The sequence below is a fragment of the Leishmania braziliensis genome, chromosome 6, assembly GCF_000002845.2.
Source record: "Leishmania braziliensis MHOM/BR/75/M2904 complete genome, chromosome 6".
NCBI lineage: Eukaryota > Euglenozoa > Kinetoplastea > Trypanosomatida > Trypanosomatidae > Leishmania > Leishmania braziliensis.
Genome location: NC_009276.2, coordinates 401,560 through 512,965, shown reverse-complemented (window position 1 = coordinate 512,965; position 111,406 = coordinate 401,560). Strand labels below are relative to the sequence as shown.

Genomic DNA, 111,406 nt, shown 5'->3' with positions numbered 1-111,406 from the left:
AGAGCTTGAGACCACGCGGGGTTACACCCACACACATACTCTGTCCCGTTTCGAGAGAAAAGTGCGTTGGCCTTCTTGGCGCTCTCGCGCTGCAGTGCCGAGTAGGGCGAGGGCGCTGCTGAGATGTCCCTCACCTCCACCACGTCACTACCCCCCGCCCACGCCACCGCGGACGCCTCGCTGTGGGAGGCGCTTGCGGCGGAGTGCCAGAAGTGTTCAATGAGCCTCTGCAAGTGGAAGAACCAGACCCAACGGCTTGTGCGCTCGATGAACGGATGGAGTGTCACCAGTGGCACTCTAGTACCTATCGCTCTCCTCGAGACCTGTTGACGGATTGTGTGCGAGTGAGCCACATAGGTTGCCCGCTGCGACGGCTTTTCGGCACTCTTCAATGGTCTCGCCATCAAGAACGTCCATTTCGACTTCCGCCCGGCTCGCTTTGGCTGTCTCATCAACGTCACGTATCGATCACCTGCGGTGGGTAGGAGTTGCACTGCTAGTGCTGGGGAAAGGACAGGTACAGGGAGTGAAGAGAACGAGTCGTGTTTTCGAGAATGACAAGGAGCCCCGATCGCGTGTAGAGTCTTTGCTTCGAAGGAGAAGAAGCTTGAGTAGGCTTCGGTGTGCTATCATTGTAAAAAAAAAAAAGCAAGCGGTAGAGGACGAGGAAGAAGGACCGATGGAGCGAGAAGAACCTTCACAACATGCTCATTCTGCCGAAGAGCATAAACTAAACGCCGCTCTGCCCAACTGACCACGCGCTCATCGCATGGTGCGAAGCCGCCGTAGACATGCAGTGCAGCGATGTGCCGACTCACTCATGCGAGCACCTTCTCTGCCTCAAACCATGTCCACCACCCGCTCCGCTGGTCGACTGACAGCCGCACATAGTATGCCTGTCGCCACCTAGGGCATCCCTCACTGTGACTCCGGCTAACCATACCAGTAGGCATCTAGGGGTGGGTAGAATACGTTTGAGTCACGCTGAGACCTCACCCATCGTATGGGTACTACAAACACGCTCACTGTCGCAGCATTCTCCGACACAGTGCCGCCCAGGACCCGACCCTCAGCATCGGCAGCGATACATCGCGCTAACATCCCTGCGCCGTAGGTACCTGACCCTGTTACCAGCAGGAGCAATCCCTGTATTGGCAGGGATAGGTGGGTTGCTTGGCTTCCCCACACGGAAAGGGCACAGAATCCTGGATACCACGCTGAGAAGCCTTTCACTATCAGGGGCAAAAAGAAGCAGAAGAGTATTCACAGCACCTGTCAGGAAACCGTTGTTTTTTATTTCGATGGAGTACCCTCACGCAATGTCCATCAGTGAAAGTCGTAAACTTCGTACTCCCAACATGCGTCGGTGTGCCTGTGTGTGTGTGTGTGTGTGTGTGTGTGTGTGCATGGAGCCCTTTCAGTTTCCTGAGTGGCAACAGGGCGATTTTTTTTTTTGCTTGGTTGGGACATGGATAGCTGCGTCGGGCTTTTGCACCTGAAGAACATGCTTAAAAAGCAGGAGATGGTGAGCACCCCCCAAAAAAGAGAGCATGACGGTGGTGAAGACAAAAAGAAAAAGCGTGCACTCATTTGATGCACCAGTGCACTCCGCATTCGTGATGGGGGCTAACTGGGAAAAAATACGAGCCTTGAGAGTAAAAACTGAGGTGGCACACCGAACTGGCGTGCCCGTATATGGTTCCAACTACTTTGAGTGAATTTGCGAAACGATTTACTCCTTTATACTCCAGCGCTCGCCCCCCTGATGTTGACATCGATGGGTTCGCTGCAGTTGCGGTGAAGCACCCCTTCCTACGGCTCTCTGGCCAACGGATACATTTGGAGAGTCGTCTGATTCCTATCAGCACTGCACCTCTTACAGAACCGTGGATCACATGTAATTATCTTGGCATTATGGTGCTGCTTTTTACAGGTGCATCAGATAAAGTGTCTCTCTCTCTCTCTCTCTCTCTGCATCTTCAGTCGGTGAGCAGCAGGATAGTTGAGTCTCTTCCTTCTTTTTTTTTTTTTTGCGGTGTGCAAATGGCTTCCAAAGTAGCGCATAGCATGCCAGAGAGTACGTAGTAAGACTGCAAAGCGTGCTGAACTAGAAAAATAGCGCCACGAAAAGCTCAAAACAAGAAACGCCATCGCAATATAAAAGCATCACAAGGGTGAGGGCAGAAGAGCAACACTCTTCTGTCTGTGTACATGGTCTTTTCCGCTGTCCACATTAGAGAATGTGATGGTGTAAAAAAAAAGGTAGTATGTGGCACTTAGAAACTGATCTGCTGAGGCATAATGTGGTCTCTGTGTGGTGTGAACACAGTCTACGGAGAAAGAAGCGGGCGTGCATCACAGAGACGCTTGCGAAGCTCAAATCTGAAAAGAAAGCCGTGCATTATTATGGTGCACCACACATGCTGTGTCGAACTAAAGCCCCAATTGGCGAGTGGGGAAAGAAAGCGAGCCGTGGGTAGTAGATCAAACAAAAGGGACATTTACACTTTTGTGGAACAACCGGCAGTAGTGAGCACCTACGCAAGCCTCGTGTCCTCGGTGAACGGCATGTTTCGACGTCTGCGTGACATCTCTAACTGAACTGCCTTTCACCTTCAGAGTATGAAGCGCCGGTGCTCCACTAAGGGAAGAGCCAAGGTGCGTATAGTCGCTTACAGCAAAGTGCGCCTGAGTCTTGCAAACGGAAATAGTTGGTATGTCTTCCACTGCACTGAATCAGGCCCACAGCATTTTTTTTTTCTTCAGTAGCCTCACTGAAAAGTGACAGGTTTCCTAGCTCAATGCGCCACGCAGCACTCAGCTTTTCGCGAAGATAACTTCGCAGTGGCCCCATGTTCCGCACTCTACCCGAGTGGCTAAGACAAAGATCTAGTTCAACAGCAGGGTGTGTTTGGTTTGCCTTTGCGGCTTGTCAGCTCAAGTTGGCTCGGTATTCAACAACACTCCTCACCATCCACTGTGGCCAAAGCGCCGTCTATAGCACCGTTGCAAAGTGGATCAACGGCCTTGCGCAGTGGAGCAAGCGAGTGCAGATGCTGGCGCCACAAAAAAAAACTTTCCAGTGTTCAGCACGAAGCAAAATATTTCACGTTGCATAACTCACTCCAGGGGCGCCCACCGAATCTCTCGAAAGGACTCTGAGGAAGCAGAAAGGTTGTTCAATCTAGCATCCGAAAGTGCCATTTTTCCGGCTTGACAGTCGTGGGTTGCTGTCATATATATATATATATAATCGCCCAGCTGCACCCAGTACACCCTGCCTTTTTTTACGTATCAGGGCAGATATACGCTGGACACTCACAGAACCGCAGCCCCGACGTGACGTACAGCCGTCATTCATCTAGCCCGCCTCCTTGGACGGAAGTAACAGTGATGGCTGGCGTTTGATCCATCATTTCCAACTGTACAGTGGCTTTGCTGAAAGCCTGTGTCCCACACCTCTGTGCAACGAAGTCTTCTGGGATGGATGGCCAGGGAGGAGAGACGGCCGTATTTTACTAGAACAACTTGCAATATGCACAAGCGGGGCACCCGTCTACAGGGAGAGGAACTGGAAGCTGTACTGCCGCCGGAGCACTACCACGGTTTTTGGGCGTTTCTTAGTCTGTGCTAAAGGCTACGCGGAGACCGCCAGAGGGGCTGTTGCTCAACGCGGAAGGGAAGAGGCATCGCCACCGCTGCTGCCTGCGGAAGTTCAGCACTCACTATTATAGTACTGCCCGCAGGCGCCGCTATTCCAAGCGCTTGGATGTGGTGCAGAATAACGCGACAAGAGGACGCTGCGATGCTGAGACGAAAAAGTGCAACAGTGAAATTGAGTGACATGCAACTCTAAGAGTAAGAAGCCGGAGAAGAAGCAAACCACCTGTGGGCTGCTACACCCGTGCAACTGATGTCTTCGAGCGGGCGTGAGTGTCTCTCCTGTTAGGGCCACAATCCTCTGCGCCTGCTTGTGTGACGCCGTAGCAGCACTGCGACCAGCAGTCCTTGCTTCACATGGAGTAAAGCGGATTCAAGTGCCTTGTTGAGGACATTCTGGCTTCCTTTCTTGCCGCCTCACCGTCCTCCTTTCCGCTTTAAGATGGGCGAATGGGTCTGCATGGCCATCTCAGCAAAACGAGAATAATAATAATAATAATAAATGCGAGCCACCGTGTATGACGGAAGGGGGGGGGCAGCGGGGCACAGTAGAGCTCGCTGTGGTCAAGCCGTGTTTCCCAAGGAGGGGATAGGCAGCCATTGCCTGCATTGTGCCAAGGATTCACTTTGTTCCTTCGCGCAATGGACTCTGCAGCTTCTATTTCGAGGTAAAGAGGCTTCACTCTACCGCTTGATCCTGCCGTTAAAGCGTAGCATATATACTGGGAGGCTGTGCTTCTCTTTGGTTGCTTTCAGCCCCCGCGTTTCGGTCTAGTCAATCTTTCAGAAGTGGTGTAAGCGAGGTGGCCAACTCAAGTGGGAGCCAAGGCCGCGCAACCACTTGGGGTTTTCATCTTTGTATCGTTGATATTTTTTTCTTTGCGGGGGGAGGGATGGAGCGGTCTCGATCGAGTTGCGCGGCAGGGAGGCTGAGCCAGCAAAAGCCATTCTGCTTGGATGGCTCTGTGGAAAGGAGGATTATTGCATGCTTTTCTCTGTCGAGCTCATAACGTCTACAGGGATTGGTGCGTTGCTGCAGCGCATCACAATCCGGGCAGTTTGCCATAATGAAAAGAGGGAACAACTCTGTGAAAAACGCACGCGAGAACGACGTGCTGATTTGGCATCATCAAAGACGCCTTGGAAGCGAGAGGTGGGACCTGTGTCTTCGTAGTGACGGTCTCAAAATATTTATTGCGAATGAGCGGTGTGGATGCAGACGCTTTCCCTGCATAGGGTGTGTTCATCTCGCTCTCTTCTTTTCTCCACCTCTCGTCTTTTTCATCAACCCCACGAGCGACGTGATTCGACTCTTTTTCTCACTTCGACAGCTTTCAACTCCATAAGTGATTCAACTTTTTTTTCAACGAAAAACCGATAAGCTCCAAATTGCAGATCATGCAGTACGTCGCCGAGTCCCCCTCGATCCGCGTTTATTACCGCGGAAACAAGTACGACGTTCCTCTGGAGTTTGCAACTCGACTGCACCCCGGTGGCAAAAGCATTCTGATGCGCTACAAGGATTGCGACATCACGAAGGACTTTGAGAAGATGAACCACACCACCGATGCAGTGGTAATGCTGAATGAGTGGTTGGCTGACGGCAAACCTTTTTCCGAGACCCACAAGTCTACTGTATCCTGCGAGGCTGAAGAAGACGGGAATCAGCACAAAAAGGAGTCTGATAAGGCGAAACACTGGAACAGGATGGCGATCGCCTTCGGAATCGCCTCCATTGTGGCCGCGGTGCAAGTTCGCAAACACTGACGAAATAGTGAAATCTACAAACCATAAACGCTGGCTTGTATCTTCTCTCTCAAGCCACTTCTACGACTTCTCTCTCTCCTGGTGGGGCTGCCATCGTTGCGTCTTCGTGCTTTTCTCCTTCGGCGCTTCCGTTTCATAGTGGAGGACGCCTCGCAGCGGTGCCATGGTTGGGCGTCTGCGACGCGGGTGGTTGGGGTGATGCGTCGATCCTGATTTCGAAGGTCGAGTTCTGCATAGCGCTGTGTTGAAGCGGCGTGCAACTGCGAAGTTTTTTTTTTTGTGCCATCTACAGGATGGGCAAATTGTCAGCATGCCTCAAGCGTATGTAATCTGGTCCTCGCTGCCTACTGCTTTGGAGAGCCTGAGCAGCCATGAGAGATGCTCCAAGTGGCGAAAGGCGGAGGAGGCGGCTGTGAGGCGTGGGTTCGCAGAGCTCGAGGTAGAGACCGCACTCAAGTTACTGAGTCAGCACATTGCGGTAAAGCGTGTCTACGGCTGCGGCGCGCCACACAAGATGCATTGAGAGGCCAGATAACGTGGAGTTCGACCTTGTGTTGTATATCAGAGAATCGTCAAGATGGCGGAAAAGAAAGATTTTGGGTGTTTCTTTGTTCGAATCTTTTTGCTAGCTTGATACATCAGTGGTCTCCCTATCTGAAACAACAACTTTCCTTTGTCCACATTACAACACTCCTGTGTGACTTTTTTCTCTCGTTTTTCTGTTGTCGCGTACTTTTCTAGTTGTCCAACTTAACCTTAAAAGGAGGGCTATTCTGCAAAAAAGGGGGCCTTCAATGAAAAGAACTCCTACGGCGGTGTAGTGTTCAAATGCCACAGTTTGGTTGGAGAATGATCACAGTTGCGAGGAGAGCTTGCGTTTCTGATTCTCTCGGGACTTCTCCTGTTCTCTTGGCTCACCATGTTTTCGCATTTTCATTGTCTGTACTGGCCTGCTGCAAAACGCTAAATCGACAAAGAAAGTGTTGGGTATGAGCTATGTCCTTTTTGCAATTTTGCCATATCAGTTCTTTCCTTTACTCGGAAGCTTTTCCTCCTTTCCAAGTGCGTTTCACTAGTGATTTTTTTAGGCTTTCGGCTTCTTCCTATTCACAATGACGTCACAGGGCCCAAAGTACCTAATGTTGTACTCTACAACAGATGGACATACCAAAACGATCATGGATACGATTGCAAAGCAACTCACTAGCGAAACAATGGCCCGGTGCGATGTTGTTGACATCAAGGATGGTAACAGTTACGCGCTGTCAGACTACGAAAAGGTTCTGCTTGGTGCGTCCATTCGCTATGGACGCATCAGTGCTGCCTTCATGAAGTACTTAAAGCAACACCACGGTGAGCTAAGCGCCATGCCATCTGCTTTCTTCTGCGTCAATCTCACAGCACGAAAGTCGGACAAAAACACCGCTGTGACTAACGTTTACACACGCAAGTTTCTCGATCAGTCGCCATGGTCTCCTCAGCTTACCGGTGTCTTTGCAGGAGCATTATGGTACCCTCGCTACAATTTTTTCGATCGTATCCTGATTCAGTTCATTATGTTAGTGACGGGTGGCGAAACGGATTCTACTAAAGAGATTGTCTATACTGATTGGGCTGCTGTTCGATGTTTTGCGTCTGACTTTGCAGCTCTACCTTTAACAGTATCACCACAGCAAAAGCTGGTGGTAGTCAAGAAGCTGACGGGCAGTCTCAGCAGTGGCAACCGAACGCGATGGGTTCTCGCGATCGTCGGGATGTCGATGGCTGTGCTTGTTGGAAGCAGTATAGCCGCTGTAAGACGGAGATGAAGCATGCTCATTCATGATGCTTTAATTCCATTCTCAGGACTAATACCTGATGACGTATATACACATCTTAGTGTGGTATCATCCGGAGTCCGGCACTCTCCGCACATAAAGCGGGGAGGTCGCACGAGCCCCCTCCGTTCCTGTCGATAGCGAGCCGCTGTTCTGGTGGCGACGGAGCCAGGCGCCTGTGACGTGGTGAGGTGAGTGCGGCTCACCGCAGCTGATACCAGCGGTCTGGCCCTGGGCGGCGCTGCTGCGGAGCAACCAGCTACAGCCAACCCATTTGCGCCATCGATGGGGCGGACGAAGCGTCGGCGTGACTCGTACGCGTCTCTGTTGGTCCTTGTAGCCTACGGGTGTGTGGGGCCCGACCCCCATCGCGGGAGCTGCACTACTCGCGGTTTGCGGGTCGGGGAATGGATTGAGCTCGAGGGTGGGGCCACGCACCGTTGACGGAGTCGGCGCATTGCTGTAATGTGCGTCTAGCGCCGCTTTGCACGACGTAATGTACCTGTAACAGGCCCATGTATAGCGTAGTTGAGCTCATGTTGTGCGGAAGAATGGAAATGTCGAAGCGAAAAAAACTACTGCTGGTGCTTTTTCTCAACGACATGATCGACGGCTATTGGAAAGAGTAACTCTCGTGCGAATGTCAACACGTCATCAAAAGACGAAACTTGTACCCCTCACGGCATCTTGCATCTGACCTTGTATGACCTCTAGTGAGCACCTTGTGGCGCAGAACTGAAGGACGTGAGTTGCACCTTCCAGTTATATGTTTGCTCTTTTTGATGTGTTTTCTTCCCGGTGGATCTCTTCGACTGCTTTGCGTTCTGATAGTGTATGTCTACTGTTGCACTTCTTTTCCTGCTTTCTCTCCTCGTACTTCTCACAGTGAATCATTTGTACTCTCATGTGCTTTTTTCTTTTAACGCTTATGATTTAGCGCATATCAAAAAATATACAAACGTGCTCCACCACCACTAGAGTGTTAGCTCATCACTGCCACGTGTGGCCCACAGCTATTTTCGCTGAGAATGTCCCTTCCAGTGGAAGCTGTAAAGGAGTTTCTCCTGAAACTTCAGGATGACATCTGCCACGCCATCGAGGCGGAGGACGAGCAGGCAACGTTTATGGAGGATAAGTGGACACGCGAGGGCGGTGGTGGTGGACGCACGCGTGTCATTGCAAACGGTACTGTGATCGAAAAGGGCGGCGTGAACTTTTCGCACGTGTACGGCAAGGGCCTGCCAGGGTCCTCGACGGAGCGTCACCCCGATATGGCCGGTTGCAACTACCAGGCGATGGGGGTCTCGCTTGTTATCCACCCAAAGAACCCGCACGTCCCCACATCACACGCAAATGTGCGCTTATTTGTTGCGGAGAAGGAAGGCAAGGAACCGGTGTGGTGGTTCGGTGGAGGCTTTGACCTCACGCCATACTACGCTGTGGAGGAGGACTGCTACTACTTTCACCACGTCGCGCAGGAGCTCTGCAGGCCCTTCGGCGCCGACGTGTACGCGCGCTTCAAGGCGTGGTGTGACGAGTACTTCTTTATCCCTCACCGCAACGAGGCACGCGGCATTGGCGGCCTCTTCTTCGACGACCTGAGCGAGTGGCCGTTCGAAAAGTGCTTCGCATTCATGCAGGCAGTGGGCAAGGGCTTCATTGATGCGTACATCCCAATTGTGAACCGGCGCAAGAACACGCCGTACACAGAGCAGCAGGTGGAGTTCCAGGAGTTCCGCCGCGGACGGTATGCGGAGTTCAACTTGGTGATTGACCGCGGCACGAAGTTCGGGCTTCAGTCTGGCGGTCGAACCGAGTCCATCTTGATGTCGCTGCCACCGCGTGCGCGCTGGGGCTACAACTGGCATCCAGAACCTGGCACGCCGGAGGCGCGGCTAACGGAGTACTTCTTGACGAAGAAGCAGTGGGTGTAGGTCATGCTCTCCGCATTTCTGCGATGCACATCCGACACTTCTATTTCACTCTGCTACTGTCGTGATTTACCTGTCGTGTGAGAAGCGAGTGTGTGTGCGCAGCGGTGTGGTTTTTCTACACCTCGTTAGCTGAGGCTTGCCCGTATTCCTTTTTTGCTTTTCTCTGTTTCCATTATCTTTGTGTTGGACACGCCGTTGATCTTCGGCAGCGTGGTGGGGCAGTAGTAGCGGCCATCCTACAGGGCTTGTGCTAGATCACCACCTGCTTTCAGCCGCGGACCAGACGTCATTTGTTTCGCCTGCTTTTTTCTTCCTTGCTTTCAGTGTCTTTTCTGTAACAATCGCATTACACACGTCGCCCCGCACCGCTGACAGGCATAACAAGCGCGTGCCTGCAGCGAAGCAGTCAAAAAAGTGCTGCGTGGTGCGCGAAGTTGTCATCAAAAACAAAAGTACGACTAAACGGCCGCTCTTCTGTTTTTCTCACACCAATAAGTTCCTCTTACATTTTTACACCTTTGGTGTGAACCGGAACAAAACGCAACAGTGTGGGCGCTGCACTCTCTGTGCGTTTGGCCGAGCTCTGCTGGTTGAAGCAGCTTGTTGTTCTTCTGCGCGCATGCATATATGGTATGCGGCACGCGAAGTGGTGGCTGAGACTCTGCGGTAGTGCCTGCGCCAATGACGTGCCCCTGCAGCGCGTTCTCGAGGTGGAGCCACTCTGCAAACATCATTCACCCTCCTTCTCCCTACCCACACCTGAAAGCACTTATTTGACGCTTTATAAATGACTTGCAAATGAGGATTATTATTTCTCCGTGACTTGTGTTTCAGGTGCTCTCCGCTAGTGTGAGAGTAGTACAGCATTCCACGCTGACTCGACAACCGCGCAGTCTCACCCGCCAATGCCGATACCGCGCTTTTTCTTTCTGCTATGTTGACTGACACACCTGTTTCCCGTTTAATGAAGCTGTGCACTCTCCTCGTCATCGCGACCAGCACCATCCATCAACTCTGCGCCTCTCTCTTTTCCTCTCCAACTAGAGCACTTCCCCATCAACCGAAGGAGCGCTGGTTGCGCTGCGTCATGGGGAACAGTTTAGAGGTGTCGACGTGCTTAGCTGCGCTCGAGTGCTAAAAGAGGACTCTGAGCCAACCGCCGCTGAACTTGAAGAAGAGTGCATCGCGACCCACATAAGAGGCCGTCGAAGCTAAGAGACGTTGGCGGTTCACAAGTGACTGCAAGTGCTCCTGTGCTGCGCGTTTATGAAAACACATGTCTTTTCCCTACCTGCTCCACGAAAACCCTGCCAAGGATTCTTGTGACGGTGTGACGACATACGTCAAAGACCGAACCCATACCGAGCAGAAGCAACAACTCCTTTCTCTTGGTGGATACACGAGATTTGCTTCTGTCGTGTGCTGACAACCTCATTGAGGACTTGACGCTGCGGCATGCGCACAGCGCTTTCGTCAAGATGCATTGTGAGCTCACGTCTCTACCTTCCCCTTTCGTCACATGTCTACTTCTCTTTCCCTACTCCTCCTTAACCTCATCCTTACGTATGAAGTGAATGACCGTAGCTCACTCTTTTCTTTTCTTTTTATAACAGTTACAACACACACACACACACACACCAGTAAAGCAGCAACTACACAACCTAAGAGAAAACAACTACTACTTTTCTTGCAATTTGTATCTTCACTAATACGCTTTGATCAACTTTTTTTTTCTTTCCTTCAGACGTATTTCCTGCTTTCTCATGGCGTCCGCACAGCCGGCTCAGGAGACTCGCAACGGCAGCGCTACCGACCATCACGAAGATGACGCAGCTGAAACGGTGCGGGCAGAGTATGAGCACCCCACAGCGACGAAGTGGTTCAGGGCTGCGCCTTGCCTGCGCTACATTCCACTTTTCGGCGAGGTCACTACCGCCTTTGGACCCAAGTTCGCCCTCTCTCTCGGTCTGTCCTACACGCTGTCGAAGGGCGCAGCCAGCCGAATGATTAATGTCTCTCGCCAACCAATGTTCATCGTCCACTACGGATTGAACGTTGCACGATATCAACGTCTTGCCAGCATGTACAGTCTTGGGTGGTCGCTGAAGCCGTTCATCGCCTCGATTGCGGACGTGATCGCGCTCTTTGGCTACACGAAGCGGTGGTACATGGCGTTCTCGGCAGTTCTGGGCACCGCGGCCGCTCTGGCGTATGCACTGCTGCCTGCGAAGGAGTCGTCGGCAAACGCAGCCGCGGCGTTTGTATTTCTCACCTGCTTCGCGAAGGCCAATATCGACATTCTGTCCCAGGGCCACTTCAGTCGCTCGATGCGTCAAAATCCCAAGGCGGGTCCGGCGGTGGTAAGCTGGGTGTGGGCCATGACGTTTGTCGGCACCATCATCGCCTCCTGCATTATGGGACCCTTGTCAGATGCCAAACTGACGTACGTTGGCATCATCTTGTCGGCTGTGCTGCAGTTTGTCACACTCTTTTTCTTCATTTTCAACCTGTACGATGAAAAGAAGAACCGCACGAACCGCTGCAAGGACGCCCTCATGGAGTTTCAGGAACTGAAGCGCTTGAAGCAGCAGCAGGCCGCCAAGGCTGTTGATGGTCGCGTGGTGGAGCCCATCGCGGACTCTGATGGCGTGAAGGGACTCGCAATGGTCGAGACAGTCGGTGCCTCCGGAGAGGATGACGACACAGATTTTGTGGAGCCGAGGATTTACTCGTACCTCTGTGGCGCAGTGGAGGTGAACGTTGACGTTGCGGTGCGGAACTGGAGGCTCATCGCGTACGCGCTGATCATGACGTGTGGCATTCTTGCCCAGGTCTGTGTTACCGTGCTCGGTACCCGGCGGCAGCTCCTGTACGCCTGCATTGCTATCGCCCTCGTGTTCGTGGTTGGCGCCTTCGTCTCGCTCCCGCTTGTCATCGCAAAGGCAGCTGTTTTTATCTACCTTAACTCTCTCTTGTACTTGCAGATCCCTGGCGCGCTCTCCAACTTTTACCTCGCGAAGCCCGCCTGCCTGCCGGATGGCCCGCACTTCTCGTACACGTTTTACCAGACTGTCGGCGCCCTCATCACGGATGTCGGTGGTGTGACTGGTGCCGTTCTCTTCAAGTACTTCTTCTCGAAGCACAGGTACGCCTTTGTCTTCATCGTGACGTCACTCTTGCAGGTGTTGGGCTCGATCTTTGATCTGATCATCGTCAAGCGGTGGAACTTGTACATTGGCATCCCTGATCACGCCCTCTATATCCTTGGTGACGCCATCGTGTACGAGATTTGCTTTGTGATGTCTTTGATGCCGGCGCAGATCCTCATGTCCCGTCTCTGCCCGCGCGGCACAGAAACGATCGCCTTTGCGCTCTTGGCTGGCTTCAACAGTGCCGGCAACTCAATGTCCCTCGCCATCGGTTCCCTTCTCATAGAGAACTTCTGGCCTGTTTCTGCAAGGATACCGTGCAACTTCACGAACGTCCCATACTTGATCATAACGGGCCACTTGTGCACACCGCTGCTCGTCGTTCCACTCGCATTCCTGTTGCTGCCGAAGGCACGCATCTGCGACCGCATTGACATCGACGGCAATGTCGTCCCAGAGGACGCCGAGGTCACTAAGGGGCGGCAGTGCTCTGATCTCAAACCACACACACCCGTCGAATGCGAAGAGCAACGACCAGAGACCAAACAGCAGGATGCACAGGCGCCAAAGGCCTGAGGAGGGATGTAGCGCGGCTCCGCCGCTGCACCTGTCAAAATGTTCAGCTGAGGCATACAAAATTTTCTTTTCAAACCCAAACATTGAGAAGGAAAGCTCTTTGGCATGTCGATGTAGTTGTAGAGTCAGTTGCGTGCGTGTGTGTGAGTGCACGCAATTCAGCGCTACGATACTTTCGTTACGCCCTTGACGCGTTGCCCTTCCGATGCTTTGCTATATGTTGCTTGAATTTATTTTCGCATGATTTTTCTGAGTAATTCTCCAAACATGCAAACCTGCAGTGGTCGTTGCCTTTTAGTTCGATGTAGTCCTGAACTTTAAGGTCTCGGCTGCTTTTTCCTCCCTATGTTTTCTTTTTTTCCCGAGATGGTGAACCTACACCGTTTCTTATACGCACATAACTCTCGAAAAAACGGAATGAAGGCTGCTCGTGCTTTCTGTACCCGTGTTCTCTCCTAGTCCGCCACCCCTCCCCCGTGATCGACACAGTCGGTTGGTCGCAAGAACAAAATCAGTTTCGATAATAACGTCGTCCTTCGTCGGGCCTCTTTCTCCTTTCCCGCATCCGCGCGCGGCGCGGTGTTCGCCCCCTTGCAAAACAGGCCGGCGCCGGCACGCGCCCGGCCCAGGCCCCACACCGCACCAGGCCCCCGCCCCACCAAACCCGACCTCGCCCCCTGCACCAGGCCCCCACCCCGCTCAACCCGACCTCACCCCCCGCACAAGGCCCAGGCCCCACTCCGCACCCAACCCGAGCCCCGCGCGGGCCCCCAACCAAACCGGGGCTGGCGCAGGCGCCGAAGAACGCGAAAGGGGGGAGGGGCGCCGGACAGACCGAATGGGGGCAGGGGGCACAGGGAAAGGCGCGCCTCGGCATCAATACGTTTTAGATGCCCGCGCATGAAACAGAGCCAACATAGTGGGGGAATTCCCGTCCCCCACGTCAAGCCCACACAGTGCTAAGTAATCGGCTAGGGCGCCCGTGGGCGCAGCCGGGCAAAGGGATGACTATTCCTTTTATCATCGTGTTAGTCCCCTACACGACAGTACAGTAGGCGCACACCGACTCCACACATCGCGCCTCGCGCAACTTCTTCTCACTCAAGGGGTCGACACTCACGGCCGATGTGAAGACCACTTTCTTGCCAGACACACGAGGAGGCGAAACCGGAGTGACTGTGGAGCCCACCGTCGGCGCGGACTCCTTGTCGATGTCGTCCTCGACCACGATACCTGTGGTCGTGGTCGCGTTGACGGCACTCTGGTAGGCATACGCGTTGAGCGCTGCCACGGCGCCCGCTATGTTCGACTCATCCCCTGCTGCCACTTCTGCGGCGACTGGTTCCTGCGCGGGTTGTACAGAGGGCATCATGGTGGCCGGCTGTGCTGCTTTGGTTTCCGCCTCTGCCGAGGCGCACGCTGCATTCCCCCCTTCAGTGTCGCTAATCCCTGGCGGTGGGGTCGACGTCCGTGCCTCGCTATCTGGCGGGCTGTTCTTCGCTGCGGCGTTGCCGTGACCTCTGCCGCCTGGGTTACGACGTCGCCCCATTTTGTCGTTCAAGACGTGCGGCGAAAGCGCTCAAGGAAATCGGCACGGAGAGAGCGGAAGAGAGACCGATACCGTGCGTATGTGCGATCAAAAGATGCGGAGCTGCAGGGATGGCAAATAATATTTAATGACAGCGGCAGCAGAGGGGGAAGTGCTTCTGAAGAAAGCGAAGGATAGAGGGAAAATGAAAAGAGGAGCAGGGAAGGGATGCGGGAGAGAGAGAGGGAGAGAGGTGGCAACCGTGCGATGTGGACACAAAACCCCACGAGGACAGCAGCAGGTGGGTTCCCCTGCGAAACGGCGTCATTCTGCTTTCACACAATTCCATCGAGGTATGGGTGTGCATGAAGCTCAGTCACGCGGGGAAAGAGAGAAGGCATGAAGTGGCGGCCACGGCTTGTGATAGCTCTTCGCTGGGGAGTGCCACACACGTCTTCTGAAGCTGCGCTGGGTCTGCTGAGTCTCTGTTGCTCTCTTTTCCCGTTTTGTTTTCTGCAGCGCAGGGAAGACCAGCGGTGCAGAGAAATACGCACACAGGCATAGAGCCCATCGCTAGCACGCATGGGGCCTTCCCCTGAGAAAAGTGTATCCAGCAAGTGAGGGGAGGCCGCGCATGCGCACAGAAGCGTGCCATGGCGTGGCAGAGGCGGAGGTCACACGGCGAGCAGGCTGTGCGGGCAGGGAAAGCACGAAGAGAAAAGCACAGAGGAAAAAGAAGCGGAAGAAACACCATAGGAGGAGAGAAGTAGCGCTCATGGCGGCACAACGCACCAACCGAGAGACGCCGCGGTCCCACACAGGAGTACCCACGCAGACACAGGCGAGCGGGGTGGGGGTGGGGGGCGTCTCTTCTCTACCGCAGCAGTCGAAACACGCTAAGTCCATTCTGTAAAACCAGGTGAAGGGGGATGACATCAACGTAGATGAGCACAGCCACATTTAGCAGTAAGAGCAGGCAGAGGAGGAAGTCCAGTCGTTCGGCCTCCGCCTTTTGCATTGCAAACGCCTCCAGCACGTCCTGTTCCTGTGCATGGCGACCCTTGCGCTTGTCAGACGTCTGGCGCCCAAGCTTCCCGCCGTAGCTGCGCGAGAAGCGAAGGTAGCGCGGGCTCACGTACAGGAAGTACGCCGCGGCGATGATGAGCAGGTTTATGGCGACGTAATTGAGAAGCAGGATGGGCGGCACCTGAGTCAGTCGCTGCGGTATGTTGTAGATCTCATTAGAGAAGCGGACGAAGAAGAAGTTGATGAGGACAATGGAGGCGATGTTTAGCCACTCCGACGGGTTGGCGAAGACACACGCAAGGAGCGTGTTGAGAACGCAGAAGATCCCCACCAGACACCAGTCAACAACCTGCTCGGAGAGCGGGAAGCTCACGAAGAGGAGACAGATGAGGATGCATGGCAGGAACTGCGTCGGGCTGCGACTCTGCCGCTCCTCGCTCAGCTTCTTCGTAACAACCTCGAGATACTCCTGCTCCAGCTGCTGCTTCTTGCGCTCCTCCTCCCTGCGCTTCTGATTTCCTTCACGGATACGCTTCACAATCTCCGCATTGGACACCGACGACATCGAACCCCGGAGGAGGAGATATAGGAAAGGAGGAAGGAGCAGGGGCGAAGTCGTCAACGCAGCGCTGTGCACACAGACACGTACACTCGTCTCAACGCACTGCAGCGTGGAGAAGCGGAGAGAAGGGCAGGTGGCGAATGAGCAGCGATCAGAAAGGAACTCCCTCCGCGTTAGATGGAGTCGCACGAAGAACAAACGAAATGAGAGGTGCTTACGTAGCTACTCACGCAGGTGCTTTGGCGCGCATACGTGCGAGTTACGCTCGGGGAAGGGGGTCAGAGAGAGGGAGAGGGTGAGCGAGACAAGATAGAAGTGACGTAATTGAGGAGGGCAACGTGCATTTCCACCTGTGTAGAGAGAGGGGTGAGATGACTTGGAGAGAAAAGCCGCTGACGGGACAGGCCAGCGTCGTTGCTTACAGGGATCCCCTGCAGACCAAAGGCCAAGGAGGGGAGGGAGGCGTACACTGGGAGAGGGACGCGAAGGTCGTTGTCTCTCTGGTTTTCCATTGCTTCGTGCGTTGTCGACCGAATTTTGCTCTGTTTCTTCTCGTGCATGGTCTTACACATCCTCATCTGGGAGCAACGCGGCTGGGGTGGGCTCTGCTGCTGCAGCATCGGTGCGCGTAGGCTCCGTGTTCTACGAGTACAGATGCGTTGTAACGCGGCGGAAGAGGCCTTCACGCACCTCTGGTGGGATAGCAGAGCGAATGTGCGGCATAATCTCATCAAGGATGTCGCCGGCGTCGAGTGACACGCCGGATGCGGCTCGGCGTGCCATGGCCTGGCGGATCATCTCCTGCGTGTACTGCCGCCACTGTGAGGCGCCATTCGTTCTGTCCAGCTTCTCTCTCACCCAAGCGGCGAGCTCCGCCTTCTGTGCTGTTGTGAGAGCCTCATAGGCAACGCGGCCGTCCTCTGCGCTCGTGGCCATGGAGGGAGGGGGAGGGGAGGGGTATACGGATGAGTACAACTGCGTGCGTGCTCGTGTGCGTGGTGCGGTGTGTTGCCGCCATCGCCCCCACCATCGAGAGAAAGTGCAGCACCAATGGTGGTGTGGAAGGGGGTGGGTGGGCAAGAGGGCAAGTGAGAGAGGGAGGGACAAGTGGTTGGGGAAGGAGAGGAGACATCAACTCCAAAAGAGACAGCAAGAGGGAAGGCCCTCGTGACCGCTGCACACGTGCAGAGAGAGGAGAGACGCAGACAACAGTGCTGCGCGCCTCCGATGGATGTGAGCCCTGCGGTGAGGGCATCTTTGTCGCCGAGGCCATTTATGACAACTGTTGCGACTCGGACCTCATTTCCGCCTCAGTCGATCACGCCCAGTCGCTTGTTTTCCCCTTGCCTTGATTCCGGTCACACTTCAGATGGTGTGATGACTGAGAGGGAGGAGGTCAGCGATGTGAGCACACAGAGAGGAGCGGGGGCAAAAGTGGCGAAGGGAGCGCTGCCCTCAAACCTCCTCCTTGTCCACCCACCCAAACTCATTCGCCGGTATTTTACTACCGGTGTGTCCCCCTCCTACGCCGATGGCGGGGGACGCCTCTGCGCGCGGCTTCTCAGAGACACGGACCCACGACGGGGGGAGTCAGAGCGGCCCACGACAGGTAACAGGCGTGGGACATCGCGATCCGATAGGCCAAACGTCAAGACGACTCGAACGCATATCACTCGCTCCTCAGTATCTACTGCTGTGGGGAGCCCTGCGCCACCCCGCACGTGGGGTAGCGTTTGAGGCACAGACGGTCCTCAGATGACTGAATCGCCACAGTGCTGTAAGGTACGTGCCTGCGGCTGCTTTGCACCATACGATGGGTCTGTGAGAGGACCGGAGGCAGAGTGGAGGTAAGCCCCTGCTGTGTGGCAGAAAGCGGAGACGTTGGGAGAACAGCGTCCGTCTCTTCTCACAAGTGAGTTGAAGCGCTGACCAGCCGAGAGGCTCCCTCGCCTGCCGGGGGGGGGGGGGGGCGCTAATCGCGGCACAACTCTTTTCCAGTCCATTTCTGAAATGTGCGCCAGTGGAGGCGACCACAGGCGCCGTGGGGACTTACTGAAGGAGGTAAGAGCGCCTGTGCTGTGCAGCGAACAGGGCGCCAGAGGACACCTGCAGAATGGCGTCCTTCGCCAACGTGGAGACGACTGGAATGCTGTTGAGCGCCTTCATCCCGACCGAGGCCAGGCCAGGCGTCCAGTACGTGAGTTTCTTGATTACCTCCATGCCGGTAATAACGGGTGCCGTGTGGCTGAGCATGTGACCAGCGAACACCTGCCCCACTGCGACGCTACTGCCAACGTCCTGACCGCTACGGATTGCCTGCTCCAGCACCGAAGTGAGGGCGCAGAGGTCGTAGATGCCGAGGTTGAGGCCTTGGCCAGCAAAGGGGTGAATACTGTGCGCCGCGTCGCCGAGTAGGATTGCGCGTGGGGCGTAGGGAGTGGTTGCCACGTTCAGCTTAAGCGGGAAGGATCCCTGCGCGCGACGCACCTTCCCATCTGACGTGCTGCTCTGTGGCACTTCGAGGATCTTCGGTATGTCGTTGGAGGCGAATGCGCAGAGACGGCGGTTCAGCTCCGCGACGAGGTCCTCCTGGGTGCTCGCCAGCAGCTCCTTCGCGTGCTGCGGCGTGGTGCTGAAGACAATGTTCGCCATGTCCTCAGAGGTCGGCAGCATTGCAACGATTTTTCCATCGCGGAAGAAGTTCTGAAAGGCGCACACGTTGCCGTCGTCTGACTTTTCCAGTCGCACGGTGCAAACAAATGCCGCCTGTGCGTAGTCGTGCTGCAGCGCTGGCGTGGAGAGGACGTCGCGTAGTGGGCTGTCACGTCCCTCGCAGCCGAGGAGGAGGCCAAAGGTGACATCGGTGGTGGTCTCGCCGACAGCAAGCTTTGCCGATCCCCACGGCCCGCCAAGAGTCCCCTGGCTCGGGATCCGCACCCCCTCGAGGCGCGCCCCAAAACAGACCGTGTCATGAGCGGCGTCGGCGCCGGTGTCGGCAAGGGCGCACTGTTGAGCCTCCACCACATCCATCATGCAGCTGTTGAGTTCTGTGTTGAAGCAGATGAACCCGACCGGCTTGCGCAGGTCAGTAAACTCCAGGAGAGGCTCAGAGCTCGTGCTGTTGCCCAAGACACTGGTCATGAAGAAGGAGGAGGAGCGACTTCCTGCGCCGAGGTAGGGGCTGTTCGCCTGCTCGTGGCGCACGGCGATGCGGTAGTAAGGGTGCTTGGTGGTGAGTCGGTCCCAGGCGCCGAGGTTGTCGATGATCTTGCTGGATACGGGTGTGATGCTGACGGTGCGAAGTCTGTCCATCATATTGGCAGCATCGTAGACCGGCCGCTTCCCCGAGTTTACCAGCATCAGATGGGTCAGCTGCGAGGTCAGGAGCGACGCGGCACCTCCGCCTCCTTGGCCGGCACTGCTGCTGTGAAGATGGCTGCGCAGCTGCTGTAGAGAGGCCATCATGGCGGCCCCTACAACCCCTCCGCCGGACACAATCACTTCATTCGCGTGCGCAGCCGCCGGCGACGGTGCGCGCATGCTCAGACTGCGGCAGAGCATCGGTAACGTGCCCTGGGTCGCAGTAGTTGCAGGTGGAAGACGAGGAAAGAGCGTACGGAAGAGAACGGAGTGCCAAGAGACAAGGGAAAGGGGCTGATGTCGAGCGAGCGATGCACAGAGAGACACCTTCTCACTTACCCCAACACGAACGGCAGCTATGATAGTTACCGACGAGGGCGTAATGACGGGTGGCGCAATGACAGCTGAGAGTTGCTGCTCCGGGTAAGGGGGGGAATGAACACGCCGCGTATTGATGAGAGCAGCGTGTGAGCGCAGAGGGGGGGGGTAAGCGAGGAAGGGGAGCAATGGGAGTTCTCGAGAGAAGAGTGGGGACCAGGCGACAGTGCTGGGCGAGAAGGTCTGGACGCATGGGCGCGTGCGTGGGTGGACTGCTCCTTGTGGCTTGCACTCCACTTCGCCCGCAACACGGCTGGAGTTGCGCCCCCACGCCACCTCAGTCCGTGTGGCGGGTACGCTGTGCTGATGCATTTGTGTACCCGTGATGGTGATGTGTATGATCCACGGCCCAGGGAGGAAGAGCGAGGGGAGGGGACGTGAGCAAGGAGGGGGGAAACAAGGTGGTAGAGAGGAATGACAGGATCGAATGTGAGGACAAGGCCATATGCTGGGCATCACTTCGCAATGGCATGGACTCCGTTGTTGGTACTGCAAACATACCTGGTGTATGGCTGCGGTCCCTCGCCGCTTCTCTATCACCTTCGTCTGCGACCTCGTCTTGCGTTTTTCTTCCCTCCCAACGCTCTTCCTCACCCAATGCGCACGAATGCATCCATGGCGGGACCGCTGTAGTTGCTGCGGGGGTGCAGGCGCACCTTGTCACCCGCCTTCAGCTGATGGCGCACACCACAGTCCTCGTCGAGAGAGGGCAGAAGTGTGGCAGTGGCATCGAGGGGTTCGGCAGTGTAGTAGCCACATGGAATGTTGGACGGTGCTTGGTTGTACGGAGGCGAAATGATGTCCACAAACAAGGCGGGCTGCGCTGCATCGATATTGCGAATTTCATGCAGCACGCCGCTGCTGCTTCCCGCGGGCGTAAACTTCAGCACATCTGACGCCGGAATCGCATGCCCGATCCCCTCTACCTCACCGTCGAAGAGCACAGTGCCGTTAATTGGCGCTGCCAGTGCACTGGCGCCGGCTTGTGAGGTGGCTGCACGAGCGATGGAGTAGATATGCAGTCGGCCGTGCATGGCGCGCTGCCACACCGTCATACCCGGGTGATCGTGCAGCGGCAGTGCCCTGCCAGGCGGTATCACAAACCAGCACAATGTGACTGCCTCGTCCTGGTAGAGCGTCGAGCAGCCGATGACGTCGTTACTTGACGACTTCCAGGCCATGGGGGAGACCTGTGTCGTCCTGGTGCTGAGCCTGTGTTGGTGCAGTGCGTTCTCAAGATGGAAGGCGTGCTCTGCAATGGGATAGGTGTTGTACGCCATGTATCGCATTGCGTCTGTGTCGCTAACGTAGAAGCCAAAGTCCCCCAGCGTCATCTTGCTGAACAGATCCACATGCTCCGACGAGGTCGGCGAGAAGCTCTGTAAGCTCTTGATTAGCCGCTTCATCCACGGTCTTCGGGTTGTTAGTGGCGTGCACGGGTGTGAGCGCGTGTGTGGCGTGCGTGCATGCGTAGCAGAGAGAGAGAGTGCGGCCGGCACTCCTCGGCAAAACGAAAATAGAGGATGGGGAAGATCGTCAGGTAGTTGGAAATTACTGCCCCACTGTTGTCGGCTATATGGAGACGAGGTCGACAACGTCTGCACCTGTCATCGCCCCATTGCCGCGCCCTCCCCCGTCGCGGCGGACGGGCCATGTGGTGAGGACGGCGAGCAAAAGTGACGTGACTGTCCCATGTACACGGCAGTCGTGCTGCCAAACGTCGTTGTCATTCACATCATTATGGAGTTCTCTGCATGGTACGATGACAGTGTGCACATAGGAAGCGATGAGGTTAGCGCACACGTGCTCAGGTGTGCGAGTGAATCCGCTTCGGTGAAACAGAGGTACATGAAAGAGGTGGGGTGGGTGGAGGAACAGCCGCGCCCTGGCCTGATAGGACGGATACAGCAAGTTCATTGGCTGCATACCAGCGCACTGCCGTCGCATCGGCCCCAGCCCGTCTGCGCCGCCGCCGCGCGCACCAACTCGCGCCTGCGCGCTAGCAGAAAAGAGGTCGAGATGGTCAACGGAAGCCGTGTGAGTGAGGCACCCAAAACGATGAGGGAGTGGAAGCGAGGGAAGTGGAGGGTGCGCGGCTGTGCGCGGTGATGGAGGTCTGTCAGACCACGCATGCACGGCCACCTCCTTGAATCCCCCGCTCATCCCCTCCTGCCACCGCTTGATCACACACGCACGCCTTAGAGGACGCAGAGAGAGAGAAAGAAAGCGAGTCCACATATACATTAAGGGGAGGGGTGAGTAATGAGCTACAATGAAGCGTGAAAGAGTAGGAAAGGATTAACAAGACGGGCGTGTGCGTGTCTGCTGTGTAGCAGTCTGGGTAGGGGTGGAGGCGGAAGCCAAGCACTGGGGATGGGAAGGAAAGGAGGAGGGGGGGCACACACAAGGTCCATCGTGATGTCTACGGAATGACTGGGTGTGAGCAGGGTTGGGCGCAGGGGTGGGGTGCGTGCGGATGGAGTATCGAGGGCCAGCAAGCAGAGGGGCTGAAAGGGGAGACGCATGTGCTTCTTGAGGTCTGTGCGTGTGGGCAGCATTCGCTCGCCGCCTCCACTCGGTAAAGTAGATTGTGAGGAACACCTGCCGCTTGATGGAGCTCGCGTGAGTAGAGTGTTGAGCCTTCTGTCCTCCACTACTGGAAGAAGATGCGCGAAGGGCATGGCAGCGCTGAGCGCGCCCGGGTGCTGAGGGACCCCTGTGGCGGATGCGCCCCTGTCTCGGACAGCCATGGCGCGAATCCCCTATGCACCGACTTGACGTGCGCCCCACTCAGCGCCTTGCGACAGTTCTTCTCCTTGTGCTCGAGGCGACTGCGCATCATGAGCTCCTCCGCCATCAGCGCGTCCTGTTCGTTCATCTCCATGTGAAACGCATGTACAAGTGGATAGAGTCGCTCTGTCTCACCCCTGGGCAGCGAGTTGGAAGGAGCACCGCGTTGGCTAGCAAGCCGCGCGCGAGCAAGAAGAGCCACCTCGACTGCAGAGAGCTGGCGAGCCGAGGCACACGTGCGTACGTGTGGGAAGTCCGGGGAAGGAGAAATGGGGGTACTGGCGCTTAGGCAACGCCGCTCGAGGTCAGAAATGCTGTGGCGGTGTACGACTGCACGCAACGAGGCGGAGTGCGCTTGTCGATTGCCTCGGTGCTGCGGTACGGTGCCGGTTGTGCCGCAGCGTGACAGTGGCACGATGCGCCACGTCGTGAGAGGCTTTGCCGAGGCTGTGCGAGACGGGGACGCCTGCCGCGTCAAGATTGGCCCCGTCCTCCTCACCGTGCAGTCAAGCGAGGTGGACTCGGGTGTGTGCATTATAGTAGAGGGCGACCGCCGCATAGCCGTGGTGGGCAGCCGGAAAGGCGGGGTTGAGTATGGCTGCTGCGGCTCAGGTCGACTCACAAGAACCACGTTGTGCGCAAGCCGCATCGGCATGGCGTTGATGGACTTTCCCGGCGGGTGGGCACTCAGGACCCAGCGCATCTCCGCCAGTTCCCTGGCCCGCTGCTCCGCACTCGACAGCGCGAGTCGTGCGTGACGCTCCTCCTTCTTGATGCGCCACAACCGATCTGCAAAGCGGCCGCGGTGAGAAACGACCCCAAGGACAACGTGGGGCTCGTCTGCCTGACGCATCGGAGCACGTGGCGCCGCGCCGCATTTCAGAGGAGGGAGTCTCTTGCCATGCTGCTGCTGCCGCCCTTTACGGGACTGCGCTTTGGGTGAGGCGTCCGGCACGCGGAAAGGTGTCGTGGTGTGTCTGACTGGTGGCGCCGTAGCGCGCTCCTGTGTGGGGGACAACGGTGGATGCAACACGTCGTTGCGCACCGCTTCCGAAAGCGCGTTTTGGTGAAGGACGCTGGCAAGAGTGAAGGAGTCGCAGCCATCCTCCTCCACACCAGAGCGGTCAAACAAATCGTGACTCGCGTCGTACACGACGTAGACGAGCCCCACCAGACTGGCGCGAGAGAGCTGGCAAGACTGTAGGAGACCGAGCCACCGTTGGTCCGCCGCGCTGCGCGTCAGCGGACTAGTGAGAGGTCTGGCCGTTGTCGCCTCGACGCCTAGTTGCCGACCAAAGAGGGTTATCTGCTCTCGCAAGCGCACCTGCTGGTAGGCGCCAACGCTCTCTGGCGAAGCAGAGGCGACGTCGAGGAATATGACGGTGCTTCCTTCACTCGGGTCGCCGTGAGCGCCGACAAGTACGGCGATGCAAATGTGGTACGGGCACCTCGGAAATTCGGTAGTGCTGCGGCGAAGCGTTGACTCGCACATGTGCAGGAACTCTGTGGCGTCCTCGCAGGTGCGCAGCTGTCGTGCGGTGCCGCTGTCCATTTTGAGTGGTGTGTGCACTTTGTTGCCACCTGCCATATCAATCGCGGTGCCCTCCACAAACAGAAGCAACGCTGTCGCGGTAACTAACCTGTCGGTGCCGGAAAGAAGTTCCCTCAGCCAGAGCGCGAGGAGGCTGTCGTACGCAGTGGCCCGGTCGCTGGCGCAGGAGTCAGTGGTTTGCTTCTGGGCTGTAGGAGGCGCGGCAACCGACATGTGAACGGAGGAGGCCGACGACGAGAGGGAGATAAGGGGCGACGGCGTGCGCACGGGCAGCACCGCTGCCGCTGGTGGCGCATGGCTCTTGTGGAAAAGAAAGCCGTCCAGGTGCGGTGGTGGGCGGGGGCCACATCGAAAGCACACCGTGTGCGCCTGCGTAGCCTGCGCAAGCTGCGGCAGCACTGCACGTTGGTACACCTGCTGAGCAACGCAGGACGCCGAAACGTTCCGGAGAGCCATCGCCGATGCTCCTGCGCGGCTCCACACACCAGGGTCGAAGAGGGCCACGTTGTTTGTAAGAGTCGCATCGCCGCTTGCTGTGGAGTTGAGGCACTCCATGGTGGTCAGGAAGAGCCTCATTGCTGTCTGCCTGGCATGCCTGTGTACCGGAAAGAGAGGAGGGGAAGAGAGATGAAGGGCGACTGATGAAGGGAATGGGAGCTCACCTACACCGCACATTCACTGCCTCACCTGGTCCCGCGCACGCACAACAGTGAAGAGGCCAGCGCATGGAGCTGATACACCCGCATACGATAGCCGCTTCACCTCCGCCCTCACCAATACGGCAGCTCCAGGAGAGGCCGTTGACCTCCCTCCACCGCGGTACGTACGTGTGTGCGCTCTTTCAAGTGCCGAGGAAAAGAGCCGCGCGTTGGGAGTACACGACAAGCGTTGATGACGAGTGAGAGGGAGGGGGAGGGGGGGTTCTGCTCACAGGTGTCTTCAGCACACACTCAGGCAGAGAGAGAGAGAGCGCATGGCAGAGAGGGAGTTTGTGTAGACGTGCAGTGTGCGGCTACACGCATGTATCTTCTTCCGCAGAATGGGACAGTTGGTGGTGGTGGTAGGGAGGAGAAAGGGGCACATGTGCGTGGGCGACCGAAGAGGTCAGGGGGGGGGGGGGAGGAGGAGGAGGAAGAGGAAGAGGGAAGCCTGCAGGGCACTGTGAGGCATTTCTCTTTCATTTTCCATGCACGTGACTCTAGGGAAAATAGGCACGTGCGCTTGTGTATTTCTTGAGTTGGTACTTGAGGTCATCGTCACGGGCGGAGATGACGTCCTGTTGACGCAGACAAACACACAACCGCGCGAACACAGCGATGCGGATACCCTCGAGAGAGTCATCGGCGCATACCATGACGGCGACATGCAGGTAAAAGATAGTTGCGTACGGCACGAGTAGGCAGGGAAAGAGTCACTCGCGGTAATAAAGCTCAGAGCTGGCGGTGGTAGTCATGAGTGGTGAGCAGCCCCTTCTCCCCTGTGCGCAACTCCTCCCTCTTTTCCCTGCGCCTTGCCGTGGATGACTCGAAGTATCCGCCGGAGCCGCCGGCATCACTTGACAGCAAAGGATGGACACGACGGGCAGAGGTGGGGAGGGCTACGAAGAAGAGGAAGGGGAGGGCGACAGAGAAGTTAGGTGGAGGGAAACGATTTGAGGTATGGCACAGTGCGCATGCAGCACCACACACCTCCCCCGCCAGGGATATTTACATAATGTGAAGGATGAGCATGAGCAAAACACAGCAAGAGAGAAGCAACGCAAACGTGAACACCATTCGTTCGAAGCTCGTCCGCTCCCTGCCATGCAGCACGCGAGCCCGACCTCCCCGCGCACTCCGCCCCGGGCCTCTCTCTCGCAGGGCCCCACCCTCGAGCTCGACCCGTTCCCCGCACCCGCAGGCCGCGAGGGCCCGCGGAGATGCGCGCGAGTCACGCCGACACTTCGCCCGCCCCATCGATGGCGCAAATGGGTTGGCTGTCGCCGGTCGCTCCGCCGCAGCGCCGCCCAGGGCCCGACCGTCGCCACCAGAGCAGCGCCTCGCCATCGGCAGGGACGGAGGGGGGCCCGCGCGGCCTCGCCGCTTCATGTGCGGGGAGTGCCGGACCCCGGATGACGCCACGCGGGAGGGAGGAGGGGGGGGTGTTTTCCTCCGCCAGGGTGAGGAAAGGGGGTCAATGACGAAACAAGGGACGGAAAACAAAGAAGTAAAGTATCTCCACCAAACAAGACGGAAAAGCTAGCGTTTGTGCACACCAACAAGAAGAGACGACGCACTCGTAGACGCGTCACATGACGTCACTGCACCGCGTGGACAGTTGTCCGGCTCTGGGCCACTCGCTTGACAACGCGCTTGGTGAGCTTTGGGTAGCTACCAAACACCTCCTCCGTGTCCAGCATCGATGTACCGTCAAGGGAGTCCGCCTTGAAGCTCCGTAGGCTGTGGAACAGCCCAGATGCCGCGAGGGGCTCACGCTGAGTGGAGTTAAGACTGCTGGCCGTGCTCTGCCTTTCATCAATGCCGTACAGGTGAGGAACGTTGAGCTTTCTGCGCTGACGATCCAGAACGGAGGCACCGGAGAAGCTGTCGCAATGGAGACCACTCTGCTGGATGGTGCGGTGCTGGCGCGGAATCCGCGGTGGGGCGGACACAATTTGCCGAAACAGCCCGCCCGCTCTGCAGCGACGCTGCTGTAGTGCCTTCTTCGCTAGTGCGTGCGCGGTGTCGGACAGCTGCTGCCAGTGGACGAGCAGCTCGGTGGCGCCCCACACCGCCCGCGACGCCGCAGCGCTGTTTTCGAAAAGCACCGCAGTGACGGCGGCATCTGCAGCGGAGGTGCTCAATCGGGAGTGCGGGGGCAGCGAGAGAATCCAGTGAAACAGCGGCCGCTGTCGCCGCACAACCGACTGAAAGTGTTTACAGATCACTTTCTTCAGCGTGTGTGTAAGGCAGCACTCCTCGAAGAAGGCGCTGACGCCCTCCTCTTGCAGAACGGCGTCCGCTTCCGATGGTGTGCTGATCGATGCGGCAGCGAGGGAGAGCTCGTCGAGGAGGGCCTCGAGCGCGGCATCTGCGTAGACACCGTCCCGCCCACCGCCCACTGCGTCATTTTGCAGCCACACGAAGCATGCAGTCTGCTCGAGCGCGTCGGTGACGCCTGCAGCTGACTGTCGCAGGTGGTTCGAGTTGCATGCAGCGGGCGATCGGGGCGACCACTTTGTGTATACTACCAAGTGGGACGATCCCGTATTCGCCACGAGTATCGGCCACTGTCTCTTCACATACGCCATGACACGTTCGAGCGCCTCTGAGCTTTCCACGCAAACCTTCATCGCTGACCTACGCTCAGCGGCTGCGCCGCCGTGCTTCTGCGCCTCCTCGGCCACGTAATCCCCAAAGAGGTCGCGACTGTACACCGCGCTCTGCTCTGTCTCGAATGTTGGCATAAAGATGCACTGCAGCTCCACCTGGGCAACGCCGCGGTCAAAGTCACGCGCGTGATATCGCACGACACTGTCGAGAAATGCCCAGAATGTTGACCTGCTCGTCGTGGGCGTGGCAGGTGCACTCGCAAAGTCCTGAAAGACACACAGAACAGCCTCGACAGGCGCCTGATACCATCGCGACGGCATCGTCTCCATCGTGCAGGCCCCGGAACAGGTCGTCAGGACGGCCTCACGCCGCGCACACGCCTCTCTGGATGGCGAGTCAGCACTTGGCGTATCCTGCTCGACGTACACGAGCGGTCGCATGCTGCATGTTGGTGCCTGCGGTGCCAACTGTAAGACACGCAGCAGTGGAGATGTGCTGTGCGCCTCTTCAACCTTGAGGTAGCGCTGCAGCGCTGCTAGGTTGCCTGCTGGCCCGCCTTCCGTGAAGTACAGACGTGCCGCACCAACTGCTGCTGTGTCTGTGATAGTATTGGTACCTAGTGAGCTAGAGGCTGCGCTCTTGTGCACGGTGCCCGTCTGGTCGTCGTACTCGTCCCCATTGCTGGCAAGCAGGAGCAAGCAGTCGAAGAGCCACAGTGGCTGTGCCTTTGCCGGGGCACACATCGTTGTCGCGGCGACGCCGTTGCCGGCGTGTTTCTCTGCATGTGCAATACAGCGAACGGGAGAAGGGCGCAGGAGGAGGGACGACGGGAGACACGTAGAGGAGAGGGGTGGGAGAAAGCAAAGGCACGTCTGTGAAGGGCGCAATCGAGCGGTTAAACGACCCGGGCGGGTGGGTATGCGTAAAGACAGGAGGGGATGTCGACAGGGCTTCTTGCATGGTCGCCCCATCGCCCCCCCCCCACTCTCCTCCACTCTGCCCATATCGACTGGGGATACCCCGTTCTCATGCAAAGGGGGAGTACGCCTGCACCCACAGCCGCACGCATGCGATTACCAGCACACCACACCGTCGGTTGTGTCCACGGACGAGCATCTATGCGGTGGTAGTGATTGGGAGGAGGGGGCGGCAGTACCCGAGACTTTTGAGAAGAGTAAAAGGACTAAGGAAGAAGTGGAAGGGGGGGGAGGGGCGGCGCAGGGGGCCACGTGTGGTTATAAGGCAGTGCTTCCATGGAGGTGAGACATCGCACCTTGCACACCCTCTCACCTCTTCCTCCGATGGCTGCACATCACTGTCGTCGCTCCCTCCCTCCCCCCACCCCACACACACACACACAACTCGCGCACCCCAACGGCGCTCAAAACGGGCCAAAGAGGGACTGCTGACGCAGCAGATTCCACTGCACCCGCTGATTCTGAAGTTCTATGACAGTGGCAGACAGCGAGGCGGGCACTGGCGTGTCACGGCGAGCTACGGACTTCTCCTCGAGAGGTATCGCGCTTTGTGAGGAGGATGACATGCTGAGCTCATCGAAGCCGAGTATCCTTGTCGCGCAGACCGCTCCTCGTCGCCCCTTGAGGGGCTGCAACCCAGTCCAAGTGGTGTCTCCGCGGTCACGCTTGCGGTGTTGCGGCACCGCACTCGGACTGTCACCGTAGTGCGCTGCCGGGGATGGGGAGCTATGAAGAGAGTCGCTGTCTTCGCCGTACACCCAGAGCGACATCGTTGCGTGAGTGTCGGCAGGGCAACTCCCGTGGGACAATGCATCGCACAGGGACTCGCTCAGATCCATGTGTTGGCTGCCGTCATCCGACGTGTGATGCGCGCCAAACGTCTGCAGCGGACTCGATGTGTATTTGGCGTCCGCGGCGTCGTCCATGAACAGCAGCGAAAGGGCGCACTGCTCCGCTCTGGAAAGACGGTAGCCCGTCTGCAGCGGAGTTACATCTGCGCCGACGGAACTGTCGCTGTGGGACGTGGCGCGCGCAGCATGAGTCGGAGGTAGGCTAGAGGGAAGTGAAGCTCGGCAACCGAATGAAGCCGCTGGTGAGTGCCGCTGAGGGCTGCTGCCAAAGGCCGCCTTCCGCGCCGCTCTCAGAACCCTGTTCTTGCGTGTAACATGTGGGTGGGCGAGGTGGTCTTCCATGTGCCCTTCAAAGAAGGCGTCTGTCTCGTGAATCGCACGGATGTTGAGGTCTTGATGGCGTGTCCAAACTGTTAAGGTCTGACCGTGAGCGAGAGAGCGGTAGGTGCCGCCGAGACGGCCCAGCTGCTGCACACACCTCCGCTTGTGCACCACGGAGGTGGCGGTGTCGTGGCGCTGCAGCAAGGCTGCTGCACAGCGCGCCGCCCGCTTCGAGAAGGCGCGCACCGCCGGCACACAGCCACTGGATGAAGGCACTGGCGATACTGGCAGACCCAGGCTGTCGTCATTATCGCTGTCTGGGACGAGGACGTGACCAACGCCGCCTGCCTGGTGCGGAGGCGTGCACTCCACCTGCGCGTCTTCCTCATCACGGTCTGCGTAAGGACAGGCAAACATGATGTGCGCAGCAGCTGTCTGTCGTCAATAGAGTGCTGTCGGACGGGTACTATAGTAGCTGTCGCTGCTGTGTTGGGTCTATGGGAGATGATTCTTCTATGTAGGTGGTGAGAGGGTTGGGTGGGGGAGAAAAGGGGAAGCGCAGCGAGAGCAGCTGGACCAGTCTTGCGACTATGTTATTCTCTGTGTCAGCGGTGTCGACTGTACCCGGGGTGCACATAGAGAGGAGGGAGGAGGGGAAGCAGTGCTGCCTTGACTTCTATGGTGCCTTTACAAGACGTGGAAAGGGAGGAACAGCGGTCCGTGTCGAGGCACACGAAGACGCTTCTGAGTGCCTTTTATCACTGGTGTGGGCGGTGCAGCGGAGAGTTGGATGCCCCCGTTCTTCACGGCTGATAAGAGACAAGTCAGGAGAGGGAGAGGAAGACGGAGAGGCGGGGGGGGGGGGCCAAGAGGAAGGGGTGAGCGAGGGAAGCAGTAAAGGGTATAGTGCGCGGCATTACTGCTGGAGAGGTAAAATCGAAGTGCAGGCGAGTGCATCGTGCAGGCCGAGCGAGCAGAATAATTCGAATACATCGGCGCTTCCCCTGAGTATGTCTCCGGAGAAAGGGGTAGACGGGGGGGGAGGCAGATGCAGAGAGAGGCGTAAAGGCGTGTGCGTACGCGTGGGGGAAGGAGCGCGCGGCCTGTGTGCTCGACACATTCTCTCTCTCTTCCCATCCCCCACTTTCACATTACACGTGTGTGTGTGTGTCTCTCTTTCACTAGGGAAGAAAGGCTTGCGCTGCAGGAGCAACAGAGACGCTCCGCTCCCTGACACATACACATAAATGCACCCACACCGGATGCTTCACAAAGCGATTCAGCCTTCTAGAACGGAAGACGAGGGAGGCTCAGAGCACACGTGCGGCGCCCTCCCACACGGGGAAACCCCCTTCCCCAGAGCCAGTAGAGATGCCCAAGCACCCGTGCTGGCGCACCTGCTGGCACAGAGAGGGGGGGGGGAACAGGCAGGGGAGAGCTCTGTAAGCGGAAACGAGGAAGTAAGTAGTCAAAGTATAGGCGCTGGCGTGCTGATAAGAGGAAGGTTGAGTGCAGTGAGTGCAAAGAACCACCCACGCACCAGCAGCGGCTGCAAAGCGAGAGAAGAGGCAGAAGAACATCGATTTTTTTTTCGGTCTCATACGGCGACGGGTGCGATGGGCGCATTAATAGTCCGAGAGAACAGGAAAGAATGAAATACAGGCGGTGGAGACGGAGACGAGAGGAGGATGTGTGGTGGTGGTGGAAAAGGGGGGAGCGGCAACTCACTAGGCCACTGAACACCTACACATCTTTCCTCTTACCTCTTCCCCCCCCCGGTCTCACGCACGCATGTTCACATGAGCGAGGCAAACTCGCATGAGGTGGAGCGTGATGCTGCTGCTGCACGATAAAGAGGGAGAGGGACACTGCACAAGGTCCAGACAAAGGTATACAAATCGAAGAGAATAGTGAAGCAGCAGGAGAGCCGCACAACCTCATGCAGACGACCCCACTCGTCCCTCACTGAGTCGGGCGAGCGAGAGAGTTGGAGAGGGATGGACGCTGCTGCGCCGAACGGTGCCGACAGATGCGTAGGCACATATACATGCACAGTTGGCCGGGAAGAAGGAGGGGCGACAGAGAAGGACCGAGAGCTCATTGTAACGTCGCTGCAGCGGTCATGCAGTGGAAAAGGGAGGGGAAGCCGAAAATGGCAGAGGCCAGCCCAGCGGCGACATGCGACAGGGAGGAGAAGGAGGAGTCAAAGGACAGTGGAAAGGGGAATGGGGAGAGAGGGGGGGGGCGTTGCTCATCCGGGGCGCACGGTAGCTCTCACACATTACACGCACACAGCTTCACCGCGTCGTCCCACTATCCCGCCTCCCTCCTCTCTTTGAGCACACAAGGCACTGCCGACTCCATGCGACTGGCCAGCTCGTCCGCCAAGTGGAGACGTCGCTCGCGCTCGGCGTCCGTGACTGTCTGCTGCTCGTGCCCTTCCTCGAGTTCTGAAAGCTCCAGTGAGTGCTTCCTGCCAGTCTTGTGGGAGTTCCATGCGGCAGCGGCGCCATTGACCTCGCAGCACCCCGCCTCCTTCCGCCACTTCGGTGCCTTGCATGTTGAGTGGGCCGGCCCCAACCGGTCATTGGGCGGGTACAGTGAAGGCAACTGATGTGTCGGGCTCGACCCCTTATGCTGCCACGGCGAGCTGTGCGCGCTTGAGTGCGCCTGGCCGCCCGGGGAGAGTGAGCGCGACATCTGTCTGCCTTTACGGTTGCTGCCCGGTGCCCCAGACCGGCGATTGCTGGTGGGCGTGTTTAGAGTGCTGTTGGGGACACTTGCGTAGTGGCTGCTGCTCGCACTGCCGCGACGTGAGCGGGCGCGCGGTAGCATGATGGGTGGCAAGCGGCTTTCACCGCGGGAGGATGGGTAGAGGCTGCCAACGACAGACCGGTTACTGCTTGGAGACTGCTTGGTCGTGATATACTCATCCCAAGTGCGGTAGGCTTCCTGATCATGCAGGTAACCGCGGTCAGGCATCACTGACTCGGGGTTCTCCTGTCGCATCTCGGCGCGCCTCAAGTCACCCTCGATGCGGGAGAGGACGTGATAGTCCATGCACACGGTCGACTTGAACGGGTCGTTTTCCTTAGCGTGAAGAGTGTAGATCTCCGCCACCCTCACGGTGGTTGTCGGTGCTGCGCAGCAGACGATGCGACGTCGCGTGGCTTTGCCGGAAGTCCCGGTCGCCATGTCACCGCTGCGACACGCGCCGGTGGTGTGCGGGTAGGAGGGCATACTAGAAAAGTGGAAGGAGAGAGAAAATAAGAGTTCAAGTGAAGTGGGTGTGAGGGGTGGAAAGAGCCAAAGTAGCCGTGAGCCACGTAATGCAACGGTGCACCTCAGTCATGCGCTTTCGCGGCCACACGTGCAGATGCGGAGGGGGGGGGGGCGCTGGGAGAGGGAGAAGCGCAAGGGAAAAGAAAGGCGAGAGGCGGAAGGGAAAAGGAGAGGGGGTGGAGAGCGAAGCGCCAGCTTCACTTGAGGTGCTCAGCTGTGACACCGCCCACCCTTAGCGCGTAGCGGAGACAATAATGCACCGATGCCGCAAGTCAAAGATGAGGGAAGGGGAGGGGGGAGGGGAGCGACACGCATCTTCATACAAGACCGCAATGCAAATACCCCACCGACGCGTGTACTGGAATACAGTAGTGACGCTTCGGCACTGGCACCTTCTCGAGCTACAAGGTGTGCTTACTACAGACGCCCTCTCTCTTACTACCAGAATCGTGACACACGCAGAGCCAACTATTCACATGTGACGCGTGAGCATACAGCACCCGCGCACCACGCACGCTGTGTGTGTGTGGGGGGGGGGGGAGGGGGAGGGGGTGTGCCCACGTGGTGGACTGAGGAAAGGAGAGGAAGTCACTTCGTGAGCATCCCTTAGCGCACGCGCGCAGGCATGCACGCACGGACATCGGAGATGAACCTACGAGAACTGAAATACAAAGCTGTCCAGCAGGTACAACTCGCGAGGCCCGTTGTACTCGAGCCCCTCTGTGTGCAAAGGTGTGTAGAACAACATCGTCGGGAAGCCCTTCACATTCACCCGCTCCACCAAGTCAGGATACTTGTCGCCGTCCACGTACGCGGCGGTGAAGACCTCGCGCAGCTCCTTTTTTGACTGGCTAATCGACAAGCGGTCCCACAGGCGAATCATCGTCTTACACTGACGAGACCACTTGACGCAGTACAGCACAAACGTGTACTTGTCGGACCCACTGACATGCGCGTCGAATGTGTCCCGAGTCAGCTCCACCACCCGAGATGCCTCATCCGCGGTAGCAGCGTCTGCAGTTCCTCCCACGAATAGCAGCAGCGCTACCGCTATCAGCGTGACAGCAGCCACCTGAGCGTGAGGTGTGCAACGCATCGTGGAGACGTCGGTGCGTGTGTGTTGTAGGGATGAAATACGAAGGCGTAATCTGTGCTGTGGGCATGCGAGGGGGGGGGAAGTGGTGTGAATGGGCTGACTCAACGGCGCGCCGTGTACGTTCGTCTGTGCGAGTGGTGTGTGCATGCGTGCCGTACTCAGACATGAAAAGAGGCCACAGGCGATTGGGAGAGAGAAAGAGAGGTCATAAGGCTCGCAAGGCAGCCGAGCACAAAAATGCGTGGTGTGGCTGCTCGGGACGCCGTTGAGTTTGAGGATGGCTAGGCTTGGCGCCACCTCTCTCCCCCCGATCGCGTTGTGGTCCTTTGAATACGCTGCTGGAGGTGCCGTGATGCGACTAGCGCGAACAGCCGTCGCCTCTTGAGAGAGAGAGAGGGAGGGACCTCCACCTCTTCATGTGCGTAGACACACAAGGAGGGGGGACGAGGGCAGAGACATTCGCAGACAGAGAGCGTCGCGGGGCAAGATGTGTCGTTGAAGGGGGAGGTCGACAGGAGGGGGAGGGGAGGAACAAGCAAAGCACACAGGCGTAGTCCAAGAGAGTGAAATATATAAGAAATCAAGCACAACGCAGCACAGCACGCACGACGGCACAAAGGGGAAATACGATAGGGTATGGCAACGGCGTCGATGACAACAGAGCCAGAGGTGGTCCAGGACCACCTCTGATTCACGCTTTGCTCCACTGCATAAGGTGGTCGGAGAGAGGAGTTGGGGTGGGGGGGGGGGGGGACGCGAAGGAGCAGCAATGGGGATGGGAGCGCAACGCAGCAAGTGGGGATAACTGAAGAGAGCAAACGAGAGAGAGGTGAGGAGAGAAGGAGCGAACAGGCAGGCAGGCAGAGAACAAAACACGGAAAAGAGCACCGCAGGGAGCAGTGAAGAGGGGGGAGGGGGGAGTGGCGCACCCAAGCAAAAGACACCGCCACTCTAGCAGAATGGGCTCAGGAATCTCACTTGGAACGCTTCCCGCCCTTGGCCCCACCCCACCCCTCACTTGCTACATCGATACGACTTGAATGCTAAAGGGAGCTGGGGGGAGAGGGGAAGGTGGACACGCCTGCTCTTCTCTCTGAATCGTTCACGTGCTTGCTGAGCCGGATTGTCCGCCGCTGTAGTTGAAGCGAAAGTCGGCAAACATGACGCCGCGGGGGTCCACCTCGCGCACCTTCTGCTCTTCGCTCAGCTGCATCGGCGCACTGGGCTCCTTAATCTCAGGGAAGTATTTGGTGTCCAGGCGGTTGGAGAGGACCGGCACATAGGGCGCCTGCAGCTGGAGCAGACCGTTCATGTCGACGGACTTGAGGAAGTCATGACGGCATATCTCCTCGTACGTCATGCGCTTCTCCGGCTCGCAAATGAGCCGCTTCATAAAATCCACCGCGTCCTCAGGAATATGAGAATGCGGGGGGAAGGTGAGGTGCTCCCGCCAGTTCTTGATTTTGTGGCACGTCGAGTTGGGGTTCTGCGAGAAGAAGGGCGGTATGCCGTACAACATCTCGTACATGATAACGCCAACCGACCACCAGTCACACCCGACACCGTACGACTTGCGCAGGAGGATCTCCGGCGCGATGTAGCCGGGGCTTCCCACGATGGACTGGAACATCCCGCGAACGCGGCTGTGTGCGATGTTGGCGTCAGCACTGTCTCCAGAGAGCGACTCTGGCGGCGCGTCCATCCTTGAGGCGTGCATGCTCCTCTCGTCTGTCAACGCTTCGACGCCGCTCGACGAGGACGGTTGGTCGTCGTAGTCGAGCAGATTGCCGCGCTTCTCTACGAAGCGCTTGGAGAGGCCGAAGTCGCTCAGCTTAATGTGTCCCGATTCTCCAAAGAGGATGTTGTCTGGTTTGATGTCGCGGTGCACAAACCCCATGTCGTGCACACTTGCCACAGCAGCGCAGAGCTCCGCAATGTAGAAGCGCGAGCTCTCCACGTCGAAGATCCCCTTGTCGCACAGCCACGAGATCATGTCGCCGCCCGGCATGTACTCCATCACCATGTAAAGGTAAAGAGCATCCTGAAAGCTCCGGTAGAGGTGCACCACCCACGGGTTTGACGCCGCCGCCTCGGCCAGTACGTCTTTCTCCGAGCGGACGTGGATGACTTGCTTCTTGATGATCATATCGGACTTCCGCAGCCGCTTCAGGGCGTAGAGGGTGTCGGTCTTGTCGCTCTTATACTTACACACGAACACCTCACCAAAGGCGCCGCGGCCGATGCACTTGAAGAGGTGGAAGTCGGCAAAAGACGGCTCCTTCTGCCGCGGACCAACCGCGCGTCCGACGCCGTTGCGCCTGTTCGCGAGGAGGCTTTGGTAGTGGTTCTCCACAAACGCCCGACTGGCGGCCGCCTTGTGGCGCGCGTAGTCCTCGGACGTCTCACCGCGGCGCGCGTTCGACATGTTCTGCATCTTTTCACCGCCCTGCGCGGCAGGACTCTGGTTCATGGCAGCACAAGTCCTCCTTTGCAAGCGAAGCCCAAACCATCTATACTCGAGGGACAGCACGAGCGCGGTGAGGACTTGGGAAAGTGTGAAGACGACTCGCGGAAGGAGCCACGCTCGACTGCTTGCGCGTGCGTGTGCGTGTGGGTGTGGGTGGGTGTCTATGCGCAGTAGCTTGTGGAGAGGAGAAATGAGGGCGCGTGTATATGTGGTGGGGTTCGGCTCTCAACGAGGAGCTAACGTACTTCTGGAGAGGAAGAGGGTGGGACACAGAGGCGACATGACTACAGCGAGCGAGTAGGAGAAGAGATGGTGTGGCAAGGGACTCACTACACCGTCAGTGTTGGCTCGAGGAGAGGTGGCAGTGGTGATGGCTAAGACGAATTATGGGGACTCGCGGAAGTGAGCTGGTTTGGCACATTGCCGCCTCGGGGGAGGGAGGGAGGGAGGGGGTTGACCGACACCAACGAACTCACGGGCGTACGAGTGCGAAAGCGCTCATTCTCAGTAGGGCCACACACGGTGCACTGGCGAAGTGTAGCGAGGAGGGTAGTCCGCCCGCTTTACAGACGAGAAGATGCCGTGGGGCGAGAGGAGGGGGGGGGACGAGACCAGTGGGCATACGAGCATGGCGGCGAAACATTAGAGACCAGCAAATCCAACAAGCCCCTCCCCCCCTCTAGACAACAACAAAGACGTCAGAGAGCCGCTCGACTGTCACCACCACAGCACTGCCCCCCCCCCTCCCCCCTCTCCCCCAACACACACCCACGCACAGCAGCCGTGGGGCCTTTTGACCACCATACCAGCCACAATCAAAAATGAAGTGAAGGAAGGCATGCGGGGGAGGGGAAGGAAGAGGGAGAGGAAGGGGCGCCTGTGCGTTGAGAGGAGGGGGGAGAAGTGCACCGACAGCGAGAGGAGATGGTCTAGGGAGAGGGCGATTCAAAAATAGGCTGGACACACCTCACAAAGCCCACGCGCTCACTCCGTATCTCTATCGCTTTGGATCCACATGCTTGCACTCTAATACGTACACACGCAGACACCCTTCCCGGTCCATATGCTCACTTAGCTGCCTTACAGGCTACCACGCACACTGAAACCCCCCAGAGAAAGAGAGGGAGAGAGCGCGGCAGTGGCCTAGTTGTGAAAGACGCGCCAACAACTCCGTTGACGAGCAACTAAACAACCTGCTTCGTTGGTCTTCACCCCTTCCGCGCTCACTGCGAGCGCTCGCTCAGCCAGCGGTAGTAGTCGTTCAGGATGTAGTAGCGCTGCTCGAGGCGGCGAATGACCATGCGCTGGTAGAACTCCCGGCGGTGCTCGTCGTTGTATGTGACCGTACCGTGGACCGTGAGCAGGAAGGAGTCGCCGTCTTGGTTGTCGGGTAGTGGTTGCGCGTCCACCATGTCGATCTGGTGCCACGTCTTTGGCAGAGCACCAATGTAGTTACGCACGTCGTCCACCGTGGCGAGCGGGTGTCCGTTCCACTCGCACACCATTGGCACGTCGGGGGCGTACAGGCCCGCCACGTTTAGGCGGTCCTGAGGGTCGTCCAGCATTTTATAGTACCTGTTACGGAACTCCAGTGCCTTCTTGGCGACATCGTTAAAGGCGCCCTGCTCCATTGCCGCGTGGCCGGCTGTGGTGCTCTGATGCGTGTGTGTGTGTGTGTGTGCTCACGTCTGAGTGTATGGAGGAGGAGGGAAGGGGGCTGCAAACCTGCTGCGAGTGCGAGCGTGGAGGAGGGGGAGGGAGTTCAACTGAGCGAGTCAGCAGGGCTGCTGTCAGGGTGTATGTCGTTGTACGCAGACAGTGAAGACAGCAAGATGCCAGCAATGAGAAGCGCAGAGAGAGGGGCATGAGAAGATGATGACGCTGATGCAGCTCAGCCAAAACATGTTAAGGTCTGCCCAACACACCGGCCCCTCATAATGCAATAAGGACAAGTGCGAAGGGGGGAGGTAAAGGAGGCGGCGGAAGGAGACGCCCAAACAGGCGTTCTTGCGTCTTCTACCATTGCCGTGTGGCACTAAGTCGTCTACTAGAGAAGCAGACAGAGAAATGCGCCCGCGCGCAAGCATGGGAAGGGGCCGAGCGCCGCCCACGGCTGCGGGCGCGCGCTCTCTTGCTGAAGTATTCGCTTTCTTGCTGTCTTTCTCTAGCACCTATCCGCATCGATGGAAGTAGCCTTGCACATGTGCATGTGCGCAGCAGCGAAGCTCTGTGGCACTGGAACTCATGCCAACTTCCACAAACACGCCCATATGGCTGGCGCACACCACTCAAGACTGTTGCACACGCGCCACTGCAGCGCGAGGGAAAGAGATGAAATCTTCAGAGCAAAGAGTTGAATCACTTCGCGGCGTCGACCCAGCCGCATGTCTCCGCTACCTCTCTTCCTTCGCATCGCAGGATGCGTCACCGTAAAGAGCGCTTCGGCAGAGCTCCTCGCAGCTGCCGTGGATGCAGAGGCCAGGGGTAGGGCAGTGCTGCCGTGCGCTGAGCGTCTCCAGGCAGTTTACCGTTCGCTTTTCGATGACGTTAGTGCGATAGCCCAGCAGTGCGCACGCTCGCTGCAAGGAACTGTACAGGCACAGTTCATCCACAGCCGATATTCCCGCAGCGGTGGCGCGGACGCACAAGTCTCCATCGTCGTGCACCGGCTTCGCCGCCACGAGGCCCTCCCGCATGAGCAGAGCAATCCAACTGCGTGTCAGGCACTCCACCTTTCCCGCTGACCCTGGCATGTGGTGCAGTAGCAGCGGCTCCAGATACGCCGTGTACTGTTGCAACAGAACAGACGTGCGCTGGGATGCTGTGGTGGGGCAGCACTTCGCCAGTGTGCGTTGCGCCTCACACCAACAGCCGCTGTGGGCGTACGCCGTCACTTGAAGTGTACGCGCTGCTTCACACAGACTCGGGTAGCCGATGCGTGTCGCCGCTTGCTCGACATGGCGTGCCACGTTCAGCGAGACGCTGAAGCGGCCATGCTGCTGGTGCGCCTGTGCCTCCATGAGCTGCGCGGTGAGAACGCCGAAAGGAAACGCGTACCGCGAGGAGACGGTAAGCAGCTCTTTCTGCAGCCGGTGAGGCACCACAATATGGCCGAGAAACACTGCCGCCTGCGCACGCCGGCGCTGCACCAGGGCGTACAGCAGCAGATGGTCCGGAGGCCAAAAGTGCTCGGCGTCCTCGTCATGTAAAGAGTTGGTGCTCGTCACCGCGTCGGCGTCGGCGGGGCTGTGGGTCGCACAGCGCTGCTTGCTATGCCCCCCCTCCATGTCACCAGCAGAGGGGGCTGGATTCAGTGTCTCTGCCAGCCTCGACCACACGTCGTAGGCGGCGGCAACGTACCCGTTCGTGTACAGCTGACACCCAGAGCAGTAGCGGACTACTGACGAGAAGAAAACCGCCTCATTGGCTGCGGCCGACGCCGAGGCACCGTAGTGGTCACCGACAGCTGTCAGCGCCGAGTGCAGGCAACGAAGTGCGTCGCTCATAGTAGCGCCACCGCTGGCGCTACTTGCAGTGCACTTTGAGGGCGCGAGGAAACCCTCTTGCAGGGCCAAGGCGTGGTGCGCGGCGTGCCGCAGTACCTCCCACAGCAACGCGCGCCTCGGGTGGTGACTATACACCGGTGACGCAGTCGAGGTCTCTTCTTTCACCTCCTCTAGCAGCTGTCGGAGCGACGCCGTTGTAATGACCAGCGGCGAGGACACCATGCCGTACATTGCCCCGATGAGCAGCAGCGTTTCTCGTTGCAGACTCGCAACTATGCCTATCCATCTCCCCTCCACCGGTGGTGCCTGGAGCAGTGCCGCATTGGCGCGCAGCAGCGAGTGGCGAATGGACTGGGCAATTGTTTGTACCGCCACGGCGCCGTTGTGCCTCCCAGTAAAGTCGTTTGGGTCCTCCGAGCCTCCACCTTCCGCACTTCGCGTGTGTTGCGCCTCCGCATCGCCATCACCGAAGCCGCCGCTACTACTCTGCCGGCCGGTCGAAAGGAGGGAGCGTAACGCCGGGCCCACCGCTCCGGGGAAGAACAGGAGCAGCTGTGCCGCCCCGGCGAAGGCAAGGCTTGCCAGTTGGGCGTCGGTGCCCGACAGCGTCGGCGCCACCGACGAGAGCGTCCCGTCTGCGGGGCCAGCTCTCTGCCCACTGCTACTGCCTGACCCGTTCGACAAGGTCAACTGAAGCGCAATCGAGATGCTGTTGGCGGCATCGACAGGTCTGCCTTGGTGTATAGCTACCACGTGTGCGGTGTAGTGGGCCAGGGCAAGAATGGCGTTAGACTGTACTTCTTGAGCGACCTGCAACGCCACGCGCGCGCACTGCCGCGCGACTGCCAGGGAGCGAAAGGAGAGGTAATACTGCGCGTACAGGAGCATACCGCTGGTGATGCACATGAGGATTGTCTGAGTGCCACGATTACTGAGCTCAGCTCGCACCATCATCATCGACGCCGGTGGCCCCTGCAGAAAGAGCAGCTTGAGAAGCGCATTGTCGGTGAGGTGCGGTGTGCTCTGAGTCAACGACAACTCCATCAGCATTGCACGAGCGCTTGGATGGCCCTCGAAAACGCCTTCCAATGCCGCGTGCATCCGGCGCACATTGATCGGCACTGTGGACACAAGTGGTGGCAGCGGTGGCGCCGAGGCAGCGGCACGCTGTTTCAGTGCCGCCAGCCACCGCGACGGCAACCCATCGAAGCAGTGGCGAAGAGCGGCCAGCCACGTCGTCACGGCGGCCGCCAGTTGCGTCTGCCGTGCAAACGACGCACTGGCCCATTCATAGTTCACCCAAATGTGAAAACTACGCGTGGCGTTGCCGGCCTCAGCACTGAGCTCATCGTCAAAGAGGTCCTCGTCGAAGAGATCTGAGAGGTGAGCGACGGTGATCGTTGGCGCCGACGGCAGTACCTCGATGCCCGAAGGGTGTCCTTCCGGCGCAGATGTGATCCCCTTACCCTCTGCCACAACACCACACAGGACGGCGGCGAGGCGCTGCATGAGCGGCGTCCCCCCTGCCTGCGCTGCCGTTCTCAGAAAGTCGCACAGAAGCCCAAACCCCGCGTCGGTCGGTGCTGCGCTGACGCGGGCCGGCGGCGGCGGCGGCACTTCGGCCCTGTCCCACCGGTGCCCCACTCCAGGTGGGGGGCACGGGTGAACCTGCTCTGCTGCCTGGCTGGTGCCACCACCGCTTCTGAGAGAGGTGTCCGTGGCTGCTGGCGTAACGTGTGTATCCGACTTCTCGCTCACCACAGTCCACGAGTCGACGCCGCACGGGCGGTGCAGCTGTGCATAGGCCCGCCGGAAGCTCACCTCCTTCGAGCTCTGTGCCGAGAGCACCGGCGCGACACCCCAGCTTGCCTCTTCATCTATTGGGTCTGGTGGCGCGGCGGCACACGACGGGCCCGTGCCCCCAACCCGCCTCGCAGCAGCTGCTGCGGCGGTACTGTTGTCTGTCGCGGCGTCATCCACACCGGCGTCTCCATCGTTGGGCAGCACGTGCAGGAAGCACACCTTGCGAAGGTGCCACGCGTAGAGCGGCGCTGCGGCCGTCGCGTGCTGGCGGAGCTCATCCTTGATGCGCCGCAGTGCCTCCCCGCAGAGGAACAGCGCAAGATCGACGTAGCGCGGCACCAGCTCGGCGTAGGCCACATCCACATTCATAGCGATGGCAGGTGCGGGTGGGTGGCGTGGGAAAGAGAAGCGAAATAAACTGAGGGCAGTACTGGTGGACGTGACCCCTCCCCTCCCTACTGGGGGCATCGAAGGTGTGAGAGCGAGACAGGAGGAGGTAGAGAGAAGGGGGGGGGGTGCGCGTACGAAAGCGATGGGGATGCCGCGGACTCCAGAGGAGGCGGAGGGCGGGTGGGTGGCCCTTCTCGCTTGTACTTCACCAGTCACCCGCTGTCATGGGATGAGATCCCGAGAGAGGCAGAGAGAGAGAGAGAAAGAGGCGTCGCCTCGTGCGCTTGGAGTGTATGGAGGTGCGCTGTACGCATCGCCGCGCTCCCCTCCTCCCCTCACGTTCATCAGCGACAGGCGAGCTTGTAAAAGTCATTGTTGAAGCGACTCCGTGTTAACACCACCACTACATGCCATGCGAATACACACACCCACACCCACACACACACACACACACACACACACACCGACGTGCGTACGTGGGTACGTTCAGTCCTTCAAGGCGTTGTCACGGTGGCTAAGCTCATTCGCCGTTGCAGCGAGCCGCTCCTTATGGCGGTTGCTGCGGCTGAGTTGCAGTGCCCTCTGCCGCACCCGTCGCCGTGCGCGGGCCGAGAGCGCCTTTACACCCCCGTGCTGGTGCTGCTGCTGGGCTTCGGTGAGTACTTGTGAGCTCGTCAGGAAGCACTTCGAGCACGCTGGTACCCCGCGGGGCACGGTGCAGCGGGCGCGCGCTGTCATGCGGTACGGTGCATAGCAGGTGCGGCACACAAATGAGAGCTCGATGTCGTCGTGGACAGTGACGTAGCGCAGCCGCGTACGTGAGATGTGCTTGCTCACCTCCCTCACCACGTCAGGCCGCTGCACTACAAGTAAGTTGAGCAACGATTTAGACCTCCCGGAGCATTGCGGGCACCGCTCATGGCGAAGGAAGCGGTTCGCAACCGTTGCTGCGTACTCGAACTGGCAGCTGTGGCACCGCCACTGGAGCGTCATCTCACTTGACAGCGAGATTTGCCGTGGATCTTGATGTGGACGCAGAAGCACTTCGCCAAGGAGCAAGGTGTCGTCAGCAAGGAAGCGTCGCGGGCTGGCGGATGTAATGGCATTAAGGGCACCCGCGCCGCGACGCTCGCACGACGGGCAGAGAGGCACCAGCTCGCGAGTGGCCCCGTGAGGGTCATCACCGGGGGTGGTAGCAGTGCCTGGTAGGCCTGGCTTCGAATGCGCAGAATGACGCTGCAAGGCGAGGGCGTACTGTGCAACACGACTCGATACGGATTCGAGCCATGGAGAGCAGCAGAGCGGGCAACGCCACCACACCTTGGAGGCAGAGGACGTGTGCACCTCCGTCACACACTGTAGCACTTGACTTTGCGGGAGCTGATTGCGCAGCGGGTCCCACTGTGCAGCGAGCAGAGGATAGGCATCACACAAGAGACCGACACCGGTGGGAGCGGTGGGCCGCTGAGAGGACGGTCCTGGTTGCGCACCAGCATGTGGTGGGGCCGGGGCGTCGGGTGCGTCGGAAGGCAAATGCTCGCCGCCGTAGCACTGCGGGCAGCGGTGCACATCTGCGAGTTGGGGGTTTGCGCGGTCTGAGGGTCGGGCGGACCACTGCGACTGGCACTGCGTGCAGCGCCAGACAACTGGATAAACAGTAGATGGCGTCACAGACAGGTCGAGCGGGGCTGCGGAAGACCCGTTGGTGTCCGTGTCCGCGCGTGTGCGATGCCGCAGATGTCGCAGAGCGCGTTGATTCGCATCGACATCAAACTCGCGTCGAAGCTGCGGTGGCAGCTGCTCCAGTCGGAAGCGAAAAGGCGCTAAGGGGCAGGCCGAGGGTGTCGAGCACGATACAGCACCACGGACGACTGGCGGGGCTGCCAAGGTACTGGTGGCCCTCGACTGAGCTACAGTTGTTTTGCACAGGCGGTCGATAGAATAGCGGTAACGTAAGACCACTGTGCGTCCAATACTGCTGGAGATGCACAGCGCTGGTGCAGAACCGCGGCGCAGGCCACGGGGTGCCAGGGGAAGCCGGCTGAGCGACATGTATATCCTCTGGCGGCGGACTCTCACGTGTGTGCCTCCCGTGGGCGACGGAGATCACCAAGCAGGCGCAAGACGGTGGCTGTAGCACCGCCGCCAAGGAGAGCATCGAGCGGAAAGAGAGAGTGAAGTGGAGAAGAGAGAAAGAGGGAGCGAGTTAGAGTGGTGAGCCGACAGTCACCCGCGCATGCACGCGCGGGTGTGCCGCTCGCGTCTCGCTCACTGGACGTTTTACATCCGTAGAGAGCCCCTTAGAAACTCATTTGCCAGAACGGCATAGAGGCACGTCTGTGGCTGTGATGTCGGGAGGGGCTCTGATGGAGGCACCATCAGAGCCGCGATGCACCGTGTCTGCCTCAGCGTCCTCCTTCTCTTCGCACCTTTGCCGTCGCGCCTGCAACGTTATTTGCTGGGGCTGCATCTATGCCCAAACGCAGGCGTATACGCGAACGTCCGCCTCGTGGCGCCCGACTCTCACTGCGCGCGCTTGTGCGAGCTGGGTTGTGAAGACCGCTGCGTGGTGGACGCGCGTTTTGACTGAGAGGAGCGTCGGCGGGCACTGGCTGCTCCGGCACTGCCTCGAGGGGAGGTGGCCTCCGTCTGAAACTGCCGCGGAAGAGCAATAGTGGAGGCGGAGAGAGGGCGCTGCTGTAGAACACACTTGAAGATGTCGTCTGGCACCACAAACAGGACGCCGGCTCGCTTGCACTGCAAGAGCGTCGCTGGTGTCGACGAGGCCAAGGCCCTGGCGACTCCCCCGAGCTGCTGCGCGATGCCACGCCAACACGACAGGGTGGGCTTGTGATTCGGCAGGACGAGGACGTCTGCGTCGAGAACGCGCCGTGTGACTACGCCACCGGAGGCAGTCAGCACCGTCTTGAGGTCGTTCATCGGCGGCTCCTGCGGGGTGGCGGACTTGTGCACCCAAAACCTCTGCTGCGCGAAAAGTCGCTGGCGCTCCGCCGGCGCTTTGCCCATTGTTTTGCGAAGGTCAAATCCGTTCTCGGACTCAATGCTGCCGGCAATCCTCCGCTCCTTGTAAGCGTAGCCCTCCACCGGGAGGTCGAGAGTACGTTTGTGCAGCACCGCGTCCAGCCAGCTCTGGTGTACCACGTCGTGGACGTAGGGCAGGACGGTGAGCAGCTTTACGCTGCGCACGAGCGGCCGCTGAGCCACCAGAACGCGGGCGTAGCGTGCCAGGCGCAGGTGTGGGTTCACGAGGCTGCCGAGCTCCTTCAGTGTCTTCTCCTCCGCATCGCTGAGTCGTATCCCTGTCGTGAAGAGAACGATCTCGCTTGGTGTTGCGGCGGCGTCTGCCTCGTTGTCCTCCTCTCCTTTCACCGCTTCCGCGTCGTTGGCTCGCCGGGCCACGGCCTCAGCAGCGCTGCCACGAGTCGTAGTTGACCGCCGCCGCTTCCGTGATTCTCGCAGTGCGTCGCCCAGCGACTCTGTGTTGGGCGCGTACGACGGTGCGGCGGCCACCTCCTGGCCCTCAGGGACGACAGGGCTGCCATGCTCATGGTCACTCGTGCCGCTCAGCGCGACGGGGTCCGACACGTCAGACAGCGTCGCTAAGACGGCGGTGCTGTCGCCGGTGATGAGGGACGTTGTCCAGCCGCGTCGTAGCTGCATCATCGTCTCATGGCGTTCGCGTGCTACGTCACTCTGGCATGCGAACGTCCGGTGCACCGCCAGGCCGTCTTGCGTCTGGCCACTCCGTGTGGTGTGCGTGTGACTGCCATTGTATGTGCTCGTTACGGTGGAGCTGCACGTGTCGGTACGTCTGACAGCACGAGGCTCGGAAGGTACCCCGTCCAACGCGACATCCACATGGCAGTGCAGTCCCACTCGCAAGGTGAGTACGCCGTCTGCGTCGCAGGGCTGGTCTTCCACGGTGTGAGCTGACTTGCCGGTGCCCCGCTTCCGCTTGATGTGGTAGCGCTGGTGGGGCTGCAAGGCAACCCCGAGGAGGGTTGTCGTAGGGGAAATGGCAAATATGTCGAAGGAGCGACACACCGGACGGGTTAGCGTCAAGGACGGCGCCTGCGGTGTCGTGGCTGCCGCGTAGTGAAGGTGCAACGTGCACTGCGCTCGCGAGATGGAGGCGGCCACGTTGGCGAGGCTCTCACGGGCAACGTTGCTTCCCCATGCGCCTGCCCCAAACGAGGAGAGCTGGGCAGCGAGAAGGAACGTCGAGCGGCCAAGGCGCAGCTGCACGGAGCCGAGTGGCTGCGTTGTCGCGCCGCTTCCGTCGCCGCTGCTGCTGGTAGCGCTCGTGACGGTATTCGCCATGTCCGCCATGGCCGTTGTGCGGGTAGTGATGATCGTTGCGAGGGGCACCGCATACGGCACCCAAGGTGTTGTGTGGCGTGTGGGGAACGCAGTGCCAGATGAAGCCAGCGCCACCCGCCACCGTACAGCAACGATGAGGTGGTCAGCGTGCGCGGCATTCCAGCTCATCTCCGTCACGAACGTGAATGGTCTGTCGTCTGCGATACCGCTCTGCTCAAGCCACGAGGGCTGCGGCCTCAGCTCCGGCATAAAGGCAAACTCGTGCATCGTGTGGCGACGCAGTTGCTCCTCATCTGTGTTAGCAGCCAGTGGCAGGGACGTGTCTGCTGTGGTAGTCGCGACATCCTGAGAAAGAGCGGACACAGTTGAGCAGCTGTCTTCGGAGAGAAACTCCACCGTATCAGCTTCTTCCATGTCCACCAGCGACATCGGTGCACCGCAGAGAGGCGGAAGAGCGAGCGTGCCTGCTGCGTGCAGCAGGCAGTACCGAAGAGAGGAGGAAGTGTAAAGAACAAGTGCAGAGGTGCATGTGTGCATGAGAATTGATTCGGCGGCGTTGTTGATGTTTTTAGAGATGTACGCTGCCGAGGCCACGATACGGTTATCCTGCGCAGTGTGAGAGCAGGGCGCAGCACGCGAAACGCGTCTCCGCAGCTCCGACAGCTACACACTACTGCATTCATTTTAGCATCTCTGCGTGCGTCTCTCGGAGCATTTTGCCTTCCACTTTTGCTTTCCACAAGTGCCACCGCTTCGCTCCACATCGCACCAAATCGCTTACGTGCTCGGCCCACATTACCGTCCCTTACAGGGAGTAGAGAAGAAGCGAAGCTTGGCTACATCGTACGACGCAACAAGAAGAGCACCCTGGTCCCCCAGGAAGGCCAGTCCGGTGGGGAGTTCATTCCGCACGGCACCGCTCGCCAGGCAGACGCTAGTCGGATTAGCGGAGGTGACATCCCATACCGATAGTTGCCCATCCTCGGCGCCAGACACCAGCCAGTGCTGGGCAGCGCTGTAGACCAGTGTGTTGATCCAGCGGGAGTGGGCCTGAATATTGATTATGACGGCACCGCTACTGCACTGAATGAGCCTGATTTGTCCCCCACCGTACGCCACAGCGACAGCATTGCGGGCGGCGACCAGTCGCAGGCACGTGACAGCATCTGTTTCGCTCTCAGGTGGAATCGTGAGTGTGGGGTTGTTGTCAGCCCAGAGTACAACGTGGCCGCCGGAGTCGCCCGACGCCATCTCCACTTGCGACGCCTCTCCTACAGCTTCGAGATCCAAGGCCGTGATGCTGCGCCTCGCGTGCGCTTGCACTGGCATGGTGAGCTCCACGGATGGCACGGGCTGCCCTTGGAGGGTGTAGCGGCTGCACAGCGGTATTCCATCTGATGAGCCGACCGCAACCACCATCTCGTTCTTCCCTGCCACACGCACCACAGCTGCGCAGGTCAGCGTCACATGGTCGTCCTTCACCGGCAGCATGTGGGTCTGCTGCCCATTCACAGCGATAACAGCCACACGTGTGGAGAGGACAATGATTAGAATGATGTTCTGCTCTGCATCATCCTGCAAGGATGCGAGGTGATGTACGTGACCACCGGGAAAGCGAAGGGGGCTAAAGCACAGAGCCCCTGTCGACGACCGAATTGTGTACACAGCGGAGTCCGCTGCGTACGATACGTACGTCCCACTTTGGTGCAGCTGCAGGTTGTTGTAGAGCAGCGCCGGCGGGTGCGGGAGCTGCAACTCGCGGTACGGCGTGAGTGCACGGCTCATTGCCCGTCTTTAGTCGGTGGCGTGCGAGGGCAGGCCACAGCAACCAGGACGCGTGTGTAGCGGCAGCGCAAGCGAGCGTGTGCGTGACTGTGTGTGTGTGTGTGAAGGGCAATCACATGGCCCTCTTTAACGGGGCTCACTGAGGAAAGAGAAGACGACGAGCGTGTGCATAATCCGAGCGACACAGAGAGAGAGAGAGGGAGGGAGACGCCAACGATAGAGGGGGAAGTCGGTGCAGATGAACGGAGGCGCGTGGGGGGAGGGGGAGGCGTCGCTGCGGATGTCGTCCATTAGAAGAAGCGATGTTAGCACAAAGAGAGGGGGCATTGCAGAGGTGCGCCTCATCCCCCGCACGCACGAACGAGTTGGCAGAGAGAGTGAGGTGGCAGTAAGAGAAGGGGCAGAGTCGATGTAGCACGCTGCGGGCGTGGGAAAACAGGCGTGGTGAGATGGAGGAAGCGGAGAGGCGCTGGCACGCACAGGCACAGAGAAAGCGGAAAGAAGGGGGTGGCGGTGTACGCCAGTCGTGTCGCTACCCCGGCGCTCATGCCCCTCCCCCCTCTCACGGGCATGTATTCGCTGCTGTCTCCTCCACACCCACACCGCACCCACAGACACCCGTGAAGAGAGACGAACGGGCACCCAATGCGCTCGGACAAGGAGGGAAAAAACAGATGAGGATGGAGGTGAGGGCAGTGACGTGGGGTGCGCGGAAGACAGCGTATACAGACGGCAAAGGGGGTCCTACAGTGGCCAGTGTGAGGGCAGAGGAAGGGCCAGCCTCCGCGTCTCTCTCGCACCATCATCATCAATAGCTGTGCTCATAGCCGCACGTAGATGAGCTAACGAATGGAAAGGATTACGATAACCGCGCCAGCCACCAGAAGAGCCATAAGTCCGCTGTACACGTACGGTAAGTCATCCAGCAGACCAACAGGCAGGTCGAGGCAGGGCGTGTAATGCGGCCTTTCCTCTACGGTCGCCAGGGTGGCGCTGGTGCTGTACGTACCAGTTGAGCAGCGCGGGTCTGCACGGCCAGAGACGTGCACTTCCGCCAAGCAGCGGCGCACGTAGGCGCCCTCACCGGTGATGAAGTGCAGCAGTGAAAAGGGCGTCGTTGTCTCCAAGACGTCGTAGCGGGAGTGAATGGGAATGACGAGGCGCGCACGAAAGGAGAACTGCGCCTGCGCCCCGTCCTCCGCCAGGTACGTGTCCAGAGCGCTGCCCGCCCCGTCGTCAACCCTCTGCTGGAAGGTGAGCTCCACATGATTTTCCGTGTAGCTGACCTTAAATACTGGGGCTTCAATATCAAAGAGGTACTGAGATGACATCTTCAGCGGCGTGTAGGCGCTCGTGATGTCGGCCACTACGACAGCGGCCATCCCCTGCGTCACTGGGCTGGCAGAGAGCACCTCCATTCGGTAGAGCTGCACCGCCTCCGCCTCGTCGATGAAGAAGGACTTGGGAAGATCGAAGCTGAAGCGGACGTCCTCGGCCGGGAGGGGGTACTCGAGCGCGAGCCGCATGTGAAATCCGCCGCCGATGAACGTGTACGACGGTGGAGAGGTGAGGAAGACGCAGCTACCACTCTGAACAGCGGTGACCACAGGCACAGCTGCTATGACGAAGCACAGCAGTCGTGCCGTCACGGCTAAGCTCGTCATCAGCAGAGAGGATAGAAGGAACGTGATGAAAGGCAGACACAGCAGCGCGCACAGGCGTGGAGAGGGGAGGGGGGTGGGGATGGCAGTGATGGTGGTTCGCAGAGACGGATGACGAGCGCGTGTCTCTCTCACTCTCCCGCGCGGCGTCCCGTTGTGCTGGTGAGGATTGCGCGTACAGCGCTCATGATGCGGGGAGAGAGATGTAAAGGAGAGGAGGAGGAGAAGTAACGGCGGCGATAGTTCAAGGGACTCCAGAAGCAAACCGTAACACTTTAATGATGGGCGCACGTTCCATGTTGATCCCGTGCACGTCTACGGCTATGCTCCTGGGCATGCGGGGCGTGACGAAGTGGCGCTGGCCACGATGGCCGCGGTGGGCGGTGCGCCTGAGATCAGCAGCAAGACCGGGGAGGGGGTGAGGTAGTACGCCCACCTGGCAACTCACCCTCTCCTCATCTTCCTCACGGCGCCACTATTCCCCATTTGTGATGTGCCTTGAATGACAATGGGCGGCCTTTGAACACCGAATTCCGGCCGATCGCCCTGGCAGAAGAGGTGGCCGGTACGTCATCCTCTTTGGGGTTCCGGCTCCCTGTGGTGACGCTGTCTTGCCGGCGCTTGCGTCTTCAACGCGCACTCCCAGCGCAGTCGCCGGGCTCCTGCATCGATGCGCACCGTTACGGTAAAGGGACGGGGCCCTACGCAAAGTGGGCCAGGCAACGAGAGACAACTAAAAGAACACGCAGCAAGACAGGCGTCGTCGTCGCTGCTGAAACAGTCGAAGAGGGAGTGTGGTGGAGAGATGGGGGGTGGGGGAAGGGCAAAACAAGTGGTGTGGGTGGGGAGCGCTTGAATAGCTCCAGCATGTCGTAGTGCAAATGACGGTAAGAAGAGCGGTGTGATGCCGGGTTGATGGCTTAGGAGTCGAAGTCGGAAGTGGCAACCAGTAGCTGAGATGATGTAAGATGCGTGCTGCAAAAAATGTGACGAGCAGGTCGTTGCCGCTCCAACTCGCCAGCATACGAGTCCGACCTCCCCGCGCACTCCGCCCCTGGCCTGTCTCTCGCAGGGCCCCACCCTCGAGCTCGACCCGTTCCCCGCACCTGCAGGCCGCGAGGGCCCGCGGAGATGCGCGCGAGTCACGCCAACACTTCGCCCACCCCATCGATGGCGCAAATGGGTTGGCTGTCGCCGGTCGCTCCGCCGCAGCGCCGCCCAGGGCCCGACCGTCGCCACCAGAGCAGCGCCTCGCCATCGGCAGGGACGGAGGGGGGCCCGCGCGGCCTCGCCGCTTCATGTGCGGGGAGTGCCGGACCCCGGATGACGCCACGCGGGAGGGGGGGGGGGTGTTTTCCTCCGCCATCCGGAAGAAGAAGAGGGAAGCGGAAAACATGTCGGGCAGAGCTTTGAGATCGCACACATAAGCGAAAATGCGCACACACACACACCCAGAGAGAAAGAGAGAGGTGCAGCGACAGTGACACACTGTTGCACTTTGCACTCCTGATTTCCGAAGTTGAAATCGCGTAGGTGGATGGACAGAGGGGAGTTGTCGAGGGCCTCATCACAGTAGAGTCCTCTGCAAGCGACTGGAGTACGTGCACAGGCAAGCAAACAAGTAAAGCCAACGGAAATAAAAAGTGAGGAGAACAACGCCTCAGCACGCATGCGCGCACACACTGAACGGAAGACAGCAAGCAAACCGAGGAGAGAGAGAAGGGGGGGTTCAGCTCTTAACACGTGCGGGTTACGTAAGGGGTCCCCACCCCTACCCCGCTTATACGCGCTTAAAGCCGTGTCGCAGGGAAGGCGTGAGCGCGCAGCGCAGCGCAGCGGGAGGATGACGAGTCTGTCTAGCAGCGCTATACACCCCCCGGTCTCCCACTTGTCTTCCCTCCTCTCTCTTTGCCGGCTTCGGCGGCACACCTTCTACCTACTCGGTACTGTCGGCCTTGCAGGGCTGCTCTAGCATAGACGAGAACTCGCGCTCGATCTCTTTCCACTCGCGCAGCATCTCCTTAAGGTTGCGCAGCTTCTCCGCCATCGAGCCAGACGGAAGGCATGGCAGCGTCGTCGCCTCTCTTTCCAGCGCCTCCACGTCGACCATATCGCAGGCAAAGCCCTCGGTGTTACTGTAGCTGTAATCATCATTGAAAGCCACCTCGGTGCTGAAGTCGAGCCCGCCCTCCCCCGGCCGTGGATGTAACACCTCCGAGGGACTCGGTACATGACAGTGCATCAGTGATGATGCTTGGTTCAGCTCCTGAAAGAGGATGCCGCTGTGCGAGCTGACGAAGGGCCTGTGACCGTGAGCGCCGCAGAACTCGGCGAACTGCGGCACGCTTCGAGCACGCCTGTCAGAGCCAACCTCCCCCTCCCATGGCGTCGTGGCTGACGCTGATCGATTGTGCACGTCGTGTGTGCAATCCTTCTGAAGGGGCTCCGTAAGGCGCTGCGCCATCTTTTCCGATGCGCCGTTGAGTCGTGGGTGAAACGTAAACTCGCTAAGTTCCGCCTCGGCGCGCTGCAGTCGCAGCTCCTCAAGATGCCGCTGCTTGAGCTTCTCGGCTAGCAGCTGGTGTGCGTAAAAGTGGTCCGCAGTGGCGCTACGGGGCGGTGTGGCTGCTGCTCCCGCTTTCTCTTCGACCGCTGACGTCGCTCTTGGGGTCAGCACCGTCTCTTGCCTAGCCGTGTGCGCTGCCCCCTCGCCTCCCTCCACAGGCCTCGAGGACGGAAGTGCCCGGCGAACACTTACGACGCGCTGCGACGCCTTCTTCGTCGCTGCCGCCGCTGCCTGCGCCTCCTTTTCCTCTCGCTGCTGCATCGCCTGCTCTTCCCGCAGGCGGTACCGCTCCCGCGCCCGCTCCGCCATCTCGCCCGTCATTGGGTTCAGCGCCACGTGTCCATGCCGTCCCTCCACCCCCTCGCCCGCTTGGGCCACGAGGCGCTTCACCCACTTGGCGTGGTGCTCTTCTTCGCGGCGCATCATTCCTGCTAGGTGCTGCTCAATCTCCGCTTGTAACTTCTTGGGAACAATGGCCTCTTCCGCTGCGTACCCGGTGGGGGCCGTTCTTGTCCCTGTGGTGCTGAACACCACTGTGTGGGTGCGCCGAAATACCGCACCACGTCCCGGCACTTTCGACTTGAGGCTCGCGTGCGCTGCGGATGCGGCAGTGGCGGCGTGCCCATCCCCGCGTGCCCGCAGGTGGGCGTCCTCAAAAACAGTGCGGCCAACTTCTCGCGTCTTACGGCGCTGCGCGCCTACGTCCTCTACTGCGGCTGCGGGTGCGGGGGCATGCGGCTGGAACGACTGTGCGCCGCGCTCCTCGAGCTGACGCGGGCGCTGATCGCACCGCTCCACCTTATGGCTGAGGCGCTCAAAGACAGACATGGGCGGCCCCCCAGCAGCTGGCGCGCCGTCTTCCCCCCCTGCCGCTGCTGGGCGCGGTTTTGGGTAGGACGCCCGCCTTCGGCCCGAGGCACCGCCCCGGAAAGAAGCTGGCATGGCTCCGGGGCGGTTCACCAGTGGGTGATGCGTGTAGTTGACGATTTCGTCGCTGCAGCGCTCCGCCTCCTTTCGGTTCGCTTCAGCACGCCTCACCTGCCCCATGTGCACGTACGACTCGTACACGCGCGGGAGTGGCATCCTCGACATCTTGCGCGGTGGCTTGGCAGCCTGACCGGCCGTTGCAGGCGCGGCATCGCTTCCGTCGCCATTCCTGTGTTTCTGCTTAGAGGTAGCGATCAACAGCTCGCCTGCAGCCTCGGCGGTGCGTTCGAGTCGTGCTCGCTCCGCTTCGGCGCGGCGCTGCTGTCCCTTCTCAATAAAACTCTCGAAGCCACGCGGCATTGGGGTCGAGGGCTTGCGACTCGTGCGACCCGCCCCTTTCATCATGCTGGGGGATGGGGTTGTATCAGGGCGAGAGGCAGGTGGCGGGAGCTGTGGCCTACCAGAGGAGAACTCGTGGGTGGTGGTACTGAGCCGGTATGAGGCGGCGCTTTCCACCGAATTTTTGTGGCGCGCCGATTGCGTCAGCGCCGTTGTGTGTAGGCGGCCACCCGATTGCTCGACATCGCTCTCACTGTCGGTGTTACCTTTATTGCCGGAGCGCGTAGGGGTCGACGTAGACGGTGCAAATGCGTCCGGGGGCGCTAGAGCTGTCGTACCCTCGCTACAGTGCCATCGCTGCTGCTGCCGCAGGCGTCGCCGCTCCGCCATGAAACCGTGGGTATCCTTTGATTGCACCTCGGCATCGTCGCTGTCCTCGGCGGGTTGCATGGCTTGTGCCGACGCCACCACCCCCAGTGGTGCATCTTCTTTCCACGTCTCGGCCATCACCATCGCCTCCAGTGGAGTCCACAATGCGTCGGAAAACACACGGGAGGCCACAGAGGGGGATCGTACGGTACTGGCAGAGGCACCCTTGGCAAACGCTATCGACGGAGAACGGTCACCGGCGAGAGCGGCGGCCGCGCGCCGCTGCATCTGCTCCGCGTACTCCTCCACTATATCGATGTCGTCAGCGATGCCGGTCAGCATCGGCGACGGCTCGATCGGTGCCCACCCGGCCGGCTCTACCTGGTGAGTGTTCGGTTGCAACGGCTGCACGCGCTGGAGGACGGCAAGACTGGTCGTACAGGAGAAGGCCCCCTTCGTTGCTGTCAGCTGTCGATGCGACTCTCGCGGGCACTTCACCTTCACGCACTCTGCCGGTGTCTCTGGGGGCAGTCCCCCGGGGTGTGGTATGCCCTGAATGGGTGGCACCACCATTCCGCTGTGCGTGGCGCGCAGGTCACTCATTGTGCGGGTCATGGCAGCGCTGCTGCCGCCTGTGCGGAGGCACTTCGTGCCGGCTGGACGTCGGTCGGCGAGTACCGCATCGGTACCTGTCCTACCACCGTCATTTTCTGCCGATGCAGAGACGTCCATAGAGCGACCTGAGTAGGATGCCGATCCGGAGAGGCGCGCATCTTTGCCAACGCCAGAATACAAGCCCCTCGACGGGCCGGCGTCGTGCGACGGTGAGTCGGAACGCTCAGAGGAAAGGGATCGCAGGAAGGGGTGTGCGGCAGGGCGGCCGTGGAAATTCTCCGCAACGCCGCTGCGATAGCCCGCGCCGTGGTAGCCACACGAGGAGTGCTGCCCACCAGCCGTGCTGTTGCCCGGCGAGCCCTTCTCCGGCGAGGGCGACGACATCATTAGACGATCAATGCGGCGTGCGCAACGGGGCTCAAGCGCGTGTCTGAGCGAAGAAGTACGGAAAGAGATGAAGAGAGGAGAAACTCCAAAGCGAGAAGGTGGCAAGGGAAGAGAAGTGGGGCGAGGAGAGAATGCTCGCGCTACACGCACACACGCACGCCAGCAACAGATGCAAAGGGCAAGCGCCAGGAGCGTGTGCAAGAGCGACAGAGAGAGAGTGTGTGCACGCGCCGCAGATGGAGAAGGCAAACTTGAAGGGAGGAAGGGGAAAAGGCGGGCGAGCAGAGGCAGTGGAAGGGATGGCAGCGAACGGTTGTCGGGATTGCGCCAAGGCAGAAGAGAGAAAAAGACAGCAGCGCAGGCTGGACGCACTCGCGCACGCCAACGAGGCAGCCAACGGTAAAGAGGGGAGACACTGGGAAAAGATGAAATCAGCTGAAACGAGCAAGAAGAGAGACGCCCGTACGTGCATGGAAGTAGTAGACAGCGGGTGGGCTGTACTGAATGGAGGTGCGATCGCGTGAGCATCACGGACGCAATGCAGTGGTGGCGGCGGTGGCAGTATTAGTGCCAGGGGGTGTGCAACAGAGAGGAGAAGGAAATACGAGGGGGACAAATTCAAAGGAGGTCTGTGTGAGTGGGGGTGAGCGAGCGTGTGCGCAGCCACCGGCACCGCTCCTCTGCAGGCATTCATGCCTGCGCGCTTTTATGGCTCTCCTCGTGGTGCATCGCTCTGGTGCGATGTCGCTCCTGTAAGGGGGGAGGGGAGGGGGGAAGCCGACAGCACAGCGGGGTCTCTTCCTTTCGTGAAATCCCTGTCAACAACACACACACACACACACACACAAGTAGCCCCTCGCCACTGCTGCTACCCGTCGTCGGCTCAGTACCGCAGATGCCAGTGACTCTCAACTACCCGAAGAGGAGGAGGGTGGGGGGGGAGGTGGGGACATGGCGTCTTCGTTTTACCGCGGACTGCAGCTCTGGAGGAGAGGTGGGGGAGAGCACTTTGCGACACCGAAGAAGGCGTGAGCGAAGGTGGGAAAGGAGGCAGGAGGTAAAGGGAATGGGCGAAGGGTGAGGCGCGAGTACTGCAGCAGTGTTGCACTGCGCATTGGCAACACTTCCCTGGCGTCACCTCAGCCTCTTCCGCATCTCGTCTGTCATCGCCATGGTCGTACTTGTCGTTTCAGCTTACTTGTCCATTGAATGGTAAAGTCGACGACACACACCAAAGCACCGTTGGTGATACACACTGGCCGAGCAGTGGGGAGAGAAAAGTGAATGGCAGAGATGATAACGACGGAGACCAACAGAAGCGAAGGCGTCGCCAGAGATCCGTGCATTCAGCCCGTTCTATCACTTACAACGCTCGCGAAGGCTTGTCTCACCTCGGCGAAGCGTGGAGAGCTGGGAAAAGGAAGAAACGTGCGCTCACTGCTGATCGCGCGTCGTCGAGCGACTCTCTCTCTCCGGCGTACTCGCACAGCCTGTCTCTGTCCTCTTCTCTTTCGATTCAGATTTTCTTCTGTGGAACTACGACCCCGAACCGCGCAGTCAACACCTCCGTGCGCTCCACCTCGAGTGCCGCGGTCGGGCGCAGCTGTGGTAGCAAGAGACCCTGAGTCTGATAATGAGCCATCTCTCTTTTCAGGCCTCCTTTGCTGTAGCCTCGCGTAAGAGCGGGCCCAAGCAGGATGGCGTGATTTTGAGCTCACAAGTGGCGTCGTCTAGTGCGTCGGCGAATACAGAGGCCCACATGATGAACCCGCAGACATCGCCGAAGCGCTGCTGTGTCATGCTCTTGACAGAGTTCAGAGGCCGTTGTGTCGCGATTCTCAAGGGCGTGCGTGCGTGCGTACCGCCTGAAGATGACGGACGGGGGCTGAGTCGAACATGTGCAGTTGCACCGTGCTGGGCGTTCTACCTCAGGTTAGAGTACCGGTTAGCCCATGATGCCGCGGGCGCAAGGGGTGTGTGGTAGCTTCTCTCCGTAGGTGCTGGCCTGGTGTACAGCCACCCGGGTCGGGTCTGCCATGAGTGTGGCTAGTCGTGCTCACTTGCAATGGAGTGGCGTTGGCGTGTAGTGTTGGCGAAGACCAATCCAACTCGTGAGTTGTCGTCTGCTTTGTGTGTAATACGCAGCCTCCTGTGAGCATTTACCATTGGCCTGCTCCTGTAGTGTCTCCCTCTCTGGGCCACCCGACGGGGAGCCCTGCCTCCGCTTTCTCTCGACGGCTGTCGCTGCTGGTGCTGCTCCTCTCGCAGGCGTTTTCTTTGATGCTCCTCAGCGCTGCCTACGTTGAATCTACTCCCGCCACGACCCCTATTGCCGTAGCGCTCCGGAGTAACCACCACCGCAGCCGTGGCGTGGATTAGCTTTGCCGCATGTTTGCCCTCAGAGCCTTTGATCCTGCGGCTCACCTTGTCAACCAGGCCACGGACGAGAGCGTTCAAGCTGCCTCGACATGCGGTCCACGTCTGCCACACATACTCGGTTCCCTTAGGCGTCGTGAACGGGAAGATGTATCCGCCACCAAGCAATGCGTTGTCCTCAAGCTTCCCGCAAAATCCTACCACAGCACTCTCCGCGCTGCCAATCAGGCCGCCGCTTGCCGCCTTCACCCCAGCCGGTACGAGAGATGCGTTGAGACCACGTCACTTTGTGGAGTGAGAAGAGGACTCTGCAGCATGGCAACTCGCTCACCAGGGGGAAGCCACCGTGCCTCCCCCCCCCTCCTGTCCCAGGGGCTGGCCACAAGCCAATGACGCGTTTTGACGGCTTCATCAGTGCTGAAGTGGAGGATCACGGGCATCAGTGCGTAGCGTGCATCGCTCAGGCCGTTTGGGAAGAGCACGCACTGGCCCAGCCTCACTGCCAGGGGGGTCGAATGGCCTTGGCGGGCGAGACTCACGGAACTCTCCTCTCCTCCCCTTTAGCTCTCTGCGAGCTGCGGGCTTTTGGTGCGCTGCTGCTCCCTTCCTTCCCAAAGTGCCTCTGCCTTGATCGGCCCCTGCAGCCACGGGTGGACTGACAACGAGTACTCGCACATACGTCTCCTCCACGAGGTACTTCACGCTTCCCATGTTGGCTTCGGGTTGCCTCGGCGCTGAGAGGGCCGCCCGCCCGAATCGACCTCCTTTTTGGCCTTCAGTTCTTCCACTGCGGTGTAGTCTGCCCCCCACCCCACCCCCGTTACCTCTCCAGGACTTCGAGAGACGACGTTTGCCTTCGTCTGCAACCGCCTCTGGTGTCCGACGTGTTTTCACTGTGGCAATCCCTGCCGGGTGACTACCGGTAGCGACTCAAGTGAAGCCCTTTTCGTTCAGCCTCTGTGTCGTCTTCAAGAGGGGGAGAAGAGGAGGAAAAACCGCACCGAGCGAGAGGCGTGCGTTGCAGCTGCCATGCCATGCGAGCGAAGGAGAGGACTGACGCAAGCGCTCATGCAGATCGAAAAGGGGGGCTTGCGGCAATGTGAGACTGCAGGTTGCAGCCCTGTCCTAGGCCCGCGCAGACGTGAGCCGCGTATCAGCTGATGCCACTTGTCAGCCTTTCAAAGTCTCAGCAAAGCGTGCCAGCGGTCCATGGACTCTTCTTCATCACTCGCAGAGATTGTGAAACATAAGGGGGGGGGAGTGCAACAGGAAGCACTACGGTTGCTGACTGCGCCTTGCCCAACCGACTCACGCCACCCATGAGAGGAACTTTCACCATGAGGTGTGCTATTTCAGCGCGTCCGCTCTCTGCCACGCAGCACGCGAGCCCGACCTCCCCGCGCACTCCGCCCCGGGCCTGTCTCTCGCAGGGCCCCACCCTCGAGCTCGACCCGTTCCCCGCACCCGCAGGCCGCGAGGGCCCGCGGAGATGCGCGCGAGTCACGCCAACACTTCGCCCGCCGCAGCGCCGCCCAGGGCCCGACCGTCGCCACCAGAGCAGCGCCTCGCCATCGGCAGGGACGGAGGGGGGCCCGCGCGGCCTCCCCGCTTCATGTGCGGGGAGTGCCGGACCCCGGATGATGCCACGCGGGAGGGAGGGGGGGGGTGTTTTCCTCCGCCATCAGTGCCGCTAACTAGCGAACACTATCACAGCACGGATGAAGAATGTGATGTGTGCATGTTTGCTTGTGTCTATGCGGACGCTGCTTACGGACTGCAGTGGGCCAGGAGAGAGAAGCAAAGTGGATCCATACAACTCATCGGCGGCTACGTAAGCCATCACGCGGCACTACACGAGGATTCCCCCTTTGGCGCACAATACCCGCTGTAGGCCGTTACACACATCACCACGGACATACGGCCCGTATGACCGTATTTCCACACACCTCGTGTCGTTGTGTCCCTCCCTCCCTATTGCGCTACCCCTACGCCGTGGCAGGTGCAGCGCCGGCGGCGGCGGAGGCGGCAGCAGCCCTCGAGCCTTCAGACGTGCCGTGACGGTGACGGTGACCTTTGCTGCCGTCAGTGGAGCGGCGTGGGCGCAGCACGCGGAACTTCCGCACTACCATCCACAGCTGCACCGCAATCGCAGGCCCGGCCATCGTGCCTGCAATGTTGCCCCAGTACTCACCGCGCTCTCCAATGGCAGCGCGACCCACGCCGGCACCAATGGCGCCGACCAAAGTGACAGTCACGCGCAGCACTGTCTGCCGAGCAATGGCCTCGGTCGGGTTCTCGACATCGCGGCGCATCATAATGCGCGCCGTGTCAACAAGGAGGTCGCCAAACAGCGTGATGGTGTCACGGCGCAGGCTGTCCTCGAAGGCGCACACGCACGACACGCGAGCTTGCAGGAAGGCTACGTCTTGCGCCGTCGGCTTCGGGCCCAGAAGGCTGCTCACGAAGACGGGGATGCGCAGCCAGCTGAGCACGGCACCCACATACCGTTGGTGAAGGCGGGGATACAGGTCCCACAGGTATACGGCGGCATTCCCGTAGGCGGACTTGCTCTCGATGAGCGCGCAGGCCATGGCCGTCTGACAGCCGATGCGTGCCAGGCGATCAGCGTACAGCACCGCCGCGTCCTTGCCAGAGTTGGCGAAGATCTGCAGCAGCTCATCCATGGACACATCTGTGCCGGCGTCGACGTGCTTATCCAGCTGCTTGTTTACCCCGTTCAGCACCGGCAGCACGAAGCCGACTGTCACCGCTAAGGCAGACGTGTTCTCCGCGAAGCGCTTACGTGCGAGAGTGTGCATCGAATAGCCATGGTTCAGCGCGCTGCGGCCGCCGCTCAGCGGGAGCACGTTCGAATTTGTCGCGGTCTGCAGCATGGAGGACGTCGTGCGGGGAGGTGAGGAGGGGAGGGAACGAAGTGGGATGAGTCTGTGAGGATGACGATATTGACTGGGCGCTGATGAGATCGACTGCAAGGACTAGAGAAGAGTGGAGAGGTGCGTATCGGCGCGTGTGAGGAGTGCAGGTGGTGGAGAGGGGAAGACGTGGACTCACTTGTTGAGTTGGACTTCGAGTGCCAGTCAAGAGTGCGAAGAGAGGTTGGGCTGGGAGGACTGTGCAGGGGAATCAATACGAATGAGCAGATATGTCGGCACGGCCTTCTCATGCCATGCCTGCGCCCCATCCTGTGGAATGCAGTCATACAGAGACACAGCGGGGCTACACGAAGCACAGGGTGGATTCTTCGCCATAGAGCTGACAGCTTCGTGTTGGACAACCAACCTGAGTGATAGGAGGCACGGGGAATACATGACTAATTCTTCATGTCGTGGGGGCAGCAGAAGGCACAACAGTGAGTGGGAGGCAGACAGGAGAGGTACCACGGTGTCAGTGCTGCGGCCTTCGCTCTCCCCGGTCGCACATCCGTTGTTCCTTTCGTCCTCGCCACACGCACCGCCTTCTCATGCCCACACGACCTGCAGGCACGAACTCATCTCTCTGTCCGCTTCTTCGTTCCTGAATAGCCCTGTGCAGGTGCACAGACAAGAGGGTGCACACCATACATAGTGCCGGGTAGTAATAGGCATGCACCTACACAAGCGAGCAGACATCACGTGATTCTATGAACGGGACGGAGAGAGTGCAGTGGCGATGAGGAAGGGGAGACGAAGCGAGGAGCGAGCAGGCAAGAGCAGCCCTTCTTTCCCTCGATTCTTCCCTCCTCGGGTCAGCACGCAGAGCTCCCATGGAGCTCCGCAAGAGAGAAAAACAGCACAGGGTAGAAGCCAACGAAAGACGCGGCGGCATCTGCGCATGCTTGACGAGCCCGCATCAATGTGCTCCGACAGAGCTTTGTGCTCCTCTCTGGCCTCCGCTTAACCATTTTCTATGTGGCAATGACAAACGAGACGCACACGCGGGGTGGCGCCACTCGCCCCATCCGCGTTGCACCGCATTTTAAAATCTCATTTCAATTGGCCGCAAAGAGCCGAACGAGGCAGGCGGCGTATTACCAGGAACCCGGTGCATCTCGCTGCTATCAGCCTCGACACCGTCGATGCGGCGCGCTACCGCGCTGGCCAATGACGTCATCGACACCTTCCGCTGCGTGGGAGAGGCGACATTACCGCCGCTTGCCCCCACAACGCGTATGGTCTGCTTTCTGCCAGCTTCAGACGGCTGCCGCAGTGGCGGGCCCTCGACCTCCTCCGCCTCCTCGTCGCCCGCGGGGAACACGAATCCTTCGCGAAGCCCGAGCTGACGGAGCATTTTCTTCATGCGAAGCAGCTCTCCGCGATGATACGTCAAGACACGCAGGTTGCTGCTGTACTGCTGCACTTTTAGCTGCAGATCCTTCTTGTCCTGCTCCAGGATGCTCACCTTCTGCTTGAGCGCCTCATTCTCATCCGTGAGCTCCGCCATCGCCTTCTCCACGAGCACGTAGGGACTGTTGATGTTGTGCAGTGCGTCGCGGGCGCCATCGAGAGCGACCTGCAGGCGGGCCATCTGCGCTTCCTTGAATGCAAGGTCGTGCTCCAGCGCTGCAACCTTGTTCTCCAAGTGTAGGCAACGCTTCGTGACGACAAGGGTGTGCGCCAGCTTCCGGGAGCGGGGCAGGGCAAGCCACCCTTCGTAGGCGTCCGCCGGACGACCTGTGGCCGTGACTGCTGAGTCGGTACCGAAAGCCACCTCGCCCTGTGAAGATACTGCTAGATTGGAGATGAACAACTGCGACTCCATCTCGAGGTCGCCGAGTGTCTTGAGCTTCTCCTCCGATGCCTTCAAGGCGCTCTCGAGCTCGAGAACACGCTGCCCGTAGCGCAGCTTCAATTCATAGTACTCGGACTTGAGGATGTCGAGCTTCTGCTCCGTGCACTCGGCATTGGCGCGGTATCGCTGTGTGTCCATCTCCGACTCCTCTAGTCGTACGGACAGACGCGCCACCTCGTCCGTTTTAATCTGCGCCGTCAACTTTGCTGAGAGGTACTGCTCCTGGTCCACGTACATGGACTTGCCCTTTGCCTCGAGGGACGTGATGTGGCCCTCCAGCTCAGCGATGCGAGCCTGCTGACTGGCAATCTGCCGCGCCTTCTTGTCCGCCTTCTCCTTCTCCGCCTCTTCCTGGGACTCGTACTCGGCCAGGCGCACCTTCATGTCGCTGCTCTCCTGCTGCAGCTGCGCCAAGGACGTGCTAAGGTCGGCGGCCCGCTTCGTTGCCGCCTGCTGTGACGCACGCAAAGACCCGAGCTGACGGTAGATGCCGAGCTTCATGACGTCTACGAGGTCACGCTGTGCCTCTGTTAGTGCCTCGATGCGCTGATACTCTTCCTCGGTGATTGGGTTCGACAGCTGAAGGTGTACCTGGGCTTTGATGTGATCCACCTGACTCTGAGTAGCGTTGATGCGCTCCTGCAGCCGCAGCGTCAGCGACGAGATCTCGACTTCGCGTGATTTGAGAAGTATATTTTCCTCCTTCAGCAGGTTCATTTCCTGTTGGCACTGCTCTAGGCGTCGCATCAGCTGCTTCGGTGAGCTGGGCAGCTGATGCAGCAGCGCTCGAATGTTCTCGTCCTCGTAGCGGCGCACCTGATGAATGAACGTATCGCGATGCAGCAGCGCCGAAGAAGACGATGACGCCGATGTCGTAGTAGCGGTTGGCGAGTGGGAGCGACTGCTCGCGGTCGTGGCCGTCGCTGAGGTCGTCGCGCCGACAACAGCAGCTGCAGCAAGGCCACCGTTGTCTTCCGGTACCTCGACACGGCGCGGTGGTCGCCGCACCTGCATACGCCCCAGCGGCATCATGCAGAAGAGATGAACACGTTGAGAGAAAGAGGTGCAACCGGAGTTGAAATGGAGTTGTGGCTCTGATGGAGGGGGGGGGGGCGATGGACACGTAGACACCGGCTGCTTAGTGGCAAGTGGATGAGGGAAGAGAGCAAAGGTGGTAGGGTGGCGAGAGCAGGTTGAGAAGGCAACGACGATGGTGGTGGTGAGGAGCGGTGCTGCGGTGGCGGTGGCCATAATCTGCGCAGGAGCGACTGCGACACAAAAAAATGTCTGTGATGCAGCGGCGATCTGCAAAAGAAAGCGGAGGATTCTCCTGAGGGGGAGAGCAAGAGCGCGCGCGCGTTGGACTGAGCCTCTGCGTTTGACAGCGGACCGAAGGCCGAGGAGAAAAGTGAAGCGGAGAAGAAGAGCACTACTCCCCCCCTCCCCCCTTCCCCCCTCACTGCAACAGCTCAAAACGAGACGCGTTGGGGTCTGCTTGAGCTCACATGTCTGCATGCCTCGGTTCACGGGCCAACCGAGGCATGCAGACATGTGCCTGGAGAAGAGAAAGTGGCAATGCATCTTGAGGCTTGTGCGCAGTGGAGAAAAACATTCACTCGCCGCCCAGTCAGAGAAGAGGTCAGAGGAGGGCCAGCCAAGCACACACATGCCTCGAGGTGCCAGCTGCCCGTCGCACTATGACCCACGTGCATATCCGCAGGTGGGGAGAGAGCACTATGTGTGCGTGTGTGTGTGTGTGTGTGTCCGCTCTGCGCTGCGCAAAAGCGAACAGCACATCGCCTCGGCCGCCCGCCCGACTTATTGCCACCTCACCGTGCCACTTCCACAGGCTCTGACTCCTCAGAGAGAGAGAGAGAGAGGCACACACACAGTTGGCGCGGGGAAGGGTACATCCAACGACGTGTCACTCTACTGTTTCTTTCAAAGCTCGTCCGCTCTCTGCCACGCAGCACGCGAGCCCGACCTCCCCGCGCACTCCGCCCCGGGCCTGTCTCTCGCAGGGCCCCACCCTCGAGCTCGACCCGTTCCCCGCACCCGCAGGCCGCGAGGGCCCGCGGAGATGCGCGCGAGTCACGCCAACACTTCGCCCGCCCCATCGATGGCGCAAATGGGTTGGCTGTCGCCGGTCGCTCCGCCGCAGCGCCGCCCAGGGCCCGATCGTCGCCACCAGAGCAGCGCCTCGCCATCGGCAGGGACGGAGGGGGACCCGCGCGGCCTCGCCGCTTCATGTGCGGGGAGTCCCGGACCCCGGATGATGCCACGCGGGAGGGAGGAGGGGGGGGGTGTTTTCCTCCGCCATCCGGAAGAAGAGGAAAGCGGATGCAGCCGTGAAGGGACCATCCACCAGTCGTCACATCGGACTCTAACGTAGCGCCCAGTCCACTCATTCCAACTTTTCAGAGGACTGGTGAGTTGCGCTGACGCCTGCGGGTGTGTGCGGGCGTCAGCGCGAGGCAGGGTGGCCTTTCGATGTGTCACGCTAGCCCAGCGGCTTACAATTTCGGCAGGGGCTGTACCCCTTCGACAACGCCTGCACCACCGCAGACGTTTGTATATTTTTTGGGTTTGTGTGCTGAAGCGAGAGGCAGTCCGACGTGTGGAAGGCGATGCCGTGCTGCGTGGAAAACACCCCCTTCTGAAGGTTCCGCTTCCTCCACATGTTCACCTTTCCCTGGATAGCGCGCTGCTGTGCCCTGAGCATCTCATCTCGAAAGTCGACGTGGGATCCGGTAGGGGAGTAGAAGGTGCCGAGGCCTCGCTCAAGAACGGCGATGTTCACGCAGAGAAAATCGGGGCCACCAGACGGGTTCGACACAAAGATGAAGGCGAGCAGGCGGTTGTATCGGTCCCGCTTGTCACCCCGATGCACTTTCATCCACACCGTGGCGTTTGCTGGGCACAGTTTCTTCACGTAGTCGGCCGCCTCCTTCGCATAGGGCTCCCGCTCCTTTAGCTCTGGTGCATCGATGCCGAGTAGCCGCACCCGCACACGGTTGTGCTCGCGAATTGTGAGCGTGTCGCCGTCGTAGACGTGGTCCACCGTCACCTCCTCCACGTCACTCGGCAGTGCATCGAAGAAGGCCAGGCTTGACTTCACTTCGGCGGTCGACTTCCCGGCTGTCTGGTGGTCGTCACGACAGCACGAGTTGCCCATGATGTGCGATAGGTTTGACGGGTGCTCATCTGCGCCTCGTGGCTGCCAAAAGTGGCGTCTTCAAGCCCGTGGCCGCTCGTGCGTACGTCTGTGGGAGGGAAGGGGCGCCGGTGTCTTCGTGGAGATGAGGTGATTGAATGGAAAGGTGCTCTGTGCGGCAAGTGGTGTGGCATACTCGAGGTGAGGATTCACAGAGAGAGAGAGGGGGAAGAGACAAGGCGACTAGAGAGAAAGTAGAGGAGCTTCGATGATTGAAGAGACTTGAGGAACGTCGTGTCGAGGCCAGAGGGGATGTGAGCACGCCGACACACAAGTACAAGCCCAGGCTGGCCTGAGACTCGGAGAGAAGGGTGCTTCCGTGGTCCGCCTTGATGGTGCGGGACGCGTGGTAAAGCGAGAAGGGTGTAAACCTGAAACCACAACAAACAGAAGAAACAGTGGTGTGCGCTCGCCCGCCCTCTTCCAACCCTCCCGCTGCGGCTCTACTCGTACGAAAGGGGGAGAGGCGCTCGCTTTGTTTTCGCTTCTGAGCAGTCGATGGCTGAACCCCCTTCTGCAGACATGTGGGCATCCTCACCCGTACCTCTTCACGTGCAGTCGGCGATGCTGCCGGGCATTTTGGTGGGGCGTGGCGGCGCTACGTCCGCAAAGAAGGAGAGCGGGGGGATCGGGCACCGCGCACGCGCACGTGCAGTCCTAAAGGGCGCCAAGGCAAAGGCAAAGGCAGCAGCAGAGGCGCTCTGCAAGCAGCAGTGCGGTGTCGTGGCATCAACGAGGAAGCGGCGCAGCTGTGTGAGTAGCTGCGCCATCACACCTCTCAAGCCTGTCGAAGGAATGCAAAGCCGTTCAAGTACCGTCACACTATTCGCTCAACTTGCTCCGCCTCCTCTCCTCACGGCGCGCAGGTCGTCTAGGCCTATAGCGGACCTTCCGCAGTGTTGACTGTATCCACTCCACCGACAGGTCGGTCTTCTGGGGTTGCCATCGACCTCCTCCGGTACAGAGGCCGCAGCACGACTCTCAGCATCTGGCTGGCCACCAAAACTGCCACGTACACCCCCGCTGTTGCTGAAGTGCGCTGTAGTCGGTGGCAGTGTGACAGCAGACGAAGCTGCATGCTCGGTCCCGCGGCGTATCCGGAGTCCTGCTGTCCACGGTCGGCCACTGGTCCGTTGTCATGCGCACCCGCTCTCCCAGCTCTGCCGTGGCGCCCTCCAGCGTCTACTTGGCGTCGTGGCCTGCAGCGCCACGGACGGTCCTTGGCCATGCGCTGCTGTTCTCCAGCAGACGCTTTTACGTGAGTCGGCTGCTGCTGTGGCACCTTCTCCCACACTGCCGCAATGCCGTGCTCGCTCTAACGCGTGGAGAAGCAGGCCCACAGCGTGGCCACGAAGAACGCAGTGGCAACCATGTGACTGCTCGGCAGAGTGCGGGAGGCAGAGATGAAGCTGGCAAAAGCGCCACCACTGATCCGCTGCAGCGCAGAAGAAATTTGACCGTCCAGGTGATGTGGAACGCTCCAGTGCTTTCAAGTAGGGCTCGGAGAGGCCCAAGCCGTCCTCGGTAAGGGAGCGGTAGAAGCTGCCCCGCTCCGCCAGCACGATGGACGACACGGCGCCTTCTGCAATCGACCGCCATCGCTACGCGATATTCGAAGCGGGCCCGGTGTGTAAAGGGGACTTGCGGCATTGTCGATGAACCGGGGAAACCATCGTGGCGGTGCGGATGCCGCTTCTTGCCTCTGCTGTCGCTGCAGAAGGACCATCCCAGTCATCGATTCGAGAAGATGAACGGGCCCGCTAAGGTGGCTCGACGTCATGGCAACATTGAAGCCCCTCACGCCTGCAGGTGCTTGAGCCAGCGACCCAGACGATGCAGGTGGCAGCGGGTGCGTCGTCAACGCTACCTTTGGCGCTGCCTTGTGCGGCGAGGTGGGTGAAAGTTCGGACAAGCCGCAGTGCGGGCACGTCACTGCCCACCTTCAGTCGTGCGTACGCCTCGCCGTGCTGCGCCAGCGGACCCTGCAACCCCCGCTAACCGTGTGGCGTCCGCCGCACTGTTGGCGCACCTCTCGCAGCGGATGCAAAAGCTGCCGGCGGCCACACGCAGGTGCCGTGCTTGGCGTCCCCTTTGCCGACGCCGAGCGCAGCCGCCATGGAAAGCCCCGTTTGGGTGTGGAAAGCCAAAGTCCTCGGTGCGCGTGTCCGCCCGGACTGCGTTGTTGTCGCCGCTGTAGCCGGCAATGTTGGCGGAGGTCTCGGCCATGTGTGGTAGTGCTACACACCACAAGATGGGAGTGGGGTGACGCCCGCCATGAGGCGAGGGTCCTCGGCGCTGTGGACACGGTGGCCCGTGTGCTTCGTGGCCCCCAGCATTCTCATCATTGGTACCAGCATCATCGCGTTGGCTGATGCTGGGGATCGACTCTGTGCTTGGAGTGCCCTGCGGCAAGTGGTTCCGGCAGACTCCACTGCCTCATCCCGCTGCCACCACCGCTGTTACTGCTGCAGCTTCGTGTTCATCTGGTGCCACATGTCTTTTGATGGCAGTGACGAAGATGCTGGGGTGACTACACTGGCGGGCTCCTTAGCCTCGATGTCCTGTGCACAGTCGCTGAACATACCTGGGAGCTGCCCACCTCTCCGACCATGCGCAGTCACACACCGACGTACATGAGCTGGGGCTAGTCGACGGCAGCGGTATGGGTAAGGGAAGGAGAGGAAAGGGAGGGGAGAGCAGGACGCACAACAAGTTATGCAAGGACAAAGATGGGTGAGCACTGTGCAGCAGCGATTAAAAGGGGCATTCGCGGCTCACATCGTGTAGGCAGCGGAATGGGAGATGGCTGTGAAGTCAGGGGAGAGAGGCGGGTGAGGTGATGATGTGAGCACCAGTGCCCAGCTTGCATACTCCTGCACACAAACACACCTACGCAGTTGGTGAGCTGAGCCGGCGAAGGCACGAAGGGACGCGGGTACGCGCTCAGGCTGATGAGTGGCTGAGTGAGAAACACAACCACGTCCGAAACAACGCTGGTGGTGAGGCGGAGAGAGAGAGAGAGCGAAAATGAGGCGCACAAGCACCCATACACTTGTGCCCTCAACGTGTACGCGCTGTCGTACCACTGGGCGAAGAGAGAGAGAGCGAGCGAGAGGGGGGTGAAAAGAGCCTGATGCACAGTGCCGCCAGCCTCTGCTGGTCGCCTGCGCTTCTTCAGCACTCCTCCAGATTTGGGAAGTCCAATTTCGCTGAGTCTTCGCTACGCTTGCGGGTCTTCAATTATTCCTTAAATGGCCGTGTGGTCAGGACCAAATCATGTCCATCCGCCGTCGCACGTCTCTGCGCATGGGCGCATGAACTCCCCATGCTGTATTGTGTCCAGTGTGGTGTGCATTGCACAGTGTCGGTGCTCTCAGTGCCGGTGGGAGTAAGGAGACAGAGGGAAAGATCCCCCATGGGCTCTTCGCGGAGGGGGTGGCTTCCCAGCACGTCGACTGCGGAACAGAAAAGGGCCCAGCACCGGCCTAGAAGCCCTCCACGGTTGCGCATGAAGTCACCGATCCCGCGCTGAGCCCTGAAGAGAAAAATAAAAGCTGAGAGAAGCCTGTCACCCGCCAGACCGCGTTGCCACGAGCGGGGGCGGCCTTTCAAGTGCCTGCCCGCATAGCGGAGACTTCTCAGGCCCGAGTAAAGGCAGTGCCGAGTCGTCGGCGGCTCGCGGCGCGTGACACCCCGAGTGGTGCTGCAGTCCTTGGCGAGGCTGCGCGGCAGAGCATCCACCGGGCTTTGCTGTACTGCAATGTAGAAGAGCACCGCATCTACGCCTCCCTCTGAGAAGCAGAGGCTTCTTGTGTGCGTACACAGCCGGCTCAGTCAGTGGCCTCTTCCGACTCCGCCGAAGCCGTGGTGCGTCCCCTGTGCTGCCACGATTGCAGGCTGACCCGTGGCCGGTGCGATGCGCAGTGTCCGGCCTCTGGCCCCCCCCGCACCTCTGTTTGAGTTGCCACGGTGCGCAGGGCATCGTCCTGTTTCCCCCTTCTGGTCATCTTCTCAGTTCTTTCTTTTCTCCAGCGCCTTCGGAGTCCGGCGGTTATGCTGGAAGGGGGGCGGTGGTGACGCACCGCCTCGCCAGGGATGTACGGCTCGCTTAAGGCAATAAATGAGAGGAAGGGTCAAGGGAAGAAATCCCCAGCCCTGCTCGGTGGGACCCCTATGAAGCCGTGCGCAACGACACCTCGTATTCGGCCAGGTCTCTCCATCTTCCTCCAGGCGAGCGTAATTTTTCGTGGTCCGCTTAATCGGGTCCGTGCTCGAAGCCTATCCACAAGCTACGCGGCACCCTCTAACCCTCGTGCAGCTGTGCTTGCCTGGGTGTTAGTAAGCGCGGAGAGGAGGGAGTTGACGGCGAATATTGAGGGCCCTTTTCGTTCGCATAGAGGAGGATGCGTATTGTCGGTGAGAGGGGTATGTAATATGACCCATAGCGCACTGCGGTATACCGGACCAGGGAAACTCTCCCTACCGCTACACCAACGCGAGCAGGAGGAAGGGCGACTCGCAAGGCATGACGGAGCTGGGGGGGGGGGGGGGGTTTCGCTCTAGGGCGACACGATGACGACACCAGAGCTCGTGCCAATCCGCTTCACGCCGGCTTGAACGTACTGCATCACCGCATAGTGGTCCCGCACACCACCGCTCGCCTTCACCGAAGCCTCGTTGCCGACAACGGCTAGCATAATGTCAACTGCCTCTGGAGTTGCGCCGCCCGTGCTGAAGCCAGTGGAAGTCTTCACGAACGTCGCGCCAGCTGCCACGCTCATGATGCACGCATCGACGATCTCCTCCTCTGACAGGAGACAGGTTTCGAGGATCACCTTCGACACGGCATTCGCTCTTGCGCAGACATCACAGACGCCCTTGATATCGGTGAAGACATCATCGTAGCACTTGCTCTTAAGGGCGCCGATGTTGATGACCATGTCCACCTCCTGCGCCCCGTTAGAGATTTCTTCTGTCGCCTCGGCGACCTTCATGGCGGATGTCATCTGGCCTAGTGGAAAGCCGCAGACGCACGCGACCTGAACCTCCGAGCCGGCCAACAGCCGTGCGCACTGAGCCACATGGCAGCCGTTTACGCAGACTGCCTTAAAGTGATGCGCTTTTGCCTCCTCACATAGCTGCACGATGGCCGCATGAGAGGCATCCGCCTTGAGGAGCGTGTGATCGATGTACCGGGCGAGGTCGATGCTGTCGGAAGCGCTGCCGGTCCGCCACGTCCCGTTCGTCTCCTTTAAGTGCGCAAACCTCTCCTCAAGTCTGGGGAGGCCGAGCTGGGCAGCAATGAAGCGGACGCGCTGAAGAATCTTGTCATTGAGCTCGCCCTTGTGCCCCGGGCGCGAGGGCATGTCGAAGTTCACCTTCGCAGTCGGCTGCTGGTCGTGCATGACGGTGCAGGAAGGGGTGAACGATGAAGGGGGGAGGGGATGGGAGGGGCGGTACCTGACGAAGGAAGAGAAGCGGAGAGGGCGTGCAAACGTGGAATGCGAAAGTGGCTACGCGTTGCACGAGAACGGCTGTGTCGAGGCCCGTATGACCAAAGTGCGTGGCCACCCAACGTGCTGGGGAAACGGAAGCGCTGCGTAAAGGGGGGAAGGGGGGAAGAGCACACAGGATCGATGAAAGGCAATGAAAAGGGGGGTGGGGGGAGAGCACACAGGGCGGTACTCTGCACACTGCGCAACATTCCTCGATTTCATCCAACGCGGTGCCAACCTCCACCTCGGCACCTTTCAACTTCAGACGCCGTGGGGAAGGAAGCACGGAGTACCCACCACCACCACACACACACACACACAAGCAAGAGAAAAAGGGGGAGACGGGGGATGGCGCCACGCATGTCCCTGCGGTTACCTCTTCTCTACTCTCTCTTCTATCTGCTCTCTGTCAAGTAACTACGACGGCGGCGAAGTGATGGCAGACACCCACTGCTTTGCACGGTCCTCTGCGGTGGGGCCCTTTGACCCTTCGTGGGGTATTGGAAGTGTCCCCTGCTGCTTAGCTCCGATCCGCGCGCCGTCGGCCCGCACCCTCCCCTTTCCTGCGAACTTCCGCGTCCGCTGCGGTGTTTTCGTGTGAAAAGAAAGGGGGAAGGGGAGAGCGTGCGGGACAACACGGAGGCTAAACACCACACACAGAGGAGGCGCGCGCCATATGTCCGCTCGCTCTCCCCTTCCCCCTCCCCGCTCCGCTACTACCGCACCCCTCCCCTTCTTGGCCACACTCCTCACGACTTGCTTGTTTTCTCGCGCGTCCGCTCTCTGCCACGCAGCACGCGAGCCCGACCTCCCCGCGCACTCCGCCCCGGGCCTGTCTCTCGCAGGACCCCACCCTCGAGCTCGACCCGTTCCCCGCACCTGCAGGCAGCGAGGGCCCGCGGAGATGCGCGCGAGTCACGCCGACACTTCGCCCGCCCCATCGATGGCGCAAATGGGTTGGCTGTCGCCGGTCGCTCCGCCGCAGCGCCGCCCAGGGCCCGACCGTCGCCACCAGAGCAGCGCCTCGCCATCGGTAGGGACGGAGGGGGCCCGCGCGGCCTCCCCGCTTCATGTGCGGGGAGTGCCGAACTCCGGATGATGCCACGCGGGAGGGAGGGGGGGGGGGTGTTTTCCTCCGTCATCAGGGAAGCGTCAATCCGTCTGGAAGCAGAAGAAAAGGAGGGAGGAACGAGCGACACGCTGACAGTCATGCAGACGTACGCGCGCAGGCAGACGTGGAGTTCGTCTCTCCTTCCCCTCGTCATACGATAAGCGCCAACTGAAGAGGCCAATAGACAGAGGGGTGGAGTCGCTAAACAAGGAGAGAAGCTGTTCAGGAGGCAGAGATGGCAGCACAGAGAGCCTTGCAAGTTGTCTCGCCCTCTCTCCTGCTTGCATGTGTTTCTACTGGAGGCGGTTCTTCTTACGCTTCGCTGGACGTAGGGCCACGGTGTACCCTTCATGGCTCTCCTCGCCCGAGGTGCAAGGCAGAGGCGCGGCCTTCTTCACCGCTGTGGCGCCAGGCTGCGCCGTCACGAGCTGCTTCGCCACCTCCACCGCGTCCTCCATGGTGTTGATTGGGCACCCCTCCAGCTGCACCGCCGCGCTACTCGGCACGCCGCCGTTGCGCTCATTCAACGTGCGACGCCGCCCCCATGCGATGATGCTGAAGCGATCGGTTGTTGGTGTGTGCATCCGTGGCACGCCGTGAGTGAAGAGCTGGTTCACCTCCCCCGTGAAGGCGAAGCAGTCACCGTTCATCTGCGGGAAGTTGAACTCGCGCTGCGACGCCTCGTGCACGAACAGAAGGCTGCGCGTCGCACCAAGCGTCAGGCCAACGGTGAAGTCCTCACGAAGCGCGTGGCCGCCGTAGGCGTGGCTGTCATGATGCTGCGGTTTCCACTGAGTCCCGTCCCGGTAGTAGTTCAGCCGTGTCGCGTACACGTCCACGTCAAAGTACTCAGCGAGCATGTCGATGATGTCGTTGAAGGTCTGGCTGATGCCGGTCGGATTCTCGAAGACGTGGTGCTTGCTCCACTCAGTGAGGCCGCCGCTGCCGAGCATGTTAGCGCCTGTAGATGCGACCAGCTCCTCCTTGAGGGAATCGTAGAGCCGCATGTCCTTCGCGTCGGAGATAAAGTTGTGGATGTAGATGACGTTGCCGCGCAAGATGGAGCTGAAGTCGTCGATCAACTGCGCATCCACACGGGCCGCCTCTGAGTGCAGTATGCCTGCCGCGTGGGACAGCGCCACGTTCTGGAAGTCTGCCCCGGCGGCAACACGCTGGCGCAGCAGCGAGGACTTCCATGGCCCATCCGCGGTCGTTGAGGTCTGTGACACCACCATCACCGCTTTGTCTTTCGACCCCGCCGTCGTTTCGGTGATCTCATTGGTGCCGACTTGCCTTGTGCTGTGCCTTGCTTCCAAAGTGTTGGAGTGACCTGCAGTCGGCAGTGCTGTGGGCCACTTCCCTTTCTTTCCACTGTTTGGTGCTACGACAGCCGTCCACATCACGCGCGCTGTGTGTGTGTGGCTCTATGGACAGATGATAATGTGTAGGCGCTTACTTCTATGTGTCTTCTTGCCCGCCGCTTGTCTTGTGCGTGGCGTCGCCTTCCCTCCACTGTGTGGAGTGACTGCTCTCTGCTCGGTGTGTGTTTTGGCGAGGGGATGGAAGAAGTGATGAGGTGACTGATAGCAGCGACAATATCCAGAGAAGGGGAGCAGTCTGGCGGAAAAGGATCCGTATACTTTTCTGGTTGGTCTTGCAGATATGTACGCGCCCATGATGAAGCCAACCACAGCAGTGCGTGGCATCTCTGGGAGCAGTGCCACCCCCCCCCCTTACTCTTTGCGGAAAAGCCGAGCAGCCTGCAGTCTGCCCTCAGGTATGCGGCTGGGAGGACTGCAGGCTGCTCGGCGGACAGGCTGGGGCGAGCGCTGGGCCGAAGAGACATGCGACCATTATCAAGCTTGTGCAAGCTCACTACACATCGTGTCGTCGATTCAGCAACTATGCGCAGCCGCCTAGTGCTTCTCCGCCTGCGCCGTGCTGCAGTGGTGCCGAGCGTAATCCTCGGCCTGTGCTGCGCGGCATGCAGCGGCGTTGCAGTGGGGCTGAACAGCGCCAGGCGGTGGTGCTCGACCCGTGGTGAGCCCCTCAACACACCCCTGCACTCTGCACGAGAGAGACATCTCAGCCTCACAGGCCTGTAGTGCATCGGGCCTCTCGGATTTTCAGCACCCCGGCGTAGAGAGAACGACAAGTGCGACGGCGGCGGCTCTGTGCTCCCACAGCAGAACATGCGTGCAGGTGGGTGGGGGGTGGGTGGGGAGGGGGTACCCTCCAGCCTCGCTCCCAAGGACGTGGCTGAAACACTGACGGCCTGGCTTTGCTGGGCTGACCCTACACGACGAATGCACTTCACGCTAGGCGACATCCCTGAGAGGGCTAACCGGTAACGAGTGCAGCTCTCCGTCAGGTGCCAAGCAACGTCGCACGCAGTCCTCGCTTTGCTGAATGCGCCCCGCCGATCCGTACCACCCGATGTGAGAGAGATACGCAGGGAGAACCAGACTGGGCTGGGGCCGCTGAGGGCGAGTGGCCCACTGCCCACTACTTGGCCTGTGTAGTTGATGAAAGGCGCCACTGCCTCGCACAGCGCCGGCGGGACCGCAGAGACATCACCCCAGCGCCGCGTAACCGCTGCCCGATCAAGCTCACTGTCCGCTTTGAAGAGGGATGTGACCTCGCTGCCGTCAGCGATGACTGGCACTCAGCTATACTCGTTCCACAAAGCAGACTAGAAACTGCACCGTGCCCGGGTTGCCGAGTCGACCTGCGAAGACGGTGCCCACCACAGCGACAACGGCACGAAGACGCGCGAGCCTCCGACTGCCGCGCTGACCCCGCGACCACCACGACAACCCGAAAGTGCGCCAAAAGGGAGGAGAGGCGAATTGGCCATGCAAGCACATCCGTCACAACGCCACCGCGCATACACAACTGCCAGGCATTCCTCATGAATAGTGTAAAGTCTCTGACCAATGGTAACGACCTTCAGGAACGTTACCCCACGCGATAGAGCCGCTTGTCGATTGCTCCGGACGCCAAAACGGGCGCGACTAGGAGCAGCTTTCGAGAAGGCACCCTGCGCGTCGCCCCAGGATCACCCTCCCTCGGATGTGTGCCCCAAACACCCCCAGAACGCAAGCCTTGAGGAGTACAATACAGTCCTGCAGCGCCCTCACCCCCCCCTCCGTGAGTCTCGATCATAAACCCGCATTCACGTCATCCATCCCCCTCCCCAAGCACTGCGCGCATCACCCGGTGGGACAGGTCATCCACCGCCTCTCCGTGCGAGAGAGCAGGCAGACACATTGATGAAGAAATGCCCACGGAAGCCAAAGCGATGTTGGGTAGACCCTCCCTACGCGTCCCACGGGAATCCAGCCCCACGCCCTTCCAACAACTCCCGCTGGGTGAGTTCGAGAGACGGTACCCCGCAGAATCCACTGCGGCTACGCCCCGGGCTGAAAGTGCCAAGGCTTTCCAGGAGTAAAGCAAGACAACGCTGCTGAGCATTGGCAACCAGAGCGTCTCCACCGGCTGCATCCCTGCTACGCGGAAAGAAGTGCTCGCTGCGCCGCTACTGAGGCCGCACATGTCCAATGACAATCTCGCGTCCTACCGCCCAGTGACGCTGAGCAGCCTTCGGTGCGAGTTCATCGAGTGAATCATCTCGCGACGACTATGCGACCATCTTGGAGACGAGAGCCAGCCACCAAAGTCTGGCTTCCCTCTCCACTGCTTCACCTTTTAGACCCCCCTCCCTAGGCTTGCTCCTCCACACGATAGCGCAACGGCGGCCAGACGCCAAGAGAGAAGCGCTGCTGGTGGACCTCACGCTCGCGCGTTTGGCTTCGACCACACCACCTTCATCGCGACTCGGAAGAAGTTCAAGGCAGACCCGCGCCTTCCTCGCGAAACCCATAAAATGTTTACGCAGTGGTTGCACTTGCGCTCGCTTCCACGGGAAGTCAAAGATGGCCAAGTTTGCATGCAGGACTCCACCAAGAAGCTGTCCTAGGGCCTCGCTTCCTCATCAGTGCAGTAGGCTCCCTGAGCGTGGAGCTCGACAAGATGCCCTGGCTGCAACACGGCTTCTTTGCTGATGGCCTCACACCCCTCACATCCTCCGCAGATGAAGATGTCAAGTCAGCCACGCTACAACCCGCCCTCAGGAAAGCGGCGTACTGTGCAGTGGAGCACTTCGTGCAGCCCAGTACCCCCCTAAGGCGAAGAACACCCTATCTCTCGTGCACGGCATCGCCACCAGCCGAAACTCTTCGCTGGACATACACGCTTAGGGAGGATCGCCGCTCCTGCCTACCCGGCGTGGACTTCCAGCCCATGCGCGGCGCTCGGTTCCCTGAAGCACAGGCCCGAGGATTCAATAGTGCAAGGGCGGTGCGCACACGCTGTCAAGTACAGCTGACATGGGGGGAAGGGGGGGGTATGTCGCACCCAAGCAAGCGATGCAGAGGACACACAAGCACGAGCGATGCGTAAAGAGAAGGGCGTGCGGAGAGGTATACCAGCCAGCCCCAATGCGCGCGCGGGCGTGTGTGTGTGTGTGTGTGTGTGTGTGTGTGGAACATGCCGCAACCCTTCCCTCTGACCTGGTGGACTGATGGAGGCACAAATGCCGGAGGCGCGATTAAACCACCCCCCACATCATACAAACGAGTCCGCTGTGGTGAGCCACCACGCGATGTTATGAAATGCTGCGGCCTGAAGCGACGGGGGAAGGGGGAAAAGTATGGCATACAGGCAGAACATCGAGTCTCACAGGGGGCCTGACCTGAGGCGGGCCAACGTCCTCCTTGGGCTCATCTAGCGTGCACCTACACCACCTCCTGTTACCCGTCCGACCGACGCCACCGCTTCCGCCCTCGGGCAGGACCCTGGACACGGCCCGCTTTGAATCGAGGCATACAGTCCACGCAGGCCCGTCTGGTAGCCATCGTGCAGTACGCATGCGGAGAAGGGACGAAGAAGAGTGGGAAGAGCCCCTTAGGTGGCATGGCCCTATTTGACGGCACGCGGTTCCTCCCAGATGGCCAGGGTTTAGCCGCAGCGCAACGGAGCCATGAGTTAGCGGTGGCTGTAGGCGTGTTGTGGTTGACGTGTGCGTGGTAGAGTGGACACGCTGAAAGGGAAAACGATGCGCGCGTGCATTGCTAGCTGCCGTGCAGGCGGTGGGTGAAGAGGAAACGGGGTGGGAGGGTCCATGGAGAAGAGTAAAGAGAGAGAGAGAGAGAGACGGCATCCAGCAGCAGCCAGCAGGAACATGTACGTGCGCAGTGCGCTCCAGCAAACCCCCCAAAACAGAGAATGGCAGAGGGAAACGCCCCAACTGTGTGTGCGAGAGAGAGACAGGACAGACAGAGGCGCGTACATGCCCAAAGGGGCGCACCAGCATCAAGGCGCGATTACTTGACCTTTGCGCCACAGCCGCTCGAGCAGCCTCTGCCCCTGCACGTGGAAGCGCGGGAGCAGGTGCTTTCCGATCTCCCCCCACCCGCCCGCCTCTTTTTCTCTGCAGATCGCTCTTGTCTACTTAGTCCGCTGAAACGCACACCAACAGAAGATGAAAGGGGGGCAGACATTGGCCCAAGAGGGAGACGTCTACGTGCGTCTCGGCTGATTCGAACGGCACGCTGAGCATCCCTTCTGCCTCCACCCCCTCCTCACTTTGCGCTCTTCATCGTTGGACGTTAGTTCTTTCCCCCGGGTAGCCCATGGTTGCATTCAATTCATTTTCTCCGTTGCTCAGCCCTTCCTGCGGCTGCGGTTGAGGCCCGTCAATAGCGCAGCAACCACCAGCTCTCCGGCGTAGTAAATAAGGCGAGGAGGTCTAGCGGAGGGGAGCGACGGTAGGGACACAAAAAGCGCGGAGGCCAGCCACACCAGTGATGAGTGGGCGTACATCGGTGCCACCCTTGAGGGGAAGGGCGGGTGGGAAGAGGAAAAGGGCAAAACAAAGCATGAGAAGCGCGCTCTACATGGCAGAGATGGAAAGACAGGGACAGAACTCACAGCCACAGGGGTGCACCACACTGTCACACGTCTATGGAGGGGTTCTCTTCAAACAAGTCCACTCTCTGCCACGCAGCACGCGAGCCCGACCTCCCCGCGCACTCCGCCCCGGGCCTCTCTCTCGCAGGGCCCCACCCTCGAGCTCGACCCGTTCCCCGCACCCGCAGGCCGCGAGGGCCCGCGGAGATGCGCGCGAGTCACGCCAACACTTCGCCCGCCCCATCGATGGCGCAAATGGGTTGGCTGTCGCCGGTCGCTCCGCCGCAGCGCCGCCCAGGGCCCGACCGTCGCCACCAGAGCAGCGCCTCGCCATCGGCAGGGACGGAGGGGGGCCCGCGCGGCCTCCCCGCTTCATGTGCGGGGAGTGCCGGACCCCGGATGACGCCACGCGGGAGAGGGTGTGACGACAGTGAGACAAGGGGAAAGAAACGAATGAAGATAAGAGAGGAAGAGAGCGTACAGAATGGGCCCACGCAGAGATAGCCCGAGAAAGGCCGCTTAGAGGTGGCGAGACAACGTTGAACAGGAAAGAGGCGCGGGTGTGGAACATAGGAGACTAAGGCGGCGCTTACACGGATGTCGGTGTGTTGGTGTAGTAGACAACCCATTAGAGGGACGTCCTGCCTCCCTTGCGTTGTGATCGCCGTCGCCGCATCTCACCGACTCTCAGCCCCGCTATACCTTTCCCCTCATAGCGTCTTCCTCTGACGCCCTCCTGCGTTGCACCCACTTTCTGCCTTAGCGGCTCACGAAGGTGCATCACTGTGGCAGTACTTTACTGCCTGTTGGCCGCTACGTATGACCGGAAGGCGGAGAGCTCGCGCGGGCCGCTGTACTGGTTCGCACCCGACTTGTCCCTCTTGGGGAAAAACTTGAGAGTTGGGAATCCACTGATGCCGAACTCCTTCGCGATTCCGCGGTAGGCACTGGCATCGATGCGGGCAATGATGATGTCCTCCGAGATGGGGTAGTTGTCCGCCAGCTCCAACCACACGGGCTTCATGTTGTTGCAGTGGCCACACCACGGGGCGTAGAACATGACGAATACATTCTTCGAGGGGTCCTTCACAATTTTGTGGAAGTTTGCCGGGTTGAGCTCCACCATCTCCGCCTCAGCGAAGAGCACAACGAAGGCGACAGCCAACACAACAGCGAAAGCCTTCCTGAAGAGCGACATGGCGGGGAGAGTACGGTGAGGCGGAGAGAGGAGACGTAACGCCAAGGGAGCGAGGATAGAAACAAAAATTTCTCGTATGCTAAATAGGCTCAAACTGTGGCGTGGTGAAGCCGTTTCGCTCAGAGGCGCAAAGCAGTCGACGGGACGGCGAGCATTGGGATAATGATGGGGGGCATGGCGGCAGTGGGGAAAAGTGGGGGGAGGAGGAGAGAAAGGGAGGAGAGGGAGGGGAGGGAGATGAATGATGGCCACATGTGGTGGCCTCTCATTACGCACGTGAGAAGTGCAGGGAAGGGAGGGCAGTGGGTTGCCTCGTTCGCTTTTTACGCTTATTTCATATTTGTCTGTGTCGGTGCTGTGCACACACACACACACACACCTCCACCGGTTGCGAGTCTTTTTCGACCCCCCACCAGTCTTTCCTCTGAGTGGTTCAGCGAAGAACGAATGGATTCTAGTAATCTGCCCAACTCGTGCGCGGGAACGGGGTAGAAGAGCCCCACACGTCGAGTAGTGAAGGAGAGGACCATCTGCGGCAGCCGTGAACAGAGAGGGAGGGGGGTGCAGGTGGATGTGAACGCATTAGCTATCAGCAGCGCCACCTGAAGAGACGAAAATAACGACATGCACATCTACCGAGGGGGCGGGAAATCTATCAGCGGAGATGATCAAGCCTCACTGTGTCTCCTCCCCTTCCCTCAGCCACTCTCTTCCAGAGACACATCAACGTCCGCACATGCGCCATCGCCCGCCTTGCCCTCTTCTCATGCGACGCAGTCGCTGGGCCTCTGTAGAGAACGTCTGTCATCCCCCCCCCCCTGCAAGGGGGGGGAGATGTAGCACGTAGAGTGGATGATGAGGGGGGGGGGGGGCGAAAAGGCACAGCTCTACAGCAGCAAAGATGACCCATGCATGGATGGTTTGTGCATAAGCTGCACTGCAAGCACGAGCCAACAGAGCGAGAGGGAGAAGTGCGGGGTGGTAATCGGGGGGAGGGGAAGGAGGAGAAGAAGCGCGCTTACGGCTGCAACAGGGCCCGCTTCGCCTCGACGACTTCCCTCAGCTCCACCTCCGACAAGGGACGATCTTCAACTAAGTTCTCGAAGGTGGTGCTGCTGCCCGTCGGTCGTGCGTTGATGCTAGGCATCACTGTCGTCACGTCCGTCGAGCGAGGCAGTGCGTGGTGCATCACCGTCGCCGCCACAGCGTTCTTCTTTGCCCTCGGGCGCAAGTCCAGTCGGCGCAGAAGTGTGTGGGCGGCGGTGTGCTCGGGACACGTCGCCGACACCACCGCTGCCGCGTTGGCTGGCGCCCCTGGCCATGGGTGCGACGCTTCCGAAAAGGGTAGCAGCTGCTGCTGCTGCTGACGTGAATACGCTATCAGGTACTCACTGGCGCGTTCTTCGACCATGGCGAGGCACTGCAGCAGGGTGCCCTGCTGTACCCCCTCCAGCCCCGTGAGTGTACGGAGCTCGTCGATGCTGCACCCCAGCCCACGAAACACTTCATTCACTTGTTCAACCACCTGTGCCAGCACCGCTGCGCTCTCCTCTTCCTCTTTCTCCTGCTCATACACGCGATCACGCATTGCACCGAAATTATCGAGAAGGTCAAACATGCGAGAAGAGCGCTCTTGCCTGCCTTCGGTCGACGTTCCAGGCACGCTCGAGCCGCCGCTCTTCTCGGCTGCCATGGAGGCTGTGGCAGTCGTCAGGTCCTCGAGCGTGTCGGCAACGGCGAGTGCTGCGAGAGCAGAGGTGGATGTGAAAGGGTGTCCCACCGACTCCGAGACGCTGGCTGAGCTGCCTGGACTTCTGGTAGTCAAGTAAGATGCGGTGACGCGATCACCAGCACCCCCGCTGATCGACATTATTAGCGCCGCTTTCTCTTTCTCGAGCGTCACCATGTTGCGCTTGATTACGTTAACCTCCTCAAACACTTTATACCGCTCGTCAGCCGCCGTGTCCATGAACCCGGCCACGTCCTCAATGGCGTCGCTCTGCACAATGGCGGAGAGCCTTCGGTAGTAGTCTTCGAATAGGCGGACCTGCGCCTGGTTGCTGTCAAGTGACAACTCGCTCTCTGGGGTCTGTAGCTCCGCACCGCGATCCCTGCCAGCAGGACCGACCCCATCGGCGGCCGCGATGCCGCGCTCTTCAGCAAAGGCACTGCTGCTTAGGTTTGACCCGCTGGCGGCTGTGGCTCTCGTCTCGTCGTTGAGGCGGCGAGTAGTGGTGCGACGATGTTGACGCTCAATGGCGGCCTTGACGTTGTTGTTGTCCTCCTCCAGGCCCTCCCGCTCCACACGGGTCTGCATGATGATCCGGCGCAGCTCCTCCAGCTGGTCATTGTTTGCCGCCTGTGTCTTGGCGTTCTCGTTTTGCACCCTTGTCAGCTCGTCGAAGACCGCCTCATACTGATGACTTTCCTCGGCCATACGTGCCTGCATCTCGGTGAGCTCAGCAACGACGCACTGGCGCTCCTCGCACACGAGGTTACACACCTCCATCAGGTATGCCATCTCGCGACGCTTCGCCAGAAGCGCATCACACTGGCGGTGGCACATTGTGTCGTTGCTCGTCTGGCTCACCAACAACGTGTCGATCTCAGTGCGCACCTCCTGTGCCTCTTTGATAGCAGCGTTGAGGCGTTCCTGCTCACGCGCCACCTTTTCCTCTAAGCCACGGAACCGCTCGTGGATCAGTGCCCTGTAGTTGTCGGCTGCTGCACTGCGCGCCGCGGCTGACACCTCTGCTGTAAAATTCTGTCGCCTCAATTCCTTGCGAGCCTTCCGCACATCAGCGAGTCGGGCCTGCGACTCCGCGAGCTGGCGCTCGGCCTGTGCACACTCGCGGCGGCGCTTCTGCACTTCGGCTTTGGCATTCTGATACTTGAGAGTGGTCGACCCAATCAGCTTCGACTCTGAGCGACCAGCCGGCGCACCGGAAGTGCGCTCATAGCTGGCGTAATCCTTCAAGGCCTGCACTTCAGCCAGGGACATGCACTCTTCCATGCGAATCGCCTCGAGCCGCTCGCGCAGCTTTGCGTTGTCATTCTCGAGCTTCGAGACTTCTTGCTCCTGCAGCACGCTGATGCGCCTCGCTTCCTCGTCTATGTCACGCAGTCGCATCTCTACCTGGGTAAGCCGGCGGCGCACCTGCGTCTCTGGCATAGCAGCAACAGCAGCGGCAGCAGCAGCACCCCCGCCTCGTGCGGCGGTGCTGTTTGGATCACTGCGGGACGCCTGAGGAGGGCGTGGAGCGCGAGTCGGTGGCGCCGCCGCTTTCATTGTTCCCGCAATGTGCTCTCTCGCCCTACGCGGGTGCCGGCGTGCGGCAGTTCTCGAGAAGGAAACGCCCAACCCACCCGACGATGCGAGTGGGTGTGTGTATATGGGCGCGTGAGAAGACTGATGGAGGGGAGGAGAGAGAGGGAGAGAGGGAGAGGGAGAGACTGTGCGTGCGTCCGTGTGTTTGTGTCGGCACTTCGGAGAGGGAGAGGCGGGCAATCTCGAGACTGCCTGCCCGCGTGCCTCTTTTATGCGGCATCCATTGCCCTCTCGGACGAGTGCCAAGCGGACGGGGAAGTAGATGAGTTCACGTCAGCGTAACAGCTCGCAGAGTCCGAGCCTATATGGGCCTCTGCCCCTTGCGTCCTACATGTGCGAAAGACACATCAACGCCATCCGCAAGAAGTGAGGGGAAGGGGGGGGGGGGCATTTTTACGTGGTGAAGAGCTCTTTCATCTCTTGTAGCTCCAGACGCAGTAGCGCGGCCTCTCGCTGCTTGCCGTCCAGCTCTGCTTGGAGTACTTCGATGTGGTTGCGCAACTCCATGTTTGCTCCTTGGTAGCGCAGCAACTCTGCCGCCAGTAGCAGCACACCCGAGCTGTCTCTCTCTGGCTGAGCCGAATCGGTGTCGCACCTTCGAGAGCGTACTTGACTCTCCCAGCCGCTGCGCGCTTCCTCAGGTAGCTCCTCCGTCGTGTGCGGAGGAGGGGTCATAGTAAAGCGGTTTGTGGGACGCGACAGAGCGTAGTCCAGAGTCGATGCCGCATCTCCGCGTCGCGTGTGGCCATCACGACTGTCCTCGATCCTTTCTTTCGATGCTTGCGCCGGTTGCAGCGCCACACCACCCACGCTTGTAGCAACGAGTTTTCGGATGGAGGACTGGAGAGACCTGGCCCCAGCTGCCACCGCTTGTGCTCCCCCTCCTCTGTCAAGACCACCAGCGTTACCTGCTTCATCAGCTTCTGGATCGATTCCATGCAGGTTCAGAATGTAGCGGATGAACGACTGTGCCGACTCCGCAGGGTCTGGAGCAGCAAGAGCAGCAGACGCCATGCCGTCGAGTGCGTGCGAAGTCTCCGCATGGCTCCCCGAAAGTGGGTACGTCGGTGTCTCTGCACCTCTTCGGCCGCCGTCGACCCGTACACCAGCCTTGTGTGTCGCCACGAGCGGCAACTCCTCAAGTGGCACGTACTGGGCGCCGTCCGTAACGTCATCCTTGACGTCATGTGGGCGGTGTGGCGAATGGGCAGACAGCGGCGGTCGGGTAGGCGCGGTGGTGGCTGCTGGGGCTGAGTGCTGCTGATAGTGGCCTTGTGAGTGCGAGGGTGCAAGCCGCGGTGAGACACTGACACCATCCACGGCATCGCGAGCACCGGCAGGCAGCATGTCGCCTATGGCGTCCGTAAGATCCTTGTTGTCAAGGCGCGAGTTCGTGGCTATGCGAGCGGACTGAAGCGGGCCATCATCGCCGCGGAGGAGGGGTTCATGTACCATGGCGGCCTTATCCTGTCTGATGGTCGCTCCCGCCGTGGCGGAGGTGGCAGTATATACTTTGGCCAGCCGCCGCCGCAGCTTCTGATTCTCGCACACGAGCGCCTGCATAGCTCGTATTTGTTGGGTGAAGATGCCCTCATCCTTGCGGAGCTCCCGCTCGCACAGTGCCAGTCGCTCCTTTGTTGTCGCATGCGAGGCGCACATGCAAGCAATCACCTCAGCTTGCTCGTCGTACTGTTGCTGGAGGCTGGCGTAAGCGGACTGCACCTCGCGTACCTTTAGCGGTGTCATCATCGACTCGTCCTTCGCCCTGCAGCCCCTCGTCGCTGCGGCGCCGGTGTGTGAGTCCTCGCGCAGCGACAGCGGAGAGACCATGGCGGTGGAGGGGCTGCCACGGCGACCCAGCGGCGACTGCGCGCGTCGCAGGCGCTCGTACTGCTGCAGCGGCTCGTTCAGAATGCGCAAAGCCAGGGAGCAGTACTGCAGGGTCCGCAGCGTCTCATCGCGATTGTACGTGTCGGGTGCCACGCAGGCGATGAACACTGTAGCGCTGTTGCCGCCAAGGGTGTCCTGCAATAGACGTGTTAGCCGACTGCTGCGGTAGGGGACGTGGTGTGAACGCTGATGCCTGCCACCACCACCCTGGTCAGTCTCCTTCCCGTTGGCAGCTCTATTGATGCGACTCAGCGCACGCATGACGTTGCCCAGCGCCAGCAGCCCAGTGTTGATGGCGATACTTTCCTGGAAGCGCACGCCGACGTTGCCAGTCTTCTTCTCTCGCTCCGAGCCGGCCAAGTCGACGACGTCAAGCCGGCACGCGTAGCGAGAGTGGAAAAGGGTGAGGATTGCGTGGCTGCGGCTGGAGCTCTCGTGGACGTTTGTCGCCCCTGTCGCGCGTCGAGTGTCACCACGGGCGATCAGCACCCCGGCTTGCTCGACCGTGAAGATGGGGACGATGGCGGCGCCCAAAAGAGCACAGCCTGTCGTCGCCGATACCGCCGCCTCACGCTCGTCCGTCGGAGGGCATTGCAGGTCCACGCGCTCCAGGCGAGGACGCTCAGCCCTTGCCCCCGGTACCGTCGTCGTCACGAGGCGGATGTTGTCAGGTTCCTCGCCATTGCGTCGCGAGGCGGCGGCGGCTGGACCCTCCAGCAGGTCGCGAATCGTCTCACCGTACACCTCGACGTACTGGAGGTACAGCAGTGGTGCTGTTCCCGTGGGAGAGGTTCGCGTCTCTACGCTGGGTGGCCCTGCCGCACCGCTGCGCACACCGTTGTCGGCCATGATGTCTCTCAGCAGCAGAGGCAGCAGTGACTGCACTGTGAAGGTCTTGCCTGTGCCCGTCTGGCCGTATGCGAGGACGCTGGCGTTGAAGCCCCGTAGAAAGCGGGTAATCAGTGGCGCCACGGACTCGGCGTAGATGAGCTCTGTGGCGTCCTCCATCATGTAGACCCGATCCACCTTAAAGACACGGTTGTCGCCCACGCTGACGTGCGTCGGGTTGAGCACGAGTGTGTTGAGTTCCGCATCGGGGGGGTCAGAGGCGATGAAAGGGCGGATACGGACAACAACGTGGACGCGCTCCGACATGGCGCTGGTGGGCCACTTAAAGACCCTCGTCGTGGTGCGGTCAAGGAAGAGCGGAGTAACGCAGACTGACGCGTGCCAGGGGAGTGGGGGGAGAGGAAGAGGGACAGGGACACCGATGTGTCTCTTTCGCCTCAGAGCTGCCCAATCATAATCTCTATGGAGCAGGAGACTTCTATCAAACCGCACACAGGCGCAGGCGCGCGCTCCTATGTGTGCGTGCGTATGTATGTGGGGAGGTGCGCGTGTGTGTGTCTGCTGATGGATGCCCAGCGATGTGTCTGTACGGGGCGTGTCGGTGTGCGCCGCTATGTGCGCAGTGGAAAGGAAAGACGAGGGTGACAGAGAGTAAAGAGGGACTCCTCACAAAACAACCGAGCGCAGGTGGGTGAAGTGGAGATACGACCGTCAGTGAGAGAAGCGCTTCCACGACAAGTCCGTCGCGCTGGGAAAACCCAGGAAGGAGTAGGACCAGGGTTCGTTTGCCGTCCCCCCTACCACCATGACTGCCTCCATGCGTTTCAGTGGCCCTTGTCCCCTCCGCCCTCTCTCTCTCTCTCCCTCTTGCCACACCTAAAGAGCCGGAAAAGATGCCACAGCGCACGGCCATGTCTCTGCGTTGTTGTCTCACGTCTCTGTTTCGAGCCTATTCATTACAGCTTACATCCAGCATCGCGCTTTCGCGCTCACACACGCACGCGCTGGCGCTTGTAAATGGAGAGAAAAGCAAAGGAGACGAATGCACCCCCTCCCCCCACCTACGCTCCCTGAGAGGGAGAGGGAGAGACACGCGCCGACCCAGTTACAGTGAGGGTGGTAGTGGCACGCGCGCAAGGGACTCACAAGACCCCCTCCTCTCTCTCCCCGCCTCTGTTTACTAGAACCGCCACAAGCAGCGGCGGCGCACGAGGAAAGTGAGGGGAGAGAGCGCGAAGGTAGATGAGGCCAAACAGCGCGTGCACACACACACACACACCGCGCAAACAGCAGTCCGCCTCCTCGACTGGATTCAAGCCTCACCGCGTGTCATCGGGGTCACCACCACGACCGCCTGCATCGTCAGGCAAGGAACGGTGTATCCGTGCACTTGGGTGGCCGTGGGTGCGGCTTGGTTATGAGGATGCGCTCCTCCGGTGTCATGTCGTCCGCCGTCGGCTTTGGCTCGTCGGTGGTGCAGCGCACCATCAGCCGAAGCAGCAGCGGCGATTTAAGCGTAGAGGCGGACGACGTGCAGCGGCTGCGCTTCTGATCCGGTGCGCCCGTCACGTCGTCATTGTCTGCGTCGCGCCGACACTTCGTCGCCGCGCTGCCGAGAATCTCGAACCGCTTCGCCTCCATTTCGGCGCTGTCACCGCCGTGGATGAGCTCCATCTTCAGGGCATTGCGCTTTGCGTACATCGTATAGTGGCGGCTCATGCCGATCTTCTTCGCCTCCCCGCTCGTCGTCGGCAAGGATGACGGCGACACCTCACCATCGTCGTCCGAGTCGCTAATGGCGACGGTAGTGGACACCTTGATGCGTGTTAGGACATCGGCGAAGCCAAGCGACTGTGTGGTCCACGTGTCCTGCACCCCAGCGTGATAGCCGAGTCCCATCACGTCATCCTTACGACTCACCTTGACGTGGCTGACGGCACCATCTTGACCCTTGCCAAGTCCGGTGCCCTCTGTCCACCCTGAGCGCTTCAGCAGCGCCTTTCCGAAGTTCTTCTCGGCGTTTGACCAGCGATTGCCGTTCGGGTCGGTGCTCATGGCGACGACAACTATACGCGCGTGATGTGCACGATCTGCCTATAGTTGTATGGGCTAAGCCTGCGAGATAAGGCGGTAGGCAAGGAGTTCGCTGGCGAAGCGCCCCGACAAGCAAGTGGGCAACAGGGGAGAGGGGGAGAGTAGGAAGGGAGGTGAAGGGAAGAAGGACAGGGAGAGGGCCTGAGTTACATCGCAGGCGCAAGGAATGGGAAGGGGGGGGAAGCGCTCGAGACGTGCCTAATGTTGGAGGGTGGGGAACACGGCGGTGGGTACAAGTGCCTCATGATGAGAGCGATCTCCTCCTCTCCCTTTCCCGTCCCCTGACTCCTTCTGTAGAACGACGTAGATCTGTATTGCATTACTGCCCGAACTGAGCGACGCATCCCCCACCCCCGCTGCCCCTACCACGAGCACTGCAGCTTTCTGGCGCTCCTCCCTTGCTTACTTCGCATGGGGTTCGCCCCCCTCCGCCCGCCATGCCAGCACACGCATGCGAGTGGGTGGGCGTCTCCCAATGCGAGCGAGCGAGTACGTGTTGAAAGGCTGGCACGCCCCCGCACATATACGAGTTGAGCGAGGGGAAGGGAGAGGCGAGACGCCAGCGATTGCATCCACGAAAGGTGGCTTGAACACCGAACTCTCTCAATAGGCCCTCACGACCCAGTAGGGAGACGGCGCACGGTGCGCTGCTCCTCGCCCAGCGCCCTCTGCACAAGATCGTCTTCAGTCGACACGAACAGGTGGCGCGGGGGCGGGTCAAGCAGCTTGAGCTCCTGCAGCGACTCCTTCACCGAGGCTGGACACTTTACGAGAAACCCCGGTATGATCTCGTTCATCAGTTGTAGGAACGTGCGCGCGCGGTAATGGTCGCCGGCCACTGCGCATGTGCGAAACAGCAACGCGATAGTGTGCATGTCGATCGGCGCATTGCTGTAGAGTACGCATAAGTCCACCAAGCTGAAGACGCGACAGTCGCCGCGGCGGCTGAACACTTCCAGGACCGGCCGTATGAGATCGTTGGTGATCTTCAGGCCGTGGTACTTGTGCGCGACGAGGATGTTGTACGCCTCGTTCGACCACTCTTCTTTGTGCGCCGCGCAGAAGGCCGTGATGACGTCGGCGTGAGCGCGCTGCAAGATCGTCTGCGTTGCCGCGTCGAGTCGCAGCTGCTCCCCATCACCTTCGTCATCCTCGACGCCGCCGCCGTCGCCGAGGGAGTTTGCACCACCACCACCACCACCAGCAGCAAGATTAATTCCGTTGTGCCTCGAAAAGCGCGGCCGCATCTCCACCAGACTGCGAAGTGACGTCAACAAGTCGGCGTAGATAGCCGCCCTGCCCTTCTCGTCCACCGTGTCACTGTCCAGCTCCAACAGTCGCACCTTGCCTGCGATTAGCTCGCCTTCAATAGCCATGGACGCCGGCACCCGATCCACCACCTCTAGCGCGCGGCGCAGGTACGCGTCCGGGGCGGACTCCTCGATGCGCAGTGCGCGCAGCAGTGCTGAGATGTGAAGTTCCTTCAGCCGCGAGACCTCCTCATCGACCAGGCCTAGCGGGTTGTCGGCATTCGTGTTCTTCTGAAAAAGCACATCGATGTGGTCATAAAGCGCCTGTATGTGGGCGTTCATCGGGGCAGTGGCGATGAGGTCTGCTGCGGCGTCCGCAGAAAATAGCCCCTGCGCGTGTGGCGACGACGATGATTGGCCTGCCGTCAGTGGCGTGTAGTGCTGATTGATGGCCCACATGCAGGCACGGGTGAGGGCGAGAAGATACCGCTGCTGCGCCCAGTACATCGCTTCTGTGAAGATGGCGGCTGCGTCCTCCTGGTGCGTCTCTACGACGGCTGCAAAACGGCCACTCAGGTAGTAGAGGACAATGCGAGCACCACGCGCACCCCCAGCCATGGCGTTCTGCGCCAGGTCATTCGCAATGCTCTGAAGAAAGCGCGTCGGCTTTGAGGACGATGGCGGTGATGACGGACCGTCTCCGTTTGGAGCCTCGTCTTTCCTCGTCACCCCAGCAGCATCGTGGTGCTCCTCCGCCGCTGCGAGTGGACCAGCGCTGATCGCTGTGGCTGTGCGCAGGTCAAGCACATGGAGTAGTTCCATGTAGTCTAACAGCACCGGCAGCAACAGCTCCAGCTGTAAGGAGCCTGCGTTCGTGGCCAACGCCTCCATCACTGCGCTCGATACATCCTTGACTACCTGCAGGAGCTCCGAGTTCAGCTGCGGGTGCGGCTGTGCGTCTAGCTGGGTCAGCATAAACCGAGTGAAGCCGCGCACAAACAATGCGACCGCTCTGCCATCGCCAACCGGCACACGCGCGCTAAGAGGCACAACACCGCCGCTCAGCAGAAGCGTCTCGCGCGAGGGGTACAGGCTGTACGGCACTGCCTGTGCTCGGCCTCGCCCGGTGTCGCCTGAGCCTTGACGCGAGGCTCCCTCATCACCAAAGCCGCCATCCGCGCCAGTGGGCCCAGGGTCACTGGATGAGGAAAGAGCGGCTAAGCTGCTGCCACGGGGGTACCCTTCTCTGCGGTATGAGGCGTCGGGCCGGCCTGGGTAGTACAGCACTGTCCTCTGCTCGATGCCGCCGAACGGCAACAGTTGCTTCGCGAGGCGGGACCACGCGTGCACGTCGGTAGGATACTGCTGCTTGAGCAGAAGGCACTGCAGGATGCTGAGCACTGTGTCGGTCTCGCGGAGGGCATTCGCGTGGGTGGCAGCATCCTCCAACTCACGCCACAGTTGTGCAGACGTCCTGCGGGTGAGCTCTTGACCATTATTCTTCTCCGCCTGCAGAACCGCAGCAGCGGCTGACGGCAAGGCCACCGCCTCCTCGGCGAGAGTTGTAAGCCAAGCACTGAGTGTCTGCGTCGCCGCCGCGCTGCAACGCCGCATTGATGCACAGCGGAACATTCTTGGGAGAGGGAGAGAGGGAAAAGGGGGAGAGGTGCCCGGGGTGCATCAGCATGCACGTGGCCACCCCCAATGAAAAGCATCACGGCTAGACAGAGAGCGCACGCCGAAAATACTGGCGTGTGTGCGTGTAGCACTAAAGTGCCCTCGACTCCTCTCTCTCTCTCTTTCTTTCAGCTGGGAGACGACCAGCTCATCACAGGGAACACGTGAAGGCGTTGATGAGGAAGCGATGGTGGAGGAGGAAGAGGGGGGGAGGGAGAGGAGAGGAGGGAGAGAGAGAGACAGGGGGTTGGTGACGCACAAAGGATGAGCCAACGCGGCAGCAGTGACACACATACTCACGATCATGTGGAACGTTGTACGCCGGCTCTTTTTCGCTGCATGTCGCCTACCGGAGAATCGACGGCGAGAGAAGAGAGGGGAGAAAAGAGGCCCCACGTGCACTGCGGGAGCCCGTGTGAGTGTCTGTGGGTCTCTCCGAGCATCCATACGAGGCTCAGCGGGTTGCATCCTGCGCGTGGGTCCTCTGCTTGCACTCAAGGCGCTCTTAGACGCCATTTGGGGGGGGGGGGGGGGGGCGTCGTCTTCCATTGCAGATCAGTCTGATGTATGACGCTTTCCCTCTCTCCCTCCTCCCCCCTCCTGCACCCACCGTCTCTTGTCTATGCAGCCTTGCGCATGCAGTGCGCAGAGGCGAGAAAGGCAGAGATGCGGGGGGTGAGAGGAGGGCAACGAGAGCGCATAGAACGTCACTTCTGCGCCCCCCCCCCAACCTCCTCCACGGCGACAGGCTCAGTTGATTAGCCCTGTGAAGAAATTCCTACCACAGCACACCATGTGCAGGCCCAGGCAATGCGGAATACCCCTCTTCCGCGCCATCACTCGTGGCGGATGCAGCGGGAGCAGTAACACTCAAAGTGCCGCTGCGCACAGAGTGCTTTGCGTTCCTTGTAGCCAAGCTTCGTCGTGAGGGCGGCGTTGTAGTCGATCAACAGCTGCTCACCGCTTCGGATCGGCCGCAGTGCGACGAGAGTCTTCTCCATGGCGCTCCCGTGCTTCATTGGTCCATGTCTGCCAGCTGCAGGAGAGGTGCCCGAGCTTACCAAGGCGCAATTTGGGTCGCAGCTGTGGTTCAACATGCTCAGAACCGAGTAGAGGGCGATGCCGGACGTTGTGAAGAACTCGTTCGTGTGTATAAGTGCGAAGAGCGACAGCACCTCCTCCATGTACAGGTTCGGCTGGCGAAGTGCCGCGCTCAGGGCGACTGCAAGAGCACCAACCTCGCTGAGGGCTGTTGCCGGCTCGTAGTCGGCGGTGCCACGCAGACATGAAAGTCCTGGCAGACTCAGCGGGTGCACCTGATGTACGGTTGCCATGGAGCATATCTTCGCCACCGTCAGGCACGACAGTGCGGCGCGCGCCTCGGAGCCGGAGATGGCGATGCCTGCTTTATCAGGCTCAGGTAAGGCAGCGGCTGTGCCGCTGCGGTGCAGCAGCTCGCGCATACCTTCACACCATTGCGCTAGCTCAGGGTTGCGGGAGGCGCAGCTGCAAGCATGATACTGCGCCCACGCCGCATCTCTACAGTCTGCGGAGCAGTACGTCTCCTGCTCGCAGTGTGGGCATGCCACGCCAAACGCGTGAGGGTCGCTGACACCGCTGGTACTGGTGATGCTGCTGTGACTGCGGGGGAGGAGTGACGCAAGGCAATGCGCACACTTCGTGTCATCGCTGCGCTGCACGAGCAGCGGCGCCTCGCTCAGGATGCTGCTCCGCGGCGGGATGTGCCGCGTCGCGTACAGACCCCGCCCGTACGTCGTCTGGAACGGCTCCAACAGCTCCGCCAGCGGTGGTGTCGCACTCCGCAGACAACAGCGCCGCACCGCCTGGTTGACGGAGTCCGCCGGCTCACTGTTGTGAATGTGCAGGAGCTCGCCCCTGAGACCGCTGGTATCCGCACCTGGATCGTGGGTGTCTGCCTCCCTCTGAGCCACCTCAGCCTGCAGGGCCAGCACATCCTCCGCGGAAGGAAGCTGCGTGAAGTTCGACGTCGCCATTGCCGAGGAAGAGGACGGGCTGGCTACCGTCGTCGTCGCCAGGGTGCACCGCACAAGTTCTGTCACGTCAGCGACGCCCTTGCGTTGACAGCTCTTCTGTAATGCCTGCGTACATTTGGCTGCAAAGGTGTCTTGACTAGTGTAGCGCCCCGCCACCTCGCCGAGGACGAGTCCCAACGTGTCTTGTGGGTGCCGGTTCAGCAGTCGAATACAGAAGTCCGCCGCGAGGGCGTAGTTACGCTTCACCGTCCAGTGCCACGCACGCTGATGGAGGTATGCGTCAAGCTCCTGGCTGGCATACCAGGCGGTGCGAGCCGCCCGCAGTCGGGTCATGACGGCAGCAGAAAAAACGCTGAGGTGGTGCGAGAAAAAGAGGGGCTGAACTCTACTCAGCAGCGGCCGCCAGACTCTTCACCTGAGTTGCTTCAATGATGACACGCGCATGCACACGCGTGTAATGAGAGACTGCGCAATCAGCGAGTAATGTGAAGCGGGAAGAAGAAGAGGGGAGTGGGCAGGCGAAGGGGGCGGTGCGAGGGAAAGAAACAGTAGAACGCGAGGGAGTTTTCAGCGGCGGCACACCCCGTTACTCGCTCTCTCCCCCCCTCCCCACCCTGCCGCACAGAACACCATGGCGAGGGGGGGGAAGTCAGCGCAGGGACGGGGGAAAGACAGCGTGGGTCCGGGTGATGAATAGGCTGACCTCCCTTCCCCTTGCTCGATGGAGCAGCGGAAAGAAAGAGAGACGAGAGGCGGGTGCAGACATGAACATCAATTTCGCGCTTCCTCCGACACAAGTCAGCTCAACAATGCACAGCCACCGGAGGAGGAATAGAGGGGGCGGGGTGGGGGAGTCGCCTAACGCCTCTCTCCAGAGTCACGGCTGCTCGGCCTCGAGGCTTCGCACATACCAAATGGCGTGCAGTGCGGCGGAAATGGTGAAGAGGACGCTCAGTAAAAAAAAGCAGCACGCCATGAAGGCCGGCAGCACTGGCGAGAGACGCGCCACTGTTCGCGGTGGCTGCGACACAGGCGAGACCTGCTTTGCGTCTGCATCGGTCACCCCGCCACCAGCGCGCGGAGCTGCGGCCTCCCGCACCGCAGCGTCGGCCCCATCACTGAACTGCCGGCGCAAAGCATCCGTGAAGTGCCGCTGGCGTGCCTGGCGCTCGCTCAGGTACAGGGTGGCGAGGTAGCGCGAGCGCATCCACATGATGAAGCCGCTGAAAGACGCTGCTGCGGCAATGAACAGCGAGTGAGTCAGCCCGTCGGAGATGTCAATGCTCACACACAGGAGTGATACGAGTAGTGGCGCAGAAACCGCAAGGAAGGTGATGTAGTGCATCTCCGCAGCTCACCAGCATACGCACACCGGCGCCACGCTCGTGAGCGACACACAAAGAGAAAGGGAGGGAGGGAGGGGGATGACACGCTGTAGAAAACGGAAGAGAGAAGCCGAGGAGGAGGAGGGAGGGGAAATAGGGGAGGGTAGAGCCCCAATCAGCGAGAGAAAAAGGCCCCCAAGCCGATACTGCAGCGGCACTGCTGGCGCTCAGCGGAGGAGAATAGCCAACGTTCACTCGATCGGGGAAGCAACACAGTGGAACAGGGAAGCGATACCGCATCATCTGGGCTCAGAGTCGCTCACTTTGCGCTTCCCCACCAATGAGGCTTTGCTACTTCCTTCCAGGAAAAGGAGCAGGAGGCAAGGGAGCAACCGAGAGCAAGGGAAGGGAGGGGAGGGGGGTAGATGCTCTGATAAGGGTTCAAGTGCATTGGTCTTCGTAAAGAGATACGACGTCGCTAGGGGGGGGGGAGGGTAGTGCGCCTAAGAGGTGGTGGTGATTGAGGCCATCTATGCACCACAATCAGCTAGCCGTCGGCCCATGACACGATGCCGCTGCCACTGCAGGCGAACACGCCGAAGATGAGGCCACTTATCCCTCCTTCATCCTCTTCGTGTACTGGGCACGGCCACGGTCGAGCATGTGGACGACACAAGCCACGTTCGCAGCGCCACGCACACACGAACTTCAAGCCAAGAAATAGGCGGCGTAAAAATATCGTCTCTAAAGGCAACACAAACGCATTTGGCGAGCGGACGGTATGCGGAGAGGGGAGGGGAGGGGGCACTCGGACGGCATTGATGGTCGAAGAGTACCCGCGTGCGCACCCGCCCACGCCTCGCCTCTAAATAAGCTGCCGATTATTCACCGGCGGCGCAGGTTTTCGGCGCAGGTAGCACGCGCGCGCGATCAGGAAGATCCAGTCGGCGTTGACAACCACCTCCTCGCAGGTCGTCTGCACATTGGCCATGTCCTCAGACTGCAGGAGATCGTACGCAACGACTAGTGTCTTGATGGCACTCAGCACTGTGGCGCAGTGGTGCACTGGAATACAGTCCAGCGCCTCCATGCTGAGCGGCCACCGTGTCGCCTTGCCACCCATGCGCGCCGCTGCTGCCGAGGCGGCGTTGGCCGATGCGCCGCGCACCGTTATCACGATGAGCCGTTTCACCTCCCCAAAGGCCTCGAGGAGGATGCCGACCGCTGATGTACCGGCGCGCCGGCGATCCTTCACCTGCCGAAAGAGCGCTAGATCGGTGTAGAGGTTGACGACATTGCCCTTGAGCTGGCCCATGACGTGGTGCACTGCCTCCTCCGTTGGCATGTGGGCCAGCACGATGGGTGACAGACGCTGCTGGTCCACCATCGCACGGTACCACGCAGCGTTCGATGCCATGTGGCCACGACTCATGGTCGACAGCACCACTTGCTGCGGCTGCGACTGCAGCTGGGTAAGCGGCGGACTCTCACTGGTGGTTGACAGCGAGAGCTCCGTGTCGGTGCCAGCGAGTCGCACGATGGATGAGCGCGGCGATGCGTCTGCTAGCGCCACAGCAGCGGAGGCGCCCGTTGCTGCCCCACTTGAGGGCGCTAAGCTGCTGTCACGCGAGCTGGCGCCTGCCACACCATTGCTGCTAATGACACTTTGCGTCCGCTGACGCGCACGCAGCTCCGAGCAAGTCTGCTCTGCAGAGGCCAGCTGATCCTTGACGTGAGCCAAGCGCGCCTCTTCCGCGGCCTGCCGCTCGAGGACGAGGTCGAGCTGTCGCTGCAGCTGCAACTTCTCAAAGATATCCCCGTGCTCAGCCTCCGCACGCCGCAGCTCCATCTCGAGCACCTTAAGTTGCTCCATGTTCTCGCCCATATGCCGCGCGTGCACGCGCTGACGCCAGCGAAGAAAAAAGCGCTGGCCGGTCTCGTAGCTCAGTTGTTGCTCACGTAAGGCCGCCACCGCTGCGAGGGACGCCTGCCGAGCGCGCCGCTCTGTCCAGCGCCGCCACAGCTGGAGGACCCGACGTCCGTGTTGCTGCTGCTGCATCTGAGCGTGGTGCGCAGCAAAGCGAGCGAGCGACGAAGTGCCAGGCACCGGCAGTCCGTCATGAGACGTCGCCGCTGCTGCGGCGGCTTCAGAGGCGTTTTGCTTGCACCTCTTCTGCGCGTCGGTGTGTGAAACCCACTGACGGAGCGCCCGCTGTAGCACCTGCCGCTGCGCCTTGCTTGCGAGAAGCGCCAGCTGCTCGGCTGAGATGCAGCTGCGCTGCCGTCGGATGGTCGTCGCTGCAGCAGCACGCCAGCGGTGAAAATATGAGCCGATCACCGCGGCGTTCACCAGACGCGCGAGCACATGCACGCCTTCCACGGCCTTTTGCCGTACCTGGCGATAGACAAGGTACGACTGCCACCGCAGGAAGTAGGCCTGCAGCTGCAGCTGCTCTGTGGCGCGGGAGAGGGCCATGGCGAGCACATAGGCGCGAATGTGCCGCTGCTGGGCGTCGTAGAAGGACGCCCACTGCCCAAAGAAGCGACGAATCAGCTGCAGGTGAGACTTCTTCTCGAGCGTGTGGGCGACTGCCTCGACTCGCTTGCGCCGGGCACCAACGAAGAGAATGGAGCGCTTCCACATGTCGTAGTGTCGCAGCAGCACCCGCTGCTCGCTCAGCTGCTCGAGGATGCACACGTACTTCTCTCTTCGCTCTGCCTCCTTCTGTTTCAGCAGGTTCACCCGCTCTCGCCACGCTGCGGCGTCCTCAGTGTCCTGCTCCACCACCTGTGCCAAAGTGGAGATGGAGTTCGCCAGATCAATCTCTAAGGTGTTTTGATGCCCGTACCAGACCTTGTTCACACCGTTGCTGGACAACGCAAGCCACTGCATCGTCTGCACCACACTCAGTGAGAGAAGGGCGCGCACGCCACCGTTGCCGGCTGATTGCGATGTTGTCAGCGCGCCCTCGACCACTTCCTCCACGCCGTAGTCGTCGTCTGGGTTGGCGCTCCAGCGCTCCATGAGGCCGTCCGCGTACGCCACCCACAGACTGCAGGTCTGCTCCTCTGCCAAGAGAGATCGCACGCATGGGCTGACGGTGATGCGCTTCAGCATTTTCATGGGGCCACCCGTGTGAAGGCCACCGCATGCTTGACCGCCGTCATGGGTCGCCTCCCTGAGGTGGTTCGACGACACGGGCCCGCGTCTGCCCTTGTCACCGAGACTCTCCGCACCGCGTGCGCAGACTGTACCACCGCGGTGCCACACACATACGGTGCTGTCTTCCGAGGCAGTGAACAGCACATCACGCACAACCGCCATGGCGTTCACTCGCCCCTGGTGACCACGCAGTTCCTGCGGCGTGGTCTGTCCCTGCGGCCGGCTCGCGACAAGGACGCTGTAGACTACACCTGACTCGAACCCGCAGCACACACGCGCGGTGGGGGGAACAGAGGTCATGGCACACAGCGCCCCCGCGCCTTCGCGGACGGAGTCCAGCAGCACTGTCACTCGTGTCACCGCCTCGAAGCCACCTTGCTCGGTGTCCCACAGGATCAAGAGGCCGCTCGCGGAGGCGGATACGATCTGCATATTACAAAGCTCAACAATGGACACGACGCGCTCGGTGTGAAACTGGCCAAAAGTGATGAGCTTGAGAAGCAGTGCGTCGTAGACGGCGACGGAGCCATTGGTGTAGCCGACCCACACGTGTGTAGCGGTGGCGCACAGGGCGGTCGCACGAACGCTTCCCTCAGGCGCGCGCAGCCACATAGACACAGGACTGGATGCCGAGGCACGGTTAGGCGCCGACTCATGGGGATGAGCCGCGCCGCCGGCGGACGATGGCGCTGAAAGCCGCCTCCCTCCTCGTGTAGAAACAAGCCCTCGACTGCGAGGGGTAGGTGCCGCGGTGCCGCAGTGCGAAGTAAGCAACCCGCTCGCGGTACCTTTGGCACCGCCGCTGGTAGCCTTTCTGCACGACGTATTCAACGGCAACTCCGACAACTCCACCTGCCGCGCCGCTACCTCCTCGTGCAGCGGGCGAAGCGAGGTGACAAACTGACCAGTGACGCAGCTGTAGAGGTCGATGGCGCCGGATGCGGTGTTGGCACACCACAGCGTTGCCGTACCGTGCGCCACGACGATGTGCTCGTACTGGCCACGGAAGTTAAAGGTCGTCTCGTATGTGTTCGGCTCAAAGCGCCTGCCGTCCTGCGCAAAGTATGAGGGCGACACACCTGTTACGGACGGTGACGCTGTGCTGGCGGTACCGTGGCCGGTGGTGGGAGCCACCGCTGCGCTACCGCTGACAACCGTCGCTACATCGTCCGCAGCACCTAAACGGGCTTTCTTCTGCGTAGACGGCGACGTGCTGCGCCCTCTCTCGCGGTGTACCGCCGCCAACATGGCAGGCGAAGCGCCGCGCGAGAGCGCCGTGCGAGAGGGTGAGATGGACGCACCAGTCTTCGATGGCCTCGCGGTGCGCGACAGATTAGCCGACGCGGAGCTGCGCATACCGGTCGCGTGCATTCTGGCTGACCTTAACCAAACCAAAAGAAACAAGCTTAGGCTGAGAGAGAGAGAAGGGGGAAACGGCGACGTGGAGTGGGGTGGGGTGGGGGGAGGGGGGGGGGGGTACAGAGAGAGAGAGAGAGAAAGCGCAGACCTTGACGAGACACGAGGAAAGGAGACTCGGCGAGGACGGTAGTGTCAGCACACCTGGTGCGTGCCAGCTGCTTGAGTGTGTGCAAAGTGCGTCTACGTACTGTAGCCAAAGGAGACAAGAATGAGAGAGGGGGGAGAGGGGGGAGAGCGAAGAGGAAAAGGGGATTCTAAGCTGGAATGGCAACAGGCGAGGCGGCGTGTCTGTCGATGTCTGGAGTCAGTCGGGAAGGAGCGATCAAACGGGCCCTTTAGCGCAGTTACTTGAATGACGCGCGTGTGAGTGAGTGAGGGGGGAAGGGAAAGGGAGAGGGAGAGAGAGTTATGTGCAACGCTGAGCGGTCATTCATGAAGAGTCACGGCAACATGCCCCCCCCCCTTCCGGTCAGAGAGAGAGAGAGAAGAGGGGGTGGGGGTGCGACAGTGCGCGCCTGGGCTGATGAAACTGAACGCTCTCCTTCACATGTCTTATGGCCTCTCTGCAGAAACGCGAGCCCGCCGCCCCCACCCCACACACATCGTCCAAAGTGGCATTTTGCAGAGTTGCGGTGGATGGGGGCTCCCTTTTGGGCCTTCTGCTGGCGACTGAAGTTAATACAGAGCTGGAGAAACAAGGGAGAGGGGGGAGAAGGGACAGACAGAGGGGAGACGACAGGCAGTGATGTGTGGTAGAGCAGCGAACACATCCTTGCACCTCTCCCTCGTCTTACACGGGATTCCAACACCCATCCACACACACACACACACACACACACACACACACATGCAACCACCCCACCCCTCCCTCACATAAGACCTGGAATCCGCTGATGACGCCGATCAGCAAAAGACCTCCGTCAGCCCACACCAGCAGCTGCACGCGCACGCGCAGGGCGCCGCCCCCACCACCACCACCACCCAAATACCACGAATACCGCACGCTACAATGCGTGTGCTGACTCCGCTGCTTTTTCTCTCCGCTGTACGCACACCACCCGCCATGGCACGATAACACGAAGAGGAGCAGCGCACCATTGGAGAGTTGGCTCTTGGACGGTGTTTGCTGGCGTGCTCCACTACGCGTCGTCCACTGCCCTAACCACCACCACCCGCGGCGTCAGCCTCCCCCCCCTCTCTCACGATCTCACTCCCTCTCCAGCCCGCTTGCTTTCTCTCCAACAGCTCACAGATGTTTCTTGTCTCTCTCTCCCTCTCTGTGTCGTGCTCATTATCTACACCCTCCGCCAAGTACGCTGACGTGCACTTCGGCAGGCACGCAGGGTAGCGTGGCGCACACAGACAGTGCGCTTACGGGAGGAATCACACAGGACAGTCACGTACGCGTAGGCGTCAAGGTGGAGAGGGAGATCAACAGAAGGGGAGAGGGAAGAAGCACAGGTGAGGGGGAGGGGGGGAGAAAGAGGCATAAGGGAGAGAAAGACAGAGACAGTGGAGAGGATGGGAGGGGGGTGGGTAGGTGACTGAGGGGCGATGCCAACGTCAACTTTTACCAACACCATTCAGCGAATCAACGACGGCGCAACATCCTCAGCACAGAAGACGGCAGTCCACGCATGACACAGGGCTGCAGAGCAACATCGACAACACAACAGATAACCGAGAGAGAGAGAGAGATGAACGTAACACAGATGACAACAACGAAACGAGGAAAGAAGCAAAAAAACACGTCCGCACGTGTGAGAGACAAACTGGCAGTTGTTAAGGAGGTGTAGCTGTCGTCAACGATCAGCCAAGGAAGGAAGGAAACAGCCAAACCAGGACGATCTCCTGCTGCCTGCTGGTCAACTCCGCGAGGAAATCCTGGTGTGGGACGTCCCGCACGCGCACAAGCCTATGAAAAAGGCAGAGAACTGGTGCGAGCGAGAGGGGGAGAACATGGCGGCAGTGGTGGAGAAGGTGGACAAACAGGAGAGGCGGGGGGGGAGAAGAATGAAAGGGGAGAAGAGCGACACCAACGATAACCGCAGTGAGAATGGCGGGAAAGAGGAGAGGCTCACCGCGCAACACCATTGGAGAAGAGAGAAGGAGAGGGAAGAGGGCTGTCCACGACAGCAAGCAAAGGCACACGCGCAGACATACATAGGGGGGGGGGGGGGGGGGCGAGACCCAAGTACGTCGAATACTGAGGTCTGCCAGACAGACATTGAGAGACAGAGAGACAGTAACCAGGATAATGGTGATGTGAAACACCGCTCCGACTCATGCTCACCTGCACGCTGATATGTCCGTTGCCCGCCTGACTTCCCCCTCGTACCTCCTCTCCTCCAAGGCGACGCTAGAAGACACCAAACTCTGTATCACCACTACAGAACATTACCCGGCGGCCAGCATGGTTGGCCTTGCGGCTGCGCGACTTGATGCACGACCTGCACGGCACCGCGTTCGCCTCGTAGGTGTAGGGGTGATTCCGAATTTCTCCCCAAAACGACATCTTCACAGTAGCAGAGTCGTCCTCTGCCACGGTGTTGGCCGCATCGCCTGGGCTGGTAGTCGGCAGTAGCACACTCTGACGAACAACGTAGCCAAACGGCATCTCTTTGGACTCGCTGACATACGCCTCATCGTACAGAGTCATCCACGCGCCCTGCGTCTGCTGTAGGATGCGGTAATCGGAATCGCCCCACACGAGGTCAACGTTCTCGATGGCAAACAGTGACAAGGACTGGTAGTACTTCAGGTGCGAGGTGCGATGGGCGTGCAGCATGAAGAGGATGCCGATCGTGGGGATGGGGCTGCCCTCGAGCTGGCGTACCATCGCAAGCCGCTTGTTTGACTTGCGGGTCTGCAGCAGGGTGGACGGGGACCGAAGAGTAATGCCGCTGGGGGGCCGAGTCGGGGGCACATAGCCAGACTCCACCTGGTTCTCTGAGGCACTATCCGTAAGCGCTTTCTTTCCGCTCTCCTGCGGCTTTGGCAGGTACTTGCCCGAGTCGTTAAAGCTGTTGTTACCTATAGAGTCGTAGTGCTTGCCCAGCATTGAAGTGGTGCTAGTTGGTGCTACAAGGTTGCCCTCCTCGTCCGCGATTGGCTTCATGATGTAGGTCGAATCACCCTCGTGCACCGCGCACCGGTAGGCGTAGAGAGTCAGGAACTTCACGTAGCGGCTCCAGTCAAGGTCCGTCTTCCACAGAGAGTCCTCGTTACGCAGGAAACAGTGGTTCATGTGAAAAAATTGCTGAATGGACGCAGCGAACTCCTCCATACCCTTCTCCATGAAGTGCGACGTGATCGCCTGGTCCAACACACCAGCCAAGTCGTGCGCCGAGTCGATGGACACTAGCATCTCCCAGTCCTGTGTTACTTCAGCTGTTGTGTTGCCCACCAGCAACGGCAGCGTCTTTGGAATCGCCGTATTCCCATCAGCGAGTGCAGCGTCGGTGGCTGATTGTGCTGCCGACGCACGCAGCCGCTTACCCCAGAAGTCATACCGCAGCCATGAGAGATCGCGCTGGGCGGAGCGCACCATTAAGTTCCAAATGCGCCTCGACGCGTCCACGACACTTCTCGCCTCCGCCTGATGCTTCGTCTGCTCTGTGAAGAAGGCCCGGTAGTTGCAGTCGAGGATGCGCCCGCACACAGCCTCGCAGTCGATGCGGTAGTTGAGCGGGTTGACGGTGAGCTGTGCGTAGTGGATGATCATAACATCCAGGGGCGGGATAATGACGGCGTCGTAGTTGGCCGCCTGTATAGCTAGGAAGAAGATGTAGCGGCTGATGGCAATCTTGAGGTGCACCTGCCCAAGAGAGGCTGGCTCGACGCTGCACTTGATGCTCGGCGCTTCGGTGACTGTCTTGGGGAAGAAGAAGCGCTCGCCCTCGGTAAAGGCCTTGAGGGCCGCCGCATGGTTGTGCAGGATCATCTCATCCACGGAGAGGTCAACCTTAAAGTAGCCGTCTGACAAGAGATTGATGACCGTCTCGATGATGTCGCCGGTGAAGAGGTTACTGCGCAGCTGCACCTCGTTCAGAGTGCGTAGCCGTAGCGCGCAGAGTTCGATCGGGATCTTGGTGCGATAGGGGCTCATGTTGTGCTCGCTCCTCCACACCTCCCACTGAACGTTGCTCAAGTTGCGCAGCTTGCCAATGTCAAACCACTCGTTACGCGACTGCGACGGGTCCTCGGCAAAGGGGCAGCCAGTGACATTGAGTGTCACCAGCCTGTGCAGCGAGAAGAGCGTCATGTTCGGGTCGTTAAGGTTTTCGTTCTCAGAGAGGTCGAGTTCCTCGAGCTGATCCAGTTTGTGGAAGTACTTGGGCACCATACGAAAGTTGCACGCGCGCAGCGAGAGCCGCTTCAGTGGAATGGGCTGCGTCACATGAGAGACAATGCCTTCCCTGCTCGCCTTGCTGAGGCTGGCGCGGTTCGTCGCGGCGCTGGTGCCGCCGAGAGAGACGTGGGTAGCTGTTTCCTCCTCCTCGAAGTCGCCGCCCTCCTCTTCGTCCGGCACATCTGTGAAGCCGTTGGTGCAGGTGGTAGTCACCGTCCCGGTGCTTGGCACGTGCGGGAACCGCTTGACGACGCGGCCGGCGAGGACATCGAGCGTCTCGATGGGGTTCTCAGCGAGGTCGAGAAAATTTAGATGCGTCAGCAGCACCACCACCGCCGGCGGTGCCGTGAGGTTCATGCCGACCAGACGCAGCTCTACCAGCGAGCGCGGCATATTCCTGCCAAAGAAATGCGGGTCGGCGAAGGTGAAGGCGTTGCCAGAGATATCGAGCGACAGCAGCTTCATGCGCTTGATCGTGCTGGGCAGGGTGCGCCCACCGAGGTTGCAGTTTGCCACACCTAGCCTCTTTAGCCGGCTCAGGCGATGCAAGGCAACGCCAGCGATTTTGATCTCCATGTTATTGCCCACGTCGAGCTCCTCGAGCAGCTCGCACTGAATTATCGCCATAGGGATCTCCTTGAGGCCGCAATCCCGCACCGTCAGCGAGCGCAGCGAGAGGAGACGCGGCAATACGTCAAACCCCCGCGCGCTCTCAATGGGGTTGAAGCTGGCATTGATGCGCCACAGGCGTGGCAGCTGCACAAGCACCTCGGGGAAGCGCTGGAACCGGTTGTGGTCAATCTCCAGCTCACGTAGGTTTGACAGCAGTGGCAATTCCTTGGCCAGTGCGTAAAGCCTGTTGTTCGATAGAGTTAGCGATGTTGCAGTGCGGTGTAGATTATCCTCATTGATCATATTCACTACTTGCGGTCCAAACACATGCAGGTCGCGCCCCGAGAGGTCCACGTTACCGGAGCGACCGACATGAACGCCGGAGCCGAACACTGGTGAGGAGCTCCCAGCATCCTCGGTGGCGTCACGAGTGGAGCTTGCCATAGAGATTCTTCCCAATATTGCTGAGTTCTTGCACCCCATGCTCGTGTACCTGAGCAGAGGCTCGAGCGCTTTTCTAGCTTGATGCTTATCTTGTGAAGCTGGAACTGATGGTGAATGAATGGCTGAAAGAAGCACCCCCGTGCGTCGAGAGACAGACGCGCGCACACGCACAGGGATGGGAAAGAGAGAGAGAGAGGGAGGGAGGGAAGACGAGGCGGCGGGGGTGGGGGGGACTGGGAGTGCAGACTGACAGACACACCACGAAGGAAACGGTTGTCGATTATTCGCACAAGGGAAAAAACTACGGTGCGAGAGGGAGAAAAGTGCGGGCGTGAAAGCAACCCAACGAAGCGGCGTGTTGTGCAGAGTGGTGGTGTCAGCGTCCTCTCTCCCTCACACACTGCCCGCAGAGGCCTGCACGCATAGACCGAAATATACACAGAGCGATCGAGAGAGAGAGAGAGAGAGAGGGGGGGAGGGAAGGGAGGGAACTCGCCAAGGATAAAACAGCCAGACGCCGAGCGCAAAAACAAATGAAAACGAAAAAAAGGCGACGGAGGAGGAAAGTTGCCAAAGAGAGGGGGGGTGAGAAGCAGTGCTGATCGACGTGTGCCTGAACGCAAGTGGCGGTCCTGCTGTGACCGAGCAGAAATCGAGAGAGAGAGAAAGAGAGAAGCGGCCACCTGGTCGAGAGAGGCGGGAAGGAGAGGAGCGAAAGTGAGGTGAAAGAGGCAGGGGTAGGATGCAAGGGCAGGGGAAGGGTCAGTGACGAGCATGAGAAGTGGCAGAAATACAACACCACCACTCAGCCTTGTACACACACGCGAGCCTACATGGAGAGAGAGAGAGAGAGACGTGCGTATCAGCAGGCTCGCATGTGCCAGCGAAAGCGATGGGAGGCTTCTTGAGGGAGAGCGGAAGGGAGAGGGAAGAAGCAGCCGTGGACGACCGTCTTCGCACCTCCCCCCTACCCGCCCCCATCCCGGCAAATGAGCCCGTGTGGGCTTGTGGGTAGCACAGCAGAGCAGTGCTCTGTCTTGGTGTTTCTTCCTTGGCCTTACGGATCCTCGTACCCGTCAGTGCGCGAGCTCATCCTAGTCATGTGCGCCAAGCGAGACGCTCAGAGTGAGTTGGGAAGGGGAGGTGCTCAGAAAAGACCGAGAAGAGGAGAAGTCGACGAAGCGATGCTCAGTACGACGTCGACACCGTGCGTTGTTACGTGGACGGCGTGACACGGATGTCCGAGGTGATGGTCAGCTGCGCCTTATACCACAGGTTCACGATGTCAGTGTAGATGCGATGCCGCATTCGACGTAGCGCGTCCGTCGAGGCGCCAAAGACACGGTAGACGCAGTAAGAGGCGCCGAAGCGCGCGGCGAAGAGCAGCTCCGCCATCGACATCTCGAAGTCCTGCCGAGCGGCCGTGCAGGTGGACTTCACCTCCACGTACTGCACCACATCCCAGTGGTTGTTATAGACGGCGCTGCTGGCGCTGCTGGTGCTGCTCAGCCGTCGCGGCTTGATGACAAGGATATCAAAGGGTGAGCCGGCCTCGCAGTGCTCATTCACCCAGATCACGCGCACACCGCCCTGCTGCGCTTGCGTGGCGTACTCCTCGCGAAGCAGCTCGTAAACATAGCGCTCTGCCGCGACCGCGTAGTCCGGAGTGTCGCCACCGGCGCCGACCACGGCAGACGCAGCAGGCGGTCGAAGCCACATCCCGGCAGAGCGCACATCACGTCCAGCAGGGTCATGGCGGAGCTGCCCGCTCGTGTGCCCAGTAGCATCGACATTACCGCTGCGCGACCGCTTACGGAACCGCACACCGCCTCCGGTGCCCTGAAGCGCGCTGGAGGCGGTGCTGCTCCTGCGGTGGTACTGGAACGTGAGGAATGACTCCTGCTCCTCTTCTTCCCTGCCTCCCACACCCCCACTACCTGACGTCACACTGCTCTTGTCGCCGTCGGCGTCGTCTCCCTGCTGATGGCCGCACGCTGTAGCGGCCACGTCAGCTCCGCGACGACCCCCATCAGCAGCCTCGGCAACGACGCTTGCTGCCACGACAGCGTCCAGGTCGAGCTCCATAGGAAAGTTGTTCCAAGAAGGCATAGATGTCACGACCGCCGTGCTGCCGCCGACAGAGAGGGTGACGCGAAGCCGCCCGTTCACACCAAACCGTTGCACGAGGCCACCGCCGCCCCTGCAGCGAGGGGCAGTTTGTGGCGAGAAGGGCTTGGCATGCGCTACGAGCTCACGCGCGCTTGCCTGAGTCAGCGTCTGTGTGCCTGGCGCTTGGTCAGCTGGATTCCCCACGTGCGATCGGTCCCGCCTGCGTGGTTGACGCAGGGCGTCGGTGCCGGGTGGATAGGTCGGCATGTACCTTATGGAGGCGCACGATGAGAGGGTGAAGGGAACCTCTGCCTCAGCATCTTGAGCATTGGTGTCGACCAGTGCGGCGGCCTCCGTACTGGCCGACGCTCGAGATGCGAGCAGTGGTGCTTCCCTTGAGATACCGGTAAAGGCAGTTAGGCCGTAACGTTCGGCAATAGGCCGCAGCACGTGCTCGACCTGCTCACGCCGCCACTGCTGTTGCTGCGGGGAGATGTCGGCGCCGTCGCACCACTCGACAGAGCTGTCGAGCGAGGACAGGGCACCGAGGAGGCGCATGATCACGTCCCGGAGCTGTCGAACATCGGCCTCTGCGGACATACCAACTGGCATGAACAGCGGCAGAAGTGCCTCGGCGAGCATCGGGACGGGGGTTGCCTCAGCAGCGCCGTAGATGACGTTGTGCGCAGCAATGTACGCCAGCGGAATCTGTCGCTTATGCGCGTACACGTGACCGTTCAGGTGTAGGCGAACCGTCTGCACTGGCAAAGTGGACGCGGCCAGCACGCCCGAACCGGCCGTAGCGGTCAACACCACTCGCAGTCGCCGGAGTCGCTCGCGCAGCTGCTCGTACACGACACCGTACCACAGAGGGAGAGAAGCGCGGCAGAAGGCCTGCACGTAGGGTGCAATGGCGGCGATCTTGTCGTGCAGCACGCCGCCGGCCTCGGTGGCGACGGTGGTCCGGAAGCTGACACGCGTCTCGGCCAGCTGCGAGAGAGAGCGAATACCGAGATAGTGCAGCACCGCACACACCGCCCACGATGGCTCATGCACGCTGAAGCACAGAACACGCAGCGAGGGAGCGACGCCAGTACCGTTGCCGCTGCCACCCTTGGAGAGGCGCTCCATTACCGAGGTATGCGTAGGCAAAGGCGGCGACGAAGCGGTGAGCAAAACTCCGCCGTAGCCGCACCACTGAGGCGTTGCGTAGAGCAACCCATCGAGGCCGCAACGCCAGGCATGGTCACACGGAAACAGTCCAGCCCGCCACGGTGACGCTGCCCCCAGCGACTCCTGGAGACCGGCCAGCACCCTGTGAAGGGCCGCCTGCGCCGTCTGTTGCTGTCGCCGGAGGAGGAAAGGCGCCAACGCCGTCGCCGCCTCCTCCTCTGCCACACGCGCCGCGACATCCGCGTCCACGCAGCGCACAAACGACTCCACATACGCATCGGTGAATGACGGCTTCAAGGTCGCAGCAGGGCACAGTCGACGAGCACAGGCGGCGGCTGTCGTGCACCACGCCGCAACAGTAGGTTCGGCACGCACACCGAGAAGGCCGCAAAACGTGCTTTGCAGTGATGAGGAGTAATGGCGCTCTAAGCAGGCGCAGGTGAGAATCGCCGCTTCATGTGAGTCGTGCGCATCAGACAGCGCTGGCCCCCACCACGAAAACCAGCACACCTCCACCGGCGTCGCCATGTACAGTATCTCCCTCGTCTCCCCGGCCCTGGTAGTTGGGGAGGCAGCAGCCGGTGACGCGCCGCTGGTGCCGCCTGTGCCAAAGTGCCGCCGCAGCGACGCGAGCCGGCTAAGGGGTACGGTGCTGCCGCTGCTGCTGCTGCTGAACGAGGCTGCGAAGGGGTGGAAAAGAGGAATGCAACGACGATGTGCATAGCGCCCTGGCGTGCTTCCCTGTGCACTGGCTGAGTGCGACGCCAGCGATGAGGGTCCTGAACTTTGGCAGTCCATGCACGTCGCCCATGCCTCGCACAGCAGCTGCATGGGAACTACATCGCCGGCTGTGAAGGTCTCGAACACCGCGACCACGAGGTCCAACCACGTGTCGTCTGTGCTGGAGATCATCGCTTGTTCGCCCACAGAAGTGCCTCGTTCCTTCTCCAGGGCACTTGACTGCCGGTGCTGGGTCAGGAGGTCGCCAAGCCTCTCCAGCGGTGTCGTGGGCTCAGTGGACACCTCCACAGAGCTTCCAACCACCTCGGTAGTGAATGGCGTGTCCCTCACTCTCGGTGCGCTCTCGGCAGCAGTGGCTGTACTCTGTAGAGATAAGCTCGACATTGCGTCGGCGGTGTTGACGCTGCTCGTTGCAGCAAGGCCGAGGGATCCAGCCGGTTTCAGGAGCGAGGACAGCAACGAGGCGGCTGATGTTGGCGTTGCAGTTGAAGTGGTCGTGGTGCCGCTCATGAGAGCAGGCGCAACATTCAGTGAGGCCACCCGCCACGTCTCCGCTGCCGTAGCAGCACCAGCAGCAGCAACGGCGAGTGACCCCACGGAGATGACGGACTGCGTGTCGCAGACGACAGTCCCACGTCGCCGATGTACTGTCGATGGTAGCGGCGGGACTTCACTAGTGCCGCTGTTGGAAACGCGCTGACTAGGCGTCTCCTCCTCGCCCTTCACCGCACTTGAGGTCCACTGAGAAGGCAGAGGAGCCATGCGCAGGGTTGTCGATGCGGTGCTCCCAGATGCAGGCCCGTGCGTTGCTTGGCTCACCTCTGCTGTGGTCAACAAACCCACATGGAAGCGCAGCTCAACCCCTCCTCCTCCCCCCTTGTCACCTGCCAGCGAGCTGCACGCTTCACCATCTAGGGGTACTGTGCGCCACAGCGAGAGAGGGAGGCTGTAGGAGCGCGCCTCGGCCTCTGTGACCGTGACAGCAAAGTTCATGGCACGGGCGCCTGCAGACGTGATGCATGGCGTGGCACCTGCGCCACCGGCGAGACTGGCGCAGACAGCCTTCTCACGTGTGCGACGCATGCTGTCGAGAAGCTCCGCGTGCGCGCAGGCTGAGTCGAGGGACTGCAGTACACGCTCGTACAGTGTCCGGTTGCGCTCCCATCGAGCTGCCGCCTCGAACGACGCGTCTCTTACAAGCGCATCTTCACCACCGCCGCCGCTCCCAGTCACTACTACCGCTGTGTCTTTAGCATTGGTGCCTTGTGTGATGGCTGTCGCCGCGGCGATGCAGCTCTCCATCCACCGCCGGTACTGCTGCTGCTCAAGTTGGTGTGCACTCGCCAGTTCCTGCGTTAGCGACGCAAGCAGTGCGGCGTAATCCTGCACATGTATGCCGAGCTGTCGTACGTTTGCCAAACGCTTCTGCTCACGCACCGCTGCAGGCGCGGAAGATGACGACGCGCCGTCAAGGAGATGCCGCTCATAGAAGGCGGTGAAGCGGTTGAGCAAGTCGCGAGTGTCGCCACCACCGTAGAGCAACACATCCCTCGCCGCGGCATCGTTTAGCAGAAACGCGATCACGTCTCGAGCCCGCACCGGGAACACGACGGAGTTCGCGCGCAGCTGGAAATACTCCTGGACGACCGGCAACACCTGCAATCCAACGCCGAGCCCGAGCTCAGCAAAGTGCGCCACTCCCTCCTGAGCACAGACCCACTCCTCCAGCTCGTGAACCGTTACGATGGCGCGAGTGCTGATGGCTGCCATGACCGAGGATGTCAGTCTCAGCTGCAGCGCTGCCACGTGGGCAAGGGCAGGAACGTCGCGGAGCGCAAACGGCAGCGAGTTTATCGACGAGGTGATGGCCGCCAAGGTATGGGCCCCGCTGGCAATCCGCGCAGACGTCCTTGGATGTCCCACGCCACTGAGTCGTCCATACCCATGCACATCTGCATCATCCTCCTCCCCCTCTCTGCCCTCCACCTCTCGAAGGAGGGAGCTCATCACAAACGTTAGCAAGTCCTCTAGCAGGAGCGGACCACGTCGACGCTGCTCGTCCAGTGACAGGGCCCTGTACGCCTGTCGGTGCTCCAGCACGTATTCATTGACGCGCATCAGAATTTGAATCTGCTCACCGCTGTCGGACTCCTGCATTGTGTCTGACGATAGGCGAAAAACGCGGCTTGCGGTGGCGGTCTGGAAGGGAGTGGTGGCGGTGCCCGAAAAGGAGAAAGTGCGGTGGTATCCACTACAGACCCACTGCGGGAGGCACAGGAAGAAGGGAGAGGGGGGGCGGTAGCACGAGCTCGGAAGCCTCCACGCGCGTCACAGGTCACGGCTGTGGAAGCTGCGTAGCCACGTCAACCTCAGGAGAAACGTTTAGCCTTTTCAGAGCTACCCCAGTTTTCATCGTCGACGAGTGAGAACGAAGTGGAAGAGGAGAGAGAGAAAGAGTAAAGCGCAATAGTCCCGTGGTGATGACGATGGTGCTCGCGAGCAGGCACGGAAGGAGGGAGGCATGGCAAGTACACCCCGTGATAGGCACGAGGGAAAGAGTGAGAGCAGGAGAGGGGAGGAAGGTGTCGGGTGGGTAGTACAGGAGTGTACGTGCACCGAAGACCCAGCACGGGGCGAAGCCTGCGCTAGAGGAGGAAGATGGGGAGAGTCGAATGCATCTGTTAACGAAGAGAGAGTGAGAAGGAAAGCAAAACACCGATACGCCATCAGCAACAAGACTTCACCAACACCACTAAAGGCCCTCAGTAATACAAACATAGGCGCGTACACACAGAGCGAGGAAGCGAGAGAGAAGGTGGGAGAGGTGCGTTGAGGAAGAGTAGCCACGGACTGGGGTCATCCTCTCCGGCTGGGCTGTCTGAGAGATGAAAACGAGAAGGCAGCTGGTTTCTGCGTTGCCGCGGTAGTGAGGAAGTTGTCCGAGGGCCCCGCTCTCTGGGCACGAGTGATCAGCGATCGACCACCACCCGGCGCACAGAAAGCTATCACCGATGCACTCGCGCACACGTGAAACACACGCTCTGGCGCTGGCGGGAGACGAAAAACAAAATGAAGAACGACCGCCTACGACGCACACTTCGTCGACGCCCCCCCCCCGCCCTCCTCCGCTACGCACGCTCGGGAAGATACCAAAGCAGAGGAGAAAGCGAGGCAGAGACGTGCTCACGAAGAGAAAGCACCGATGACTGTGTTGGGCCAGCAGACGACGAAACGCTACATGGGTGAGGAGTTGTAACCCTAAGCACGTTTCGGCGTGTAGGAGGACACGCAGAAACGTCCACGCACCTCCTTCCAGCGCTCGCCTCGATTGTCCTCCCTCCGGCTTGCGAGTGTCCATTTTCGCGTCTCTGCTGGCGATGATGACGACGATGACGATGACGATGGTGTGGTGGTCGGCGCTTTTGGCTGGCGGCGAAGAAACCAGACGCGGTGTGCGACACGGCAGCCCCAAAGAGCAAACACACGCACATCAGCGACGCACCAAGTCGAGAGAGAGAGCGAGAGAGCGGGGGGAGGAGGAGAGGGGAGCGAAAAAAAAAGCGGAAGGCAAGCAGCAGGCATCAGCCAGCGGTGGGAGCGGGGGGGGGGGGGGGGGATATGCGGGGCCACTGGCACAACTCTCCCGAATAAAGGCAGATGCCCACGCCGAGAACTCTGGCTGGGAATTCCCTCCCCTCCCCTCCCAACCTCTCCTCTCCTC

General features: G+C 60.1%; 35 protein-coding genes across 35 annotated transcripts; 4 read left to right on the top strand and 31 right to left on the bottom strand.

The window, feature by feature from the left end:
- Positions 1 to 5,058: 5,058 nt before the first annotated feature.
- Positions 5,059 to 5,427, top strand: LBRM_06_1280 (hypothetical protein, unknown function; the record flags this gene model as incomplete). Its single annotated transcript, XM_001562010.1, has 1 exon — positions 5,059 to 5,427. One exon carries the CDS (start codon positions 5,059 to 5,061, stop codon positions 5,425 to 5,427), a length of 369 nt encoding a protein of 122 aa, XP_001562060.1.
- A 1,112-nt stretch (positions 5,428 to 6,539) lies between these two features.
- LBRM_06_1270 (protoporphyrinogen oxidase-like protein) lies at positions 6,540 to 7,235 on the top strand (the record flags this gene model as incomplete). The annotated part of the gene is made up of 1 exon (XM_001562009.1): positions 6,540 to 7,235. The coding sequence occupies one exon, from the start codon at positions 6,540 to 6,542 to the stop codon at positions 7,233 to 7,235; it is 696 nt and encodes a 231-aa protein (XP_001562059.1).
- A 1,037-nt stretch (positions 7,236 to 8,272) lies between these two features.
- Positions 8,273 to 9,178, top strand: LBRM_06_1260 (coproporphyrinogen III oxidase; the record flags this gene model as incomplete). Its single annotated transcript, XM_001562008.1, has 1 exon — positions 8,273 to 9,178. One exon carries the CDS (start codon positions 8,273 to 8,275, stop codon positions 9,176 to 9,178), a length of 906 nt encoding a protein of 301 aa, XP_001562058.1.
- A 1,763-nt stretch (positions 9,179 to 10,941) lies between these two features.
- On the top strand, positions 10,942 to 12,903 carry LBRM_06_1250 (putative pteridine transporter; the record flags this gene model as incomplete). Its single annotated transcript, XM_001562007.2, has 1 exon — positions 10,942 to 12,903. One exon carries the CDS (start codon positions 10,942 to 10,944, stop codon positions 12,901 to 12,903), a length of 1,962 nt encoding a protein of 653 aa, XP_001562057.1.
- A 2,402-nt stretch (positions 12,904 to 15,305) lies between these two features.
- On the bottom strand, positions 15,306 to 16,022 carry LBRM_06_1240 (conserved hypothetical protein; the record flags this gene model as incomplete). The annotated part of the gene is made up of 1 exon (XM_001562006.1): positions 15,306 to 16,022. One exon carries the CDS (start codon positions 16,020 to 16,022, stop codon positions 15,306 to 15,308), a length of 717 nt encoding a protein of 238 aa, XP_001562056.1.
- A 2,046-nt stretch (positions 16,023 to 18,068) lies between these two features.
- LBRM_06_1230 (conserved hypothetical protein) lies at positions 18,069 to 19,580 on the bottom strand (the record flags this gene model as incomplete). Its single annotated transcript, XM_001562005.2, has 1 exon — positions 18,069 to 19,580. The coding sequence occupies one exon, from the start codon at positions 19,578 to 19,580 to the stop codon at positions 18,069 to 18,071; it is 1,512 nt and encodes a 503-aa protein (XP_001562055.2).
- Positions 19,581 to 20,347: 767 nt separating this feature from the next.
- On the bottom strand, positions 20,348 to 21,163 carry LBRM_06_1220 (conserved hypothetical protein; the record flags this gene model as incomplete). The annotated part of the gene is made up of 1 exon (XM_001562004.1): positions 20,348 to 21,163. One exon carries the CDS (start codon positions 21,161 to 21,163, stop codon positions 20,348 to 20,350), a length of 816 nt encoding a protein of 271 aa, XP_001562054.1.
- Positions 21,164 to 22,410: 1,247 nt separating this feature from the next.
- On the bottom strand, positions 22,411 to 24,675 carry LBRM_06_1210 (hypothetical protein, unknown function; the record flags this gene model as incomplete). The annotated part of the gene is made up of 1 exon (XM_001562003.2): positions 22,411 to 24,675. The coding sequence occupies one exon, from the start codon at positions 24,673 to 24,675 to the stop codon at positions 22,411 to 22,413; it is 2,265 nt and encodes a 754-aa protein (XP_001562053.2).
- Positions 24,676 to 26,395: 1,720 nt separating this feature from the next.
- LBRM_06_1200 (hypothetical protein, unknown function) lies at positions 26,396 to 28,153 on the bottom strand (the record flags this gene model as incomplete). Its single annotated transcript, XM_001562002.1, has 1 exon — positions 26,396 to 28,153. The coding sequence occupies one exon, from the start codon at positions 28,151 to 28,153 to the stop codon at positions 26,396 to 26,398; it is 1,758 nt and encodes a 585-aa protein (XP_001562052.1).
- Positions 28,154 to 28,791: 638 nt separating this feature from the next.
- Positions 28,792 to 29,976, bottom strand: LBRM_06_1190 (hypothetical protein, unknown function; the record flags this gene model as incomplete). Its single annotated transcript, XM_001562001.1, has 1 exon — positions 28,792 to 29,976. One exon carries the CDS (start codon positions 29,974 to 29,976, stop codon positions 28,792 to 28,794), a length of 1,185 nt encoding a protein of 394 aa, XP_001562051.1.
- Positions 29,977 to 31,872: 1,896 nt separating this feature from the next.
- Positions 31,873 to 32,799, bottom strand: LBRM_06_1180 (hypothetical protein; the record flags this gene model as incomplete). Its single annotated transcript, XM_001562000.1, has 1 exon — positions 31,873 to 32,799. One exon carries the CDS (start codon positions 32,797 to 32,799, stop codon positions 31,873 to 31,875), a length of 927 nt encoding a protein of 308 aa, XP_001562050.1.
- Positions 32,800 to 33,493: 694 nt separating this feature from the next.
- LBRM_06_1170 (conserved hypothetical protein) lies at positions 33,494 to 33,937 on the bottom strand (the record flags this gene model as incomplete). The annotated part of the gene is made up of 1 exon (XM_001561999.1): positions 33,494 to 33,937. The coding sequence occupies one exon, from the start codon at positions 33,935 to 33,937 to the stop codon at positions 33,494 to 33,496; it is 444 nt and encodes a 147-aa protein (XP_001562049.1).
- A 1,102-nt stretch (positions 33,938 to 35,039) lies between these two features.
- LBRM_06_1160 (putative protein kinase) lies at positions 35,040 to 36,407 on the bottom strand (the record flags this gene model as incomplete). Its single annotated transcript, XM_001561998.2, has 1 exon — positions 35,040 to 36,407. The coding sequence occupies one exon, from the start codon at positions 36,405 to 36,407 to the stop codon at positions 35,040 to 35,042; it is 1,368 nt and encodes a 455-aa protein (XP_001562048.1).
- A 1,220-nt stretch (positions 36,408 to 37,627) lies between these two features.
- Positions 37,628 to 38,035, bottom strand: LBRM_06_1150 (putative nuclear transport factor 2 protein(NFT2); the record flags this gene model as incomplete). Its single annotated transcript, XM_001561997.1, has 1 exon — positions 37,628 to 38,035. One exon carries the CDS (start codon positions 38,033 to 38,035, stop codon positions 37,628 to 37,630), a length of 408 nt encoding a protein of 135 aa, XP_001562047.1.
- A 762-nt stretch (positions 38,036 to 38,797) lies between these two features.
- Positions 38,798 to 42,082, bottom strand: LBRM_06_1140 (conserved hypothetical protein; the record flags this gene model as incomplete). The annotated part of the gene is made up of 1 exon (XM_001561996.2): positions 38,798 to 42,082. The coding sequence occupies one exon, from the start codon at positions 42,080 to 42,082 to the stop codon at positions 38,798 to 38,800; it is 3,285 nt and encodes a 1,094-aa protein (XP_001562046.2).
- A 507-nt stretch (positions 42,083 to 42,589) lies between these two features.
- LBRM_06_1130 (conserved hypothetical protein) lies at positions 42,590 to 44,155 on the bottom strand (the record flags this gene model as incomplete). Its single annotated transcript, XM_001561995.2, has 1 exon — positions 42,590 to 44,155. The coding sequence occupies one exon, from the start codon at positions 44,153 to 44,155 to the stop codon at positions 42,590 to 42,592; it is 1,566 nt and encodes a 521-aa protein (XP_001562045.2).
- A 471-nt stretch (positions 44,156 to 44,626) lies between these two features.
- LBRM_06_1120 (conserved hypothetical protein) lies at positions 44,627 to 46,981 on the bottom strand (the record flags this gene model as incomplete). Its single annotated transcript, XM_001561994.1, has 1 exon — positions 44,627 to 46,981. One exon carries the CDS (start codon positions 46,979 to 46,981, stop codon positions 44,627 to 44,629), a length of 2,355 nt encoding a protein of 784 aa, XP_001562044.1.
- A 258-nt stretch (positions 46,982 to 47,239) lies between these two features.
- Positions 47,240 to 48,229, bottom strand: LBRM_06_1110 (conserved hypothetical protein; the record flags this gene model as incomplete). The annotated part of the gene is made up of 1 exon (XM_001561993.1): positions 47,240 to 48,229. One exon carries the CDS (start codon positions 48,227 to 48,229, stop codon positions 47,240 to 47,242), a length of 990 nt encoding a protein of 329 aa, XP_001562043.1.
- Positions 48,230 to 49,071: 842 nt separating this feature from the next.
- On the bottom strand, positions 49,072 to 49,893 carry LBRM_06_1100 (conserved hypothetical protein; the record flags this gene model as incomplete). Its single annotated transcript, XM_001561992.1, has 1 exon — positions 49,072 to 49,893. The coding sequence occupies one exon, from the start codon at positions 49,891 to 49,893 to the stop codon at positions 49,072 to 49,074; it is 822 nt and encodes a 273-aa protein (XP_001562042.1).
- A 1,933-nt stretch (positions 49,894 to 51,826) lies between these two features.
- Positions 51,827 to 55,621, bottom strand: LBRM_06_1090 (conserved hypothetical protein; the record flags this gene model as incomplete). The annotated part of the gene is made up of 1 exon (XM_001561991.2): positions 51,827 to 55,621. One exon carries the CDS (start codon positions 55,619 to 55,621, stop codon positions 51,827 to 51,829), a length of 3,795 nt encoding a protein of 1,264 aa, XP_001562041.2.
- Positions 55,622 to 59,454: 3,833 nt separating this feature from the next.
- Positions 59,455 to 60,363, bottom strand: LBRM_06_1080 (conserved hypothetical protein; the record flags this gene model as incomplete). The annotated part of the gene is made up of 1 exon (XM_003722897.1): positions 59,455 to 60,363. One exon carries the CDS (start codon positions 60,361 to 60,363, stop codon positions 59,455 to 59,457), a length of 909 nt encoding a protein of 302 aa, XP_003722945.1.
- Positions 60,364 to 61,444: 1,081 nt separating this feature from the next.
- LBRM_06_1070 (conserved hypothetical protein) lies at positions 61,445 to 63,286 on the bottom strand (the record flags this gene model as incomplete). Its single annotated transcript, XM_001561990.2, has 1 exon — positions 61,445 to 63,286. One exon carries the CDS (start codon positions 63,284 to 63,286, stop codon positions 61,445 to 61,447), a length of 1,842 nt encoding a protein of 613 aa, XP_001562040.1.
- Positions 63,287 to 64,757: 1,471 nt separating this feature from the next.
- Positions 64,758 to 65,432, bottom strand: LBRM_06_1060 (hypothetical protein, unknown function; the record flags this gene model as incomplete). The annotated part of the gene is made up of 1 exon (XM_003722896.1): positions 64,758 to 65,432. One exon carries the CDS (start codon positions 65,430 to 65,432, stop codon positions 64,758 to 64,760), a length of 675 nt encoding a protein of 224 aa, XP_003722944.1.
- Positions 65,433 to 70,030: 4,598 nt separating this feature from the next.
- LBRM_06_1050 (putative deoxyribose-phosphate aldolase) lies at positions 70,031 to 70,876 on the bottom strand (the record flags this gene model as incomplete). The annotated part of the gene is made up of 1 exon (XM_001561989.2): positions 70,031 to 70,876. One exon carries the CDS (start codon positions 70,874 to 70,876, stop codon positions 70,031 to 70,033), a length of 846 nt encoding a protein of 281 aa, XP_001562039.2.
- Positions 70,877 to 72,370: 1,494 nt separating this feature from the next.
- On the bottom strand, positions 72,371 to 73,312 carry LBRM_06_1040 (conserved hypothetical protein; the record flags this gene model as incomplete). Its single annotated transcript, XM_001561988.2, has 1 exon — positions 72,371 to 73,312. The coding sequence occupies one exon, from the start codon at positions 73,310 to 73,312 to the stop codon at positions 72,371 to 72,373; it is 942 nt and encodes a 313-aa protein (XP_001562038.1).
- A 5,531-nt stretch (positions 73,313 to 78,843) lies between these two features.
- LBRM_06_1030 (protein disulfide isomerase) lies at positions 78,844 to 79,245 on the bottom strand (the record flags this gene model as incomplete). The annotated part of the gene is made up of 1 exon (XM_001561987.1): positions 78,844 to 79,245. One exon carries the CDS (start codon positions 79,243 to 79,245, stop codon positions 78,844 to 78,846), a length of 402 nt encoding a protein of 133 aa, XP_001562037.1.
- A 1,018-nt stretch (positions 79,246 to 80,263) lies between these two features.
- LBRM_06_1020 (conserved hypothetical protein) lies at positions 80,264 to 82,417 on the bottom strand (the record flags this gene model as incomplete). The annotated part of the gene is made up of 1 exon (XM_001561986.2): positions 80,264 to 82,417. The coding sequence occupies one exon, from the start codon at positions 82,415 to 82,417 to the stop codon at positions 80,264 to 80,266; it is 2,154 nt and encodes a 717-aa protein (XP_001562036.2).
- Positions 82,418 to 82,966: 549 nt separating this feature from the next.
- On the bottom strand, positions 82,967 to 85,618 carry LBRM_06_1010 (putative kinesin; the record flags this gene model as incomplete). The annotated part of the gene is made up of 1 exon (XM_001561985.2): positions 82,967 to 85,618. The coding sequence occupies one exon, from the start codon at positions 85,616 to 85,618 to the stop codon at positions 82,967 to 82,969; it is 2,652 nt and encodes an 883-aa protein (XP_001562035.1).
- Positions 85,619 to 86,674: 1,056 nt separating this feature from the next.
- On the bottom strand, positions 86,675 to 87,367 carry LBRM_06_1000 (conserved hypothetical protein; the record flags this gene model as incomplete). The annotated part of the gene is made up of 1 exon (XM_001561984.1): positions 86,675 to 87,367. One exon carries the CDS (start codon positions 87,365 to 87,367, stop codon positions 86,675 to 86,677), a length of 693 nt encoding a protein of 230 aa, XP_001562034.1.
- A 653-nt stretch (positions 87,368 to 88,020) lies between these two features.
- Positions 88,021 to 90,270, bottom strand: LBRM_06_0990 (conserved hypothetical protein; the record flags this gene model as incomplete). The annotated part of the gene is made up of 1 exon (XM_001561983.2): positions 88,021 to 90,270. The coding sequence occupies one exon, from the start codon at positions 90,268 to 90,270 to the stop codon at positions 88,021 to 88,023; it is 2,250 nt and encodes a 749-aa protein (XP_001562033.2).
- An 899-nt stretch (positions 90,271 to 91,169) lies between these two features.
- Positions 91,170 to 92,681, bottom strand: LBRM_06_0980 (conserved hypothetical protein; the record flags this gene model as incomplete). Its single annotated transcript, XM_001561982.2, has 1 exon — positions 91,170 to 92,681. The coding sequence occupies one exon, from the start codon at positions 92,679 to 92,681 to the stop codon at positions 91,170 to 91,172; it is 1,512 nt and encodes a 503-aa protein (XP_001562032.2).
- Positions 92,682 to 93,225: 544 nt separating this feature from the next.
- LBRM_06_0971 (hypothetical protein, unknown function) lies at positions 93,226 to 93,693 on the bottom strand (the record flags this gene model as incomplete). The annotated part of the gene is made up of 1 exon (XM_003722895.1): positions 93,226 to 93,693. One exon carries the CDS (start codon positions 93,691 to 93,693, stop codon positions 93,226 to 93,228), a length of 468 nt encoding a protein of 155 aa, XP_003722943.1.
- An 845-nt stretch (positions 93,694 to 94,538) lies between these two features.
- Positions 94,539 to 98,192, bottom strand: LBRM_06_0970 (conserved hypothetical protein; the record flags this gene model as incomplete). Its single annotated transcript, XM_001561981.2, has 1 exon — positions 94,539 to 98,192. The coding sequence occupies one exon, from the start codon at positions 98,190 to 98,192 to the stop codon at positions 94,539 to 94,541; it is 3,654 nt and encodes a 1,217-aa protein (XP_001562031.2).
- A 2,422-nt stretch (positions 98,193 to 100,614) lies between these two features.
- On the bottom strand, positions 100,615 to 103,521 carry LBRM_06_0960 (conserved hypothetical protein; the record flags this gene model as incomplete). The annotated part of the gene is made up of 1 exon (XM_001561980.2): positions 100,615 to 103,521. One exon carries the CDS (start codon positions 103,519 to 103,521, stop codon positions 100,615 to 100,617), a length of 2,907 nt encoding a protein of 968 aa, XP_001562030.2.
- A 1,356-nt stretch (positions 103,522 to 104,877) lies between these two features.
- On the bottom strand, positions 104,878 to 109,842 carry LBRM_06_0950 (conserved hypothetical protein; the record flags this gene model as incomplete). Its single annotated transcript, XM_001561979.2, has 1 exon — positions 104,878 to 109,842. The coding sequence occupies one exon, from the start codon at positions 109,840 to 109,842 to the stop codon at positions 104,878 to 104,880; it is 4,965 nt and encodes a 1,654-aa protein (XP_001562029.2).
- Between the last annotated feature and the right edge of the window lie 1,564 nt (positions 109,843 to 111,406).